Source organism: Phascolarctos cinereus, unplaced genomic scaffold (genome assembly GCF_003287225.1).
Source record: "Phascolarctos cinereus isolate Bilbo 61053 unplaced genomic scaffold, phaCin_HiC Scaffold_9;HRSCAF=440, whole genome shotgun sequence".
NCBI classification, from domain to species: domain Eukaryota; kingdom Metazoa; phylum Chordata; class Mammalia; order Diprotodontia; family Phascolarctidae; genus Phascolarctos; species Phascolarctos cinereus.
Genome location: NW_027556402.1, coordinates 265,051,456 through 265,173,351, shown reverse-complemented (window position 1 = coordinate 265,173,351; position 121,896 = coordinate 265,051,456). Strand labels below are relative to the sequence as shown.

The window sequence follows — 121,896 nt, the reverse complement described above, 5'->3', positions numbered from 1 at the left end:
GACCACCACCCAGTACTATGACCCAGATCCAAGCACAGGCAAAGCAAGAGAATCCTGCCTCAGCACCAGCAAAGAAATCCCTGTAATCTCCCTCTGATCACCCACTTGATTCCCCCTCAGTCTGTGGGCTAGAAGCTCCAGAAGCAGCTGATGCTCTGGGGCTGTGCCAGGACTGGGGCTGGGACCAAGCTTCTCTCTCACCTTGGTCACAGACTTTTCCTACTGACCTTCTAAGTTCTCTTTGGTGTTTATGGGTTGAGAAGTCTGGAAACCAGCACAGTTGCCTGTGATTCAGTCCCCTGAGGCCTGCTCCAGGTTTGCTGAGGCCTGTTTTGGCTGTGCACCCACACTGACCTGTGACAGATCTTTCCAATTAACCATCCAGGTTGTCTTGGGCTGGAAATTTGTTTCACTCTGTCTTTTTGTGGGTTCTGCTGCTTTAGAATTTGTTTAGAGCCATTTTTTACAGGGATTTGGAGGGGTTTAGGAGAGAGCTCAAGCAAGTCCCTGCTTTTACTCTGCCATCTTGGCTCCACCCCACCTTGTATCACTTCTTCTAACCTCCATGTGAGCACCTGCCTTGTGTGAGTTTTCCATAAAGTAGTCTTTTAGGCAAACGCATGTTTGGCATTTGGGCTACATTGCCAGCTCAACAGAGTTGCACTCTTTGCAGCAGAGTTTGAATGCTTGGTAGTTTAGCTCGAGAAATTACCAGGTGATCTTCAGAATCTTTCTAAGACAATTCAAATGGAATCATTTTAGTTTCCTGGCATGGCACTGGTTAGACTGTCCATGTTTCACGGGCATACAACAATGAGGTCAGCACAGCAGCTCTGTAGACCTTCTGTTGGTTGTCTAATACCTCAGAGAACTGATCTGTACTCTGTTGCATCTCAGCCTCAGAGGATGCACTGAGTGCACAATCATCTGCAACCAAAAAATCATACACCAACACTCCCTCCACTTTAGTCTTGGCTTATAGCCCTTTCAAGTTAAATAATTCACCATCAGTGTGGTGGCTGACCTTGATGCCATGTTCATCCTCATTGAAGGCATCTGACAACATGGCTGAAAACATCATGCTAAAAAGCACAGGAGCAAGCACACAGCCCTGCTTCACTCCATTGGTGACTGAGAAAGTGCAAGAGCATCGCCCATTCTCTAGAACCTGCGCAAGCATGCCTTCATGGAACTGGTGTACCACACTGAAGAACTTCACCAGGCAACCAAATTTAGCCAGGATTTTCCACAAGCCCTCACAACTGACAGCATCAAAGGCCTTGGGCAGATCGACAAATGTTGTGTACATACTGCTATTCTGCTCCTGGCATTCATCTTGAAGTTGTTGGGCAGCAAACACCATATCGACCATTCCTTGGCCCTTTCTGAAGCCACAGTGACTCTCAGGTAGATGACCATCTTCCGGGTGAAGGACTAGTCTATTAAGAAGGACTCTGGCAAGAATCTTGCCAGCAATGAATAAGAGAAAGAGACTGCACCCCCACCCAATTGTCACAGGACAACCTATTTCCTTTTTCTTTATATAGATGGACAATGGAGGCAACCTTGAACTCTGCTGGTTGGGGGGGAATTACCTCCTCTTGCCATATAACCCAGAAAATTTCAGTCAGCTTTTGTATGAACAGTGGATCCCCATCTTGTAGATCTCAGCTGGAATGCTTGCTTTGCCACATGAGAGGAGCCCAATGACATTCAAAACCTCTTCTTCAGTTGGAAAATATGGCTAGAAAGGGATTGACTTCAACCTGCGTCAATGGCTTCCTCATTGGTTGATGACCGTCTGTTGAGAACACAATGCAAGTATTCAGCCCACCTCTCCAAGATTACATCCTGGGGCAGCTAGGTGGCACAGTGGATAGATCACCAGCCTTGAAGTCAGGAGGACCTGAGTTCAAATCCAGCCTCAGACCAAACACTTCACATTTACTAGCTGTGCGACCCTGGGCAAGTCACTTAACCCCAACTGCCTAAAAATATAAAAAAAACAAAAAACCAAAAAGAAAACAAGATCACATCCTTACTCCTATTGGTTCTAATTCTTACTTACAACATCACTAATGTGAACATGTTTAATAGGAATGTATATGTATAGCCTATATTAGATTGTGCGCCATCTTAGGGAGGGTGGTCGGGAGGAAGGGGGAGAAAAATTTTAAATTCAAAAGCATATGGAAGTGATTGTTGATAAATCAAAATAAATTAATTTTAAAAAATCACATCCTTATCACTAAGCAATGTGGCTCCATTAGCACTGGGTAGTTGAGATGCACCATACCTCTTTGGCCTATAAATAGCCTTCAGGGCATTATAAACACACTTTGTATTGTTACTATCAGCATAAAACTGAATTTCATCTGCCTTCTTAGGGAGCCAAGAATCCTGCATCTCTCTATACTTTCATTGCCCTTTACCTTTTATGCAATTAAATGCTGTCTTCTTAGAGATGAATGAACTGTCCTGCTGGTAAACCCTGTGTTCTCCTTTTTCATTTAGCAGCTTCTGAATTTCCCCATCATTCTCACCAAACTAGTCTTGATGGCCCAAATGAGTAAATTCAAAGCTGTACACCAAATCTCTGAAAGATGCCCGTACCTTTTCTGCTCCACTGCTGCCAATCGTGTTGGCTCAGTTTTCACAACTGTCCCCATTCAGTGAAGTGCTCTGATCTGCTGACATTAAGTTTTCTGATAGTAGCCTTGCTTTGGGACCACCGTTTTTGTTTAATTCGAGTATTTAGCTTGGAGAGGATAAGTCTATGGTCAGTCCAGCACTCTGCATCACACATTGCCTTCATCACTCTCACATCCTGTCTCCTTACAATGACATAGTCAATTAAATTCCAATGTTTGCTTTGGGGGTGCGTCCACAAAACTGTATCGTGTTTAGGTAAATGGCAGACAGTGTTGGTGATGAGAAGGTCATGAGATGCCCAAGTCTTTCAGTAGTGACCATTGCTGTTGTTTCCAACTCCATTCCTCCCTAGGACTCCCCGCCAAGTCTGGCAGTCTGAGCCTACTCTGGCATTAAAGTCACCCAGAATTAGAAGCTTGTCCTCTTTGGGCCCATTGATGATAAGGGCCTCCGGGTCTTTATAAAATTTTTCTTTGACCTCATCAGAATTCTCCATGGTGGGAGCACAGGCCATGATGGTGGCGTGACATTTCCCTGCAAGTGGCAATCTCATTGTCATGGCCTGTTGTTCCCTCTTTTTGGAAGGCATACAAGCTTATTGACCAGGTTAGTTTTGATTGCAAAACCTACACCAGCTTCACAGCCCTCCCCTTCACTGCAGCTACTCCAGAAAATCGTCCATCCAGCTCCAACTTCACTAAGCCGGCCTTCCTCAGAACTGCACTTTGGATGCAATACCTGCTCTCTCAACAAGAGCTATTTGTCTTTCAGGTCTGCTGGATTTTGTTATACTTAAAGCATGCACACATTCCACGTGCTGATGGATGGTGAACGGAATCATCTTTACTGTTGTTTTTGTACATTTTGGGGTGTGTTTTGACCTCAGGGTGGGATCTCTGCCTGCCTTGGAAATCAGGACAGGGTTGGATAAGCAGACCTTTTTTTAGGGCACCTTTTCTAGACCCTTCCTCACACCAGGGAGTGAGCAATTTGATCCTATGAGACCAGGTTGGGGCCTCTTCAATGGCCAGCCTGGGACCCCAGCTAGAGGGGCCCAGAAGTCTTAAGGGCCTCAAATACGTTATAATTTCTGTCTGTCCTTACCTCCCCCAAACACACACACAAAGGAGCTGACAAACCTTTCAATTGAGGAGGGGTAAGCAAACCAGGAAACACTTTTTCAGCCCCCCCCCCCGCCCCCAATCACAGCCTGTCCAACACTGCCCTGTCTCCTTCCCAGGAGGCCACCACCAGGGTGGCTGGTTATCCTGGGATGGCCCTGTGGGCTGGGGGAGGGAAAGTTCAGTTGACATTGGCCAGGTAAGGACAAACATTTTGCTTTTCTCCCCCGTCCCCCCCCAACAGCTGCTTTGATGCCTCAAGGCCCCAGAACAGGAGTTGATTGAGGAGGGAAGGGTGAGAGAATGAACAAGCACATTTTCCAGAAGGCAAACAGCAGAGCTCCCTCCCATTCTCACTGAGTGGCCCCTCCTCCTGGCCCAGCTCCTAGCTGCCACGCAGCCAAAGGGGACAAGAGATTTCACTCTGAAATAGGAACCGTCATCTCCCACCTCCCTCCTCAGCATGGAACAAAATCCCAATCAGGGTGTGGGAGAGCCCCCAGACCAGGGTGGCCAGGAGTAGAGCAGGGCCTTGACTAAAGTAGATTGGGGCAGCTTCCCCTAGGGTCAGGCTTCCCCCTTCCTGCCTAAGTCTACCAAATCCTGCCAAGGGCACCTGCTCTGGCTTCCCTGAGACCCTTTGTGTCCTGGGCTGCCCCAGACCTGGCAGCTGCTCCCTCCTTTCTCACCTCCATCTGAGACTCGGCTCAAATATCCTCTCCGCTTCCTCCAAGGCCTTCAGGACACCCCCAGTCACTAGCGTGCCCCCCCCATTACTGGATCTTAGGTTCACAGACTAAAGAGACGGAAGAGACCTTCGAGGCCTCCTAGGGCAACCCCCATATTTCACTGGGATACAGCCAGGACTGGCTTACCTATCAACATCTTGTCTTCCCCTATAGAATACATGCACCTGGGGGGCAGGGCCATTTTTTATCCCTTCACGTAGCACAGTGTCTTTCACATAGCAAGCACTTAATAAGTGTTTGTGAAGGTGAAGTCTTTTATTTATAGATGTTCTAAAAGCCACAGTACTATTTGGCCCTGCAGAGGCTGGGGGTCCCAGGCAGCCTGCACGCAATGCTTCACGAGTTCCCGTGGCCAAAGGCACCCCGGGACACCAGGGGATTCCACCTGTCTGAGGTGGAAGCCTTTCTAGCCTGGCAAAGCTGTCAGTCAGCTCCTGTGTCAGGGGCAGTGGAGGCTCCTGGAGCCCCGGGCATGGCCGGTGCCAAAGTCCAGAGTCTTCCCAGGGAGGCCCAAGGACCCCCATGGCCTCATGACAGAGACCACAGGGGACACCGGGTTCCGAACCTTCTGGTGTCCCCCAGGGCCCCCCCAACCGCAGGCTCCCCAGGTTGCTCTCAGCAAGAAGCCAGCAGCCCCCCCACACACACACACCGTTCTCTCCGGAGAGAATGCCGGGCCCATTTCCTTTAGGAAAACGGGCCGCCAGAACTGCCCAGGCCCAGGATGGACTAAGGGCAAGAGGAACACCGAGGGAAGAGAGGGAGCCCTCCGAAATGGCCAGTCCCCGTCCGTCCCCATCCCCCACCGTCTGGCCCTGGGGGGGCTGCTGCCGGTCATTCACACAGTGACCTTCTGGATCACACTCTCAGTAACATGGACTTCATCGGTCTGGACAGTGACTGTGGCTGACTGACCACACATGTGCTGGTGTTCCTTCCAGTCCTGCAAGGAGAGAACATAGGAGGGCTGCTCTTAGAATCAGGAAAGGTGCAGGGAAAACAGCCTGAGATTCTACATCGAGATGGGAGCACAGAGAAGACCGTGCCAGGCCCAGGCCCTGCCCTCAACAAGCTTCCACTCCATGGGGGACTCCAACAAGGACCTGTTCGAGGGCTTCGGGGAGGAGGGAAGGAAAGGCTGTCATCCTAAGAGCTCTGTGCCAGGGTCACAATGCTGGCCAAGGTCTGAGGCCACAGCAGGCAGCTGAAGCGAGCCTTGAAGGAGAGAACATTCCAGGCAGGAAGGACGGACAGGGGAAATCAAATCTAGGAGGTGGCTAGAAGGCAGCACAGGCCAGCAAGACCTGAGTTCAAATCCAGCCTCAGACACTCACTAGTTCCGTGATCGTGGGCAAGTTTGTGTCGATTTCCCTCCCAGGGTTGTCATGAGGACCCATGAGATGGTATCTATAAAGCGACTCTCAGACCTTAAGGTGCCACTCCCATGACTCTCCTGGGGGATTAAACACCACACAGAGGAGTCGGTCTGGAGGAGCGATTTGGTGGGCAGTGCACCTCTATGCGTGCTCCGCCAGCTTTGAGAGAACTAAGCACACACATGTAGCCTAACTTCGCTTGTCTCAGAACAAATGCGGCTCCAGCTGACCAATGTTGTCTCCCCTGGGGGTCTGTGAGCCTGCTGACCCCAACCTCATGGGCACTGACGGACCATTTGCTGACCGACTGTTAGAAAGCCGTCTTCATGAGAACCTTGGAGACTGGCTGCGGTACCAGCGCTCACATGCCCATTTCACAAACGTGCAGACTGTGGCTGAAACACGTGAATGTGGACTCCAGGAAGCAAACCCACATCTTACGTGAGTCCCAGGCCAGGAGTCTAAGCCCACCAGTGACCACCATTTACTTCGGGTACCCACAACCCCACAACAGGAGGAAATCTCCCCTCTCTGAAAAGATCTATTGCTACTGACCTAAATCACCCTGGATGACTCAGACAGCCCTTTAAATCCAAGGGTAAAGTGGAGACTGCCTTAGTCCCAGAACACTGCTTCAGTGGGCTGGATTCGGGGTGGGGCCAGAACCCACAGACTTGGTCTCAGCAGATTCTCAGCTGGGAGGATAGCCCCCAGGGCCACAAGCCTTCCTACAGTTTGAAGGACAAGTTTAAAAAGCATATCCCTCTGACCCTGCCCCCCTCACTCAATCCCACTATATTCTCCAGAAGGGAAGAGCTATCCTTCTCCCATCCCCCACTCAAAAACCAAGTTTTAATTGCTGGAAGGTAGGGATCTTTCCAAGATCTCCTCAGCGTTAACTGGGCAATAAGAGGGTGATCGATGATAGGGAAATGCACGGGTAAACACTCTTATCTCTCTTCACTGCTTACAGATAAGGCAATTAGGCCTGAAAGGGTCCTGACCAGCAGAGTAAGGTAAGAGTCCTTCGGCCGGATGGCACTGTCTGCTGCCTGAGCAGGGCTAATGATCTTCAGTGGGGCCACCCGAAGGATTTTATTGATTCTAAGTTAGCAACACGTGGCAGGAAGACAACCTAATCTAGGTCACTCCTGAGCCGGGCAAGGAGCCAGTGTCCCAGAGGCGGCTGCCGAGGAGCCTGGGGGCCCTTGCTGGGAGGAGAAGCGAGGGCCAGTTACCTTGCGCTGGCAGAAAGTAGAGCAATAGTTGACCTTGTGGCAGCCGGTGCACTCATTCATGGCTTCTCGGCCACAGTTGACACAAGATTGCTGGAAAATGGAAAAAGGAACTGAGTGAGCATTAGCCTCTGGAGCAGAGCTTTAGGAAATGGGATGGGGGCCCCCACCTTCCTGTTCTGGGCTCCCCTCAGCAGACTGGGGACTTGAGGCAAGGGAAGGGTCCTTTCACCAGTGAAGTGAGTGAGGCTGCCACTCCCACCCAATTCGGACCAAGGACTTCCTGAGAGTTCACAGTTCCGTGTCTATATAAAGAAAACAAAGAGCTGCCCCTGCTCTCTGGGGTCCAGAGACACTGGCACTGGTGGGGGAACCTTTCTCAGAGTGCACAAACACATACAGAATTACCAAGGAAACCACCTGGATTGACTCTAGCAATCAATACATTAAATAGAACAGGCTCAAGGTCCCAGCCTAGAGGATGACTTACCCAACGAGCTGGCTGTTGGCATGCCAGTTCAAACTACTTCATGTGCTATTATTCCCATGTGACAAAGAGGAAATGGAGAAGAACTGGGCAGGATCGTGGGGTGGGCAGTGTACATGTCAGGGCAGGGTCTTGGAACCTCATTTTTAAAAAATTAAATTTTACTTTATTTTAAGGAAGATTGACCTTCTCTCCCTCCCACTCCAACATCCCTTCTCCTCAACTGCCAAAGCAAGAAAGTGAAAGCCTAGTCATCATTTACAGCATTTTCCATATGGCTTTTGGGGCTTGGGTTTCATCTCTGAAAACTGCTTGTTCGTATCCTCTGACCTTTTAGTAATTAGTGGATGGCTCTTCTTGTTAGAAATTTTAGTCAGTTCCCTATATATCCCAGAATTGAGACCCTTAACTGAGAAACTTGCTGCCAAGATTCCTCTCCTGCCCCCTTCCCCTTTACCTGTTCCTCTCTGCAAAAGTCTCTAAAGTGGTCTGGAATCAGAACTGCCCATTTTACTTCTGATCCTCTCTAACCTTCGTCTGGTCCTAATCTTCCTCAGTTCAGAGATCTGACAGGGCGTTTCCTCTGTGCTCCTCTGCTTTATGATATCACCCTTTGCATGTAAGCCATGTGTCCATTTGGAGCTGGTCTTGGTAGATGGTGCCACATGACACTCTTTGCCTAGTTTCTACCAGGATGCTTCCAGTTTTCCTAACAATCTTTGTCAAATAGTGAGTTCTTGCCCCAATCCCTGGGATCTTTGGTTTTATCAGACACAACGCCACTGTGCTCATTAGCTTCTGCACATTGTGGACCTCATCTGTTCCACTGATTCACCTATTTCTCAATGAACCTTGTTCTTTTGATTCCAAGATTAGGCACCTGTTCACTGTGTCATGCATGCTGCCTCATCCCAACTTACCTCCACTAAATTAAATAATGGAAGATGAACTTCAGATAAATTTCAGAAACAGAGCCAGCACTTAGAGGCCCTCTACTCCAGATCCCCTACTTCACAGAAGAAGCTGGCTCTGAAAGGTTAAAGGATTGATTTGTCCAAGGTCACCCAGGAAGCAGCAGAAATAAATGCTATCCTCTGACTCCAAACCTGTCAGTCTTTCCTCTGTACCATGCAAGCTCTCCCAAGCACAATCATTTCACTGCTGAAGTCTTCACACTTAGTATCCCTCCATGGCAGTTTCCTCTGAGAATTTTACTGACTCAACGTTTTCATTCCTGAGTATGTCTGTTCTGGGGCCAAGTCCAAATAAAGACAAAATGAAGGCTAACAAATCACTTTGATTTTCCTTGTTTTTCTCCATTCACTTCACAAAAGTAAAAGTCTCTGTGTCAGTCACTCACTGTTTGGTTCTCACTGTTTCTGCCTTTACACAGAACCTTCCCATAAAAAAGCAGTCAAGTGTTTCGGTAACAGAATGTCCACTTGACTGCAAGAAATAACATGCTGCCTTCTATCTCAGGAATTAAATTGATTCCCCATATTTGATCTCTTCATTCTCACACTCAGTAAGGCCCAGGGTTTGGGGCTGAGCTTGGACCACAGATGGCAAGGACTGGGCCAGTGTGGCGGTCCTCTGGGCTCCACACCCGGTATGCAGCACACAGGAAGGCCCATGGCATGAGGGGTACGCCATGTGAAAGGGGATGGGGTGGACAGTGGACTTCTGCCGAGGAAAGAAGTAAAAAAAAGGAACCAGCTTTAGCCATTTACTCAGAGGTGAGGTTTGAAATGGTGACTTGAAAAGCCACATACTCTCCCATGCCTTGACATTCTGATGACTCTCAAGGTTATCACTGATGGATCAATCAACACTAATTAAGCACCTACTGTGCACCAAGTGCTGGAGGCATAGCCCTGGATCTGGTCATCAATGTCCCAGGCTCAGCACTCAGCACATGCCTCGGCACTGACTAGACACATGACGCATGCTGCTTGTCTGCCTAACCGAAGGAGAAGAAAACCTTTTCTTTTCTTCTCCTTACCCTTTGGGTCACGGATGATTTTGGTACTTCTGAGACTGGGGCATCTGATTTGACTAAGCCAGGACTTAAGCACCCTTTTGTTTCAGGCACTGAATGAGGCTCTGGGGACCCAAAGACTAAACCAGACACTGTCTCTGCCCCCCCCCCCCACACTCACAGTACAAGGAACACTGTGGGGCGGGGTGGGGAGACAGACAGAAGAGGGGGTAGGGACAGAGAGATGGGGAGACAGAGAAAGAAGGAGAGAGAGAGGGGAGGAGAGAGAGGGAGGGAGAGAGAGAGAGAAGAGGGGGTAGAGCCAGGGAGACAGGGAGAGAGAAGGAGAGAGGGAGGGAGGGAGAGAGGGGGAGAGAGAAGTGGGGGTAGAGAGACAGAGAGATAGGGAGACAGAGAGAGAAGGAGAGAGAGAGAGGGAGGGGAGAGAGGGAGAGAAAGAGAGAGAGAGGAGAGACAGAGAGAGAGAGGGAGGGAGAGAAGGAGAGAGGGAGGGAGGGGGAGAGAGGGAGAGAGAGGAGAGACAGAGAGAGAGAGGGAGGGAGAGGGAGGGAGAGGGAGAGAGGAACAGAGAGAGAGACAGACATAGCCAGAGACTGAGCTAAACAGAGGCCACCAGGAGAGGCCCCCTGAGCCTTGAAGGCCACAAGGACTCTGGGAGGTGGAAAGGCACAGAAGGGCTGAGCCTTTAGTCCAGCTGGAACATGGACTTGGCAGTGATGGGAAATGAGGCTGGAAGGGTAGGCAGGAGCCAGAGGAGCGGGTGGCCACTGACCGGATGGGAGGGCTGAGTGGAGGGTAACTCTGAAGTTTCCAGCTGAGCTGGGCTGGGCAGTTGACAGAGCCCCCAAGCACAGGGAGGAGGAAGGGCAGACGAGGGGACCCAGAGAAGGAGCTCAATCTTGAAATGCTGACATTGGGTGAACACCTGGAAGGACCACCTCTACTGGATGCTCACGGCACAGTAAGGAAAGCCCAACCTCAAACCCTGCTGTTCCTGGCCCACAAGCAGCAGCCCTCCCACTGCCCTACTGCTTCTCCCCTCTTCCTTCCCTCAACAATGCCCTCGCAGGGGCTGGACAGTCCTGCTGGTCAAGGCTGATGAAGGGAGTTCCTCACACCTCCCTCGTGTGAACACTTGCCCCAGGGCAGAGAGGGACAGAGCACCTCTGTGGAGGAGAGAAGGGATTTGCCCTGATGGGGTACATGACAGAGACACTGCACTGGAGAGTGTTTTGGGGGGGCCCAGGGCTCTGTCCCTTGGAAGCCACAGACACCCAGGATATTTGTGTTGTACGCCACCTTGCACCTTGCTCAGAGATGATCTGGAGGTGAGGTCAGGCCTCTTCTCTCAGGAGGAAAAGGAGAAGACTATACACACAGGCTTGTGCCCTCTCTCTGTGTGTCTGTCTCTCTCACCCCCCTCCTTCTCTCTCTCTCTCTCTCTCTCTCTCTCTCTCTCTCTCTCTCTCTCTCTCTCTCAGTTACTCTTTCTCTCTCTTCTCTCTTACTCACTTTCTCTTTCTCTCTCACTGTCTCTCCCCTGTCCTTCCATCTCTCTCCTCCCCCTGTCCCCATCTCTGTCTCTGTCTCTCTCTCCCCTCTCCTTCTCTCTCTCTCTCTCTGTTACTTTCTCTCTCTTACTCGCTTTCTCCTCTCTTTCTCTATCTCCTTCTCACTGTCTCTCCCCTGTCCTTCCACCTCTCTGTTCCCCCTCCCCCATCTCTGTCTCTCTCTCCCCTCTCTTTCCCCTCTCTTTCTCTCTCTTCTCTCTTACTCGCTTTCTCCTTCTCTCTTTCTCTTTTCTTCTGTCTCTCCCCTGTCCTTCATCTCTCTCCCCCCTCCCCCCTTCTCTGCCTCTGTCGCTCTCTCTCTCTCCCCACTCCTCTCTCTCTCAGTTACTCTTTCTCTCTCTTCTCTCTTACTCGCTTTCTCCTTCTCTCCTTCTCACTGGCTCTCCCCTGTCCTTCCATCTCTCTCTTCCCCCTCACCCCCATCTCTGTCTCTCTCTCCCATCTCCTTCTCTCTCTTTCTCTCTCCTCCCCCCACCTCCCACTCAGGTGTGAACACACCAAAGCTGAACTTAATAAGTTTCTTCTCCTTCCCAGCTTACCAGGCCCCAGTTACCCCTCACTCATCCTTAACACACTGACATCTTGACACAAAACCTAGAAATGCACTGAAAACGCAATCCTACTGCAGCAAAGGGCCGGGGTGGGAAGAGCGGGGCCAAGTCATGTAACTAATGCCTCTGAGGCCCATACTTCCTCATCTTTAAAGTGGGTAAAAGGATCTTGCTGATGTGAACGCAGCACAGAGATGTCAGTGATGATTCTGCACCAAAGGCCCCCCACCTCCAGGGTCCCCAGAGTCAGGCTTCCCCTTTCCCAGCCTCTGGGTGCGCCTGCTCTGCCCCATTTCAGCAGGAGAGCTTGTCCCACACAAGAGGCTGAGGGATTCAGAGGCAGCCAGGCCATCGGGATGGGCTGAGACAAGAGCGGAAGTCCGTGCAGGTGAGGCCTGGGGCCTATCCGAGCTAGCGTGCCGAAAGCACACCTGATTAAGCGCCTACTGTGTGCCAGGCACTGGGCTAAGCACTGGCTATACAAAGAGAGGTGAGGAAAGGACTGCCTTGGCCCCAAGGAGCTCACAGTCTCACCAGGGGACACGACACATTAATATCCATATAGGGTAAACTGGAGGTGATCTCAGAGGGCAAGTCACTTCACCCTGCTGACCTCCATTTCCTCATCTGTAAAATGAGCTGGAAAAGGAAACGGCAAACCACTCCAGCGTCTCTGCCAACCCCCAGATGGGGTTGAGGAGGGTTGGCCATGACTGAACAATAAAAAAAGGGCAGTAAGATTAGATAAATGAAAGGCGGGAGCACGTGCAAAGAGGAGCCAAAATCATCCGTGTCTGCCAATGGCTGATGTCTGACTCAACCCTGGAGAATGAGCGAGAAGGCAATCAAGATGGTGAGAAGGTCTGAGCTTCTCTATACAAGAGTGAATGAGAAGCGGGAGCTGCTGACACAACACAAGAGCTGGCCACCAGCACTACCCGTTGGCACATAACCGAAGGCCAGAGGCAGTGCTCATGGATGCCACCGGTCATGGAGGCCCGGCCGAGCTCTGAGCTCCAAAGGCTGTTGCTTTAGGCCGCCACTCCTTGTCAGCCGGGCGCCTCCTGCGTGTTCAGACTGCCCCACGTTCCAGTCTCACCTCTCCTAGAGCACCACCTCAGGTCCGGCTTTCCTCACCTCACCCTCGCCTCCTAATTGGTCTCCTCAATAACAGTCTTCCTAGACCACACATGTGACAATCACTTCTTTGCTCCACCGTCATCACTTCTAGGGTGAAACCACAAACTCCATGCCCCTCCTTCACCTCCTGGTTCCGGGTTCCCCTTCCTCTGAGAGATGCCTGAGAGAAGGCCAAGATCTCAGCCCAGTGTGTACCCACAGGACCTTCCACGGTCCTTTCCACTCCATCTCTGATTACCCCTTCCCTGAGGCTACCTCCTGCCTCTGATGACATCTTTGTGCACCACCCACACCCTCCCCTCTGCTTCTCAGAATCGCCAGGGCTCAGTTTGGGGCACCACATAGGAAAGCCTTCCCCGACCCCCAGCTGTTGGTGTCACCCAACCTTGTACTTCCCTAGGAGAGTGCAAGCTTCCGGAGGACAGGGAGGAGTGCTTGCCAAGTGAAAAGGGTGGGTGTGAATGAGTTGTAGCTGGTGTTGCCCCAACAAGGACACAGGTGAGCAGAAGGGGCTGCAGTCCTGTCCCCCCCACAAAAAAAAAAATCCAAAGGCTTAGAGGAAGGCCTCCCTCGCCCTGGGGAAAATCCCCAGCGGGATTTACAGATGGGAAGGGCAGCCGAGTGGTGCAGTAGATAAGAAGGCTAGAACTGGAGTCAGGAAGACTTGAGTTCAAATCCAGACAAGTCACTTCACCAAATGAGCCGGAGAAGGAAACAGCGAACCGCTCCAGTACCTTTGCCAAGAAAACTCCAAAAGGGGGGTCAAGAAGAGTTGGATATGACTGAACCCCAACGCAGGCTCATAATGACAAGTAAAGCAAAGGGTGGATTTGTCCTGAGGAGCTGCCACTGCCCAAAGGCCCACCCACGGAGGGCGCTGGCCTTACCTTGATGATGATTTCTGCTTTCCCTTCCACATCTTCAGCTGGCTGGAAGAGCTGGTTCTGATACTGGAACAAGGAGACATGGGCTGTATTTATTAGCACACCTAACACGGCCATGGCCAGCTGCGCACAAGGGACATGTCGGAGACATCGACAGCATTTCTCCTGGCAGGAGACCACCCCTCCCTGGGGCCATGGCCCTCCCCCTTCAGGTCAGCGCCATCCCTTCCAGGAGCATGGCCCACTCCAGAAAAGCCAGGTGGGCAATGCCACCACTCAACAGGCTGCTTCCCAGGGGCCAGTGATGGGAAGAGGGCGACGGAACCATTCTGATGGGATGGTGGCCGGCCGGAGCAACTGAATGTTCCTGCGGCGTATTTATTTATGAGAAGCACCGGGCCCTGGGAAGAGATGCAAAGACAGAAGAGAAAGTCTCTGCTCCTATGGACCCCGCGTTCCAACAGGAGACCACAGGTACCCCACTAAGTACACACAAAGTAAACAAAGGTCACTTATAGAGAGAGGGTCTCAAGACCTCTTGCTACAGCAGTTGTGTAGGAGGCTAAAGTGGGGAGGAAAGGTGTTCAGGGCATGAGCAACTGCCTGTGCAAAGTCGTGGAGGGGGGAGACGGAGGTCCTGGGAGATGGAGGAAGAACAAGTCAGGCTGACTGACTGGAGGAGGGGGTGAAGAGGAGTCACGTACTTTACTAAAGCTGGAACGGCAGGTGGGATTCAGGTTGTGGAGGACTTCAATGCCAAGCATGCCTGGCTTTTATCACAGAAGCAAGGAGGAGCCAGCAGAGGGTACTGCTCGGGGGGGGCATTCAGATCCTTGCTGGGGGTACTCCGATCCTTGCTGGGGGTACATTGAGGAGGTCACTGCAACTGCCTGGGGCACGTGGAAGGAAGAACGCTCTTTCTCTCATGTTGTCCCGCAACATCAACACAACAGCCCCCAGTGTCCCCTGGCCCAGCAAGTCATTATGATATCCATCCTTCTGACCTGGTGCTTCTGAAGGGAAGGGTGGCTAATTTAAGAATAACAAAAATGCTGCTTCTGTCAACGCTAACTCCCACTGCTGGGGTTGTCTTTGAAGGCCTCCCCATCAGACGCAGGCCCCTGCGTGGTTGCCGTTCAGCTAGCGGAGGCCACTGGGGAGCAGGGCCACCCCCTTCCTTCGTCCTCCCTCCTTGACCTCTGCTCAGACCCAACACACCGGGAAGTTCCGAAGGGGGGGTGCACCATCCCCCGCCATCAGCCCTGCTCCTGACCCATCACTTACAGCAAAGAGCAGGACACCCCACATCCACATGCACATGAAGGCTTTGCAAAGTGCCTTACAGACATCATCGACATTGCAGAGATGAGGAAACAGGGGCTCCCCCAGTGTGACTGACTTGCACGTGTTCACACAGATAACAGGCATTAAAAGCAGGACTGGAATCCTTGTCTTCATGACTCCAGGAATCTGCCCACTGCACCCACGACCCCATTCCACTTTGAGTATCTTAAGTCCCTTGGGAGCTAGTTGGAAATGAAGTTGGAGGAAGGTGGAACAGGCTTATCTGAGAGTTGGCCCTAAGGCGTTAGCAGATGCCACGTGCTGTCCAAGCAGCAGCTGGCATGAAGGGGAAAGCATTTATGAAGCACTTACTGCACACTGGGCAGTGAGTACACAAGGACAGAAAGCAAGATGCTCCGGCTCCCAAAGATGAGATAAGAAAAGAGGCTGGGTGCAGGACAGGTGGCAAGGCCCAAGGGACCTTATGTCACAGCGACGGGGAAGATGGCAGGGCCTGCTGGTCCCAGCTTACCAGAAGGCTGACTGGCTGCTTGCCATCCATCGTGTTCGAAGACATCACCCAGATGATGCTGGGGTCAGGGTCCAGTGCGTCCACCTGTACAGCTCAGGAGGTTCTACCACAGGTTGTCCATGAATACTCTGTGCACATCTGGGGTGGAGATGGCTCTAAATCTGAGCATCTCACATTTCTTTTGAGCTACTGCAATCCTGCTTTGCTCACAGCGCACAGAACCTTCTCTGATGAGGGCACGCCATGCTGAGCGGTCCTGTGCCAATGTGTCTCACGTCACACAATCGATTCCAGAGTTCTCCGGAGAGACCTTGAGAATGTCCTTGATTTGAAATGTGGCCAGCCCACTGGAGTTGAGCTCTCTGTAGCAGAGTTTGAATGCTTGGCAGTTTAGTTTGAAAAAAGACCTCAGTGTCTGGAACCTTATCCTGCCAGGAGATCTTCAGAATCTTCCTAAGACAATTTAAATGGAAGCAATACAGTTTCCTGGCATGGCGCTGGTAGACTGTCCAGGTTTCACAGGCATACAACAAGGAGGTCAGCACAGTGGCTCTGTAGGTAGACCTTCAGTCTGGTAGCCAGTCTAACACCTCTTCTCTCCCACACTCTCCTTCAGAGCCTCCCAAACACTGAACTAGCTCTAGCAATACATTCATCAACCTCATCATCTATGTGGACAGCCCTGGAAAGTCTATTGCCAAGTTAAGTGAGCTTATCAACGGCATTCGAAATTTCTCCATTTGCTGTAACCAATGGTCCCACGTATGGATGGTGGTGTTCTGGCTGGTGGAGCACCTGTTTTCTTGGTGTTAACCGTCGGCCCAAAATTAGCACAAGTGGTAGAGAATCAATCCATACTTTGTTACATCTCACCTTCAGAGGCTGCACAATCAACCTGAAGGCACACAATTAATGACTCCAATCTGAGTCAAGCTATGTGAGCAATAAAGCAGCCCATAGTGGTTCTCGGGTGGTCTGCGGTGAGGGGGGAAGGGACAGAATCTTGGCAGTGGGCCTTTTCACCTCTCAGACATTCTGGATGGGTTCTGAACAGCTGGGGTTGGAGGGATGGGGGAAGGGTACTCAGAGAAGGAAGGTCAGTCAAGTAGAGACGATGAGAGAGAACAGCTGGTCCCAAAAGGTCGTCCTGAACACTAAGTGGTCACTTTTGAAGGCCTCTTGTAGAGTGACCCTGTACCAAAGTCCCTAGTACAGTACACAGCTTCAGTTGGGGGAAGGGGGGAAGTGGCACAGGTGCAATGGGTCCCTTCAAGTGCAGGGTGAGCTCAGATTGATGACATCAGATGCTGATCAATGAAAGCAGCCTGAACTTCAGCAAAGATGAATCACATCAGAGACTTTTCAATCCTATTTTTCAAAAGCTTATCAAGTTAGTCAATTGGGAGTGCTGGCTTTCAGCAAAGCTTCTGACAGTCTCGTGTTATTCTCGTAAACAAGATGGCTGAGAGAAAAGGTGACAGCAAGCTGGGCTTGGGGTGGGCTCAGTGGCCAGGCCCAAAGTTTGATATCAGTTGGGAGGGAGGGCTCCGGGTGTCCCTCCAAAATCCCCACTTAGGTCCCTGCCGCTTATTCTCTAGGACACACTCATCAAATTTCCAAATCACAGAGAGCAAGGTGACGGTAGGGGACAGAGGGAGAGGATGTCTAACAGCAAGAATAAGAGAAGAGGGGGGCAGCTAGATGGCACAGTGGAGAGAGCACCGGCCCAGAAGTCAGGAGGACCTGATTTCAAATCCGGCCTCAGACCAAACACTTGACAGTAGCTGTGTGACCCTGGGCAAGTCACTGAACCCCAATTGCCTAAAAAAAAAAAATAAGAGAAGAGGAATCCAGAAAGGTTTCAAAAGGCTGAGACATTGGCCTGAATCTAATAAGATGGCCTCTCTAGTCCCTTCCATCTCTGAGTCTACAATTCTCTCAGCTCACATCCATTTATATTTGTGTCCAACCATAGCCTTAGACTGGGGAGAGACCTCAGAGGCTCTTCCAAGTAGAATGTCAAGTCTTGGAAGACAGGGGTTGTTTGTTCCTAGCCCCCAACAGAGCACCTCAGACATAGTGGGCCCAAGTGACAAAATGACCTGGCATGAAGGAGGGGAGAGAGTGTCCCTCTAAACTCTGGTAGGGCTGTACTCACTGGTTCAACCATACCCTGGGGGGCTGTGATCAGTTTGGGGGGACATTTTAGGGAAGCACATTGTTATCATCTAGAAGAAAGTGGCCATGATGGGGAAGGGGCCTTAAGATTACACCACAGGAGAACTGGAGATACTAAACCTGCAGACTCTAGGCCGGGGTGGGGCCACATTTAGCCCTTTAGGCCCTCAAGTGCAGCCCTTTGACTGAATCCAAACTTCACAGAACAAGTTAAGGGCCAAAGGCCAAACCTGAGGACCGAGAGGGCAACGTGTGGCCTCCAGGCCAAAGGTCCCCACCTCTGCACTAGGCCATGACAACCATCTTCAAATATTTGAAAAGCTCTCACTGGAAGAGAAACGAGGTGTGTTTTCCTCAGCTCCAAAGAACAAAACTAGAAGCAATGGGTAGAAGTTTAAAAGAGGTAGATTTAAGGAAAAAATACCCTTTAAATCAGCACTTTCCAAAAATGGAAGGGCTTCCTTAGAGGTGGAGGCCTTCAGGCAGAGGCTGGCTAACTGCAGCGAGCATAATCCTGGCACAGTGTGGGGGATGGGACTGCGCAAGAGTCTCACATCCTAGACCAGGGCTCAGAATGTGCAGGAAGCTCACACTGCCATTTCTACTTCAAAGCCTAAGGGCCATGCCTGGGGCTTCTGCTGATGTTCAGTCTTTTCACTCTGATGAGCTCCTGACCCCACCTGGGGCTTTCTTGGCAAAGATACTGCAGGGGGTTGCCATTTCCTTCTCCAACTCACCTTACAGATGAGGAAACTGAGGCAAATAGGGTCAAGTGAGTCACCCAGGGTCACACAGCTAGTAAGTGTCTGAGGCCAGACTTGAACTCAGGAAGATGAGTTTTTTTTTTTTTAAAGACAATAAAAAGTGCATTTCAGTCAGCATTTAGTGGATATTCTTCATCATTGATCCTTTGGAATTGTCTTGGATCATTTTTTATCAGAGTAGCTAAATCTTTCACAGTTGATCATCTTTACAATATTGCTGTGTACAGTCTCCCCCAGGTTCTGCTCACTTCACTTTTTATGAGTTCGTATAAATCTTCCCAGGTTTTTCTTGCAGAATATTTTTGGTGGGTTTTTTTTTTTAACTAAAAACAAAACTAAATTTTCACAAACCATTTCACCAATACAACACTTTACTTTTGAATTAAATAATATGCCCAGGATTTAAAATATCATTTATACACTTAAATATTTGTGGTAATTTTTTTCTGAAAGAAACTCCCATCTTGTGGTAAGTAAAATAGTTACATCTGTCCGCACATGACTAAAAGGATGACACTGGAATGATCTAAGAAGACGAGTCATTCTGACTCTCAGGCAGGCACTCTAGGCACTCCGGTGCCACCTAGCTGCCCACCAGTCCTACACACAAACATTAAAACAAATAGCAGGAGACCTTCAGGCCAGCCGGTGGTAGAACGGTCAAGGAATCGACCTTCATTTTCCCATGGCCTAAGACAACAGACAAACAGAAAGGCACTAAGGAGTTCCCCTTGGGATGTCACAACCCACAGGCAAACACAGCCTGGGTTCTGCTCTCAGTGTCCCCCTCCCTCCCCTAGGGCGTTTCAGCACCTTGGTCTGGACAGCTCTGAGGCCAGCAAAGAAGATTCCTACCAGGAAGAGCCCAGTTCCTCCTCCAGGTTCCACCATTTGTTTCTTCTATAGTATTAGAGAACGTGCTTCCCACAGTGTCCTTCCCAGACAAGCAAGCAGCTTGTCTAACCAACCTCCAGAAGGAAGAACTCCAGGAACAGCTTGATTTGTGCAAAACCACCCCCCTCCCCCTACTGATGAACTGGAGACTCAGGCCACCAGACAGACACCAGCTTCCCTCGGGGCAACGCCTACTGGCCCAGCCAGACCTCTGGCCTCTGGGACCTAGGATGACAATATCAGTCACCGGACAGTGACTCTCGTCATAGACCAAGAGATGCAGATACAAACCACTAGCTCTTCATCTTTCTAGTGATGGAAAAACTGACCCTGCAAGACATGCCACCACCATTCCCTTTTCAGGAATTAACTGCACGCAAGAATTTTTAAACTGCCATCCCCTCATTTGAAACACAGACCAATCAAGATTGTCTTTCTGTCATACGGAAATTGCTTACTCCTGTGTATAAAACGCAGGCCACAAATTAAATCCTGGCTGGCCCACCTGATGCTTACTGCCTTGGCATGTTGAATGAACTCCTTTTAACTTTCTCTTCCTGAGTCTGCTTCATTAAGGAGGGCAAGGCCCCAAAGAAAATTCGTCAATTTTTGTGAGCCAGGCAGAACAGCCCTTTGCAGGTGACTATCGCTGAGAGATGGCCCATGACAGACACTGGACCTCTGTCCAACTGAGGGTCGGAGTGGACGCCCCAGTGGTTAGTCAGCCATGAAGTGGTCAGAGGATTAAACTCCCCACACTCAGAAAGGATAAGGAGAAACAGGCTATGAATGCAATCTGATTCTTTCTCATTTGTGCATGAAGAAATAAAGTGGTACACACGCAGAAGGCAGCAGTCAGTAAATACTGGTCCTTCCCCAGTATCAGATCAGAAAAGAACAGAATGGTAAGGGGATACATGTAAAAGCCTGGCATGAGGGAACACTGCCCACCAAGCTGGAGCAACAGAGCTCAGTTTGGACTGAACTCAGTAACTAAGGCTTTTAATTGCGGGAGACAAATTTGTCCAGATAAATACAGGACCTTGCACATGCTAAAAACCAGACCTGCAGAACCAGAACCTAGGAAAAAATGGATGGTGCCGCTGGGTGGCACTTTCAAACTGAGATTGCCCCTCATTCCCACATCCATACAATCAAGATTTCTCAAAACAAAAACAAAAACACCCCAAAGACTTCTTTATGAAACTCTTAAGAAAGCACTTTTGTAGGGAATAATCAGAGAAGGAAGAAGTAAAGATTTTGGCGGGCCTCAGGAAAGGGGGCCTGATGCGGCTTCCACTCCAGAAGCCTCTAGCTCACAACAAGGTCTCTTTAGCATGGAGAACTTTGGAAGGGACTGGGGTGAGTCAGCACAGAAAGGAAACTTAGAAAGGTTCTGGAAGATTAATGGAGTAGCCAAACAGCTCTCCCAGCTGTCCTTAATATTAAAGTAGGGGCTTACTCTCACTGACTTTTGATTAGACTTTCAGTAGGAGATAAGGAGGAAAAAACTACGAGGTTCTTTCTGCCTTCACAACCCTGGCCAACTTGGACACACTGCAGAGATAAAGACAGACAAGAAAAGGAAGGGAATCTTTTTCCAGGTTTTTAGAGAGTTACGGAATTGTAACAGAAGTGTGATTTCCAAACTGTGGCAGCTGCTAGAACATCTCAGTGGATTTTTGGAGGTTTGCAGCTAGGATTCCAATGAAGCCCAGACAACCCCTCTCCCCTTCCTGGTGGGCAATAGTTGTGTTGTTCTAGTAGAAGTTGATGCCCCTACTAGAGAACAAGCAGAGATGAAACTAGTTTTAAATGACTTGATAGAATTTAATTGTTTAGGTGAACTCATAGCAAAGTCACCTAAATTGAAATAGACTCTGCAGCTCTAAAAGTCAAAGTACAGCATATCTGGAAATCTGTACAGATTTGGTAGAATGTTAGATGACTGACAGCAAAGGTAAAGAGAAGGGGGGAATCCAAGTGTAAAATGAAAGGTTCGTTGCAAAATCAAAGTCAACTGGAGGGATATAAAAAGGAAGGGAGAAAGTTTAAGCAAGTAGGGATGAGAGGAGAACAGGCTGAAAGCTAAAGAAATTGGAGTCTGCGAGATGGCACAGTGGATAGAGCACTGGCCTTGAAGTCAGGAGGACCTGAGTTCAAGCCTGGCCTCAGACCAAACACTTGACACTTACTAGCTGTGTGACCCTGGGGAAGTCATTTAACCCCAACTGCCTAAAAAAAGGGGGAGGAGGGAAGAAATTGGAGTCTCTTTGCACAGACAGTGTGAATGGGAGGTCTGGAGTTTGGAAAGGAGTGTGAGAAAGTTTTGATTCCACTGAGATAAGGATTAGAGAAATTGTTTTAGAGAAATGCCTGTTAGAAATTTCAGGCAAACTGTACTCTATCAAGTAATAACTTTTACCAAATTGAAACTCTTAGAAGTAAATCTGCAGCATGAAACTCCCCATCCTTACAGCCTTGAGGATTCCGGAGGCGGACAGGAAGGTGAGACTGCCATGCAGAGCCTCTCCCTCGACCCCTGAGGGCTTGCTAGGATTAAAAATGAAAAGAATAGTAGCCCCTTGGGAAAGGTGAGACTCATACTTTGTTTGCCCCTCTCAAAGATTCCTGGAGGGGTTAGGTTAAGTAAGAACACAGAGGAAACTGATTTGGTTCATTGGGTGATTTTAAAGTAACCAAAAAGATTTATGGGATGGTGAAAGTGTCACTGTGAATCTTTGAAAGGGAGCTAACTGAAAGCAGTGGGCTCTGAAATTTGAGGTGCTGGCAGCTAAAGGCCCTGGGGAAAATTAAGATTTTGAATGCTACCATTAGTGATTATAAATTCAGATTTGATTTGGTCAAAATTCGTCCTGAAACTAAATCATAATGTGGTCTCATTTACAGTGAGATGCATTCTCCTATTAGGATAATTGTGGTAAATCAGAACTTGATGCAAAATACATTTGCTACTTGGCATTAAGGCAATAGGTTTGGAAAAAGCATGGATCAAGAAAACATGAGTTGAAATCTAGTCTCAAAAATTTATTGACTGTGTGACCTTAAGCAACTTACTTCACCCGTTTCCCAAAGTTCACTTCCCAGGGCTGTTTGTGAGGATCACAAGGCATCATAATCATAAAGTGCTTAGCACAGTGCCTGACGAATGGTAGGCACTATATAAATATTGATAAATATAAGTATTGGTCTTGAATGTAATCAGTACAGAATGCCGAAAGTGATTAAAAATAATGATTCTCTATGGAAGACAGTTTGGAAATGCATTCACCTGAATTACCAGTCATCTGACTGGTTCATGTTTTAGACACATGGTATTGCATATGTTATTACTGTGTTTCTAAATTTTTTTTCTTATATTGTGAAATCTGGGAAACCAATGCATCAGAAATGCTGATCAGAAAAGTAACTTCTTTCAGATTATGAATTAAGCTGCTAAAAGAATGTGGTCAAAATGCTTGAAAACTGTAAAATATTTAATGGAGCACATTCTGCTGTAAAATGCATTATAATAATAACTTACTGTTGGGAGAAAAAGTAGCAAAGTCCTCTTTATGTTGTCCTTATCAGGAAAGTTCCTTGGGACTTTCTACTTGGGCAAGGTCCTAAGATTTTATCAGTCCTGCTGACTGCATGTTATAAAATTCTAAAGCAATAAAGTTTGAGAAACTAGGACCACCCCCAGCCAAAGCTGGGAAACTTAAAAGTTTCTTTATAGTAAAGAGTGAGTTTTATCTGAGATTATATGACCATCACTTATGAAAATTATGAAATTGTAACTGTTGATAAATAATATGTACTGAAGTTACATCTTTGAACTTATTAACAATAGACCTTAGAGTCAAAGATTTCATTTTACCTTAGGAGTTAACAGGCATATGAATGTGTTAGTCTGGAGACTAACTGTAGTCAGCGTTTTCTGGGGTTCTGAGTCAACTATCAGGAATTCACTGTATATGTGAAATTCCAAATGTGGTTATTCTTAATGAAGGATAAATGAACTGTCCCTTATATGGATTTATCGTTAAATGTTGTTGCAACATGAGAAAACAGTAATAACCTAGCCCTAAGCTGTGATTAGTGAAATTTTGCTATTTGAAGTAAAATCTTGTGGGACTGTAATTTGATACGGTTCTGACTTTTGATTACAGATAGGATTGTCTGAACTGTCATTAAGCCAACAGTCCACCATTCAAGGGAAACATCATGTGCTACACAAAGGGAATGAGGTCTGAGAACTGCTACAGGTATACCTGGGAAAGTTGAGGGGATGACCTTGTGTAGGCAAAGGTAGGAGCCCCTTGACTCAGTTTCCCCATTGTGCTATTTCCTTTCTGAACAAGTAAGTTTTCCCACCTGGCTAATTCTGAGCCTGCCTTTTGATACCTTATGAATAATGTGGATTTTTCCTACATAATTGGCTATTAACTATAATTCTCACCTGGAATCAAACAAAGCTAAGGAAGGTTTTCCCCTATTATGGCTTGTCAGGTCAGTCTGCGCCAGTGAAATGACAGTTTTGATACTGTCAAAAATATGTCCCTCCTTTTCCCTTTCATAGCAAATTTCTATAATCAGGGCAGGTAAATTGTAGAAATTTTGTCATGTCAACATTGTAATTAACAGATTAAGGCTTAAATATCCGAGTTACTATAACATGGCACAATATAGCTTCCAAATGTTTCTAATGGGCTATATAGGCTTTGAGTATGTTTTAGCAATAAATTCTCAAAACTGGATTAAGAATTTTACATACAAAATTGCATTAATAATTATAAAGAATTTAAAATAATTTTTTCCTCCTATTTTGAAGTTTCTGTGTGATAATATTAAGAGAAGGGCTCTATTTACAAGTCAGGCCCTCGTGGATCCTTTTTTGAGGTTTGAGTTATTTTTCACTACATGAACTAGTTACTGGAAAGGCAAATTTAGAAGGCTGTGTGTACTAAATTGTATTGAGTCTTCTTATTGGCAGATTTTAGCAGAATTAGCTAGGAATCTCTGCACATGACTTGGAAGCAGAGAAGCAGATCTACCAGGAGGAGCCCCCTTCAGAGCTTCCCTGAGAATGAGGCCTATTCTAGAATGTCCAAGGGAAGATGTTTCCAGGGACCAGACAACTCCACGGGACATCTGGAACTCAATATGAAGTGGGCTGACTGAATGAACACTGGGAGCAAGTTAGCAGGCAATAAGGAGACTTGATGGCATGTAATACTGATGATCGTTAACACGTTACTCTGGCTTTTTTGGCTTAGGGTTTTACGTTTGCCCTAACTCCTTTTACTTATTGTTTGGGAACAGGGGCATTCCAGCTTTATATAACTTCACCTGACCAAAACCTGACTTACGGAATAACAACGCTAACTTTTCAACATTCCTCAGGGGGAAATCAAAGGAAGCTTGAAGCCCCTGCGAGGATTTCATTATTACCCTAGTGAACTGCGTAAGAGAGAATGTCCCTGACGCTGAGCTTTCTTGGTTCCCTTCTCTTGTTCTCCTTAAGGGATAGAGAAGATTCTGACTTGGCTTAACTAAGCTTGTTTGACTTTTATGACTCCGAAGGAAACACGGGACTATGAATCTGTAATTCTCATGGCCACGGTGCACTTGTGTCCAGTTGTGGACACTCAGAGCCACTACTGCTCATTCGCTTTGATTTGGCAGGAGAGCAGAGACCAGCAGGATGCAGTTGTTGTCCGACTGTGGCGTGGCACCATGAATATGGTTGGCACCAAAGGGGGGATTGTGGGAAGTTAGCTGTTTGTGCTGGGTCAGCCTGGGAGACTCCACTTCTAAAACCTGGTTAAAAATGCTGACTATGCAGCAGCATAATATGGCGGTGCGCGTGCTACCAAGTCTACCTCCCTATGATACAGTAATGAGGGAGAGGCTGAAGTAACCTCAATCCCAGCTCCTCACAAATTACATAGGCCAATCAAGAGACAAGACAGCACTAACCCCAACCCCTCATTTGAAGCACAGACCAATTGAGATTGTCTTTCTGTCATACAGAAATTGCTTACTCCTGTGTATAAAACGCAGGGCACAGATTGAATCCTGGCTGGCCTGCCCGATGCTTTCTGCCTTGGCATGTTGAATGAACTCCTTTTAACCTTCTCTTCCTGAGTCTGCTTCATTAAGGAGGGCAAGGCCCCAAAGAAGATTTCTTTTAATGATGGCATTTATTTATAATGGATGTATAGATGGTATGTGGGAGGGAAGGTATACGGAGAGAAATGGGGAGGGAGAGAGGAAGCGGGGGGGAGAGAGAGACAGAGAGACAGAGAGAAGGAGGAGGAGGAGGAGGAGGAACAGAGAAGAAGGACAGAGACAGAGAGAGACAAAGAGAGAAGAGACAGAGAAAAAGAGAAACACACAGAAAGACAAAGGAAGACACACAGAGAGACAGAAGAGAGACAAAGACAGAGAAAAGGAGAGACAGAGAAAGAGAGAGAAGAAGGGAAGGAGAGAGGGAGAGGAGAAAAGCCATCAAAAAGGCTCTTTTGGGGCTGTTCTACTCCATTTGTCCGTTCAGATGGTTTTAAGTAAGCTCTGATATTTTAATTTTCGCAATCAACACTGTACTAAGATATAACTATGGAGAGATGAACACAGACAGTCTGTTTCCATTCCCCATGGCCAAATCACCCCACCCCCTCCCCGAATACTCCTCCCTTTCTCTCTGGGATGGCAGATGTGAGAACTACTGAGCCTTAGCACATGTCAGAGGACTCCAAAAAGAGCTTTAGCCAACCAGTAGTTTGCGCTTCCTTGTGAGGCACTGAAGTGGTGTATGCAGGGGGTAGAACACTAGCCTTTGGGCCAGGAGGACCCGAGTTCAAATCCTTCCTCAGAGCCTTACTAGGCAAGTGACTGCTCCTTTCCAGGCCTTAGTTTCCTCATCTGTAAAGTGGGGATCATTAGAGCACCAACTTCCCAGCACTCACGCCCAAACTAATCGTCCTTACCCTAGATCACAGGGTCCAGTCCCTGCCCCCCCCCCAGCACACCCACCAAGTCCTCATCTGGTCTGATTAGAGACCTTCAGGAAGAGCAAGCCCAGCCCACCACTGCTGGCTCCTTCCACTTTGGAGTACACGCCAGTCAGGGGCTCTCCCCACATCTAGCCTGCCCCAGCCGCAGGCTCCTGGCTCTGCCATGTGTACTTCATCACTCCCAGCGACACGGTCTGGGCGGCCTCAGGACATCCCCTCGCCGCGGGAGGCCAGTCTCCTGCAGCCGCAGGGATCCTTTCTCATTTGGCGACTCTGTGCCCTCTGCGCCGCGGCTCCAAGTGACCATCACAGCCTGCCAAACATCTACTGAGGAGAAGCCTCCACTGCACCAACCTCCACCCCTTGGAACAGGCTCTTTTCGAAAACGGGGGATTAGGGGCTGCCACCCAGCCGAGCCCCCCAACACTCCCCTCCAAACCACCTTAAAACAACGCCGAACACCCAATTTTGGAGGGGTACAGCCAACAAAAGGTCGGGGTTACCTATTTTTCCAGTCTAAGAAAACTTGGTCTGGCAGGAGGGGTCTCTGGCACCGGGCTGGAGGCCCGTCTGGAGCCAGCGCCAGCAACAGGCGCTGGAGGAGGCCACACGGGCTGGCGGCAGCAGCTGCAGAGACAGCGAGGGGGTCAGACAACTGGTCAGAAAGAGACTACAGGAAATGCATGGCTGACAGTGGGGCAGTCGGTGCTGACTGGCAACTCTATTGCCCATACGCAGTTCTGGGTCTCAGTTCCAGGGCAGAGAGAGCACTGGCACTTGTGGCTATAGAGGACCATGGGCCCATCCTGGGTGAAGCACAGAGCGCAGACCAGGAAAGCAGTGATCACACCTCTCCCCGGATCACACCACCTTGGAAGCACCAAAGACTTCCTGGCCCCCCCAGAACTAGCTGCGTGACAAAACCTGAAGCTTGGGATAGTGACTTCTTACCCCCAGGTGAGAACAACCCAACTTTAACATGAAATTCAGTCAAGACATGAGCAACAACAACAATGACAGAGAACCTGACCATAAGAAACTACTATGGTGGCAGGGAAGACCAAGACAGAAATGCAAAAGAAGATAACAATGTGAAAACAGCTACACACAAAGCCTCAAAGAAAAATGCTAACTGAATCCAAGCCCAACAAGAATTCCTAGAACAACTAAGGAAAAAGATAAGAGTTATTAAGGAAAAATTGGGGAAAGAAATGAGAGTGATGCTAGAAAATTATGAAAAGAGGATTAACAGCTTGGTAAAAGAGGTGCACATATGCACACACACACACACACACACACACACACACACACACACACACACACAAAACGTTGAAGAAAATGCAGAATTGGCCAAATGGTAAAAGAGGCGCAAAAATCCATTGAAAAGAAGAGCTTAAAAAGAAGAATAGGCCAAATAGAAAAGGAGATACAAAAATTTGCTAAAGAAAAGAACTCCTTAAAAAGCAGAACTGATTAAATGGAAAAAGAGGTACAAAATCTCACTGAAGAAGATAGTTCCTTAAAAATCAGAATGGGAAAAGTGGAAGCTAATTACATCATGAGACAACGAGAAACAATAAAACAAAATCAAATGAATAAAAAAGCAGAAGAAAATGTGAAATATCTCATGGGAAAAACAACTTACCTGAAAAATAGATTGAGGAGAAACAATTTAAGAATTATTGGACTACCTGAAAGCTATAATCAAAAAAAGAGCCTAGAATTTCAAGGGATTATAGAGGAAAACTTCCCTGATATCTTGGATCCAGAGGGTAAAATAGAAATTAAAACAATCTACTTAAAAGAGATCTTAAAATGAAAACCCCCAGGAATATAACAGACAAATTCCAGAGCTCCCAGGTCAAGGACAAAATATTGCAAACAGCCAGAAAGAAACATTTCAAATACCATAGAGCCATAGTCAGGAAAACACAAGATTTAGCAGCTTCCACAGTAAAGGAATGGAGGGTATGAAATATGATATTCTGGAGGGCAAAGGAGCTAGGACTATATCCAAGAATCTCCTACCCAGCAAAACAGAGTATAATCCATCAGGGGGGAAAATGGACATTTAAAAGGCCAGAGACGAATAGAAAATTTGATATTCAAACACAAGACTCAAGAGAAGCATAAAAAGGTAAACAAGAAAGAGAAATCATAAGTTAAATTGTTTACATTCCTATATGGGAAGATGATACATGTAACTCAAGGGGGGGTAAGAAAGAGGGAGAGGTAGAATGGGGAAATTTTTCTCACATAAAAGCAGCGAGCAAAGAAGAACTTTTACAATGGAGGGGAAAATTGGGGGGTGGGGGGCAGATAATGCGTGGACCTCACTCTCACTGGAATTGGCTCAAAGAGGAAAGAATATATACACCCATATACTCAGTTGTGTACAGAAATGTAATTTACCAACAGGGAAACAGGAGGGGAAGGGAATAAGAGACAGGGAGGATGATGACAAAAGGGAGGACAGATTAAGGGAGGCTGTGGTTAGAAGAGAAATAGACTTTCGAGGAGGGACAGGAAAAATAAAAAAGAGAAAGGAAGAAATAGAAAAAAATAGGATGGAGGCAAACACACTGTTAGGAATCATGAATGTGAATGGGATGAGCTCACCCGTAAAATGGAAGCAGAGAGCAGATCAGATAAGAAGCCAGCAGCCAAGGAGGCGCCAGGATTGGGTCCTGAAGGCCATAGGGAGCCACTGCAGTTTACTGAGTGGGAGGTAACACAGTTGGACCTGCACTTTAGGAAAATCTCATTAGTGGCTGAACAGAGGATGGATTGGAGGAAGGAGACACTTGTGGCAGGCAGACCCCCCAACAGCTTTGCCGTAGTCCAGGCACAGGGTGGGGGCTGTGTCAAAGGAGAGAAGGGGGTATATTTGAGAAATTTTACAAAAGTAAAGTCAACGAGCCTTGGTGCCATATTAGATCAGGAGGTAAGAGATGATGAGTCCAGGATGACTCCTAAGGTGTGAGCCCGAGGGTCTGGGAGGAGGGGGTGGGGTCCCCTATAGTGATAGGGAAGGTAGGAAGGGGGAAGGTTCAGGAGGGAAGATAATGAGTTCTTTTCTGGACATATTGAGTTTAAGATGTCTACTGGACACCCAATTTGAGATGTATGAAAGGCAACTGGAGATGGGAGACTAGAGGTCAACAGAGATATTGGGGCAGGAAAAGTAGATTTGAGAATCTTTAGCTTAGAAATGGTAATTAAATCCATGGGAGCTGATGAGATCCCCAAGAGAAGTAGGATAGTGGGAGAAGAAAAGAGGGCCCAGGACAGAGCCTATGGTTAGGGGGGATGACCTGGAGGAGGATCCTGCAAAGGAAACAGAGAGGGAAGAGAAGAAGAACCAGGGGAGCCCGGTGTCCTAAAAACCAAGGAGTAGACAGTGTCAAGGAGGAGAAAGTTATCCACAGGGCCAATGGCTACAAAGAGGTCAAGGGGAATGAAGACATAGAAAAGGCCAGTGGATTTGAATGCTTGTTGACTTAACTTAAAAATTTTGCTCATGTATCTTTTGTATTTATGTTACCTCTGCTCCCAAATGTATCCCTCCCCTCACCTGTCATGCCCTAGAAAGCCATCCCCCCTAACAAAGTATAAAAAAGAGAAAAAAAAACAGTTCTGTGACCCTAACCAGCGTATCTGCTAAGCCTGGCAACGGACCCACAAACAAGGGGCCGCTTTCTCTCCTCTCTCTTGGGCCCAAGCTTGATCGTTACGGTTATAGAGCATTTTCCGCTCGTTTTGTGCACAGCTGATCTCATTTTCTCTAGGTCCATAAGTCTTGCCACACTTCTCTGCATTCATCATATTTAACATTTTTATGCATTACTATTCCATCACATTAATTTACTACAACTTGTTTGGTAACTCCTTACTTTGTGTCCAGTTCCCCCAAAAGCTGCTATAAATACAGGGCCTCCCTCTCTCTGCTTGACCTCCTTGACGTCCGTGTCAGTAGAGGGATGTCTGGTTCAAAGGGCATGGACGTTTTGGTCATCTTCTCAGCATGATTTCAAATCCCTTTCCAGAATGGCTGGACCAATTCCAATCTCGCATCTCTAATGGTCTTTCAGACATCTTGAACTGGACGTCCAGGAAAGGCCTTAAACACAACATGTCCAAAATGGAACTCATTCTCTTTCGCCCTAAACCCTCCCTGCTCCTACCCTGCCTGTCACTGTAGAGGGCAGCACCACCCACCCCATGTCTCAGGCTCCCAACCTAGGAGTCACGCTCAGCTCCTCCCTATTGCTCAACCTCCAAGGCCACCTGATGACAGCTCTGCGGCAGCTCTCAGACGTGCCCCCTTCCACAGCTCTGCCGCCACCTTCACCCCGGTGCAGACCCTCCTCATTGCCCGCCTAGACTATGGTGACGGCTGCTGGGAGGTCTGCCCATTTGCAGCTCCCCCCTCCACCGGCCCTGGTCCAGCCTCCATTCAGACACAAAAGAGATTTTTCCAAAAGCTTGGGTTGGCCCATGTCACGCTCCTTACCCCACCCACTCAGTAAAATCCAGCAGCTCCCTATGGCCTCCTCTGTTTGGCCGTCAAAGTCCTTCAAAACCGCCTCTCATCTGTCTGATCTTCTGGCACCCTCCTCGCCCCATCTACCCTGTAATCCAGCAACACCAGCTTCCTTCGTACAAGACTCCCTCTCTGGACTCCCTGCACTGTCTGCACCCAGGCCTGGAACGCTCATCTTCCTCCCCGCTGCCTGCTGGCTTCCATTGGCTCCTTCCAAGACAGCCTGAATACCACTTCTCACCGGACACCTTTCACAATCCCTGGAAACTACTTCCCATTTACTCTGCATAGATCCTGTTTGTAAGTAATTGTTCACACGTCTGAGCTCCTTGAGGGCAGGGACTGCTTGTGCCTTTCTCTGTATTGCCAGCGTTTAGCATGATGCCAGGCACATAGCAGGCACTGACTGGAGGCACATGGATTGACCAAGTGATGCCCCCGGCTGCTCACAATTCCCACACACTGACACGTACAGACCCATAGAAATACTACTGTTGCATATATGCTCAGAGCCCCCATGCAGACCTATAAATACATTATCTGTATCTACTTATCTATGATTCTATGTAAAACCATCCCCGGACCTGGTTTCCCCTTGAACAGAATGGAATCTCCCAGAAGGCAGGGAGTGTTTCCTTCGGTCTCTGTCCCCAGCACCCAGCACAGAGCCTGGCATGAGAGAATGTTCAACAGATGCTGGCTGGTCATTTTCCACCATCATCTCTGATTTTAAGGAAAGCTGGCCTCATTCAGCAATAACTCGGGGGGTCTCAAGGAGCTGGTTCTCAGCGACCTCTCTGGCCGTTACCTCCTTCCTCTCGGCCTCGGCCTGACCTCTGGCTTGTGCTGCAGCGGCCTCTCGGTACGAGCTGGCCTGCTTGGCCTGCTCAAACAGGGTCTTCAACTGCTGGGCCGTGCTCAGCAGAGAGTTGACCATCTCTTCCAGGCACAGCCAGCTCCGGTGCTCAGTCATCTCTAGCCCGTGGATCACGGCAGGCGATATGGCTTTGGTGGGGGTCGCAGGAGGGACCGCCAGAGCAGGCAAGGATGTCAGCACTGAAAACAGCAGAAGCAAAACAAACCACAGAGGAATTAATGAGATTCTCCACTCAAAACGCCCTCCGAGACAAATCAGTCTGACCCAGAAGAACTGAGTCTGCCCAAGGGAGATGTGCCACCACATGGAGTGCCGGGCACCCCCACGGGCAATGATACCATCCTCGGTAAGCAGCAGACCAGGGACCAAAGGGCTTGCAGGGGTCAGTCGTGACGACGGGGGAGCTGGCCCCTGCCGGCACCTATCAGGACGGCTCCTTCTCTTCCTGGCTGGCACCGTCAGCTGTTTGGGGAGGCTGGGACAGCATCTCTGCTTTGGGGCAGAACTTCTCCATTTCGTCAGACCCTCGGCACCAGGACAGGTCAGACGCCTGCCTGGGAGCCCCACAGGTCATTCAGTCACACCTGGGGAAAACCCCTGAACATCCCCATGACCCACAACCAGAAGAGTATCTCTAAGGAACCCTTGGATATTTCTGGATAGGGAAATGTTTTAGGGATATCAATATGGGGGCCCCATGCAGGACGGGTGGAGGAGGGGAGATCAGAGGCGAGGAGAGCAATCAGAAGGCCCTGCCATGGCCCAGCTCTGAGGGGCTGTAGAGGTCAGATCCACAAGACTGGACAACTGACTCAACGGGGGAAGGGGACAGCAAATCCCACTGTAAACACCCATGATCACTCAGTCAGTCACTTGGAGGCCGTGCACTGAGCTGAGCCAGGTGCCAGGGGCCTGCTACAAGGCACGATGATGCCCTCATGGGCAAGCTGTCAATCTTCTCATGTGAAATGAATGTGACTGCCACCAGGTGTTTACCAGCCCCGTGACAGTGGCAAGGCGCAGGATCTTGGTGACAAAGGTTATCTCTGAGAGCAGGAGAGGGGATGGGAGTGGGACACGGGCAACGGGTGAACTAGGCAGATGCAAGAGGCCAAACGGAGGCGAGAGGCACAGGAGAAAGGGGTCTGAAGGGGCATGGGTTCCCGCAGAGAAGGAGAAGACTGCCCTGTTGGACCCTTGCTGATGGACTCCTAGCCAAGATGGGAGCCTCCGGCCCAAACAGGGACACAGACTAGCCATTCTCATCTGTCCGAACAAGTCCAAGGACAAACCAGCAAGTGACCTCTTCTGCCCCAGAAGGGCCCAAGTCAGCCCCAAGGCCTCGGGCGGGCAATGGTAAAGCAGGCCTCCCCAGCCCCCCACCCCCACTCCTCTGCTACCCCAGCTCTAAGGGGGTGGGGGTGGGGAGCCCGGCCAGCCATCCGGATCCAGAGCTTTGAATCTCAGTAATCCAGGGGTGCCTGACACAGGAGGTGGAGAGCAGCACAGGGACCCTTCAGAGCCAGGGCAAAGGGCAAGGACATCCACTCCGCTCAAAAGCACAGCTTGGCCCTGGCACAAAACCCCAGTGCAATGAGTAAATCTAAGGAAAAAACCAACCAAGGTAAAAATTACTCTAGGTCTAGAGATTCCCCAAAAAGAGTCTCCATAAAGGCCACATGAAGGCATAGAAGTGAAGTGGGGGGGAGGGGAGGGGAGAGAGGAGGGAGAGGGGGGAAGGCTCTAGAATTGGAAGGAGAGCAAACGGCTTGGAAGAGAAAGTGCTAAGCCTTACTTACACTGTGGTCTGAATACTCAAACAGATATCAAGAAAGATTAAAACAAAATCAAAGGACTGAGAAAAATAGAAGACTCATGTCAAAAAATAACTGACTTGGAAATCAGGACTCACAGAGAACAGAAGCATGAGTGGGCTTTCTGAAGACTATGATTTTCTGAAAGCCTGGACGCTGTGTTTCTAGAAACAATAAGTGAAAACGTCCCAGATCAACTAGAAACACTGGGCAGAATAGAAAAAAAAAAAAACACTTCACCAATCACCTCCTGAAGGAACCCTCAAACGGAAGGTCCTAACTCGAACACAACACTCTCACACAAAAGAAAAGCTGCCGCTGCAGCCTCCAGAAAGAATCATTCAAATATCAAGTAACCACAGGACTTGGCAGCTTCTACCATTCCCAAGTGGAGATCATGGAATACAATATTCTGAAAGGCAAAAGATACAGGCTTACAACCGAGAAGAATGATCTGCTGAGGATTACCCAATGGGAGAAAAACGGCCTTTAAAGGCATGGAGGCCTGCATGAAAAGGCCAGGGTGAGTAAGAACTCTGAATACAAACACAAGATTCCAGAGAAACCTAGAAAGGGAATTTTAACTGAGCAGCTGGAAAGGGTTGTAAGATGATGCCCACGAACACTGCCACAGGGGAGAAGAAACACGCGTTCTGTCAGAACCTCCACATCTTCAAAGGGTACTGAGAAAGTTCAATGAGAAAGAGAGAGAGGTCTCCAAGGTGTTGGGTCTGTTTTAGGGGTTTTAGAAGGTACGAGAGAAAAGGGAGGAAGAAGGGGTGGAGGGAGCAGGCACCAAGCAAACCCTACTCTTACCTGAACCACACAAAGGAGGGCTGGATATACAGAGACACACAAGCAGCCTCATGTAGAAATGCCATCAAACAAAGGAGAGACAGGAGGAAACAGCCACAAGCAAAATAAATTTCCTGATGCTGAGAAGGGAGAGGATGGGGGGGTACAGGGAGGAAAATCAGAAATCTAGCATCTGGGGGGGCCCATCAAAGGGGACTTAGGGTACACTGGGAGAGATCCCAGCAGGCAATCAGCGATCAGGAGCCCAGAGCCAGATATGGGGAGTGATACAAGATTTAAAGGGCGGCCACGTTCCTGCCCCACGTACAAGAGGAATATACAGGGATGTCACCGTGCCACGAGAAACAGCAGACGAGATGATGTCTGAACTGACGAAGGGAGAAGGGAGAAGATTCTTTGGGACAGACTCAAGCACCTTCTCACCACCCCAGCCCAGCAGCTCCTGACCAGGAGGGGGAATGACTCAGGCACAGGGCAACATGGCTACTCTGCAGATTCATCTTGTTCAACTGTCTTCCTTCCAACGGTTTTTTAAATTCTCCCTCCCTCAATTTTTAATTGGAGGAAGGGGCCTGAGGGTCACCGAAACCTTTTTAAATGCCTAGGACAGAAAGAGTCCGAGGGAGCACAGACAAGCAGGACAGTTCTGAAAGCAATGTGTGGAATTATTACAAGTACTTTTTTTTTTTTTAAGATTCATGGTTTTACAGACAAGAAAAGGCTTTTATAGTGGAGGGGAAGTGGGGGAAGACGAGAGGGAATGAGTGAATCTTATTTTCATCGGATTTAGCTTAAGGAGGGAATCCCATACACACTCAATTGGGTATGGAAAGCTACCTTACCCTACAGGAAAATGGGGGGGAAGGGGATAAGGGCCAGGGGGATGATAGAGGGGAGGGCAGATTGGAGAAGGGGGTAATCAGAAGCAAACACTTCTAAGGAGGGATAGGGTCAAACGAGAGAATAGAATAAATAGGGAGTGGGATAGGATGAAGGGAAATATACTTAGTTTTCCATGGCATGACTACTATGGAAGTGTTTTGCATAACTACACATGTGTGAGTTGCTTACCTTCTCAATGAGGGTGGGTGGGGAGGGAGGGAGGAAGGGAGAAAATTTGGAATCCAAAGTTTTAAAAACAAATGTTAAAAAATTGTTTCATGTGCAACTGGGAAATAAGATACACAGGCAATGGGGTTTACAAATCTATCCTTCCCTACAGGAAAATAGAAGAGGAAGGGGATAAGAGAAGGAGGGGGAAGACAGAAGGGAGGGCACACTAGGGGAAAGGGTATTCAGAATGCAGCTGTCTTGGGGCAGAGGAGGGACAAGATGGGGAGAAAATCTGGAACTCAAAATCTTGTGGAAGTGAATGCTGAAAACTAAAAATAAATTAATTAATGAATCTTAAAAATAAAATAAAATAAATTTTCCAAAAAAAAAAAGATTCATGGTTTCAAATACAATCTTCTTGTGCTCTGCTATTTATATGGGAAATGCTTTTGAGCAAATTCAGACTAAAAATAAGGACCTGAACGTCAACGCCACGTCAGGAACCCCTGTGAGTAAGGCAAGAAGGGCAGAGTGGCACTCCAAGCCAAGGACTGGGTCACCCCTCCCTCTGTTGCTCCTGTGTAAGAGGAGGCGGTTGTGCACGGTAACAGCAACACTGTTCCATGAGGAACTGGGAATGACTCAGCTCTTCTCGGCAATCCATGATCAAGACAATCCCAAAGCACCGGTGAGAAGCTGACTTTGCCCTCCAGAGAGAGAACCAATGTTGTCTGAATACAGACTGAAGCTGCTATTTCCACTTTCTTTCATTTTTCTTTTAGTTGAGTCTTCCGAAACAAATGAAAGGCAGACCTGCATCTCCCCAGCCACCGATAAGAATGTAGCCCACACAAAGCAGGGCAAGGCAGGGGTGAGGGTGGGGGTCGGGGGTGTCTGTCCCAGGCCCTCTTCTCTCTCAGGGACCTCACGCGCTCCCATGGGATGAGGGTGACGCTGTCACAAGTAGTGCCTCCCATTCTCCCCAGACTTCCCTAATTCTGTTCTGTCCCCCATCAGTGGGGCTGCCTGCTGGGTGGCTGGGGGAGGCCCCCCCACTGACAACTCTGTCTGAGACTGACCCTTCACCTTCCCTAGCGGCCTGTCCCTCCTCTCCACTCCCACAGCCACTTTTTAAAAAAAGTAGTTTCATGGAGAATTTTTATCTTTCTACCACTCACAGGTCCCACTGTGTCCCTGCACATTCCTCCCTAAGAGGAAAACTACCCAGCAGGTCTGCCAAGCATGAGAGGATATGCAGCATTCTGCAGCCACAGGCCCCCACCTCTGCAGAGAAGGAACGTGAGAAAATTAGGTGAGACTAGATCTGTCCAATGCTTAGCCCAAGATGCCAAAGAGACCTTCCAAGGGAGCCAAATCAGAAGATTCATGTGAGCACCTTCCCCTGCGCTGCCACACACCTCACACAGCCTCGGCGAGCCCCCCACGGGCCGGATGAGCCCTCCTTCTGGACTGTTTCGGTCCTGTGATTGCTCTTTGCTGAAGCGACGATGACCCCGGGTGGCACTCAGCACGTCTGAGTCAGGACCACGCTATGACCCTGGGCTTCACTTGGTGCCATGCCCTTTCTGTCCACTTTGCCACAGCACCTGGCCCAGAAAGGGCTCACCCTTCCCCCATTGCTGGAGCGGAAGCCACCGCCCCCACCCCCCCGCCAGGGGGCACTGAGGCCTGGCTGGCACAACACCTGGCGATGCCAATCCAGCAGACTGCTGAAGCGCTCCCGTGCACCAGGTCCCGGGCTGAGACCATGCCGGTCACCCCTGGAGACTTTCAGCTGGCAGCTGGGGAGCAGCCCTTTCTCTTCTCATTTCTGACCATTTCCCTTCTCACTGGAGTGACCCATCTCTTCTCCCACCATGGGCTCTTGTTACCTGTCCCACTCAGATTCTGTGAAAAGGTGGCGAGCTGACAAGGTGGCCCTGGGTTCAAATGTGGCCTCAGACATCCCCTGGCTGTGGGACCCTGGGCAAGTCATTTGGCCTGTTTGCCTCAGTTACCTCAAGCCCACACTGAGGGCACTACCAGCACCTCTCTCCCAGGGCTGTTGAGAAGATCAGATGATATGCTATTGGCATAAATATTTACCCAGCACAGTGTCGGTAGCCAGTAGGTGCTTACTAAATGCTTGCTGCCTTCCTCTGTCATGGGGATGGGTGTGTATTCCCCAAGCCTGTGTCAGTGGAGTGGGGCCTTGGGACAGTCTGCTGTGTGTTGGCCCTAAGAAGACCTGGCTGTGTCGGGGAGGACCATCACTGGGGGAAGCCGCCATGGCCACCATTCAGGCTGCATGAGCAGGAGCAGCACCCACCCCTGTGACATCCTGCGCCTTTGCTAGCTTAAAAAGAAGAGTGCATATTCATGACCAGCAAACCTGCAAACCAGACCAGCACCTCAGAGACTCACACCTGCTGTGCCCACTCAGCATAACCCAACAGAAACCCCTCGGGGCAGAAGAGACATTAAACAGATGGTGACTGTGTCTCTGCTCGTCTCCCACCAACACAGATCAAATGAGCCGAGCCAATGGGCAGCAGCAGCCTCTGGGGCCACCTGGGTCCCCTCAGGGACTCAGTGTCCAAAGACACAAGGGACATCCCGAGGGACAATGGGTAACTTGGGGAGGGGCCCTGAAGAGCTGCACAGGTGAGGAGGGGGTCCTCCAGGGATGAAGAACCCACTGTGAGGGGGCAAAGACTCCTGCCGTGTGAGTGGATTGGCATCAGCACCACTGTGGTTGGGCAACTATGACATGCTGAGGCAGGAGGAAGGGCTTTAGGAGCCAAACAGGGAAGTTTGCCGTTGACCCCAGAGGCAGCTGGGAGGCTCTGGGGTCTGTGATGGGGAGAGCAGGAAGCTTTGCTTTTGATTACTAAGGGGAGGGTGGCTGGGAGAGGCAGGGAGACCCAGCAGCTGCTCTGGGAATGAAGAGAAGGGTGGAGGTAGGAGCAGCAGAAAGAAGGGATGATGTTGGGGGGGCTCCAATGCTCACCCGTCCCGTACGATACGCCACATGCTGGTGGACCACAGCAAACAGGGCTGCCCCTGAGAACCAGCCTGGCTATGGGTGTGAGAAGCCCAGGAGGAGACACCATTGAGCAGGCCCAGCATCTGATGCAGACACCAAGGCCCTTTCTATGCGCCCACAATGAAATCTCACAGCTCAAAAAGAATTCTAAGACTTCTAATATTTTTAACCTTTTCATATTGGTAAGTATGCCAACAAAAATTTAAAAAATAAAATCCCCATGGAAGGAAGACCATCTCCTCGCCTTTCTCTGGGCATTACTGTTTCACAGAGAAAACACAAATGCTGTCCCTTTCATCACAAACCTCACAGAGCCCTGGAAACTTACCGATTTTAGGGTGAGACGTAGGCAACGCAGCTTCTGGAAATGGTGAGATCGGGCAGTTGTCCTGATAGCTGGGATAATGAGGCTCTGGATGACCAACTCTGCAAGACGGCTGCACGTTGCTGTCTTGTACTGGTGGACAACAAGGGGGTTATCAGTCTCCATATTCTAAACCTGATACGACCTTAATCTATAAAAATAACCTGAGGACCGCATGTTATTGAACTCGGTCTTCTAAAGCAGATTCTCTGAGATAGTGGGGAAGGAAAGGGAGCGTTTAGATTGTATGAAAAAAACCCTCATTAACCTACAGGGTCTTCCTTTCTATCACTGATGTCCATCACGGATGGGGCCAGTAGGGGATCAAGGGATCGACGGGTCTGACCGCTGCAGCCCGTGGTCCCCCGAGCCCATCCACTTGGGCCAGTCTGGCGTTCCCCTCCTCACAGCCCGTGGCTTCTGTCCTCCACCATCTTCCCAGATGAGCAAGGCTCCTGGCTTCACACCTTCGCATCCAGCTTCTTCACATGTCTGACATCAGACTAAACGCCGACCTCTCTCTTCTCATTACATTCTACGGATTCTGTTTGTGCCTTTTAGCTGTGTGCAGTGTCCTGCTCGTTCTGTCTTCTGATGACGTCAATGCTTGGTTTGGGGTACGCAGCCTCCCTGAGCTGTTCTGGGGACTTCCCTGACACACGGATGATGGGCCAACCCTGCACACTCCCTGAAGAGCACATCTTCTCTCACGCAAGAGGGGCATCTTCCTGAGTGCTGCTGCCTTCCCAAGGACTGACCTCCTCGCTAGCTATGAAGCAGTGTCCAAGAGGCGGGCCGATTCCTTCAGTCAATGCAGCTGGAAGTCTGCGGACACTCTGCCCCTTCAGTCTGGCATCTTGCTCGTGATTTCTCTTGTACTGATTCTGCTAATGGGTCGAATTCTGTAAAAACTGCTCCTTGGCATGTTAGTGTGAGAGGGCCCTAAGGCTACTGGTTAGTTTGGGTGGTGTGGTCATCCTTCTTGGGTTCAAGTTCAGGGAGCTGCTGAAGTCCTTTCCATCTCCCAAATTCTGCAATTCTATGATACTGGCTCAGCCCAACCATGAACAGTGACTATCTCTCCAATTACATGTAATTCTCCTTTTATTTCTGTAAAAAGTGCTATCATTTTATTTATTGAGGCCATGTATCTTGGTCAGTTAGCTCCTGATTACGCATTTTATAATTGTTTTGAATGCAACTGCTCTATTACCTCCTGGTTTTGTGTTAGTACTGTATAGAAATGTTGATTGCCATGGATTTCTTTTTCATTGTTACCTCACTGAAGCTTTTGGCCATCTGAATTAATTTCCTCATTGATTCTCTGGAGTTGTCTAAGCATTATTTCATATCGCTTCTATTTTCTCTTGTCATTACTATAGCTATTATTTCTAAAATTGCATTAAATAACGCCTAATAAATGAGCGGCAGCATACGGGGACAGCTAGGTGGCACAGTGGATATAGCGCCGAGCCTAGAGTCAGGAAGATCTGAGTTCAAATCCATCTCAGACAACTGTCAGTTGTGTGACCCTGGACAAGACACTTAACCTCTGTATTCTTCAGCTTCCTCATCTGAAAAACGAGGATGATAACCTCCTAGGATTATTGTGAGGATCAAAGGAGAGAATGACTGTAAAGCACTTAGCATAGTACCTGGCATAATATAAATGTTGGCTATTACTATTGTTACTATTTTTCTTTATACTGTAACAGCAAAACTGCTCAACTTGGAGTCAACGGACCAGAGCTAAAATCTGGGTTTTGCCACTTCAAAGCCGCACGACCTCAACCAAGTCCCTTAGCTTTCAAGTCCTCTATTTCTTTGTCTATAAAAAGAGGAAGTGGGACTAGATATCTTCTAAGGCCTCTTCCAACTCTCGATCCGATTCAATGATCCTAATGTTGGGGAAAGATGATGTTTGTTTGACTCCTCTACCTATGGCAAAGCAGTGTTTCTCTATTACAAATAACATTCATCTTGGTTTTAGTGAGCTATTTAATATTAATACTAAATAATACGAAACCTTAGCCCTTCTATGCCTAAGGCTTTTTTTAATTTTTAACATAAATGGCTGATACAGTCTTTTATCAAAATTTGTTTCTTCATTTATAGTCATGTGATTTCTACGGCTTATATGATGAATTATGTTAACTTCTTCCTGAATGTTGAGCCTTTCTTACTTCCCTAACACAGATCCAACTTTATCACAGTAAATAATTTTGGGAATATAGTGTCTTAGCTAAGATTTTATTTAAAGTGTTCCATCAATATTCATTAATGAGACCTCTTTCTATGGTTCATCCCTTGCAGGTTTGGGTGTCACTACCATATTCATCTCATAAAAGCAGTTTGGCAGAGTGCTTCCTTTCTCAATTACTGAGAATCACTGTAATTTAAATATACATTGCTCTTTAAATGACCTCTTAACAAAATCCAATGACTTTTTCTCGTTTTTCATTCCACTTCACCTCACTACAACTCGTGGCAACGGTGACCATCCCTTCCTCCTGGACATTTTTCTCTTGGCTTCTGTGACACTGCACTTTCCCAGCTCTTCCACCTGATTTGACTCCACTTCCTGCATTTCCTATTCTTCGGACAAACAGACCTGCTTCCTGACCCCCATATTCCATCTCCTATCTCTGACAGGCTGGAAAGCCCTGTGCCTGCTGGGAATCAGGGAGTCCCTCAAAGCTCGGCTGTGATGCTCCCTTCCCAGTCCCTAGAGCTGTGTGTATTCTCTCCCTGCTGAACTACCTTGTAGTGATTTACTGGGGTACAGACCACATTGCCCCACCCAAGTAGACTATAAACGCCTTCCATCCCCAGTGCATTACCGCCGACTACAGGAGGTGCTTTATTAAAAACTAGGTAAGGAATGAACAGAAAATAGACACGAAAGCATTGATTTCTCCATACTAAATGGGGCAAGGTTGATCCTTCCAGATAGATGTCATTTTTCTAACACCACAGCTCCCCTAATTCTGATCAAGTATTGCCATATAGTCATTCATAGGGCCTACGGTCTTGCCTAATAAGGATTACTCCTTAGAAGTGGGCTAAATAAGTGTCCTGATAGACACTTGCTCAATACCAAGACAATGCTGAGCTCAGACAAATTACCAGTTGCTCCAGTGAAGACGTCCCCCTGGGTCGGACTTTCTGAGATGATAGCTGTGGCCTCCACAGTTGATGCCCGGTCAAAGGTCAGGGCGCCAGAGGTAGTGAGCTGTCCAGAAGGAGTCACGGTAACTGGGAAGATCAGAAGCATCTTTACTGTCACTGGTGCTCAGAGCAAGGCCCTGCTCCCCATCATTAGTGGGTACCCCCAAACCATCAGCACTTCGATAAACAGAGATAAGGGAAATGATTCTGGCCGACACAGAGGAAGAGAAGGAAACCCTGGCTGCAGTGAAAGTGTCAGCCTCCCCCAGAGGCTGAGCTGGCCCTTGGGACCCAGGGGGACATCTGACCGCTAGCTGGGACCCGCCCAGCCCTCTTCCCCAGGGGGCTCCTCTCTTGGTTTGTCTCTGTAGGAGAAGAGCATGCCAGAGGCTTTGTGACAGGGCTCTGCAGCTGGGAGTGGTGGTCAAGCGCTCCGGCCAACAGGGAAAAGGGCGCTCCTGGACCCTGAGGACTTACAGGTCGTGGTGGCTGTGGCTGGAAGCAAGGGGATGTTCTTGGAGGAATCCTTCTTCACAGGGGTCGCTGGCATCTCGCTTTCCTTCTTTCGCCTCTTGTAGGGGACGAACAATCTGACCGGGCCACTCTGGGGAAAGGGAAAATCAACTCTAAGAAGACCGGTTTTTTGGGGGGTGGGCCTCCCAGAAGGTGCATGAACATCATGACTCCTCCGTGTGGCAAGTTTTGTTACCCCCATTTCAGAGAGGGCAAAACTGAGACTCCAGAGAGGTCGAGGGATTTGCCCAAGGTCACTGTGAGACGTGTCAAAGACAGGGGAAGGGAGAAACCCCAGAATCTCCAGTGGACAGAGCAGAGCACCCCCAGGCTTTGGTCGCGGGGATGCTCTCCATGGGACCGAGGAGGGCCCGGCCAGCCGTCATATGGCTTACACAGAGTTTTCGGTGCCACCAGTGCTCCAGGGAGGTGACAGCCTAGACAGCCACATCCCGGCGAGACCGAGAGCCCTCCTCACTGCTGCCTGCCTCCACCCCTCCCTAGGACAGCTGGCTCCATGGTCCTGATGCTGCCCATCTCGCCAACCCCTTGCCTCCCTAAGAGGAACATGACAGGTCATGTTGGACAGCGACTATCCTCTGGGGCCCTGCCCTGAGTTCTGGGGGGGGGAGGGTCACTGAGGTCCGGCAAGCCCTTGTAGCGTACAGAGCGAGCCTCGTTCTCCAAGTCTTTGTGATGAGGGATGGCCTGTGGAAGGGGTGAGGGAGCAAAAACGCCCTTCCCCTTCAAGAAAGGAAACACTGGGCGGGCACCAGCCATCGCTGCCCAGTCTGGCGTGGGCAGCCTCTGGGGACAGCATGGAATGGCTTCTGCCACCTGGTTAGGGGCCCCCAGGACAAGCGGCAGGCAGGGCTATTCCTCCAGGAATGGCTGCAGACTTACCAAGGTCATGTCATCACAGCAGGCGGCACACGTGCAAGAGGCGGCGTGAGGGTTCAGGATGCCATCCTGCAGGGGGAGAACATTGACCCAGGGTGAGGCCCAGCCAGGTCACTCAGTCACAGGCGGGGCCCCAGGAGGCACCTCTGCACAGGCAGTTCCCTGCATCAAGTTCTGGGCCACAGAAAAAGAACAGTCCCCGCCTGCCCTTCAGGAGGTACCTTTCTGGGCCCCGTCCACATACAGCCACCCCTGGGCTGCCGGGACTCTGCCCAGGGACAGAGTCAGGGGAGGCAGGGCATGAGGGAAAGCACGCCAGGCCCAGAGGTGGGAAACAGGGCAGCCAGCAGGCTAGGTTGGCAGAGATGGGGACAAGGGATTTGACTGAGCTTCCTAAAGAGGCAGGGAAGAACCTCGGCCAGCTCTCAGGGACAGCCAAGAACTCCCAAAGACAAGGCGAGAGGAGACGCTCCACAGAGGCAGGAGAGGAGGAGACCCCAAATTCTGAAAGGCTTTAATGGCCAAGATAAGAAATCCACACATGTCCTTAAAGGGACAATCAAGGATCTGGTAGTGCCCAAGAAGAGGCACAGGTGGGCAGAGAGGAGAACAGGGGTCATTCAGAAGGCTCCTACTGTGTACGCAAAGCATGAGGCCAGGGGCAGGGAACAGGCTTAGAGGAAAAGGGGGTTGGGGTGCCGATGACAGGGGAGTGGGTCAGACGGGTAGGAGACAGGATGGGGGAGGTGGACATGAAAACAGGAGGGGGTGCTGAGAAGGGAGAGGTGTGGTTAGAGGGGAATGGAATAAAGAGGGAGGTGGGAGGCAGGGGCAGGGATGGGGAACAGGGTCAGGGGGGCAGTGATGTTGGGAAAGGGGGTCAGAAGGGGAGGGCACAGTGATGCTGGGGGAGGGAGTGAGAGAGGGAGGGGGCAGCAATGTTGGGGGAGGGGGTTAAAGGGGCAGGGGAAGTGATTTTGGGGAAGGGGGTCAGAAGGGGAGGGTGCAATGATGTTGGGGGAGGGGGTCTGAAAGAGAGGGGGCAATGATGTTGGGAGAGGGGGTCAGAAGGAGAGGGGGCAATGATGTTGGGGGAGGGGGTCAGAGGGGAAGGGAGCAGAGGGCAGGAGGGAAGCTTAAGGAGTGAAGGGAAGACTCAAGCAGAAGCTTCTCCCCGAGTTTGGAGGAAGTCCCAGTGTGCTTCGCCCCTCCCTTGGCCCTCCTCCCTCAGAGCCCAAACTCAGTGACCTCTGCTTAGCACCCTTCTAGGGGTTTCTGTAGCTTCTGCCAGCGCAGATGGTGCCCCTGGCATGAAGAAACAAAGGCCAACAGCGGTGGGACAGCCCGGCTTCACAGCCAGGGAGCATCCGAGGCCACGCTCCACCCCAGAGCCCTCCTGAAGCTGCCTCAGTGGATGGCACTATGCCCCGGCCCTGCTCTCTGAGAAGTACCCAGGGGTCCACAGCATGAGGGGCCCAGCAGGGCGAGGCCAGATCCTCCAGGGGTCGCCTACTACCCAGTCAGTGAGGATGCTTCTTCCCAGGCACAGGGGAAGGTCACGTCACCTCCTCCATGATGCTTTTCCTGTCCCCATCCCCACTCCCAAGTCAGCCTGCATCTCTCTGGTACCTATGGCCTCAAGCTCGCCAGAGGCTGGCCCACTTCACCCAGCTCATTGACTCTGTCCTACTCCACTCCACTCTCCTGAGGCAAGGGCAAGGCTACATGAGGCCCACTCCCCTTGCTCCACCCTGCATCCTCCAGGTCACTGCCCAAGGAAGCAGGAAGCAGACCTGAGGGAGGGCTCCAGAGCAGCGCCCCAGGAATCTGGGCTGTCAAGGACTGGGACCAAGGTAGAGGGGGAAGAACAGACCCCCTGGGGGATGGGAGTGGGAGACGGTCAGCACTGGCTGATATCTTTCACAAATAAGGGAAGGGAACACAGGGCTGACCCCTCCTTCCAACGGGGCCCTGACCCTCAAGGACCTGTCCAGTCCCTAACGACGGCACGAGACCTCTAGCCTCCGGACCTCAAGGCCCCCGGTCAGTGCACCTGCCGCCACACGCGGCCCCAAGAATGCAGAGAAAGCCCAGCGTCACCTGAATGAGGCACTGCAGTGGCCGCCCAGCATAGCGGATGCTCCTCTTCCAGTCCTTGCTGCTGGCCCTGCCTGCCATGGCTTCAAACTCCGTGGGGCTGTACCAGTTCTCGCCCTGTTTAATGCAGCGGCCGCGCCCACCTACAAGGCAAAGGGATGTCAGCCCTTCCCCCAGCTGATGGAGGCAGGCGCCCCAGAGGACACACATCAGGGAGGAGTCGGGGCTTCTCTGCTGTGTCCGTCCTTCTGGGGGCGGCCTGGACCTGAAGGGATTGGATTTCCACCATCAGAGGGGTGGGAGGTGACAGGCAGAAATATGAGGCCAAAACCCCTCTTGGAGGCTGGGCCTGTAGTGGGGCTCCCCACAAGGGCAGAAATAACGCCATTCCTTAGAGAGCAGTGGCTGGACTCCAGAACAGCCACCCATCCACACCACACACACCCAGCTGGCTGCCCACCCTCGCTCCCACGTGTACACGTACGCACACATGCATGCGCACTCTCACACACCCACATGTACATGCACATATACCAACATACCCACATACACATGCGCGCACGCACACACACACACACACGTGCTCACATGTGTGCATACACCTACAGGCACACATATTCCATACACGCACATGTGCTCACACACATGTATGTGCGTGCACGTCCACACACTGGTACGCTCACACACATGTACATGCATACACACTCACACGTCCACACACACTCACATGCTCACGCATAGCTGCGCACACACACATACATGTGCTCATACCCAGATGCACACAATCACACATGTATTCACACAAAGCTCCACACATACACACCTCCACACACACAGCCACACACACATGCATGTGTATACATGTATACACAATCACACACAACCCCACATAACAGCCCCATACATGCTCACACACACCACACACATGCATGCACATACGCACACGCGCGCACACACACACACACGCACACACACGTATACACCCCTGATGCACTGAGCAGGATGGGGGGGGGGTCCACACAACACAGCCCCACTAGTATCTACCTCCTGGTCTCTTCTCTTGACCTAGAAGAGTTGGCCTTTTAGTGGCCTGCAGGGCTTTTCAAAACCCTCAGCGATCCTCCTTTCCTAAGAGCAGGAAAGCCACCCAGGGCATGGCCCGGGCATGGGGGTCACCGGCACCAGGCAGCCCCCTCAGCTGAGGCTCAGCAGCCAGTCCCAATGCACAGTCACAGAATTCCTGCACAGGCTTCAACGTGGAGCACGTCACATCCCCCTCCACCCCGGCTCACCTGGGGCCCCCCTTCCCCACACGAGAGAGATACAGGGTGGACAGGAGGCATAAGCAATGGTGGGGCCCAGGAAAGGGCTCCCGCAAGAAGGGAGCGCTGCAAGTATAAGGCCCGGAGACACCCCCCTCCCTGCCAACCAATGAAGCAGCCAGGTGGCCATGTGGAGGGGAAAGAAGGGGAAGATGCCTAGAAGGAGAAGAAGGGGCCAGCCTGGGAGAGGCCTTGAAGGTCCAACACAGAGGCTGCTGTTTGATCCCGGAGGACCTTACTGAAGGGGCTGTGATGAGGTTGCTGAGGGATGACAGACTGGAGAGGGGAGAGGCCTGAGCCAGGCAGACCCCCCAGCACAGCAGGCCAACTGAGAGTCCAAGAGCTGGGCAAAAGGTGTCAGAAAGGAAGAAACAAGTCTTGATGACTGACTGGACATGGCATGAGACAGAGAAGCCAGGGGTGACTCCTAGGCTGGGAGCATGGGAGGGGCTCCCACATGGTAACGGAACTCAAAGGGAAAGAACGTGAGTCCGGCTTCAGATGGGCTGGATTTGAGATGAGAGGTCTGTGGGTGATGCAGGGTGAGGGGTCTGAGAGCCAGTCAGGAGAGAGCTTAGGGCTGGAGAAACAGATATGAGAATCACCCTTTAACTGAAGGGGCAGGGACCAGAGCAGAGGCCCAGGACAGGCCCCTGTGGTCAGAGGGTGTGGCCTGAAGACAGAGAAGGGGTGGTCCAAGGGAGGAGGAGGGCCATGGGAGGCACAGGCTGAGCAGCCTGGCTCAGGCTACCCCGATACCCTGCCCCTTACCTGCCCACCATGCCTCACTCACACCCCGGGATTGCCATGCCCTGGCTCTTGCCATCACTCCCCCAGTGCTCTGCCGCCTGGCAAGTCTGGCCCTGTCTGAGCGCTCTCATGTGCCCTGGCTACACTCTCCTCCCTTCTCCAGCTCAACCCATGGGTCAGCTTGGCTTGACATCCTGTCCCACTCCTTGCCCCCGTTAGCCGAGCTGGAGGAAGTCCCTCCAGATCTGGGTCATCTGAGCTCTATCAAGGTATCCCTGGGCACCACAAGAGCTTCTCCCTTCCCCAGCCTCTCAACCGTGGACATACCCATTCTTCACTAAAAAAAAACCAAGGCCCTTTCATGAAAGCTGAGCTCCCTCTTCTCTCTCCATCAGCCTGGTCTCAGGGGCCAAGCAAGCTCACGTCCCCTTCCTCCTGGCTCTCCCACTTTTAAAAGTCCCTTCTTAGCTGCTGGCATCCCTTTCCCCAACTAAGCTGCTAATTCTTGTTACCCATTCCCTCTGACTCTCTTTCCCCCTCTTCTCCATCTCACCCTCGGCGGCTCAGCTCGGCTCAGCTCAGCATCCTATCCCCAGCCAAACCCCAACCCTCAACCACAAGGGTCTGAACTAAGTGGCAGCCCTATGTGAGTAGACAGGACGTTGAGGAGAGTCCTGGCCAGATTTGCTAAGCCAGTGAACCTGGGGCTGGGCGGTGGAAAGAGCACGTGAGGCCTCGAGGATGGCAGGATGGCACCAGGGCCCTCGATGGAAAAGGGGCCCCCTGGAGTGAGGAATCTGGGGAGCACTGGTACGAGTTTCATGTTGAGGGGCCTACAAGCCAGCCAGGTGCAGCCAGGGGTTCAAGAGACAGAGGGAGGAAAGGGTCTTACAAGGTACCCACGGGCAGCAGACCCGGCCTAGGAGCGGGTACCTGGGGGAGAAGTAAAAGAAGCTTTCTAAAGACAGGGAGCCCGGGTAGGGGACCAGTGAAATAGCGGCTACCAGGCCGCGACAGTCCAGGACACCTCAGGAGCAGCAGACCCTGCAAACAGGCCCAAAGCCTGGGCCCTCCCATCCCCACTGACCACTGTTCTCACCTCCAGCCAACCCCCGGGAAGCAAGGTTTGGCAATGGCCTCTGGGGGTGCTAGCGACCCCCAGAAAAAGTTCTTAACCCCAAATCTCGGGACCCGTAACGGCAACCATAGAGGTGGCAACTATGGGAAAGAGGCCTGGCTGATTGCTCCACTGCTGGGCCCAGGAGGACCCAGGGCTCTCTCCCCCCAGTGCCTGGCACAAGGTGTGGCACAGAGTATGACTCCACAAAGACAGGAGCACCTACTGTGTGCAGCCCTGGGCTGGGTGCAGAGGGCACAGCAGGAGGGGAGGACTTCAGCGGGGGCGGGATCTCTGTCCCAGCTGGCGCAGGGGAAGAGGAGCTTTACTGTGCTGCAGTAAAGTAAGAAGCAAGAAGAAAAGGGGGTCCTGGGGGAAAGTGTGGACAAGCAACTTAGGAGAGCTGGAGAGACAGCTGGCCAGAGAAGCACCAAAGTGGGGCCTGGACAGGGAGGGCCCTGCTGCGACTGGAGGAGGCTGGGGAGAGGGGGGAGGGGAGGCAAGAGGGGTGAGGGAGCGGGGGGGCAGGAGAGAGGGAAAGGGGAGACAAGAGGGGGGGGGCAGGAGAGAGGGGAAGGAGAGACAAGAGCGGGGCAGGAGGGAAGGAAGGGCAGACAAGAGGGGGCAGGAATGGAGGAAGGGGGGCAGGAGGAGAAGAAAAGGGGGGAGGGGAGGGAAGAGGGGGAGGGCGCAGGGGAGAGGGAAAGGGGAGAGAAGGGGGGCAAGAGAGAGGGGAAGGGGAGACAAGGGGGGCAGGAGGGAAGGAAAAGGGGGGCAGGAGAGAGGGGAAGGGGAGACAAGGGGGGTACAGGAGATGGGGGAGGGGGGCAGTTTTGAAAGAAAAGATTCTTAGCATTCTGGATACATGGGCGATGGTGGAATCAAGGCTGTGACTACCCCTGTAAGGACCCCCCCATGCCTGAGGCAGATTCAAGGTGAAGAGGAAGCTGAGGAGCTGGAAAGCCGGCTCATTCAGGGCACACTGACACGGACCCTAAGGGCCCCGGACGTGAGAGTAGACTAAGGTGTAAAATAGGCAATGACTCCCCTAAGGTCACTCTGCACAGGGCCGGAGGCACAGGGTGTGGCAGAGGAGAGGCTGCTGGGCAATGGGGAACATCGATCCACATTCCCTACCTGAGCCCAGGCGGTTCTTATGCAGAGTCCCACTGAGGTTCCGGCAGCGCACGGGAAGCTCACTGTCGTACGCAGATGGGTCCCAGTTATACTTTGTGCCCCCTTTGTCCTGGACAGCAGCTAGCGGAGTCGGAGAAGACTGAGGCCCTTGGGACAAAGAAGGCATCCAAAACTGAACAAAGAGTGGAGAGCGAGGCCAGCGTCCCGTCCCGCCTGTGGTCAGCCGAAGCCGAGGCCGGACTAGGCCGCCGGGCCCAAGCCTGTCCGCTCGTCAGGGGCATCGTGCAGCCGCAGCTGCCCAACTCTGCTCCCCTCATCCAGGCCGCCAGCTTGCTCTCAGGGCTCCCTTCCTACCAAAGCTCTCTTCTGAGCCTCCCCCTGCCCTGCCCTCACACTGCTTCCTCTTTACCCACATGCATTCAGGCTGTTGGCCCCAGCAGAATACATGTCCAGGAGCTCAGGCCTTTCATTTTAGTCCAGCGCAGTGCATGCTACAGAGCAGGGACTGAATAGACGCTTACAAAATTGATTACGCTAATCATCTAGGGGGATTTTCCATTCAGAACTGAACAGCCCACGAGTTTATTGCTGGGGCGCTCCGACCTTGCAAAGCAAGGAGCAACAGACCAAGCTGAGGCAGCGTGTCTCTGACAGCAGGCCTCAGCCGCTGTGCCCTACCTGGGGGGGGGGGGCCACCACATCCTACCTGGGGGGGGGGGGCACCGCATCCTACGGGGGGCACTGCATCCTACATGGGGGCACCGTATCCTACGGGGGGCACACACTGCATCCTACATGGGGGGGCACCACATCCTACCTGGGGGAAGGGCACTGCATCCTACTGGGGGAGAGGGGCACTGCATCCTACCTGGGGGGGAGGGGCACCGCATCCTACCTGGGGGGAGGGGCACCGCATCCTACATGGGGGGGCACCACATCCTACGGGGGGGGGCACCGCATCCTACCTGGGGGGAGGGGGCACCGGTATCCTACATGGGGGGGGCACCACATCCTACGGGGGGGCACTGCATCCTACCTGGGGGAGGGCACCGCATCTTACCTGGGGGGAGGGGGGCACTGCATCCTACTGGGTGAGGGGGGGCACCGCATCCTACCTGGGGGGAGGGGGGCCACTGCATCCTACCTGGGGGGAGGGGGAGCACCGTATCCTACCAGGGGGGAGGGGGGCACTGCATCCTACTTGGGGCGAGGGGGGGCACCGTATCCTACCGGGGGGAGGGGCACTGCATCCTACCTGGGGGGAGGGGCACCACATCCTACATGGGGGGGCACCTCATCCTACTTGGGGGGGGACCGCATCCTACTTGGGGGGAGGGGGGCACCGCATCCTACCTGGGGGGAGGGGGGCACTGCATCCTACCTGGGGGGAAGGGGGCACTCCATCCTACTTGGGGTGAGGGGGGCACCGCATCCTACCTGGAGGAAGAGGCGCAGGGGGTGCCTTCAGGCCGGTGGTCTCCACGATGCTGCCATCTGTGTGGACAACGATCAGGGTGGCCTTCTCTGTACTCAGGCCATCTCCAAGTTGAAGGGCTGCTCTTCCAGACTACAGGTCAGAGACAGGCCAGAGAAGCAGCCCCTGAGTGCCTCCCTATGGCACAGGCATTCAGCTAAAGCTGCTGAACCCCGGGAGGCCAAGAGGTCACTCCAGAAGTGTGTGGCAGAGGCCAAGCCCACAAAACCTGAATTTCCATTTTAGGAGCAGGCTGACTTTCTCTCTTCTCCTGTGGACACCTACAATAGCTGGCTGACTCGGCTCTCTCCTACCCAGTTCACTCTCTCCACAGCTGCCCAAGGGATACTCTGGGCCAGGTGGGGAGAACCTGCAGCCTGGAGGCCACACGTGGCCTCCTCAGTCCTTGGGTGCGGCCTTTCATGAAGGGAATTCGTCCTGTGAAGTTCGGATTCAGTCAAAGGACCACCCTTAAGGACCTAGAGGGCCACATGTGGCCTAGAGGTCGCAGGTTCCCCACCGCAGCTCTGGGCTCTCCAGCTCAAGAAGCTTCAGGAGTTCCTGTTACCAAAGGATTGTTTGGCCCTGAAAGGCCCGGGCCCACACTTTGTGCTCCAGCCAAACTGTTGCTCCTGCTATATTCTCTGAACAACCCGCCGGCTCCCAGCCTCAAGCATTTCCATCAGCTTTCCCTCCTTGTCCCCCTTGGAATCCTGGGCTCAAGGCCTAGTTCCAGGACAGACGCCTACTTGGAAGGCCCTGCTGGCACCCCCAGGCCTCAGCTTTCGTCTCCCTCCCCAAGTTACTCTGTAAATACCATAGTTTCGGTCCCTTAGAAAGTCAGTCAGTCCATCAGTGGCTAAACGCTGATTAAGAGCCTTCTGTACGCCAGGCCCAGTCCCTGACCTCAAGGAGCTCCCAGGCTAATGACACAAAGAAGAGCGGTCAACCATGGTCAAGACAAGAGGAGACATTAAAGAAGAGAAGGCAGTCCTAAGACTGTTGGGCCCCATGCAACTAAGCTGCAGCCCTCCCAGGGTGGAGCAGAGGCTGCCCACTGGGGCGTCCAGTGAGTGTGGCCAGAGGGAGAGAGCCCCCAGAGCAGTCACTGCAGGCACACTCTATAGTCAGCTAGAAACAGGATCTTAAGAGAATCCTGAATGATACGGAAGTTAATCTTTACAGTTTTCTTTGCTGCTTTCCCAGAAAAGTTCCAAAAATTCACACTTTAAAAAAGTTTTTAGAAATCTTGTTTTTTGGCCTAATCCTGTGACCTGTGCTCTGAAGCATTCCCAGTATGGAAACTCCCTCCCTCTCCCCTCCCACTCCTCCCTCTCTGGCAATCAGAGATGTCCAGAGCACACTCCAGGTCACAGTGGGAAGAGGGCAGGGATGGCTCTCTGGCCAGTACAGCTGGCTGCCCCTAAGACGCTAACTGCTCTAACTCAGAGAAGACAACCTTCCCACTGCAGATGGGATGACTTTCCACAGAGCTGCAGCTCACAGGCCCCATGCACATGTGCTCAGTCGATGCTGTCCATGTTCTCGAGTGCATAGGCATGGGGTGGGGGACATAAGCCAGAGGCCTAAGAGAGCTGCCCAGACCATAGGGCCCAGTCCCCCTCTGCACATATACAGCGCTCAGCTATGATCATGCTCCCCCTAACTGGCCCCACATGGTACCCAGCCCTATCAAGCTTAAGATGAAGATTCGGAGCAGGCTGTAACTCAGCCAATATTTAATTTTCCCAAGACACATCCTCTATGTCCCAGCCCATCTGCCATCCCTCTCCACATAGATGCCATCAGCCTTTGGCCTTGATGACTCATTTCAGCAGTGATTGTTGCAACACCAAAGTGTTTGCCTTGGGGAAGGCTCAAGCCACTTGACTTGAGTCCTAGACCTTCTAACCTAGCAGAATGACCACTCACTGCTCTCCCCAAAGCACCAGCCACATCCTGAGGGCAAAGTAAAGGTCCACGTGGAGGGCTTCCAACACATGCACTCACACACATCCACACACGGCATCCAGATGCATCTCAAACCAAGCCACGTGAAGCTCTGTCCTAGATTTGGGCCCTGTGGATGGTGAACCCCGAAGTTCAGAGGACAATCTTTGTAGTCCTAGGAAAGTCGCTTACCAGCACGTGCCCAGAGAGAGACGCAGCACTGGCCACAGAGGTGGTGAAGACGTTGTCCGCAGAAGATTCCACATTGGCCACAGTCACCGTGGTCACTTCTGAAACAAAGAATGTGCTCCTTTGAATCTCTGTGACTACCAGAAAAACACTCCAGTAAAGTGATGAAAACAGCCCTCCCTTAGGAAACTCCAACTGTTCACAGAAGGCTCTGTTGCTCTTTGGGGGGTATACAGAACAGGGGTCAGCTTGTCAGCTTATCAGAGACACTTGAGACAGTCTGGCTCTGAGCCAGACTGACAAGTTTGCCTCGTCAGTAAGACAGGAGGGTTACCTTCTCACTCAAGACTGCTTGGAACTTCCGCAGTCATAGGCTGAAGCTGTGGCTTCAGACATGTCCCTGCTCCTACCTGGGCCTGCTGAGTCTAAGAAGGTAGGCTACAGACTCTGGGCCTTCTCGGTGGTTCAGCACAAGGCCAGTCAGCTAGGCCGACCAGAACAGCCACCCTTGTAGCTCAGAATAAAAGTCCAGCAAAACAGCCACAAGAAATACAACTTTAACACATTGTACAGAAAAAAACCACAGCCACCTGGGAGCTCAGGACACTTGTCTGATGTCCTGATGACATCCCGCTTCCTTCCTCCATTTAGAAAACCACTGGCAGAAGGGGACAAACACCCCAATGAAAGGTAGGTCCTCCTCCTTCCCACGTCCCCTCCCCATGGGTAAGTGACTGCCAAAGCTACAGAGGGAGAAGCTTCTCTTGGGAAGGGCCCTTTAAGCCCATCAGTGACAAAACTTGATCTCCTAAAAGCAGGATTTGCCTTTCATGGCTGATGGCCTTTGAAGACTGTGATATGTGTGGTTTGGGAAAGATTGCGCCAGTCACCTTAGGAAGGGGCCAAGCAGGGCCCTGGGAATGACAACCACCAGCACACACCTGAAACAAGTATGAGTTACATGAGAATCAGAGACCTTGGTTCCTGCTGTGAACACACGCCATTGACTGGCCCAGGCAGCCGGAAGAGGGACTCAGCTGTCCCTGCTCAGCACAAGATGGTAAAATGTGAAAGCGGCTGATGGCAGCCCTCAGATCACTCTGCCCCCTCAGAAGTCTAACAGGGAAGGAAAAACTGAGGGCTGGGCAAAGAGGATGAGTCTGGAGGAAAGGAGACAGGAGGGTCCCATGGGACAGGGGAAGGTGGGAGGGGCTGCCCTGATTTTCTCAGAGGCCTAGCCAAGATTAAGGTCCTTCCTCACATGGGAGGGATGACATGTGGTCCTGTTGGGAAAAGGTCCAGCCAAAATAGGTGGCCCTGTCCCCAGTCCAGTAAGGCACTGGGTGTATGAGCCTCACAGGAAAGGTGTGAGGCCTGAACTTTCCTCGGGGTGGAAGCATGAGCCCCAGGTGCAAGGTGCAATGAGAAGCCGTGTGCTTCCTTAGACAGGTGTGCCAGACTCATGGTAAGTGTTTGTCTTGTGCAACACAGCTGCATCCTAACTGCGGTCCTCATGCCTCAGATGTGTGTCGGATGGGCCCCCTCAGCTAAATGAACCAGGTGTAAGCCTCAGGTCCAGGTGAGTGCCAGGGATGGTCCTTGGGGTCCCAGGGATGTGCCAGGGATAGCCTTGGCCCAGCACTTGCCTGCAAAGGTGGCCTCCTCCTCGGGATCAGGCGGCTCGGGCAGCGCCTGCTCCCTAGCGCCCACATCCACGTGCCTCACAGGCTCCGACGTCTCTATGACAGCCACAGCTCTCATCCGGCGGGCCTCCCGATCGGGGTCGGTGTCTGTATCTGTCTCTGTCTCTGTCTCTGAGTCTGAGTCCAAATCCGGGGCCTCATCTTCCGAGCTGGCAGCACCCCTCGTGGCAGCCACTGCAGCGGCCATAGCAGCAGCCTCGGCTGAGTCAGAGTCCTCCATGAGACTCAAGGAGCACTCGGCGGAGAATGCTGAGATCCCAGTAAAGTTCAGCTGAGCAGGATGGGCTGAGGCCCAGCTCAGAGGAGGGGGTTGATGAGCTCTGTCAAAGGGCTGAGATGCAGGCCCAGCTCAGCAGAGCAGGGTGAGACCCCAGCCCAGTTCTGCTGAGGGGATGAGACCCAGGCCCGGATCTGCAGAAGGGGACGAGACCCAGGCCAGCTCAGCAGAGCAGGGTGAGACCCCAGACCAGCTCTGCCGAGGGGGCTCCACCTGGCCACACGGGTCAGCTCAGAGAAGGCTCAGACCTCAGGGGTAGAGGGAAGGGAGATTTTGGTGGGGGGGGGGATCAAAGGTGGCACCGAGCTGGGGAGATGTTAGCTTAGGTGGGGTCACCCGGCCCAAGAAGGGTCGAACCCGGGACCAATTGGGCCCGGGGGGGTGTGGCCAAGGGAGAAGTGGCCGGGAGAGGGCGGGGCGCCGGCTTGACAGACAGGGCCGGGCGGGCGGAGCCCCTCCTCCTGCCTTCCTCCCGTCTCCCCGCCCCCCCCGGGCCGAGCTCGCCCGAAGCGGCCCGAAAGGGCGGCCGGAGGCGGCGGACGGAGCCGAGGGGGCCCGAGCGGACCCGAGCGGGCCCGAAGCGCGCCCGGAGCGAGCGGGCGGACGGGCCCGAGCGGTCCCGAAGCTGCCCCCGCCGCCGCCGAGGCTCCTCCTCACGGACAGGCAGGGCGCCACGAAGATGACTGCCCCCGCCGCGCCGCCGCGGTCCCGGGACGCACCGAGAGGCCGGCCGTGCACCCGCGCCCGGGCCCAACCGAGAGTTGCCGACGCTAGCCGAGCCCGTCCGAGAACGACGGCCGCGCGCCCGAAGATGGCCGAACGGCAGCCGAAGCGTCCCATTGGCTGCGGGGCCGCGGGGCCGCGCCCGCCGCCGCGAGGGGCGGGGCCAACGCGCCGCCGAGAACGCCGGTGGAGGGCGCACGGGCTGCCGGGATCGGGGCGGACCGAGGGGGGCGGGGGCTAAGATGGCGGTCGTACGGAGAGGTGAGGCGGCGGCGGAGAGCGCCAGAGGGCGTAGCGGGGAGGCAGGCGGGTAAGGGGGCAAGGGACTAGACTCAGATCCCACGCCGGCGGGCTGCTGGGAAAGCCGGCCGGCTAACGCCAACCCACCCGTCCAACTTTGGCGCCTGCGCAGTAAGTGCCGGCCTCTGGCGAGTCCTGGGTAGAATGCTGGTTTTCCAGGACGAGAGCGTAGCCATGGCTGTGGCGCCTGCGTAGTAAGTGCCGGTCTCGAGAGCCTTAGAATGTTCCGGGTTCCTGGGACGGAAGGTGCAACTGCGGCTTTGGAGCCTGCGCAGTAGGTGCCAGGTCGTCGAGGGTGCCTCTGCCGCTGACGTTTAACTTGACCTGCACCTTTTCTTAAGGGATTGCCGATCTGGAACCCGACCCTGTAATCAGGGAGCTCTAAGTTCGAATCCCGCCCCCGCCCTTCCCTGTGATGTTGGCCAAGTCTCTCTTTTTTTTACCTCTAGCTTCCTTCTCTGTAAAATGGGTTAGAATTGTGTTTTTTCCCCTATATTGATCATTGTGAGCCAATAGAATTTATTTCCTTGGTCATCCCTTTCATTTTGTGCATTTAAAACATGATTCTGAGAAGGGAGCAGTCAGGCAGCATTAAGCGCCTAACCCTAAATGCCGTGCATTGCCAATTGTCACTGCCCTCATGGAGCTTACAGTCAAATGGGGGAGGCGGCCACAAACCTGTACACACTCGCTGTAGATAGGATAAATAGGAAATCATTAACCAAGGAAAGCCTGTGGAGATGCAGAAGGGCCCCTAGAAACGCACCCCAGCCCAGCCTGCTGTCTGCTCAGCCCCCGGGGGATGCAGTCCTAGGGTCCCCTGCAGGGCTAATCTGCTCTTGGGTCAAGTCAAAATGGGTCCCTTTGGGGGGCAGCTAGATGACTTAGTGAATAGAGCTCTGGCCTTGGAGTCAGGAGGAACTAAGTTTAAATTCAGCCTCAGACACTTAACACTAGCTGTGTGACCCAGGGCAAGTCACTTGACCCCCATCACCTCACCAAAAACAAAAAACAAAATGGGTCCCTTTGCTCTTCTCCCCACAAATTAGCCTTATACAGGCCAGCCCTCCTGGTAGAGGAGCTCCTCCTCTTCTTTCTCCTTCTCCTCTTTCTCGTTCTCTTCCTCCTCTTGTACTTTTTCTCTTCTTCCTCCTTCTCTTCCTCCTCCTCCTTTTTCTCTTCCTCTTCCTTCTCTTTTTCTCTTCCTCCTCCTCCTCTTCCTCTTCCTTTTTCTCCTCCTCCTCCCCTCCACTTTCTCTCATCCCCTTTCTGACCTCATCATTCCACCAAAACTGCCCTCTCCAAAGTGACCAGTGATCTCTTCCTTGCCGGTCCAATGGCCTCTTCTCAATCCATATTCTTGACTTCTCTGTGGCCTTGGACACTGGTGATCACTCTCCTCCTGGATTCTTTCTTTTCTCTAGGTTTTCAGGACACCCCTTCCCTCTTCACTCCTGATTCTCATTCTCTGTCTCCTTTACTGGATCCTCCTCCATGTCATGCCCTCTGAGCATACTTCCCTCCACACAGTTGGCTGCTGGGTGGTCCAAGGGATAGAGCACAGGTCCTGGTGTCAGGAACCTGAACTCCAGAAGTCCTGGATTCAAATCCAGCATCAGATATCTACTAGCTGAATGACCTTGGACAAGTCACTTAAATTTGGCCTCAGTTTTCTCAACTCTCAAATGGAGAAAATACCACCTACCATCCAGGATTGTTGTGAGGATCAAATGAGTAAATATTTGTGAAGAGTTTCGTATACAGTACCTGTCATATAGTAGGTACTATATAAATTCTAGCTATTATTATTATTTTACTTAGTGATCTCATCAGCTCCCAAAGATTTAATTATAATTTCTAAGCCAAAGATTCTCAAATCTACCTATCCACCCTAAACTCTCTGCTGACCTTCAGTCTCATCTCCAACTTCTTTCAGACAGTGCAAACTGGATATCCAGTATTTATCTTAAACTCAGCATGTCTAAAACAAAATTCATCATCTTTTCCCCTAATCCCTACCTTCTTCCTACTTTCCCTGTTACTGTGAAGGGCACCACCCTCCTCCCAGTCCCCAGGCTCTTAACCTGAGTGTCCTCCCAGACTCCTCTCTCTCATCCCCCTATATCCAATGCGGTACAATAGCCTGTTGATTTCTCTTCTGCTGCATCTCTTGTCAATTTCCCCTCTGCTGCATCTCTCCTCTGATCCTGCTGCCACCCTAGAGCAGGCCCTCATCACCTCATGCCTGGACTATTGAAATAGCTGCTAGGGGTCTGCCTGCCTCATCTCTCACCCTCCTTCAGTCCATTCTCCATTCAGCCACCAAAGTGTTCCTCCTAAAAGGGGCAGGTTTAACTATGTCACCCTCCTACTTAATAAATTCCAGTAGGTTCCCTATTTCTTCCAGGATCAAATACGAAAGCCATTCAGAATTCAGCCCCCTACTCCCTCTTCAGTCTTACAGCTTAGTTCCTAACACATACTCTTTAATCCAGTGACATTGACCTGGCTGTTTCACCAAGAAGTTCCTCCATCTCTCAGCTCTGGGCATTCTCTCTGACCATTCTCCCTTCTCTCTAATTCCTGAAAATCCCACCTCCTACAGGAAGCCTTCCTCAGCCCTCTTTATTCTGGTAGCTTTCCTGTTTCTTATTTCTCTTGTCTATAGCTTGTCTGTATTTTTGCTTGTTGTCTCCCCTGTTAGACTGTGAGCTCCTGGAGGGCAGGGACTATCTTTTGTCTTCCTTTGTATTCCAAGTTCTTAGCACAGTGTCTTGCATACTGATTATCACTGATTGCTCAAAATGTGGCACCAAGAACTGAATACAATCCTGATGAACTGACACGCGATAAAAAAGCATTTATGAAGCACCTAATGTATGCAGAACGCTGGGGACATAAAGTACATGTGGATTAAGATCATTTCCATGGAAATACAAATATTTCCCAAGTGTTGTGCTAGACTGGAAAGGTATCCAAGATGCTATTTAGGACCTAGTCCTTGTCCAGAGACTCCTGGAACCTCGTTGAAGTCTCTGGATGTCTGTGGTGGGATCAAAGTGAGGCCTTGTATTCTACTGGCTGAGACCCCATCTGGACTTACGTCCTGTCTCTACTGCAGGTTGTTGGTCCGCTGCTCTCGATCTCAGTTTCCTCATATGTGAAATGGGGGGACTGGACTAGACCATCTCTGAGGTCTTGCCTTGGAGTTCAGAGCTGTGAGTTGCAAATGATTCATGTCAAAAGAATGAGTCCATTAGGCTTTTCCCTTGTGTTTTCTCAAAGGAACTCACACCAAAAGGGAAAGGACCTGGGGGCCCAATGCAGCCTGCCCATGCTCAGATCCACGCCTAGGGCCCAGCTGCCCCCCACATCTCCCTCTCAGAGTTTGGGGAGTTGGACATCCCTTTCTCTTCGCTTAAAGATTAGGCTGAAGATGAGGGGGCCACATACTGGGGCTCCTGGTGTTGTAAGCGAGCTAGTCCTCCTACTCTTTGGCCCTGGAGAGCATCGGGGGGGAGGGGGTGGCTAGCAGAGTGTTTCACCACTTTGAAGAGCTCCCCTGGACTAACTGGATTGTGTTTTTCTTACAGGAAGATCCTCCATCCTTGTATCCTTTCTGCTCACTCCCTTTTCTGGCCCTGACCAGCCAGGAGTGGCCCCTGTCAGACCCATTATGTCTGAGAGCCAGAGCATAGCCACTGTGCCTCAGTCTCTTCATCTGTAAATTGGGGGATAAAAATACCTGTCACTCCCTGCTTTTGAGGGGGTGTTGTTAGAATGGATGAAAGCACAGAGGTGCTCCTGAGTCAGTTACCCCTCAGGCGGTGAAGCTTCTGGGGGCCATACAGGCAGGAGGCAGAACTATCTCAGGCAAGTTCTTGGTGGCCTTTGAGATACTGGGAAAGGACAAATACAAAGATGTTTTATTTACACCATCTCATCTGCTTCCTGAAAAATTAATGGCAAGGAATGGGGTTTCTCCTTCATGTGCTGCCGCGAGAGGGAGGCAGGGCCAGTGCACCTGACCTGGGCGCTTGGTTACCTGAGCAGGCCAGGAGAGAGAGCTCCCAGGGAAAGAATAGGAGGGGGCTGTGCAGCAGGCCTTTGTGGCAGAAGCACTCAGCTGACATGCTTTCCAGGGTCTGGCTCATGTCTGTCACTCCCTGGTGGCTCTGTGGTTGTCCTTTGGGCAGGCGAGAGGAAGAGTGAGCAGGCCAGGCTGGCACTAGGGGCCGTGTGACCTCGGGGGTGAGGGCTTGGCGCCTCAGTTCCGCCTAGACAGACTCCTTAACAGCTGGCCAGCTCTCCTCAGTGCCACTGCAGATGCAGTTTTACTTGAGCGGATTATATTACCCCTTCTATTTCCTGGTCTCGCTGCTAGTGATTTTTTACAAAAGTGAGTTGCTGGGGCCCCGAGGAGCGTGGGCAGAGCATGGGTGGGCATGAAGACAGCCGCCACTGCTGACTTGTCTGCCCAATGTCATTGCAGTGCACCTTTTCTCTTACCCACCCGATCTGTGGACCGTTGATCTGATTCTTCTTGGGAGCATGGGTGTTCTGGAGGCCCTGCGGCTCTACCTGGGTGAGTTGGCTGGTGTGGCCGAGCCGGGAGGGAAGCAGGCGGGGTCCAGTGTAGAGGGCTCTCCCAGACACTTGGTGCATTTGTCTTGTCTAACAAATGGCTTTTGAAGCTTCCCTTTACATTCTTATTAAGCATTAGTTTATTCAAAGGCCTAACCTGAAAAAGGAGTCCTATTGGCCTTTTCTTAGGAGGCCACAGGGTAACTGCTCTCAACGGTCCCTCAGATGCTCTTCTTGGTCCTGTAGACACATGGAGCCATGTGGATGGCCCCCTGCCTCCTTTGTTCCTTTACTCACGCTGCTCCCCACCTTCCCCATATCCTGACTGCCCAACCCTGGAAGGTAGAGTGAACAGGCCAGGCCATGAGCCATTACCTTCAGGCTGAGTAGGCTCTGCTGGGATGGAGGCCCTGCTGGGGATGAGGTCCTGCTGGGATGGAGGCCCTACTGGGGATGGAGGCCCTGCTGGGGATGGAGGTCCTGCTGGGATGGAGGCCTTGCTGGGATGGAGGCTCTGCTGAGATGGAAGCCTTGCTGGGATGGAGGTCCTCCTGGGAAGGAGGCCCTGCTGGGGATGAGGCCCTTCTGGGAAGGAGACCCTGCTGAGATGGAAGCCTTGCTGGGATGGAGGCCCTTCTGGGATGGAGGCCCTGCTGGGGACGAGGTCCTGCTGGGATGGAGGCCCTGCTGGGGATGGAGGCCCTGCTGGGGATGGAGGTCCTGCTGGGGATGAGGCCCTTCTGGGGATGAGGTCCTGCTGGGATGGAGGCTCTGCTGGGATGGAAGCCTTGCTGGGATGGAGGTCCTGCTGGGAAGGAGGCAGTAGCTCTAAGAGGCTTCCTCTGGGTGAGGAGGAGCCCCCCCCCCCGAGTGGGTCTTAATGGGTCCGGGGACAGCGCCTGCCTTGGCCTCCCTCACAGAGCCCGCGTGCCCCCCAGGTGCAAAGGGCAACTTGACAGAAGAGGAATCGCTGCTGGGCAGCAGCCTCCTGCTGACCGTCATCAACGCCCATCCTGGCTCTGTACTTCCTGCTGTGGGCGGCCTACGTACTGAGGATAGAGATTCTCCTCAATAGCATCCTGCTCACTCTCTACGGCCTGGAGGGTGTCCTGCAGGTGGTCACCGTCACTACCTTTGTCAGCTAGCCTGCCCGGCCTGTTCACACCTAACGCGCAGCTCTCATACCTCGATGGAGCCCGGGAATCTGGGCTCCTGGGCTCGGGGTGTTTGCTGCGGTCTCCCTGAAGGCCTGCAGCCCCACCAGCTGCCTGCTGGCATGGGGGCTGATGGGTACTGGTGCCTCAGATCTCCCTACCTGTGTTTCGCCCCCAGGTGCCACACCTGACAGTCACCTCTTGAGCCTCAGTTTCCTCAGATGTAGCATGGGGTGATTGTCCCATTAGTGGCCACTCACAGGTGGTTACGGCCGTAGATGGCAACCGTGTTTCAGAAGCTCACGAGGGGCTGGCTGGGTCCTGCTACAATTCTCCCCTTCCCTGGAGAGGCTGCTCCCAGCTGGAACCCAGAGACCCCAGTCCTAAACTGAAAGGGGCTTCTAAGCTCTCTGAGCCCACCTCCCATTTTACAGATGAGGAAATTGAGGTTCGAAGATCATCACTTGTCCAAGGCCACACTGCTGGGATTTGGAGCTGGGGAGCTCCTGGCTTCATCGAAGGCCTGGGGTGCCGGAACCGGGCCTGGGTACATGGAGCCCCCAAAGAGCCGATCAGAACTACTACCAAGAAAGAGGAGGGACCAGCCAGGCCTGTGGAAGTGTGTGGAAGAAGAGAGAGAGATGGTGGCAGCCCCATTCACAAATGGGGGAGGAAGAGGAGTGGCACAGCTGACCGAGCAGGGCCTGCTGAGGGCTGGCTCTGTGCACGGAGCTGCCCACCCCAGGGTGCCCTGGGCCCGGAGCACAGTGGAGGGTTGCGGCTGAGAAAGTGTGTCCGCTCCGCTCAGGACCCTTTGCCCTTCTCTGGGGGCCTTTCTCCATATCACACACCTGGTTTTTGTGAATGGTGAGTGTTTAAGGGACTTTGCTACTTTTTTATGTTTTCAAATAAAATCTTTGTATCCAGTCCAGCAGTCCAGATGCCCCCAGATAAGGCCAGCCACCTTCCCTGGGGGAGCTTCCTGGGCCCAGCCCCGCTTGCTGCCCTGAGGCCAGGGCCAGCTCCTGGGATGCTCTGGTGTGGGAGCAGTGAGTCCAGGCTGCCCAGGCCCATAGCCTCTGGCCTTTGGGCACAGAGCCCAGAATTTGGTGCCAGCTGCCCTGGCTACGTGTGCAGATTAGAAAGACAGAGGGAACGTCTCCCCGGTGGCCCACATTGACACCGCGCAGGTAGTCGTGTTTTCCATGTGGGCTGCTTCCCGTGGCCCGTTGATGACAAGAACATGCGGTGAGTGCATCTAGCCCTGTCTACAATGCAGCCCTCTCAGGCCCATTCAGCCTCTCCTCCCTTTCCTCAGAGGCTGCAGCCATGCCCCAGCAAGCAAGCAAGCACTTCAGCGGGCACGGCAGGCCCAGGGATGACCGAGAAGTGGTGGGGGGAACCGTGTGTGTCGGACAAGAGTCGTGGGTCAGTCTTCACACTTTGTGTTCTAAGTCCCATTGCACAGAGAAGGAGACATTTCAGACGGAGAGTCAGGCTAGCTCACGGCAGCCTCTTCACTAGGGCCAGCTGGTCTGGTGGGGGGTAGGGCCTCAGCCCCTTCAGAGCTGCCCCAGCAGGATGGGCCTGCTCACTCCCTGAAGGGCCATGTGAGTCCCAGCTCACTTTTAGGGTTGGTCTGAGAGGGTGGCCAGAGAGGACTCAGCTCGCACTGGGCTCAGAGTCTGTCTTCCTGGCGCAGGCTGCCTGCTGGATTTGCCGGGTTAGACCCCTCCACCTCCCTCCGTCTCCAGACCCTCAAGACCCCAGTCACTAAGGAGCCACCCTGAGGTCATGGTCTGCCAGCCAGCCAGCCATCCTTGTCATCTGCCAGCACTGAGGCAGGGCAGACACGTAGATAGTTCCCTGTCCTGCAGGGGCTCATCTTCTAATGCCCCTACCCCCAAAAAGGATGCCTTTGAGAACAGAGAAAGTTAGCCTTAAGACTTCTTTTTCTCAGGGGCAGCTAGGTGGTGCAGTGGATAGAGCACCGGCCCTGAAGTCAGGAGGACCTGAGTTCAAAGCTGGCCTCAGACCAAACACTTGACACTTAGTAGCTGTGTGACCCTGGGCAAGTCACTTAACCCCAATTGCCTTAAAAAAAAAAAAAGACTTTCTTCTCAGGAAAAGTGAGTAGGGGGGGAAATGTCATTTGCTGAGAACAAATGCCCCGTTACTCTTTTGGGAAAAGGCTCCCAAGAGGAAGCTGGCCACTTTGACCCAGGTCCTTGCACCCCTCACTGCTGACCTCTAGTAGCCCGCCAAGCAGAAGTCACTAGAGAGTAAAGGTCAGGGGTCCAGGCTCACCAGGTTAAGCCTTTCTCTGGTCTGGGTAGACAGGCTGCTTCATCCTCCACATTTGGGAAGGCCAGAAACAGTGGCTGAAGACTCAGTCTCCAGTGTGTGGGTACAAAGTCCAGGCTCCCAATGCCCCTTCCCCTACCCACCCTCCTCCTTGGTAACAGCCCTGCCCACTTCCTCCCCGCCTTCCCAGGGTGTTTTCTACCTCTCTCTAGCCCAGTGGCTGCTGAGTGGAAGTGGGTGGGAATAGTGTGGTAGGGAGAAGAGAGGATAAGCCTTTACATGGTGCCTAGTGTGTGCCAGGTACTGTGCTGAGCACTGGGATGACAAAGGAGGGCAGAAGCCAGCCTGCTCTCAAGGGGCTCCCAGTCTGCTGGGGGAGGCAAGCCGACAACTGTGCCCAAACGAGGGAGAGCTGGGATGAAGGGGGGTGGGGTGATCTCAGAAGGAAGGCACTATGATCACAGAGGGCTGGGGAAATGGGCTATGAGCTGGGACCTGCAGGAGCCAGGAGGCGGAGAAGAGGGTGGAGGACAGCCAGGGGAAATGCCCAGAATTGAGAGGAGCCTCTTGTTCCAGGAGTAGCAAAGAGGCCAGAGTCACTGGATCTCATAGGAGGAGGAAGGTGTAGGGAGACAGGGAAGCTTGAAGGCCTTCAGAAGCCCACCAGAGAATGTAATATTTGATCCTGGAGATTATGGGGGAGTGAGATGGTGAGACCTACAACTTAGAAGGATCACGTTGGCAATGGAAGAAATGATGGACTGCAGTAGGGAGACCCACCAGCAGCCACTGCCGTGGTCCAGAGGGGAGGAGACAAGGGCAGGGCCAGAGGAGAGAAGGGTCTTATATGACAAGACTTGGATACTTGGATGGGGGGGGTGTGTGTGAAAGAATGAGGAGCTGAGGATGACACCCAGGTTGGGTGCCTGGCCGGATGGAGTGCAGGAAGAAAGATGATGACTTCGGTTTGGGATATGATGAGTTTAGGGTGTCTTGGAGACAGAGTTTGAAATCTCCAGTAGGCAACTAGACATGTGAGACTGGAGCTCAGCAGGGAGATCGGGGCAGGAAAGGTAGATTTGAGAATCGTCAGCACAGAGACATCTGAATCCCTGGGAGCTGGTGAGATTCCCCAAGGGAAATAGTCTAGGGGGAGAAGAGCAGAGGGCCCAAGACTGAGTGTTGGAGTCCAGCCAAGGAGACAAGAGTGGCTGAGCAGGTAGGAGGGGAACCTGGGAACAGCAGTATCCCAGAAACCTAGGGAGAAAAGCGCATCAGGGTAAAGCCAGAGACTGCGGAGGGATGGGGTCAAGAAAAGCACTCAATTTGGCCACGAAGGGATGATTGGTAACCTTGGGAAAAGAGAAGTCGGTGGAATCAGATGAGAAGCCAAGGAGAGTGAGAGGAGAGGAAGTGAAAGCATCAAGTGCAGATGGCCCTGTCCATGAGGTTAGCCATAAAGGCAGAAGAGTGAGCAGGCAGGAAAGGGCCAAATGAAGGTTCCTTCAGGGTGGGGGAGATGGGCATGCTTGTAGGTAGGAGGGAAGCAGCCAGTAGAGAAGGAGAGATGAACGGTAAATGACAGAGAGAGGTGGTGGTCTGTTGAAGGAGATGGGCTGGAGCAGGCAAAGGGGTTAGCCTTGGTCATCGTGGGAGAAGGGGTGAAGGAGGAGAGAGTGGCCAGAGGCACCTGAGTGAGGAGAAATCCCGGGAAAACTCATTGTGTTTAGTGAAATAGGGGGCAGGGGTCTCTGCTGAGAGGGTGGGGGGAGGAGGAGCCGCAGGAAGCTTGAGGTTTGGAATTGCCACTGTGGAGGGTGGGAGAGTGTATTGGTTAGGGAGGTGTAGAAGATTGCCTGGCAGCAGTGAGGGCCCAGTTGAGATCATCTTCCCCATTCTACTGTGACCTCCGTGAAGGTAGAGACTTGTATCTCTTTTTGCATCCTAGCATCAGGTTAGGGGATGTGAGGCAGAGGGAGAGATGGAATGACCACAGATAATGGTTAGATAAGGGAATGTCAGAGTTGGAGATCAAGGATATGACTTATCTGTGTGGAACTGGGGCAGGTGGAGAAGGTTGGGGAGAGCTACAGACCTTCCAGAGACCCTGGGGGGGGGGAGCTACAGACCTTCCAGAGCCCCTGGGGGCAGTTTCAGACCTTCCAGAGTCCCTGGGGGGGAGCTACAGACCTTCCAGAGCCTCTGGGGGCAGTTACAGACCTTCCAGAGCCCTGGGGGGCAGCTATAGACCTAAAAACCCTTGCGGGGGACAGCTATATACCTTGTAGAGCCCCCAGGGAAGGCAGTTACAGAGCTTCTGGCATTCCTGGGGAGGGCAGCTACAGACCTTCTAGAGCCTCAAGGGAAGAGGGAGTTACAAACCTTCTGGGGGGGGGGCTAGCTATAGACCTTCTAGAGCCCCTGGGGCAGTGCAGTTACAGACCTTCTAGAGCGCAATTCCTTGGGGGGAGGGTGTAGTTATAGACCGTCTAGAGCCCCTGGGGGCAGCTATAGACCTTTCTAGAGCCCCTGGGGGTGGAGGGTGCAGTTTTAGAGCTTCTAGAGCTTCTGGCGGGGGGCAGCGGCAAAGCCTCTAGAGCCCCTCTGCAGGGGAAGGAGTGGGGTGAGAGGGTAGTTGTGAATCTTCTCTCTCCTTCCCCTGTTAGGAGGTGAAATCAGCCACAAGTCACTCCGTCAATCAACATGTATTAAGTGACTGCTGGGTGCCAGGCACCCCTCTGCCCAGGTGGTAGTAAGGCAGAGCTCCGCCCCGAGCAGGCTGCAGAAGGGGCCTGGGGCTGCCTCTCCCCCTCCTCAGCCTCCCCCCTCTTCCCAGCGGGTTTCCTCTTTCCTCCTTGTCCTTCCTTCCCTCCCAGTGGCAGCTGGCTCCCCCTCCCTGCTCCCTCCCCAGCTGGCTGGGCCAGGCTTTCCGGTTACACAGTAACCTGTTACTCTGGTTCTCATCCCACCTCAACATGCCCCGCCCCTCCCTCTCTCCCTCCCTCCCTCTCTCCCCGCTCCTTGGACCAGACGAGTGAGCGCAGCGCTCTGCCCGGTGCCTGCCTGCTGGGCCCCTCACCGGTCCTAGTGCCCCATTGTGCATCCACCTGCGGGGAAGAGCACTGCCGGAGGGAGAGAGGCCCGGGACAGGAGCCGAGAGGACGGGGAATGAGGAGGCAGTGACCGGCAGAGCCAGCAGGCTCCCAGGTGAGGCCGTGGCCCTGGCTCAGCTCCCTAAGTGGGCCAGGCTCAGGGCAGGGGCTGAAGGAGGTGGGGGAGGGCATATGTGGAGACCCCAATTCCCTCTCCTACCCACCACTGTCCCCTCAGGATCATCAGGGCACCAGCCACTGCCCACTATATCTTGAGGGTCATCCAGGCTGGGCACTCACCTAAGCTGAGCCGCGGTGCCCTAGTTCCACGGAAGTTCCACTCCAAAGGACCTGGCCAAGGGCTGCCTTTGCTGAAGGTCAAAAGCAGCTCCAATTGGTCAGACTGCCAGGAAGGGCCTGCTTTGGAGCCAGCGCCCTGGGGGCTGGGGCCACCTTGAGCCAGAGGGTGTACAACTTTTCTGAGTCCCAAGATGCCTCCCCCGCTTTGTGACTCCGTTTCCCCACATGGGGTCCCACTACCAAGGAGCTGACCTGTCGCTGGGGACCAAACAGATGGCTGAGGGGGGCCGTTGAGGTCTGTGTGGAGGGGCCGCTGTGCTCCGAGCCTGGGGAAGTGATGGGAGCTCCCCTCTGTTTCCATCTTGGGCACTGTCCTGGGTCGTTCTTCCCCCAAGGCTGCCATATGCACGTCAGGCCCAGCTGAGTGTGACTACAGTGGGGGTTCTTGGACACTTGGGTTATTTTTAAGTTGGCCCCCTGCCCCCCACCCGGCCCTGGGGCTGTGGGCCTGGAGGGGAACCCAAACATTCCCCTGCGTCACAAAGGCAGGAGGGGGCGGGGCAAGGCAGGTTGAGAGACAGGAGGGGGAACCTCATCCTTTGTGTAAAAAAGGCGTCCTGAGCCCCACAGTGTGAGCACACTCATCCCCCAGGGGCTGCTGGAAGTAGAGACTGCCCTGCTCACCCCTTGCCCCCCCCAAAGCCTCACCCAAACTGGGGAGCTGCCCTTTGCTCTGCTAGCCATGAGAGCAGTGACTAACCTGTTAGATTCCACACAGGAACTGCAGAAGGGCCTGTCCCCGGGCCAGGGAGGCGGGGGCACAAGTCACAGTTAGGGTTCAAGTTCAGGTTCTGGCCCCTCTTGGCTGGAAGAGGGTGGGGCAGCCTAGACTCAGGGTCTGGTCTCTTGACTCCTTCCCTTCGAGGAGGTCAGCTTCCCCATCGACGTCAGGAGAAGGGGTCAGAGAGGGGAATTGAGGCACGAAGCCAAATGCTTGTTCAGTCATTCCAGTCTGTCCTGCTCTTCCCCACCCCAGTTGGGGTTTTCTTGGCAGAGACGCTGGAGAGGTTTTCCATTGCCTTCTCCAGCCCATTTTACAGATGAGGAAACTGAGGCCAGCAGGGTGCTGTGACTTGCCCGGGGTCACCCAGCTGGGAAGTGTCTGAGGCCGGATTCTAACCCGGGGAGAGGAGGCACCCTGTCCACTGCACCCCTGGCTGCCCCTATTCCACAGTGGCCAGCCCCTCCATAAGCAGCCCCCCGGTGAAAGGCAGGGTCTGTGAAGACTGGGGGACAGGCCAGCAGAGGCAGGGCAGCAGAGTCCAGTAGTCTATTCGGGACTTTTCTCTGCACTCTGGGCCGGCAAGGCTGCCCAAGGGGAGAACAGGTCCAGACGGGTCCCCAGAGCAGGGTCAGCCTTCTACTTGCTCCCTCCTCCCAGAGAAGACTTGCTCTTGGCCGAGGCCTGCCTCCTGTCCCTTTCCCGGAGGCCCCAGACTAGACCTGCAGCCCTGCTCACTGAGCCAGCCTACCTCCCCTGCCCCAGCCCTCCCCCAGCCCTCCCCCAAGGACACCAGGCATCTGCAGCTGAGCTGGAGTTTGAACTTGGAGTGGTTGGCATTCCTCCGGCCTGTTTTGCTGCCTCTCCCTGCCCAGGGGCCCTTCCTGCCCCAGGTGGGGCAGGTTCTGGGTGCTGCCCTCTCCCCTTCCTCCCTGAGGTTTGTCAGTCAGAACTGGGGCTTCCCCCTCAGCCCTGCCCTGGGCTGCCCTCCGTGGACCCTAAGGCACCCCCCTGGCCTCCTCCTTCCCCCCAGGACTACAGTGAGCCAAAGGGCAAGTGCACTTCCCCCCTTCGTCTGACCCTGAGCAGCACAAGGCCTCAAGAAGCCCTGTCTTTCTCAGCACCCCCCCCCCATGCAAACAGAGTGGAAATGGGGAGCTTGGCAGGGCAGGGTGAAGGGAGTTACCTTATTTCCTCCCCAGCCACCCTAACCTCCCAGAATTCCTTTCTGATATGACCATTCCCCAGATGGGGAAACTGAGGCCCAAAGAGCATGGATGCTCAAAGGAGGGACCCAGCCCTCAGCTCTTTGGTGGGGGAGCCTTGTGGGGGGAGGGGAGACAGGGCTTCTAATCTTCAGCCCCCTCCCATATCTTTCAGAGGTGGCCATTCTAAGGTGTGACCAGCCAGTTGTGACTGGCCTGATCCCAGGAGCTTAGGCCTGACACTACCCCCAAAACTCTCTACTGGCAGTCCCAGGGCCCAGATAGGGAAGGGAGAAGCTGGCTGGTTTCTGGGGGTGAGAGTGGGCCCATACCTCCTCAGTCCCTTTCTGCCCCTTCCTCTGCTTTGTCCCTCTTCAGTCAGGCTGCTAGGATTTCCAAGTTCTGGGTTCCTGTCTGGCTCTGCCTCTTCCTTGAAGCTCTGTGGCCTTAGACAAGACTCTTAAAGCCTGCAGACCTCCATAAGGCAGGGGCTGGACTCACCCCGATGGTGATGCTCTCAGACCCGTTTTTCTATGTGTGATGTGGGCCCAGGAGCTGGGGAAGCCCCACAGGGAAGGGGAAGTCCTGGGGCTAGGAGCGCCAGGGCAGGTCTGAGAGAGGAGGGAGGACCACAGAGTGTGGTGGACAAGGTGCTCCCCTGCCACACTGCCTCAGTTTCCTCATCTGTAAAATGAGGTGTTTGATTCATGTAAGGTTGCATCCTGCCCCAGATGTGTGCCGCTCTGACCCTTAGGGCCTGAGGCAGAGTTTGGGGGAGGCCCTGACTCAGGTCTCTGGCTCCTCCCAGGACCCAGCATGGGGCTGCTAGCTGCAGAGGACATGCTAGGCTTGGGCCAAAGTGCTTCTGGCCTCTTCCCTGGGAGAATGTCTGGAATGTGTGTGAGAAACACAAGCCTGGGTGAGCCCAGAATGTTTGTTTTACAGGATTCCTGGCCAACAGGTGCGTGCATGCCACATACATGTGTGCAGAGGCACATGAGTCTATGCATGTGCGTGTGCATGTGCATGGGTGAGCACAGCAATGCCACGCACATGTCAGTGCGCCCAGGGAGACAGCCTCTGCCGGCGGGTTCTCACACCCTGGCTTGGGGCAGTTTGTCTGTCAGACCTGGGCTGCCTGGGCATGGGCCCTGCCATCTCAAGGGGCCCCTGGCCCCAATGCCCAAGAAGATGCCTTTGTGCCAGAGGCCCTTCCCAGGCTGTCCTTTAATCCCCTGCCTTAGCACAGTGCCTGGCAAACAGCAGGCACTTAAGAAATGCTTGGTGACTTGCGTGGCCACATTCTTCCTGACCTCATAGTGATCAGCAGTCACTCAGCTGGGGGAGATTCCAATCTGAGAACATAGACAAGGGCAGGGTGAGAGCAGGGGTGCTGCTAATCATTTAACAACCAGCTCTCCAGGAAACAACGTACCCCCGTACCCCCGACACGCTTTTGAAACATTTAATCAGCATCATTGATACCTTCTTCAGGCTAGAGTTGGTAAAACAACCAAGCCCTGATTCGTACCCCACTCATGAGGTGAATGTTCACCCTGAACATTTAACTATCAACTCTCAGTGAGAACCTTCCTCCCAGGGTACATGATCAACAGAGTCACTGTTCCGGGAGCTCCAGGGCCACGCTCCCCGCCCCTCTGCTCCTCATGCTTCCGCTGTTCTCTGTCATAGCTGGACAGCTCCTGATAGACCATGAACCAATTGGGATCCCTGAGCAGTGGCCCCAGATCGCCCAAGTGAGCCGGGGCCCCAGGCGGATGGTGGGGCTCTCCTGGGGGAGGCGCCTGCCTGCCAGGATCCCCGGGCTGGGGGCAGGGGCTGGGGTGGGTCCCACACCTGGATCTCCTCTGGATCGATCCTGTGGGCAGAGCCTCCTGGGTGGGAGACATGGGAGGGCAGAGGGCAGGGGCACTAGCCACTTCTGGGTCCCTTCCTCTCCGCAGCGGCAGCATGGGGCGCTCAGATGGGATGGCCAGGATGAGCGCCAAGGACCTGTATGGTGAGTGCCCTTCTGGATCAGCCCGGGCTGAGAGGAGCGGATCACCCTGCCAAGGGGCTCCCTGCTTGGCCAGCCTGCAGACAAGAAAGCTCAGGAAGGGGGCCCTGGGAGGGGGTGTCATTTGAACTGTCCTGGGATAGCCGAGGCCTCCTCACCACGAGGTAGCGACTTCTGGCCGAGTCAGGGTGGCTGAGCTTTTGTGAGAGATGCGGTTGAGGGCATCTGGTCCCTTCTATTTAGAGTCTTTGATTGGGAAATGGTGCAGAGCAAGGGCCAGACTCAAAGTCCAAGGTCCTGAGTTTGAATACTGGCTCTGCTGCAGACTACCTAAGTGACCTTAGACAAGACACCATTTGTCTGGGCCTTAGCTTCCTCCTGTACAAAATGAGGTATTGGATCCATTGGAGAAAGAGGGAGGGAGGGAATAATCATGTATAGAGCGCCTACGGGCTCAGGGCTGGAGATACAGTGGAAGGCCCTGGAGGACTCCCAGTCTGACAGCGTGGGAGGGAGCTGCTGACGGCTGGGGCAAGTGAGGAGGAGGGGGAGGGGAGCTTTAGCTGGGACCTAAAGAAAGCCAAGGATGTAGTGTAGCCTCTGAGCTCCCTGCAGGGCTGGACCTGCTCTCCATGGGGGGCTCCCCTGGCCCTTCACTTTTGGGGAGCTGGGCCTGCTCTGCATGGGGGCTCCCCTGACCCTTCACTTTGGAGGGGCTGGGCCTGCTCCCCATGGGGGCTTCCAGACTGACCCTCCCTGCGTGTTCTCATCCAGGTAAGGGGAGCCGCCTTTACTTATTCATGGGACGTTAACTTTTACTCCCCCGGGGCCACTCCCTCTTCCAGAATCAGGTGCAACCAGATCCCCGAGGGCTTCGGTTCTGTTCTTGTCTGTCTACAAAGGCCTCCTGGGGGGCAGGGAAGAGAAGGCTGGTCCCGCCTTCTCTCCAACTCAAGAGCCATCTATAGGATTCAGGGGCTAGAAAAGATGGGTGCCTTCCTGAGGGGGTGAAAGGCCTGTGTGGTGGGCTTCACCTGGAGCTTATGAGACAGTAGGCTACCTGCCCTTCTGAAGAGACCCAAGGTCTCATTCTGGAACATCGGCAGAGGCACTGAAGGGCAGGCTGAGAGGCTGGGGCTGGGGGGGGGGCGGAGTGGCTGGCGCAGCCTCAAGGTTCTTGGCCAAGAAAGGGGGGAGAGGGAAGCTGGAGCTCCTTTGGGTTCTGGATATAATTATGGTACAGATGCAAATAATATGAAAAGAGCCCACCTGGGCTCCCCATGGGAGGGAGCTGGCATGGGTCCTCCCCGGGCTCCTCAGACCCCTCCTCCCAATCGCATCTAGAAGAGGGGCCCCTGCTAGTCCTCCCGGTCCAAGGCTTTCACTGACTACCTGGCTCCCCGTCCTGACTCAGACCAGCAGCTCTCCCAGGGGTGGGGTAGGGGTGGGCTCTGTGCCTGGCTCTTCAGCTCCCCCTCCCCCATTCCCTGGGGGGGGCCCTCAATGCCCTCCATTGGGGTGGTTGACCCATCCAGGCACCTCACATTCCTTAATGCCACAAAGTCCTTCCTGGTGTGTAACCCCAACCACTCCCTCCGCAGGCAGGGTGAGAATGCCACTTGACTCAGCTCTGACCCTGCATTCCAAGGCTGACCAGGCTCCTCCCTCCAGCTCCCACTGGCAAAGGGCAGAGGCCCTGGCCTGGTCCCATCCCCTGGCCTTGGGCTCCGCTCCCCTTGCCCCTTCCCCTTCGGCCACCCCGGTCCCAGGCCCGAGGAGGGAAGGTCAGCCGGTCCCTGTTTTGTCCTTGTGTTTCAGAGCAAAGGAAGAAATATTCAAACTCCAATGTCATCATGCATGAGACATCCCAGTATCACGTGCAGGTGAGGGGGTGCTTCCAACCCTATGGCCAAAGCTCTCAGGCAGTGACTCCCGCTCGAGCAGACCCTGAGGACTGCCCCCCCAACCCCAGCACAGAGGAATCTCTCATTTTACCAAAGAGGAAAACAAGGCACAGAGAAAAGGACTTGGGCCCTTGGCCCAAGGTCTCTGGGGAAATAAAGTCCAGATCTCCTGATTCCCAAGACCAGGGCACTGGGAGCTGTTCCTCTGGCTAGAAGCCTGGGAATTGAGAACACTCATCGATTTGTCCCCCAGCATCCTGGGGAGGAGCATAGTGGACAGATCTTTGGGGCTCCAGGCTGGGTGCCCAGCCCCTCATCTCCAGGCTTTGGGGCGCTCACCAGGGAGGTGGCAGTGCAGGCAACTGGGAGGCATGAGTCCCAAAGGAGGAGTGACCAAGCCCCAGGCCCCAGCTCAGGCCCGTTAGGAGAGGGAGAGTCAGAGACATGGAAGTCTGCTTCAGGGGAAACCACCGAAGGCCTGTTGCCAGCCTCATGACCAGGCTCAGGAGCCAGGGACGGAGAGCCCAGTGATCCAAGCAGGTGTTCAGGGTGGGCAGTTAACCAGTAACTTGGGAGATGGCTTTCAAGCACAAGGCCAAGCATCTGGGAGCTCAGGCCCTGAGCGGAGCCAGCTTCCTGGTTGGGAGCTCAGCTCCCCTCTGCACTTGTGGGGTGTCCTCTATGGTGCCACCTTCCTCCACAGGTCTACTTGTGCTTTGGGGCTGTGGGAGGGCATGGGGAACAAGGGCTGGCCCAGGCCTGGAGGCACCTCTGGAGGCCCGGTGGGCCCTTTGGGAGCCAGGGAAAGATGAGGCCAATGCAGCTGAAAGGGGCCAGAGGCCGAAGCTGCTGGTCAGTGGGGACCCTCCCTCTGGGGCCCTCTTTCCATCTCTGGCAAATGAAGGGGCTGGTCAGGGTCACTACTGGGGCTTTCCTGCTCATAGTTGGGGTCCTCTAGCTCTGGGCTGGATGGGCAGCAGGGTCACAGTGGGGGTGGGACAAGACAGACAAGTAAGTCCCCCTGCATGGGCAGGACTAGGGCTTCCTATCAGCCAGCCCCCTTGAGATGGAGCTAGGACTGTGGAGGACCCTGGACTTTGGTCTCAGCAGACAGCTCTGTACAGTAAAGGCCAGTGAGTGCCTGTGGGTGTAAAGGTTCTCCATCGCTTGCATCCAGAATGAAGAAGAGAAGGGAGAAAAGAGGCCCAGGCCGTGAGTTCCTGGTGCCCAGTGGCCCCCCTCTGCTGCACCGGGTACTATCGGGTTACACACATCCCCAGAGCCTGGGCACCCACCCGTGCAGCTGGAGCTGAAGCCTGTAGGCACTCAAGGCCATCTGGGGCAGAGAGACAGGACCACAGATGGGGGCGAGCCCCAGGATACTGGGGAGGGGGCACCTGCTGCTTTTCGACCTCCCCTTTCCTCTGTTCCTCACTGCAGCGGCTCTCACCTCCTCAGCTTGTCCAGAGACGGGCTGGGGAGGGAGCTGTGTTTCACCCAGATCAGCCTCCCTGCGTCCTGCCCCCACCCCAGCACAAACCTCCTCTCCCCTCTGCAAGGAAGCCCTCCCAGATGAGCAGAGTCACCTCAGAATTGGGTTCCACTGCTCCTCTTTGTCCCTGAGCCCTGAGGAGGCGCATCTCCTGCAGATCTCCTGTTGATGTTGCGAAGGCAGGGCCTGGGACCTCCTGACTAATGCCCCTCCCCCCTGCCCTCAGCATTTGGCCACATTCATGATGGACAAGAGTGAGGCCATCATCACAGTGGAAGACGCCATCCGCAAGCTGGTCCAGTTGAGCTCCAAGGACAAGATTTGGACCCAAGAGATGCTGCTGCAAGTTAACGACTCCTCCCTGAAGCTGCTGGATTGTGAGTCCCAGGTAGGGCTTGAAGTCCTGAGGGGCACGTGGGGAAGGGACCTGGAAAGGGCCATGGGGGGGGGGGCCGCAGGGCTGCTGGGAGGGGGGGCACAGGGCCTCTGGACCTTGAGGCCCAGGTGCAGCCACATGGGGAGACCAAGGAAGGATTTTGGACTGAGCCAAACAGGGCCTGGGATTTGTGCTGGGTCTACAGGCCTGTTACACATGTAGTGGGCCCTTGCAGGAAGGACTTCCCATGTTGGGTCATTTACATATAGACCTTGCATCTCATTTGCATACTGCTCACCTGGGGCCAGCGGGCTCCTGGGATGAATGGAGGGACCTGCCCAGTCCTCCTTTAGGGGAAGGAGGGTCTGGGCCTGAGAGGGGTGAGGGGCACCTGAGCCTTGGGGGGGGGGGGTTAGCTCTGGGGCGGGGCCTAGGCCTGAGGGGGCGGGGCCTAAAGGAAGGTCAGAGAGGCCTGGGGCAGGCGGGGGCTGGTCCTGAAGCGGGGGTCTGCCTCTCCTCCCTCGCCCCCTCCCCGCCAGGAGGAGCTGGAACATTTTCCGCTGGGTACGGTGCAGCACTGTCAGACTGTGCTGAACCAGCTTCGCTACCCCTCAGTGCTGCTGCTGGTGTGTCAGGATTCCGAGCAGCACAAGCCCGACGTGCATTTCTTTTACTGCGACGAGGTGGAGGTGAGCCACCCCCCCCCCCAGAAAAGCCCAGCCCTCACGCAGGCTGCACTGCGCCGGACTGGGGGAGGGGGAGCGCAAGAGCTAGCGCGAGCGCACACCTGGGGCGCCCACGCCTCCACCACACCCACCATTCTCTCCGCAGTGACTCACCCGGCACTGACTCTGCCGAGCACAGTGCTAGGCACCAGGTGCAAGCACAAGTCAAACACCGTAAACAGCATACAGTCTAGCGTTAGCTAGGTACACGCAAGTCAGCGGATAGAGCTCTGGGCCGGGAGTCAAAAAGACCCGAGTTCAAATGCGGCCTTAGACGCTTCCTGGCTGTGTGACCCCGGTCGAGGCATTTCACCTCTGCCTGCCTCAGTTTCCTCCTCTGGAACAGTTGTGAGGACCGGGTTAGATCCCATTTATAGAGCACTGTAAGGTGCTGGGTAAGTGCTGGCCAAGATGGCGGTGAAGTGGAGGTAGTCCCAGAAGCAAAACGATCCCGGTGAGGAGGGAGCGCTTTGTCTGAGGCTGGGGGCCGGGGAAGGGAGGGCTCTGCAAGTCCAGCAGGAGCCCCTGGACTTGACCGAGTAGGGAGGCGGCCTTGGTGGCCGGATGAAGTGGGGAGTGGGCAGAGCAGACGGAGGTGCCCCGGGTCTGCAGCAGGGTGGAGGCGGAGGGAGTGGGGAGGTTGCTTGTTAAGGTGCCAGGCGATTGTGGGTGAGGACAGGGGGTCACTCTGGGGTGCCCTGGACGGGAAAGCTCTCTTCTAAGCCTGTGAGGTTGAGATGTCAGTGGGACGGCTGGTGGGAGAGGTCTGGTGAGCTTTTTGGTGATGCTGGGCTGGGGCTGAATATGGGAAGCCTCGGATCGTAGGTTTTGAGCTGGATGATGAGTCCAGACCTCTTGTCTTAACAAATGAGGAAACTGAGGCACGGAGCAGTTTCGTGACTTGCCCACGATCACACCGGTGGTCGTTCAGAGTCAGAATTTGTACTCTAGGCTTCCTGACTCCAAATCCAAGCTCGATCCACCATGCCATGCTATGTGTCTGCCTAGAGGTCATTAAGTGGCAGAAGAGAGCAGGCATGACCTGGAGGAAGGTCCTTCTGGTAGGGAGGAAGGTCCTTTTGGTAGAGAGGAAGGCCTGGAGAGGGGAGATCTACCCCCAATCCAGAGTCCACACAGGGGGGCACAGAGGCACCTCTCCTGGGTGTCCACGTGGACATGGTTCTGCTTCATGTGGAACCCTGACCCCTCCACCCATGGCCACGGCTTAGATCCAGGGGTCCCTCAGACCAGGTGGGGTCCTTCACACGTACACTCCACAATGCACTCCTATTCACAACTCACACATACACTCATTCACACATTCACCTAAACATACTCACACATACACACACACATTCACATTCATACCTGTACATAAATTCACATACATTCATACATATATATACTCATTCACAGACCCACACTTACACACATATTTCCACAGATACACACACATTCTCACACATACACTCATATTCAAGACTCATTGTCACAGGCACATATTTATACACACTTATATTTCACACACATACACTCATAGTCACGCATTCACACTTACACACACATTCACATACATTCACCCTCACACCCACTGACCACACAGACTCACAAACATTCTCACACACATACACTCATAGACACACATTCATACTTATACATTCACATACATTCACACTCACACACACACACATACAAGCATTCTCACACATACACTAATCTTCACAGATTCACACACACAAGTACTCACAAGCATTCTCACACGCTCAAAGTCATGTATTCACACACATATTCATACATACAGTCACAGATTCATACTCACATACTCTCACACACATATATTCACATTCTCACACACATACGCTCATAAGTCACACATTCACCCTCTCACTCATTCATACACACACACCTAACTCACATAAACTGTGCCTCCCTCTGTCCCCACCCTGACCCTGGCTCCTGCTGCTTCCCCACCCCAGGCAGAGCTAGTGCATGAAGACATCGAGAGCGCCCTGGCAGACAGCAAGTTGGGGAAGAAGATGCGGCCACAGACACTCAAGTGAGGAGGAGTCTGGGGGCAGAAGAGGGACAGTGCCGGCCATGCCCAGCACAGGGGCCTAAGGATGGGGAGGGGGCTTGGGGAAGGTGCAGAGGGTTTCTAGCCTGCTCCAGGCATCGTAGCCCCCATGGAAGAGCAGGATCTGTGGCCCCTTCACCATCCCCTCCCTGGCGACTACCCCTGAACTTCCCATTCCTGACCTGCATGGCTATCCCCCAGGGGCCACCAGGAAAAGATCCGGCAGCGCCAGTCCATCCTTCCGCCACCGCAGGGCCCTGCCCCCATCCCCTTCCACCAAGATGGCGGGGCCCCCCCTCACAGCTCCAAGAATCGTGTGGCCCCTCCGGTGGCCCCCAATGTGCCAGGTAGAGCTAAGATGGGTGGCGGGCATTCTCCAGGGGCCCTGGTTCAGAGGCATCTGACCAAGAAGCGCAGTGCCCCCTTCCTGAATTACTCCATCTCCATGCCCCATCCCCCAGCCTGGGTCTGCCCTTCACCTCAGTGCCAGGCACAGACACACCTGCCCCTCCCATCCTTGAGATGCTGCCTCGATCCCAGCCCACAAGGAGTCCTGGCATTCCTAGGCCCCTCCCCCCATGTCATCCCCCACGATGCCTGCTCAGGGATGGCACCAAACGGGGCGGGTGGGGCAGCATCCCAGGGTAGGTCCCAGGGGCTCTTCTCCCTCCCCCAGATTATGGACGAAGAGACTCTAGCTCTCCAGATGAGGAGCCCAGGGCTGTCCTGGCCCAGAAGATTGAGAAGGAGACAGTGAGTGTCAGACCCTGTGGCTCAAACCCTGGGAGCCTGGAGCTCCCCCTGGAGGGGGCCGAGGACATTTATGCCCTTTCTCCTGGAGTTGGGGGTGGGGGTCCCGGGGAGCTCTGCCAGGCTGAGAGGCCTCTTTGGCCTCATGTGGTTTTCCAGCAAACCCTCAACTGCGCCCTGGATGACATCGAACTGTTTGTGGCCCGCCTGCAGAAGGCGGCAGAAGCCTTTCGGCAGCTCAACCAGAGGAAAAAGGGCAAGAAAAATAGAAAGAAGGGACCGGCAGGTGTGTGTGTGGGGAGGACCTGGGGGCAGGGGGGAAGGGGCCCACCTGGGGGCAGAGGGGAGAGGGGGCCCACCTGGGGGCAGAGGGGGGGGGCCTACCTGGGGGAGGGAGAGGGGGCTCAGCTGGGGGCAGAGGGGGGAGGGGGCCTACCTGGGGGCAGGGAGGGGAGGGGCCCCACCTGGGGCAGGTGGGCCAGGCCCTAGGGCCCAGGCAGGGTCTCACTCAATGCCTCCTCACACCTCTCCTCTCTCTACGCTCTCCCCAGAGGGGGTCCTGACCCTCAGGGCCAGGCCCCCCTCCGAGGCCGACTTTATCGACTGCTTCCAGAAAATGAAACTGGCCCTCAACCTCCTGGTAAGCACTGCCTGGCTCCCCTCAGTGGGGCCCCAGGCTCCTGTGCCCCCCTGCCCTCTGTGACACTCCAGCACCCAGGCTCCTTGAAGGAGATTCTCACCCCCCAACCCCTTCCCCCACACAGCTGCCTGGTTCCAGTTCCAACCTGGGGGGAGGGATGGGCCTCCAGCACCCTGGCCCAGCTCCTCCTCTGCCTGGGTCTCCTGCATGGCACCTGTTGTCTTGACCACAGAGAGGAGAAGGCTCCCTTACCACCCCTCTCTGTATCTCAGGATGGGCCCCATCACCCTGGCCACACCCCCTCCTCATTTCCTCTACCCAGAGGGAAGTACCTTATGCCCACCTCCCCTGCCTAGACTCTTAGATGGGATTCCAGGATCCTGACTACATGAAGGAAATCAGTCCCTGCCTAGTCTCCCTGGGTCTCCCTTGTCCTGTTTGAGGGGAGGGAGGGAGAGATGCCCCCCCCCACTTTCTCCTGTGCCTGGGTCAGTGTCCTGGCCACAGGGGGGAAGGTGCAATATCTCAAGCCACTTCCACTGCCTTGATCTTTGGGAGTGGGACTCCGGATGTCCCGACCACAGAGGGGAGATGCCATACCCCACCCCTATGTCTTCCCCTACTCTATTGTTGAGATTCTGAGCCCTGGGGAGAAGGGAGGGTGTGTGGCTGGGACTGGGCTACCCACCCATCAGCAATCCTCTTTTGACCAGGCCAAGCTGAGAAAGCACATTCAGAACCCGAGTGCCGCAGAGCTGGTCCACTTTCTTCTCGGGCCGCTGGAGCTGGTAACTAAGCACCCTGCTGGGTTGGCAGGGTTGGGGAGAAGTAGGCCTGTGCTCAGGGTGTCCGTGACAGCAGGAGTTGGGGGAGGCGTTCCTCTCCCCACATGTTGCAGAGTTTATCCTGTGGCCACAGGCCCTCTGGCAGTCCACCCTCAGTGGATGTATGGGGTCCCTCTGTTCTGGGCCAGAGGCGCCAGAAGTGGCCCAAAGGTGCTCCTGATGTAGCGGGGCCTGGGGCACACTCACAGTTGAGGGAAGGAGGGTCAGCCTTAGGTGGGATGGTGCATCAAGCCTGGGTCTGAGCACCAGGCAGGGAAGGAGAAGGCAGGAGGATGGGGGCCTCGCCACACTCCCCTCCCCTGAGTGTCTGGGGAATGGGGGCCTCGCCACACTCCCCTCCCCTGAGTGCCTGGGTCCTGCTGGTCCTAGATCATAAACAGCTGTGGCGGTCCTGACATTGCCCGCTCTGTGTCCAGCCCACTGCTGTCACGAGACACTGTGGATTTCCTGAAGGGCCACCTGATTCCCAAGGAGATGGCACTCTGGGAGTCGCTGGGAGAGATGTGGACCCGCTCTCGGTAAGGTATCTGGCCAGAGGACCTCCCCCGTACCAGAGAAAGCATGGCCAGGCCCACCTTCTCCTCCATCCCCCCCAGGGCCATCAGTGGAAAACAAGCAAAGGGCAGTGTGAGGTGGAGAGGCCAGTGTAGACCCCAACGAGGTCCCAAGTGGGGAGGGAGCCTCTGGAGGACAGAATGAGCAGGGCCCTGGGGAGAGGGGGCACCAGAGAGGGCTGGAACCACCCTGCCCACTTTCCCACTGTGTTCCTCCAGAGCTGAGTGGCCTCGAGATGCGCATGTACCCCCCTACATCCCAAAGTTCCAGAACGGGTGGGAGCCCCCGCTGGACGTGCTGCAGGGGGCCCCCTGGGAAGTGGAAGGTGGGCTGCTGCCCGACACTGAGGTCAGTGTGACCGTGACGCCCGAGGCAGCTCTGCTGGACTGGATCCACCTGCAGGGATGGGGCTGGGGGAGGCGCCTGAGCCAGGCGAAGCAGCCCCAAAGGTGCGCTCCCTCTGTCTGGTAACTTTCCTCTCCCTCCTCTCTCCCCCGTAGCTGAGCCCGGCCAATGGGTTCTCCTACCGTCATTCCCTGAAGCAGAGCCCAGGCCCCGAGCCTGCACCCCCCGGAGACAGCTTCCCACCAGGGGGCTCCCCCAACACTGACAGGTACCCCCACCCACCCCAGCCCTGCCAAAGTGCTTGGTGAAATGTTGAAATGGAACCTGCAATAAGGGAACACAGCCACCAGGGGGCAGTAGCCCATTTCCCTGGCTCACTCACTCTATAGATGCCCAGATGGACTGTTATTCCCAGAGTCAGCCCAGACACCCCCTTGTCCTTTCAGAACTTAAGGAAACACCACTCTTAAGCCGCTGAACGATGTCCTCCCGGCATGGGGTGTCTTCCCCCCTGCTCCTTAGCTCTTGGGTCTAGCTGGCTTCTTGGACCCAGATTTGGAGGACTGTGGAGGCAATGGGAGCCCTTCCCCCCAGGCCGGCCCAGGGCCCACTGCCTCCACCATCGCCATCCTCCGATCCTTGTCAGCGCCCAGTATGGCTTTCTAGCCATCAGCTCCCTCTGTTGCACTTGGGACTTCTTTCTCCTTGTGGTCAAGGACAGCAACAAGGCTAATGCTCATTCTTTCCAGCCCTTTACTCTAATGCCGCTGTGGAGTGGGCACTTTCAGCATGTTGAACTGAAGATGTTGCCCCAGGGAAGTGACCTACCTAGCTAGGCAGGATGGCAGCCAGGATCTGAACCCAGGCCTCTAGACCCAGCCCTCTTGCTACATTATTGTGCTGCCTTTTGTAGCAGAGAGAGAAATTGCTGCGGGAGTGGGGCAGGGGGGCTGGGGGGAGGGCATTGATCTGCTCCAGCTGAGAGTCTGGTGACTGGTGAGAGGCAGGGGAGGGGTCTTCACAAAGCACTTGGAATCCATACAGTTGTCCCCCAGTCAAACAGGCTGCCCCATGTGGGGGGTGGGGAGCGTCAACTCAGAAGATCCTGGGCTCCCTCCCAAATCCAAGTTTAAGTTTTGCAATCAGAAAGGGCTGACTTTTTAATTTCTGATGAGAGCATATCCCCCCCGCCCCAAGAAAGGACCAGCTGTGAGGCTAGCTGGGTGGGCATCGAACGTCCAGACAATGCTTTTCTGAAGGCCGCTGCTGCTAGCAGCCTCTAGCTTTCACACGCTGCCTCTGGTGCTGGCGACCTTGGTGGTGAAAGCGTTCCCCACACTGACTTGTGTTTGACTGATGCATTGCTTTGATGACACCCAAAATAAGCAGCCTGACAAACCGAAGCAGTAGAAACCCTGAGTTACATGCAGAAGCGGAGAGCCGTGGGGCAGCTATGTGGCGCAGTGGATAGAGCTCCCTGGGCAGCTGCATCCAGCTCCTTCCTCCATCGGGGCCAAATTGTGCTGATGGCTCGACTCTCTTCATGTTGCATCAGCCACATGAGCCTTCCCTGTTTCTCCGATAGCTTCATCTCCACTGTGCTTATGGGGTAGAGCGCCCACCTTCTCTTCCACTCCTCCCCAGGCACTCAGCACAGGGCCTGATTTTCTTTTTTTGCTCTTACAAATAGGCCTGCCAGGAGCATTTTTGTACAGGTGGGTCTCTTCCTTCTGTTGATAGACTTCTTAGGGTGTATGCTCAGTAGTGGGATTGAAAATGGTTCTTAAACCTATATTCCTTCCAGAGTAAAACTACCTTTAAAAAACTCCCAAATTATAAAGCTTCTGGTGACCAGAGATATCTGTTCAGTCCAGCTCATTTCAGTTGGATTCGAAGAACCTGTCAGGTGCCCCTTTGGCTCCAAGGGGAGCTGGCTGAGTAAAGGTGACCTGTGGTACGTGAGCAGGGCTCAGAGTTCACACTGATCAGGCTCGGACTCTGGGGCCTGTCTCAGCAGGTGCCATGGAGCCACCTGGGTTTCCCCCTTTGGATTCTGTCTAAAGGACCTGCAACCCCGTGGAAGTGTTCAGTCTATGAAACATTGTCCAGAAGGCAGATTTTATTTAACCAGGCCACAAACATAAAAGATTCGTACTCAAGTATATAAATATTCTGGAAATTTATGCAGCCTTAAGGACTAGGTAGAATGTCCTTATAATGTCACCCTGGAACCAAGAGCTGCCTCCATGTAAGAAAGAATTCAGAGTTGCTAGGGAATCCACTTGCCTGGTAGGTCTACCTTCCTTTGGAACCTACACAGTCCACACAACTCACAGTACCAGTAAAGGGACAGGTCCAGATCATAGCTCCCTGCTGTGCCAGTCCATCCGCTTTGTGACTTCATGTGAGGACATCATGGCCTTCTGTCATGTCTTTGCTTCTCCTGATAGCTCTTAGTGACTACAGGAGGATGGGAGCCCCCAGCTCATGGGAAGGGGGACACTTTGAGGGCTGGGATATTCTGTCCCAGGCAGTGACCCCCAGCTTCCAGTCACTGGGACAATTTTGTAGGGCCATTTAGTAATGTCTCACATATGGCGCATGGAGATTGCAGCGGGGCAGACAGGTGGGATGCTTGTGGCTTCCTGGAACTGCTTCCTGGGTTCTGTTCCCCCGCGGTGAGGGGAGTCGTCTCCAGTATGTCTGGGGCTTTGTGGGTCTCTGCTCCCTCTTGGTCCGAGCTATGCCCAAGTGCTGATGGGGAAAGGTAAGCGGCCCAGACCCTCCCAGCTCCCTGGCTTCTTCAGTCACTGCCTCCTCCCTGCCTGCCTCCTGCCTCCTGCCTTCTCAGGATCTCCTCCCAGGAGGCCCAGCAGGGCTGACCCACTTTGCGCTCCTACCCTCTCCTTGGCAGCCCGGTTGCTGCATCCACCGCTTCTATTCTGCTGGCCTGCCCCATAGGCCAGGAGGGAGGAGGAGACCCCCCTCTCGACCCCTTGCCATTCTCTGCGCAGGAGACTTGAGCCAATGGCCATGGCCAAATTCGCCAAAATCCGTTATGACTTCACGGCGCGTAATGCCAACGAGCTCTCTGTGCTGAAGGACGAGGTTCTGGAGGTAAGAGGGCCCACCAAGCCCTTCCTGCCCTACTTCCCTGGGCCCTGGGCTGGGGCTTGGGCTGGGGGAGAGGCCACCATTGCCCAGGGCCTCAGGGTCAGAGGCTGGGAGAAGATGCAACCCAGGACTGGCCAGGAACCTGTCCCTGTTCTTGGCTGGAGGGGGAAGACAGAAAGACCTGTCCCTGGCCTGGAGCAGGATTTAAGCATCCTGGTGACCATGGAATGAGCCAGCAGAGACAGACCGTGTTGGACAGCCTGTTGCCTTCTCCTCCCCCTGCCCTCAAGGGCCTGGCTGGGCCCTGTGTATTGTCCTCCTGAAAACACTGCATTTGCCCCAGGCAAAGCCCTGTCTCTATGCTAAGACAGGGAGCCCTCTGGGGCCTCTCTGACTGAGCCCCTCAGATCTCTTGTATGCCCCATTGGCCGGGGGGGGGGGGGGTGGCCTGGTCCCCAGAAGACAAAGGGCCAGGCTCAGCACCCAGCTCAGCTGTGTCAGACACAGCCAGTGCTTCCACGGGCTGTGGGTGGGGGCAGAGAAGGAAGGAATGGCACACCACGACCTTGGACTAGGCAGAAGCCCATGGATGCTGAGCTGATGCTCTCTTCCTTGGGCCAGTCACCCCCCAGAATCCTCCGGGCTCCCCTGTGGCCCAAATCCAGGTCATCTGCTCTGGGGATGGTAAGTAGAATGGGAAGGGTATGGGGGAAGGGCACGGAAGAAGCCCCAGTGAGCCGAGCCTGGCTTCGCGGGCAGGACCCACAGCTAGGAGGGGGCAGTCACTGATTTGGATGAGCGTGGGCTAGAATTGCCTTGGAGCCTCCGCTGGCCAGGCGTGTCATGTTCCCAGCAGGGCAGTGCCCGGGCAACAGAGACCCCTGCAGACTAGCTGAAGCCTCTGTAAGCTCTCTCCCCCTACCGAGGGAGGGAAGAGGCCACACGGAGCAGGGGACAGTGGATCCAGCTGGCAGTCAGTTGACCTTGGTTCTAGGTCACTATAAGCTTGCAGTGACCTAAGGCAAGTTCTCTTCCCTGTCTGGGCCTAAGCTTGGGCCCAGGTGATCTTTAAGGCCATTTCCTGCTCTGAGAGCCTGGTCTTAGGAAGGGGGCCCTTCAGCCCAGGCTAGCCCCAGCTAGTTGACTGGTAAGGATGTGAGCCCAGGGAAGCTAGGTTTTGTGGGTAAGAAAGAGGTCAGTAGTCTGTCTGGGCTGATTGTGGTGACCTGAAGATGACCCTGAACTGTCCCCCAAGGTGCTGGAAGACAGCAAGCAGTGGTGGAAATTGAGGAACCGCAGCGGCCAGGCTGGCTACGTGCCCTTCAACATGCTGGACGTCATCCGGCTGGAGGACGTGTACCCTCTAAATGAGCAGGTGGGGAGCGCAGAAACCTAGCTGAACCTCTTTAAGGCATGGTGATTAAGCACCTATGGGATCACATGGAGGCCCAGGAAGGAGCCCCTGTTCTTCCAAAGCTCCTGTCCTACCTGGGGACAGGGAGCACAGGGGCAGGAGGTGGGGATGAGGGTGCAGCCAAAACCGGGGGACATCCGTACGGGGTCCAGTGAGGAAGGAAAGGCCATCTCCTGTAGGAGGTGATGCCTGAGCTGAACCCTGAAGGAAGGTGAGGACTCTAGGAGGCAGAAGGGAGAAGGAGAGTGTTTCAGGCCAGTGGAAATATGAGGATGACAGGCTGAAATCTGAATCTAGACCAGTGTGGGGGCCCTCGAGGCTAGCGAGTGTGGGGGCCCTTATGGTTAGTGAGTGTGTAGAGGGTGTGTGGGGAGAGGGACATATGGCAGGCAGAGGAGAGGAGCTGAATTCCACGCTGCTGACACCTGGCCCAGACTGGTTAGCATATCTCCCCAGGGAAGCAGAAAGCTCCTGGGAGGAGTGGGGAGGGGCCCTGGAGAAGAGTTCTGGATTCCCAGTGGCCAGAAGGACAAGAAGGATAGCAGTGGCCCTAGCATCAGCTGAGATGATTGGTGGAGGAGCAGAATTGAGGGCAAAGCTGAGGAGTGCCATCTACCAGGCCACTAGTAATGAAGTACTGAAGCTCAGGACAGGGGGAGGGGCTGGATAATTAGGTTGGAGAACCACCAGCATAGTGATGCTAAACCCACTCAAGCAATGAGCTCGCCCAGAGAGAGCAGAGAAAGGGGTCCAGGACAGCACTGGGAGTCACCCAGAGTGCATCACCAAAACTCAGCAGGAGAATCTATCAGCAGTGTCCAATGCTGGAGAGAGGTCGAGACACTTAAGGACTGAGGAGAGGCCCCTCACCCCACCCCAATCAAGTAGTTAAGAAATCCCAGGGAGCTTGGAGAGAGACCCTTCTGTGGCAGCTAGAAGGGGAAGGAGTGCAGACAATGGGTATAGACGGCCCTTTCTAGATGTCTGACTGTGAAAGGAAAAGAGATTTTGAGAGTATATAGCAAAGCCAAGTTAAGGTTTATTAAGGATAGGACGGGCCTGACACATTTGCAGACAGCCGAGAAGGGAACAAATGAGACTGAAGATGAAAAAGAGGGAGAGAGAAATAGGGGTAGAAAGGGAGGAAGGGAGGGAAGAAGAGAAAGAAAGAGAGAAAGACAGACACAGGCAAAGGTGGGGGGAGAGAGGAGAGAGACAGAGGCAGAGAGACAGAGAGAAAGACAGAAACAAAGATAGAGACAGATAGTGGTGGGGGTGGGGGGAGAGAGGAGAGAGACAGGCAGAAAGAAAGACAGAAACAGACAGAGGGAGACAGAGGTGGGGGTGGGGGGAGAGGAGAGAGACAGGCAGAGAGACAGAAAGACAGAAATAGAGACAGAGAGAGACAGATAGAGGTGGGGGAAGAGAGGAGAGAGACAGAGGCAGAAAGAAAGACAGAAACACAGACAGAGAGAAACAGATAGAGGTGGGGGTGGGGGGAGAGAGAGAGGAAGAGAGACATACACAGAGAGAATAAGGTCAGGGCAGTCCCCACCCACAGTCAGTTGTTCTCTCTACCTTCACACCAACACCTGCCCTTCTTGGGGTTTAGAGACACCCTTAAGAACAGGACATTCAGATACCTTACTTTCTTTTTTTGTTTGTTTTGGAGGTTTTGTTTGTTTTTTGCTAGGCAAGGGGGTTAAGTGACTTGCCCAGGGTCACACAGCTATTAAATGTCAAGTGTCTGAGGCCAGATTTGAACTCCAGTCCTCCTGCCTCAGTCTCCACCCTGTTGGCCATGCCCCCCAAATGCGCCCTCCCACTGTTCCAGATGATCAGATGGAGAGGTCCATTCAGGTGGCGTCAAGCAGCCTCGAGGATGCTCCTAGGGTGATGGGAGGCCTCTGCCCTAGGCCTGTTCTGTTCCACCCCAGAGATGTGGTTAAAGGCACACTGGGCACTTTCACCAAAGCTGCAAATCCCCTGCCCTCCAGCAAGCCTTGAAAAGCTACCCTGTGAGTGCCAGGTCTGACAAAACAAGCCAAGCCCTGCCCTCCAGGGGCTTACATTCTATGGGGGGGAGGGGCAGAGAGGAAGCAACATGTATACTGAGGGCAGAGGTCTAAGAGGAAAGGCAGTTTGTTGGCATTTGGATAGGGGCTGCTGGGTAAGGCAGAGTGACAGAGGATCCCCAGGAGAGGTGGGGCTGGGGGCATTCACTGGGAGCATAGGAATGCCACTCTGATGATCAGTCCCTGGCAAAGCAGGACCACAGAGTGGCCTGCCTGGCCAGCCTGGCAAGGCTTATGCAGTCCTAGAGCCAAGTGGCCAGGTGACCCTCGCCCCCCCACTGCTCAGTCCCTCTCTCTCCAGATGCCCAGAATCTGACAGGGGCGGCATGGCCCTACCCCACTCCAAAGGACTGAAACCCAAAATCCCAAACCCAATAGGGACTTCTGCCTTTTCCCTCTCTTCCAGGACAATCAGAAATACCGAGGAGACCTGAGTCTCCGGGGCCCAGGCCCCACCAGCCCCTTCCACAAGCTGCCTCCCAGCTATACAGGGGACAGGGACGCCAAAGAGCGTGAGTCACTGAAATCCTGGGCCCACTGCAGGGCTGGAGGGAGGAGGCAAGACTGGGCCTAAGACAAGACCTCTGCTCTCATCTGAGAAATAAGGAGGATGCTGATATCTGGAATGAGAGGAATTTGTTCACCTGGGGTGGGGGAGGGGCCAGACAGCATCCATGGCAAAGGAGGGAGGGGGACTGCAGGGTCCCAGACCCTCCACAGACCAGGACCAGGCTGATCAGGGAGAGGGCACTTGGGAGGTGAGCTGGGGGGTGGGGGAGAGGCCATATTTCCTGCTAGGAGACAGGGCCCTCTGGGACACCACATTCCCTTCCCCTCTCCCAGTGCTGCCCTGACCCCCCAACCCCCAGCATAGGAGTGAGCTTGGTAGAGGACAGGAAAGCTTGGAGACCCCCAGAGAGAGAACATGTCCCCAGGGGGTGCCTCGGGAGCTCCAAACAGGAGGCAGGACACCTGACAGTCCCCCTGGAGGTCAGGTTTCAGCCAGTGTGAGGCCACAGGGCATCCTGGGCGCAGGCCAGAGAGGAGTGCAGCCCGGGAGTTGCCAGGGGCACTGCCAGTGACCACCTGGCTCTGCGGCTCCTTGCAGAACTCATCCACCATATGGATGAGCTCAACCATGAGCTCATCAAAAAGATTACCAACCCCAAAGGGCAGCCTCCACCGAGGAACTTCCGGGTGGAGAAGAGCAAGGCTGCTGTGGCCCCACTGACCTACGGCTCCAGCGCCCAGGAGGTCAGAATGTGGCTGGAAGCCAAGTCCTTCAGCCCAGGGTAAGTCCTGGAGGCTGGCGGGGAGTGGGGGTAGGTCTGGAGCCTTGAATGCCAGGACAGTGAGGGAGCCCGGCCGAGTCAAACCAAGGGTCACCAGGCCCACCACCCCATTGCTGCCCTCACCCTGTACCCCCTTCCTCCCAGGATCGTGGAGCACCTGGGCATCCTGACAGGTGCCCAGCTCTTCTCCCTTAACAAGGACGAGCTGAAGAAAGTGTGCGGGGACGAGGGCACCCGCGTCTACAGCCAGCTGACCGTGCAGAAGGGCTTCTTGGAGGTCAGATTTCCCCCCCCAGGTCTCAGCCTTGACCTTCTGACCTTCCCCTGCCTGGGCTGCCCCCTGTCTCTATTTGGGTCTCTGTCTGTCCTCATCTCCCCATCTCCTGTGCCTCCCCATCCTCAGGGCTTCCAGGGCCCCCCAGCGAAGCTCCAGATGGTCACATGTGGGGGGTTGGGGGGGAGGGTGCAGAGGAAGCATTCCCCTCCCTTGGGAATCCTCAGACTGAAGATGGGATAGGATTCAAGAGTCACTCAGGCCTCCCCAGTCTGTGAGCAGGTTCCTATCTCAGCCAGCTCAGCTTCCTCCTCCTCTCCTCCTCTTCCTCCTCCCCTCTCCCCCTCCTTCTCCACCTCCTTCTCCTCCCCTTTCCCTCCACCTCCCCTTTCTCCCTCCCTCCACCTCCTCTTTCCCCCCCTTCCCTTCCCCTCCTCCCCCTCCCCTTCCTCCTTTTCCTCCTCTCCTCCCTTCTCCTTCTCCCCCTCCTCTTCCCCCTCCTCCCTACCCCTCCTTCTCCACCTCCTTCTCTTCTTCCCCTTCTGTTCCTCTCCCCCTCCCCTTTCTCCTTTTCCTCCTCTTCACCCTCCCCTCTCCTCCCTCCTCCTTCTCCCCTCCTCTTCCCCTCCCCTCCTCCCCTTCCCTGCCTCCTTTTCCTCCTCTCCTCCCTCCTCCTTCTCCACCTCCTTCTCCTCCCCCCCTCCTTCCTATCCCCTGTCCTCTCCCCTTTCTCCCTCCCTCCTCCCCTCCCCCCTCCCCCTTTTATCCTCTTAAGTCACTAGTCTAACTGAAACCCCACCCTGCTTTTGTTTCTCCTTTAGAAAAACCAGGGGGGGTCCGAGTTGGAGGAGCTTCTGCTAAGGTTCCAGAAGAAGACCATGGAAGAGGGCCAGAGCTAGGCCTTTGTCAGGGCTGGGGAGGAAAGGGGCTCCCTGGCCCAGCACCACTGTCCTGGGGGCTCTCCTCAGTATTGTGTGAAGTGTTATTTTATATCCCTACTCTTTTATGGGGAGGGTGCCCCCATGTGGACACAGGACAGCATGGCGGCAGCAGGCCTGGCCTGCCTGGCCCGCCTGCCCCAACTTGACCCCCCTGCCCCACTGCACCCAGGGCAGATCTTCCCCTCCCTTTGGGGCCCCCAGGGCCAGGACACCCTCACTCTCACGCCCTGGACATCTCCAGCTACTTCTGCGCTGCCCACCTGGAAGGGCTGACCTGGCCCCCAGATGGCCCCCAGAGCCAGCGACACCCTTCCTCCCCACTCCTCTCTCTGACAGGCCTCCTGGCTCTCCTCAAGTACATAGCCACTCACTCATGGTGCATCATAGAGGAGACATCTGAGACAGTCAGAGGCATCTCAGAGCCTACCTGCCCTGCCCACCCCCACCCCCCAGCTCAGGTCTGGTGGGCAGCTGCTTCCGCATCAAGGAAGAGGCTGTCCTTGTCACACTAGTCTGGCCCCTGGGATCTCAATGGAATGTGTCAGTAATAGTCACCAACTCTATCCCAGCCCAGACCTGAATGTTCAGTGTCCCTCTACTTGGGGGCCAGCCAGGAGTTCTGTACCAGCTCCTCAGCTCAGCCAATCTCTGGCCTGACTGTCATGCCCTGAAGAGAGGGGGGCAGCATGGCATGGTGAAAGCCCACCCCCACTCATCTTGGCCAGCCCGGGTACCTGGACGGAGAGACCTGGGAGGTGCCTGGTGCCCTCCTTCCTTCTCTGCCAGGCTCTTCCTAGACAGTGGGGGAGGGGGGATTCACCCCCCCCCAGTCACTACCCTGCCTTCCTGGGCTAAAAGTTCCTCCTGAGGCCCGCTCCTGCTGCCCCCAGCCTGGTGGGGCTCTGGGAAGGCCAGGGATCCCCTCCGTGCCGGCCCATTGGCCTTGGGGGTGAGGCCAGTGCCCACAAGGGCTCCTTTCTTTTCCTCAGGAGGCACTGGCTCAGCCACGGGGAGGGGCCAGGCTCAGCAGGAGACCCGAGAAGCCAAGACTGGCCCCCAGGGAGGGGGTGGGTGCCTCATCTGTCCTGGTACATTAGTTCCTTTGTAAGTTCCTGACTCCATCCTCCCCACCCCGGCGCCTAGGGACCAGCCAGGAATGTACCCAGAAGCTCTGGCTCAGACAACCTGGAAGAGGACCCACTATAGCCCCACACCCTGACCCACCGTCTCCCAGCCCAAGATCACAGGGTACAGGGCCCAAGACCCATGGAAGAGTCATTAAAAACTCTCATGTATCCACTAGCCACTGGCTCTCTGTATGCCCTAGGGGGAGCCCCCAGGCTGCCCCTGGACAGGTCACCGGGTGGCCCCAGCCCCCTTCTGACCGGCAGAGCCCCAGCCTCACAGCCAGCAGGCCAAAGTTCTGCTCCAGTACCGACTAAGTGGGTGCCCTTGAGGAAGTGCTCCAACTCCCCTCCCCTGCAAAGTAAGGGTGTTCACCTAGGTGACCTCAGAGGTGCCTCCCAGTTCTGTGACTGGGTTTGAGGTCAGTGCCAGGCTGGGCTGGAAGGATGGCGTGGCAGGAAGCCCACACCAGGGGGCCAGAGAAGGACGGTGAGCTGGGCTCTCCCAGCGTGAGAAGTTGGGGAAGGCTTCTACCAGCGGGCTGAGGTGTGGGGGCCCAGCCTGAAGAACTGACCTGCAGTGACCTTGCCCCTCATTCCATGTCTAACCCTTCCTGGCTTCTGCTGAAGCTGTGCAAGGCCTCACCAGGACAGAAGAACGGAAAGCGGCGGGAGGGGCAGCTCAGTGGATGCAGAAGGAGGGGGCGGGCATCGGGGAGCGGCTGGTGAGCAGACAACCTGTGTAGGAGGTGGGGAGCATTTGGTCTTGGTGGGGAGGAGAAGATTGCCCCACTCTTTCCAGAAGCAATGATGATGTTGATTATGATTCCAAACTCGAAAAGGGGAAGAGGTTGGAGCTCAGAAATGACAGACCACAGGGAGATGGATCGGGGCTTGCCCTCCCTGGAGCTCTTGCAGAGAAAGCTGCCTGTGGCAGAGGGGCTCCACTGGGGGCCCCTTCCAGATCAGAGATGTGGGGCTTCTGCTCCCGGAAGTGTCTGGGGGGGGGTAGTGGGGTAGTTAAGATCCAAAGCTATGTTCTTGTGGCCAAAGACCAGGAGAGGAGGAGCCCACTCCCATCTGGATGTGGGCAGTGAATGTGCCCTTGGCCTTGCGTTGCCTAGCCCTCAGTATGGGGGCAGAAGCCAGATGTGGGAGGGAAGGGGGTCAGTTATACAGGGAGAAGGGCAGCCAGAGGAGGGACCTGGGGGGAGGGGATCAGACACGCAGGGTATGGGCAGCCAGGTGTCCCCCCCAGAGAAGGAGGGACCTGGGGGGAGGGGATCAGACACACAGGGTATGGGCAGCCAGATGTCCCCCCCAGAGGAGAAGAGACTTGGGGGAAAGAGGAAGAAGGAGTCACTGACAAATTTCTTGCCTCTGTCCTTGGTCTCACACAGTTCAGTGCTCAGTGTACCAATCTGTGGGGGCACCACAGAGAAATGGGTACTACCCTGTTTGTCGCACTCCCATGGCCCACGGGAGAATCACACCTTAGAGTGCCGGGGATTTGAAGGAAACGGTGTGGGGGGGGGAAATGCATTGTGGAAGGTAGACGCCTGGCCCCCCAACTGTGCTCTTCAATCCCGAAGGGGCTGAGCCCAGGGATGCCAGGATGAAGAAGACCCTATTCTGTGGTGAAGCTGGAAGGGACCCGGCCTCTTCCTCCTCCTCCCTGGGTCACTTCCTCCGGGGGAACTTGGGGGGAACCCCAGGGAGGGAGCAGGGGGGCGGGCTGTGGGTTAGGGCCCTGGAGAAGGGCAGCTCTTCAGGCCAAGAGCAGGGCCTTGGCCCCCATGCTCACAGAGGGCCTCTCACTTCTCAGGATTCCAGGGGTTGCCCTGAGGGGTTGGGAGGGGTTGTTTGTCCAGGTTCTTAATGTTGTTTTGTGTCCTGGACCCCTTTGAGAGTCTAGCCAATCAAAAGATCAATAAACATTTATAAAGAGCCTACTTTGTGCCAGGCACTGGGGACACAAAAAGAGGCATCAGCTGGTCCCTGCCCTCAAGCAGCTTCCCTTCTAAGGGGGAGACAGAAAACAAGCAAACACATACAAACAGGGAAGCCCTGGGATTCAGGGGCTTAGGGAAGGCTTCCTGGAGGGGAAAGTTTAGTTGGGACTTGGGGCAGGGAGGTCAGTGGTGAGAGCAGAGGAGGAGCCCAGAGCTCGGAGATGGAGGGGCTTGTTCATGGAACAGCCTTGGGGGGGGCCACCCCACTGGATCAAAGAGGACCTGGTGAGTGTGAGGTGTGAGAAGACTGGGGAGAGGGGGCAGGGCATAAAGGGCCTAGAAGACCAAGCAGAGCTTTTATATTTATGCCTGGAGGCAATTAGATTAGTCTACAATGCAGGGGGTGACATGATCAGACCTGGGCTTTAGGAAATCATGTTAGTGGCTGAATGGAGGATGGGCTGGAGTAGTGGGGAGAGAAGGAAGCAGGCAGACCTCCCCCCCCCAGCAGCAGGTGTGAGTGATGAGGGTCAGCAGCACGAGCCTCGTCTCAGCCACTGGTGGGCTCGGTCACCCCAAAGGTTACTCCTTCCTCCTCATCTAGGATGTCTGGGCCATTCTTACTGCAAAGTGCAGCCTGCATCCTGACCTCTAGACCTTCCAAACTGCCTAGGTGGGGAGACTCCACCCCCTCCCCCTAGAGTACAAAAGAATAAATCTAGAGACCCCACCCAGTAAGGTTCTCACCAAGTCAAGAGCAAGTTAGGCAAAGAGATGCCCTCTGCCAATCAAAGCACGCCTCTTCACCATAGGTCATCTTCACAAGGTACAGGCCCAAGCTGAGACTTTCGCCCCTTGCCTCAAAAGAATTTGGGTTAGGGGGCAGCTAGGTGGTACAGTGGATAGAGCCCCAGCCCTGAAGTCAGGAGGACCTGAGTTCAAATCCGGCCTCAGACCAAACACTTGACACTTACTAGCTGTGTGACCCTGGGCAAGTCACCTAACCCCAATTGCCTAAAAATTAAAAAAAAATTTGGGTCCCATTTGTTTGAGGGAGGAATGACAAGGTATAGGCTCTGCAAACCCTCCCCCCTTGAACTCTCCTTGAATTTCCCCACTTGATGAAGTTTCTGGCATTTGCCTGAGGCTATAATCCTCTCAATTGGCCTTGCCTTTCATTATGGCCTTGGCCCAATCTCCCAATTCTCAGTTACCCTTCACCTAGCCCAGTTCTTCATCATCTGCTCACCCTGGCTACTTTCCATCCTTGATCCTATCTAGACACCCGCTCTCCTGGTCCAGGTTCCTGGGCTCTGACCTCCCAGTCACCCCAGGCTACAGGCCACTCCCATCCAGATCCTCCCTAGACCCCTTCTACCAATCACCCCATCCACTCCTAGATCCCTCCCGAAGTCTTTCTGTATATAAAATCCATCTTGCTTCCTTTAAGTTGCTCAGATTCAATGTGGCCCACTTGCATTAGCAATACAAATGCCCAGATTCCTTAAGAGTCTGGCCAATACAGTGGATTTTTAGCTCTACCGGTGTTCTAATAAACTTGTCTTTGGCTGAAAAGAAGGCTTGGGTCGAATTCATTCAGACAGGACCCACATGTTACTATCTGGGGGTCCCAGCACCCCTAAACCAACAATCCTGCCAGAACCGTTTCCAGAATAAGTGCCCTCCCATCTTGCCCAGGCCTTCCAAGGCCTATCTGATGGCCCATGAGGCCTGCTCCCCCAGACCCCAGATACATCGAGGTGTCATTGTGGATCCAGACACAGAGGCCCCTGGTGTGACATGAGCCCCCACCAGAGGACTTCTCATCACGGTCGTCGGCTGAGACGTTATTTGACGCTCAGACACATCGCTGAAGTAGCTTTTAGAGAGGAGTTTTACTAAGGTGGACAAGAAGAATGGTTGGTATCAGAAGTCTACACTCTCCCTCCCACCTGTACACCCAGACTCCAGAGGAACATGGGCTTGAGAGCACAGGGGCAGGAACCCCCATATCCTGGCTGTTGGAAGACCCCTTCTCCCTCTCCTGGGGGTGCTTGAGGAGTTCTCCTGGGTGGCTGTAGTTTGTATCTGAGCCCTTTATAGAGCAAAGAATCTCCACACAGTCTTAGGAAATGCTTAGGGCCTGGAAAGGAGATGGGCAGTTTCCAGACGGCAAGCCTTTCCCCCCCCCACCCCGTACCTCGGAGCCCAGCTCGCCGTCCATCCGTCCTTCTGTCTCAGATACACGCATGATGGCCAGGCTCCACAAGGCATCCATTCAGATGTATGCTGCAGTCTGGACAATAAGCATTTTTCATCCACTTGGTCTTTCCTACATGGATGGACAGGCCAACCTTGGTTGCCTCATGACAGATCAGATCATGTGACATCTCCCCATTAGACTGTTAGCACCTTGTGAGCAGGGCCTGACTTACTTTTCTATGTGCATCCTTAGTACTGTGCATTGCACACAGCAAGCACTTAATCAATGCTTATTTTTCATTCATTCATTCCTGTGAAGGATGAGAGGGAGAGAAAAATCCCCTTTCCTGCCCTCCCCTCCAAGGGGCTGCGGTGCCTCCCTTAACCACCTCTAATTAAACTGAGAAGTTTTAGGGTCACAGGTTGGTCAGAGGGCCTCCAGTGATGCTGTTCCCTTCTCAGTTACTCAAGGGTCTCACATGCCACTCAAAGGGAGAGCATGGCACAGCCTCCTTTTGGCAGCCCCGCTCCAAGGGAGAGCCTTTCCCCTGAGTCTTCTCTCCTCCAGGACAGACATCCCTCGCTCCTTGGAGTAGTCCTGAGCACCTACCTCCCTGCAGGCCACAGTTCTCCATCAGAGTCTCTCTGCATCTCAGGCCATCTCCAGGTGCCTGATGTGTATCTGGCCACTGGACTCGCGTGGCTCCAGAGGACAGAGTGAGGCTGCCTCACTCAAAGCCAGTTCATCAGCTCCCTGATGTCATGGTTCTCTTCTAGAACAAAGGACAAACCAGGGCCAGCCTGACTGTTGGCTGCAGCCTGCTTATCAAGCTGGCTCACGGACTGGTTTCTGGCCAGCTCTATGACTCAGGACTTTTCAGTGTTGCCACCGCATGGCTTGGCAGCTAGGGGGCGCAGGGGTAACTGCCAGGCCTCGAACCTGTTGGTGAGGTAGGGGTGTTTGTCTCAAGAATGTGAAGACTTTCCCCAGCAGAATGGGTGGATGAGAAGGGTTCGTTCCAATGGCTCTGTGGAGCACTTAGAGTGTGGGCAGACACCGAAGATGCCAAGGTCGCCCACTGCATCCTGGACCATCACCAGTCATCTTGACTTGTCCTGCCACTGGACTGCGATGACTCTGGAAGAGAGAATGAGGCAGACAACCTCATCCAGCTCTGCCTCACTTAAGTTTATGCACAGATCAAGACGTCACCCATGATGTCCTTGGTCCTCATCAAAAACAAAGGGCAAACAACAATATCTCTGTCTATATGTGTGTATGCACACACATACATGCATACACACATGTGTATATATGTTTATGTACGTCCATACTACATACACTGCAGATAAAATAAATTCAGTTCTTGATGGCTAAAAAAACAAATAATGTTCTGTTTGGCTTTCAAAGCTCTTCATCACTCAGACCCTCCCCCCTTTCCAGTCTTCTCACATCTCGCTCCCCAACACATCCTCTCACACAGTGGCCCTGGCCTCCTGGCTGTTCACCAAGACCTTCCCTCTCGTGGCTCCAGGCATTTTCTCTGCCTGTCTCCCAGGCCTGGAACACTCTTCTTTCTCCACTCCAACTTCTGACCTCTCAGGCTTCCTTTAAGTCTCAAATATATTCCCACCTCCTCCAGAAAACCTTCCCCAGCCCCTCTTAATTCAAGGACCATCTTTGGCCTCTTTTTGTATCCCCAGTGCTTGGCATGCTGCCTGGCAAGTAGTAGTCCTTCACCAATGTTTGTTGATGGATTGGCATGAGGAGTAATCCAGGCCCAGGAGCTCTGAGGTCCCTGACACCCTGTTCTGAGATCCTAGAGAGGGCCAGGTGCTGGAAATGCCAAAGATCCATGGGAGTGCAACCCCACTGGAGGGGAGCCCCAGAATCAAGGGAACCAGGGCAAGACTAAGCAGGGCTGACACCCCCACCCACAAGGGTATGGAACCTGGCCGTAGCACAAAGTCCAACCTCAGGAACTAAAGCTGGAGAGATGAACACATCCCCGAAGAAACAAAAGAAATCGTAAGAAATAATAGCCAACATAAAATTACAGAAAACCTAACTTGACTAACTGAGACCCAATGAAAAAAAATGGGTCTTTCACCAGGACCACACAAATCCCTGGAAGAAGTGAAGCAAGAGATTAAAGGTGATAAAGGCCCCTAAAGGAGAATCCAGAGCTTAACTTGGGAAATGGCCAGACAACAGTCTCCCAGTGACTCCATGAGAAAGCCAGAAGATTAGAGAAAAATCCAGAAGACTGAAAAGAGAAAACACAAACTATCAAATGTCAAAAACAACTGATCTGGAAAACGGGCCAAGAAGAGATCATTTAAGAATCACTGGACTTCCTTAAAGAACCAAAAAAACCAAAAAACTGATTGCAGAATTTCTAGAAATCACACATTAAAATTCCCCAGATCTGCTAGAAGCAGAGGGCAAAGTAAAAATGGAAACAGAGTCCACTGATCTCCACCTAAAAGAACCCCAAGATCTTCACCGCAGCGGAAGCAGGCCTAGCATGTCCCAGTCACCACCATGCACCTGGTCGTGTCTGCGCACAGGCTCTGCACACCCTTGAGGTGACCGGGCAGGAGACCGTCGCCCAGATCAAGGCCCATGTGACATCCCTGGAGGGTATTGCTCCCGAGGACCAGGTCCTGCTTCTAGGTGACTGCCCGCTGGAGGATGAAGCCATCTTGGGGCAGTGCAGGGTGGAGCCTCTGGCCACTCTGGAAGTGGCTGCTCGGATGCTAGAAGGTAAAGTCTATGGCTCTTTGGCCCAAGCTGGAAAAGTGAGGGGTCAGACTCCCAAGGTGGCCAAGCAGGAGAAGAAGAAGAAGAAGAAGATTGGACATGCTAAGAGGAGGATGCAGTACAACCGACACTTTGTCAATGTAGTGCCCACCTTTGGCAAGAAGAAGGGCCCCAATGCCAACTCCCAATCCCCTGGTACTTTCTGTCTGTCCCCAATAAAGTCACTGCGACTCTAAAAACAAACAAACAAACAAATGAATAAATGAATAAATGAATGAATATGTAAATAGACAAATAAATAGATAAACAAATAGGTAAGTAAATAAATAAAAGAGTAAATAAGTAAATAATTAAATAAATAAACGAATAAATAAATAAATAGATGAAAGGATCCCAAATGAAAAAATGCAAGGAACGTCATAGCCAAAATACAGGAAAACTATCGCAACTCCTTGCCCTTCCCCAAAGGACATCACCCCCAGATGCTGAGCTGAGGGTTGTCAGACAAGTGGGGCACATGGGGATGTTTAATTTACTCCGGAGGCCTCATCAAGGACAGAAGCCCAGGTCCGCGTGGGAAAGGCCAGCATCTCCCGGATCCTGGCCCATTCTAAGGGGATAGCTGAGCAGAAAGGAGCATCATAGCTCCAGAGCATCCTGGAGAGGGCACTCTGCAGACAAAGGGATTGGACTGCCCAGCTCTTCCCTTCATTTGACTTGTGTAGACCTAGGCAGCTTGTCTCTCAATGTCTCCTTCCCTCCCTTCCCCTCTATGTTTTGGAGCCAAGCGAGGTTAAGTGACTTGCTTAGGGTCACACAGCCAGTAAGTATCTGAGGCCAGATTTGAACTCAGGTCCTCCTGAATTTGGTCACCTATAATCAGATGATAAAGCAGAAGAGACAGCCAGGCTCAGGTTTCCCCGGAGAGCCCTCACAGAGCCAGCTGGCCTAGGGTCCCTGACTCCCTTCCCAGGAGTCCCCAGGCACAGGGAAGATGGGGGCAGGGAAGGAGAAGACATCAAAAGACCAAAGAGCTTCTGGAAGCTCCTTCTGCTCAGGGACTGATGTCTCAATGGAGGAGCCAGAGCGCTTTAGCTTGAAGCCCCAGAAGTGGCTGGTGCACATCAGGCGAGCAGTCACTGCCAGTATAGATACAAAATGAATAGGAGGGAACTGAGGGGAGGGAGGGAAGGAGGGAATCTGGGTGGAGGAGGTGGCACTGAGAGGCAGAGGCCAGGAGGGATGGAGTTCCAGGCAGGGGGCCCAGCTTAGGCAAAAGCCTGTGGACTGGAGATGGAATGTTGTGTGGCCTGCCAGTTGTGCAGGGGAGTAACAAGCCTAGAAAGAGAGGTCGGGTCAGGTTGTGAGGGGCTCCAAATGCCCACCGGAGAAGCTGCTTTTGTGTTCTGCGTTCAATAGGGAGGCACTGCCATCTGTGAGTCCAACTGGCACTTTGGGGATATCATTTTGGTACCCACTTTGGAATGCAGACTGAAGAGGGCTCGGAGGCCCCCCTCCCAGCTTTGGGCCGGCTCACAACCCCTGAGTCACTCAGCCCCAGAGCCCCTCCATCCTGGGCATCTTCGGGTGGCCACTTATGCCGAAAGGCTCAAACCCTGGGCCGTCACCATGGGAGCGGCGGGTCAGGCTCTGGGTCAGGCTCCGGCACCAGCGGGAGGGACGGGCAGATTCTGCTCTCCCTGGCCTCAGCTCTCATCTGCTTTGGAAGGGGGGCTGTGGAGAGGGTGGCAGCGCTCAGTGGTCACTTCCACTGGGACCCTGGACTCAACAAAAGCCCCGAGCCCTCTGAGCTGCCTCTCTGTTGTTTGCTCTCTCCTGAGGAGTGAGCACCCAAGCTTGGAGGAGGCCTGTGAGCCCCAGAGGGCCACAGTGTCAGCAGAGAAGTGGAGGCTGCAGCTCTCCTGGAGAGGCCTCCTACAACACAGCGACTGTGTCAAGCCTGGTGTGCTGTTGTCAGAGGACAGTGAACGGACCATGAGTCCTTTGGACAGAGCCAAGGGGAAAAGGAAAGTCCTGCAAAGTGCATCGTCTTCTGATGAGCTCTAAGTACAGGCTCTGGAGAGAGTCCTTCCTTCCTCCCTTCCTCCCTCCCTTCCTCCCTCTCTTCCTTCCTTCCTTCCTTCCTTCTTCCTTCTCCTTCCTTCTTCCTCCTTCCTTCCTTCCTTCCTCCTTCCCTTCTTCCTTCTTCCTTCCTTCCTCCCTTCCTTCTTCCTTCCTTCTTCCTTCCTTCCTCCCTTCCTTCTTCCCTTCCTCCTCCCTTCCTCCCTTCCTCCCTCCCTTCCTCCCTCCCTTCCTTCCTTCCTTCCTCCTTCTCTTCCATCCCTCCCTCCTTCCTCCTTCCTCCCTCCTTCCTTCCTTCCTCCCTTCCTGCCTCTCCTTCCCCCTTCCTCCTTCCTCCCTCCCCTCCCTCCCTCCCTTCCTTCCTTCCTTCCTTCCTTCCTTCCTTTCTTCCTTCTTCCTTCCTTCCTTCCTTCCTCCTTCCTTCCTTCCTCCTTCCTCCCTTCCTTCCTTCCTCCCTCCTCCTTTCCTTCCTTCCTTCCTCCTTCTCTTCTGTCCCTCCCTCCTTCCTCCCTCACTCTCTCTCTTCCATCCCTCCCTCCTTCCTCCCTTCCTCCCTCCCTTCCTTCCTTCCTCCTTTCCTCCCTCCCTCCCTTCCTTCCTCCCTTCCTCCTCCTTTCTCCCTCCCCCTCCCTCCCTCCTCCCTTCCTTCCTTCCTTCCTTCCTTCCTTCCTTCCCTCCTTCCTTCCTTCCCTCCTTCTTCCTTCCTCCTCCCTTCCTTCCTTCCTTCCTCCTTCACTTCTGTCCCTCTCTTCCTCCCTCACTCTCTCTTCCATCCCTCCTCCTTCTCCCTTCCTCCCTTCCTCCCTCTTCCTTCTTCCTCCTCCTCCCTCCTTCCTTCCTTCCTCCTTCTCTTCCATCCCTCCTCCTTTCCCTTCTCCTCCTTCCTTCCTTCCTCCCTTCCTGCCTCCCTCCCTTCCTTCCTCCCTTCCTCCCTCCTCTCTCCCTCCCTCCTCCCTTCCTTCCTTCCTTCCTTCCTTCCTTCCTTCCTCCTTCCTTCCTTCCTTCCTTCCTCCTTCCTTCCTTCCTCCTTCCTCCTTCCTTCCTTCCTCCCTCCTCCCTCCCTTCCTTCCTTCCTCCTTCTCTTCTGTCCCTCCCTCCTTCCTCCCTCACTCTCTCTCTTCCATCCCTCCCTCCTTCCTCCCTTCCTCCCTTCTCCCTCCCTCCCTCCCTCCCTTCCTTCCTTCCTTCCTTCCTCCTTCTCTTCTGTCCCTCCCCCTTCCTTCCTCACTCTCTCTCTTCCATCCCTCCTCCTTCCTTCCTTCCTCCCTTCCTTCCTCCTTCCTCCCTTCCTCCTCCTCCCTTCCTTCCTTCCTTCCTCCTCTCCTCCCTTCCTTCCTTCCTCCTCCTCCCTCCTTCCTTCCTTCCTCCTTCTCTTCTGTCCTCCCTCCTTCCTCCTCACTCTCTCTCTTCCATCCCTCCCTCCTTCCTCCTTCCTCCTTCCTCCCTTCCTCCTTCCTCTCCTTCCTTCCTTCCTCCCTTCCTCCCTCCCTTCCTTCCTTCCTTCCTTCCTTCCTTCCTTTCTTCCTTCCTTCCTCCTTCCTTCCTCCTTCTCTTCTGTCCCTCCCTCCTTGCTTCCTCACTCTCTCTCTTCCATCCCTCCCTCCTTCCTCCCTTCCTCCCTTCCTCCCTTCCTCCCTCTTCCTTCCTTCCTCTCTTCCTCCCTCCCTTCCTTCCTTCCTCCCTCCCTCCCTCCCTCCCTCCTCTTCCTTCCTTCCTTCCTTCCTTCCTTCCTTTCCTTCCTTCATTCCTTCCTTCCTTCCTCCTTCTCTTCCATCCCTCCCCCCTTCCTCCTCCCTCCCTTCCTCCTTCCTTCCTTCCTTCCTTCTTCCTTCCTTCCTTCCTCCTTCTCTTCTGTCCCTCCCTCCTTCCTTCCTCACTCTCTCTCTTCCATCCCTCCCTTCTTCCTTCCTTCCTTCCTTCCTTCCTTCCTTCCTTCCTTCCTTCCTCCTTCTCTTCTGTCCCTCCCTCCTTCCTTCCTTCCTTCCTCCTTCTCTTCTGTCCCTTCCTCCTTCCTTCCTCACTCTCTTCCTTCCTTCCTTCCTCCTCCCTCCCTCCTTCCTTCCTTCCTTCCTTCCTTCCTTCCTTCCTTCCTTCCTTACTTCCTTCCTTCCTTCCTCTCTTCTCTCCTTCAGTCCACACAGGGCATCACACCCTCACCTGCTGGTGCTCTGCCCAAAAGGAATGTAAATTTTTAATCTCTGGAACTTTTTTTTCCCTTTTCTCTTAAAGACCAGCCTTAACCCAAATCACTCTTGTTCTCACTTGTCCCAGGCCAAGCCCTACTTGGTGGTAACTTGGGCCCTGGTTAGCTCAGAGCGACTGTAAATAGCAATCGTTTGTCTTTTGGCCAGAAACCCTAAGGGTCTTCCACTCCCAGATCTTCTTCTTCTTCTTCTTCTTCTTCTTCTTCTTCTTCTTCTTCTTCTTCTTCTTCTTCTTCTTCTTCTTCTTCTTCTTCTTCTTCTTCTTCTTCTTCTTCTTCTTCTTTTCCCCCTAAAGAGGCCTTTCTTTGCCTCATATCTCATTAAGCCTTAATCACTGACTAGGCTTAGCCTCAGTCAAACTGAGACCTGGGAAAGACCTTAGCTTAAAAAGGCCAAGGCCTCCCAGTGCATTCGGGGCCATCTCCAGTCATCTTGATGTGCATCTGGCCCCTGGACCCAAATGGCTTTGGAGGAGACAGTGAGGCTGGTGACATTGCTCAGGCCTCCCTCACCTAAATCCACAGCATCACCTTCCCCATGTCCTGGTCCTCTTTGAGAACGAAGCACAAACAGCAAAGAGAGACTGAGAAGTGTTATAAGTTCACTTACTACACCTTGGTTTTTATCTTATTTTTTATTTTCAGTGACAAATTCTTTCCCTCCCTCCACCCTTTTCCCCACCCATTGAGATGACAAGAAATATGATTCCCATTACATACATAAAGTCATGCAAAACCTATTTCTGCATTTGCCATGTTCTGAAGGGGGGGAGGGAATCAAGAAAAATAAAGGAAAAAAGTTTGTTTCCATCTGCCCTCTGGGTCCATCAGTTCTCTGTGTGGAAGCAGCTCGCCTTTTTCATCATGAGTCTTTCAAGGGTCCCAAGGCAGGTCACTGTATTGACCAGTTACCAAGTCTGTATCAAGTTTTAAGTTAGTGAGTCATTTGTTTCATTAGCATTTCTTTAGCTTTTGGAAATAAATAGCTGTCCCATAACTGATTCCTAGCATACATTGAGCACCTTGCTCCTCAGAGCTTTTGGGAAGACTAGGTGAGCTAGAACCTAAGCTTTTAAGCAATGTGCCCCCAAGGGTACTAGAGTGGGGTTTCATGAATCTCAGCTCATGAAAAAGGCAAGCCGAGCACTTCTTACTAGACACCAGGCTCCTCCAGAGCTGACCCAGTTCTGCCTTGTACGCCTGGGCCTCTGCTTGGGAGAGGGAGTTGGCAGTGCTCTGACTCTCATGGGCCTTATTCGACAGAGATAGGGTGAGTGGAGACTTGTCCGAGTGCCGAGGGAAAAGCACCACTTACATTCCTGGAGACTTTCCCAGTGGCTTTGCCCCTCTGAGCCTCAAGGGGACCCTGTGTCACAGGGGAATAGGGCAAATAGCATTACCCCATTTTACAGATGAGGGGACTGAGGAGGAGAGAGCAAATCTGATTTACCCATCTTCCAAACCCCAGTCCGGGGCCCTCACCTCCTCCCAGGCTGCCAGTACCACGTTTGTGGCTGATGCCTGGCCCCATCCTCTGGGGGATGCCCTCTCCCTCCAGGGATGGGGCTGCAGCTGGCTTGCTCTGCCCTGGCCCTCCAAGCTGCCTCCCTCCTAAGACAGGCCTGGGGGGCAGAGGGGGGGACCAGACAAGGTGGCAAGATCTTGGTGCCAGCCCAGTTGTTTCTCCAAGTTGCCTTGCACCACTCATGGCCCACATGACCTCTGGTCCAGAGCCACCTCACTCTTCTGCAGCCACGCCTCCTGGCTGGGATAGAGCCCAGGGAGGCTGAGCTCAGTGGGCCCTGACTTCAAGGACTAAGCTGGCTCTAGAAAGGGGGCATCAGGGCACTCTAACAAAGCGGGAGGCCCTTGGGCCAGGCAGCAGAGAGAGGAGGCCTCTCCCACCTCCTCGGAGAGCCCCCTAAGCAGGGCCATGGTAGGCCTGGTAGCCGGCCTCTGCGAGTCCAGCCAGGCCGTGAGGCAGGGGATCAGGCAGGAGGTGGGCAGGGCAGACCTGGTGACAATGATTAGCGAGAAGGCCAGTGTAGCTACAACAACGCCAGGAAGGGCTGCTGCTGAGTCCTGCCAGACCTGACTCCCCAGGACCCCGAGGTGGGTTTTCTCGGCAGAGATGCTGGAGGGTTTGCCATTCCTTCTCCAGCTCACTTTACAGATGAGGAAATGGAGGCAAACAGGGCTAAGTGACTAGCCCAGGGTCACACAGCTAGGAACCGTCTGAGGCTGGATTTGAACTCAGGAAGATGAGTCTTCAGGACCCCAGACCCGGCGCTCTGTGCACGATGGTGCCACCTGGAGACCAAACAGAAGACTGAGGTTTGATCTGGAGGCCCTAGGGAGCCGGGAAAGATTCCTGAGCAGGGCAGGGACCTGCTCCGAGCTGTCCTTGAAAGAGTGACTCCAGCCTAGTGTGGAAGAAGGATTAGAGAGGAGGTAGGAGGGGAAGAGGGTGGAGTGGACATCTGGACCATGGCTCACACCCTGCAGCTGTCCTCTGCCTGGAGGCCAGCCTCAGCCTCTGGGGCTCACTCATGGCCCCTTCCAGGAAACCCTCCCTGGCCTCTTAACTCCCGGACTTTCCCTCTCTTCTCTATAGTGCCTCCCCTGTCTAGAGCTTGCATTGTATTTATTTGTTGTCTCTCCTCCAAAGCTGTGAGAGCCTGGAGGGCAGGGACTGTCCTGTGCCTCTTTTTCTAACTGCAGTGATCAGCGCACTGCCTGGCACACAGTGGGTACTTCATCAACGTTTGTTGACCGCCTGACTGCCTGATTGCCTGACTGCTTGACTGACTGTAGCGGAGGCAGTTCAACTCACTCCTTTGCACAGTGGAAGGCTAGGAGGCAGTGGTTGTCCAAGGCTGGGCCTGGGCCAGGAGGGGCCAGGCGTGACCCTCTGGTCCAGCCAGCTGGGAGGGGGAAGAGAGGCCTTTGGGCTAGAGGACGATGAGGGCAAAGGGCAAGGCCTCCAGCCTCACTGGTGTGAGAGGAAGGGGGGCGATGAGGCCAACTGCTGTGGGACATTGCGCAGGCCTCTGCCCCTCTCTGGGCCCCATTTCCTCTTCTCACAAACCAAGGTGTTGGACAAGGCCTAGACAAGGACCCACAGAGGTCCCTCCCAGCTGCAACTTGCTTCACTAGGGCTGGAGGCAACTCTGCAGAGGTTGGGGGAGGGGGAAGGGAGGACAGGGTTTCGTAATTGAAGATGAGAAACGCTTACTAAGCTGAAGCTGGGGGCCAAGGGCCTGCCCCCCATTATTTCTTGGGGACACTGCCCCACAGACCCAGGGCCCCACAGACCCAGGCCTCAATTCCTCCTACTGCTGAGCCTGGGATAAGAGACACACCCAGAGCTTGGCAGGGGGTACCAGGGCCTGGCAGGGATGCCAGGCAGGGGGAGGGCTCAGCTGCTCAGAGACACACACAGAAATCTACCAGGGGCCTTTCCCAAGAGGCTAGGCCAAGGCTGGGGGAGGGGCATGGTCAATGGCAGGCTTAAACCCGATTAGGATGAAAGCAGAAACTGGGCAGCCTCAGCTTGGCAGCAGCTGCACACAGAAGCCTGTTTCTCAGTCAGAGTCATGGGAGGGGTAGTGCCTGGTGGGTGGTGCAGCAAAGGGCACAGGCCCTGGGGAGCCAGGGGAAGGCTGCCTGCATTGTCCACAGTCCAGAGGTATGGACACCTGAATGTACATGGATGGAGGTGTAAACACGTATCCTGTCCTCTCTTGCTAACCTGCTCTCTGCACAGGTCTATCCCAAGGCCTTTAAGGTGGTCTGTAATAGACTGCAAACTCTCTGAGGGCAGGAGAGAGGGTCTCACTGCAACCCAACCAGCCTTTTACTCCCGCTCAGAGGATTCCCTGGCCTGCAGCTTCCCAGACCTTCTCTTCTCCCTCTTCCTTATCTCACACCCTCCATCACGCCCCATTATCTCTTCCTTTTCCCCCAGAGCCAACATCAAGGAGCATTTCTCAAACAACAGTCCAGGCGTGTGGTGACAGTGCTGACTACATCAGAGGAGAGAAAAGGGCATACTTGAGAAAAGATACAGCAATGAAACAAGCATTTCAGAGGGCACTGAGGAAGGGCTGGGTGGAGTTAGGAGGAAACTTTGAGGACGGAGAATTAATGGGGACTGGAGCGAGGAATGGGGTTTGCATGAGTTCAGAGGCACTGGGAGATGAAGAGTCTGACCAGATATGAGAATGGCCAGCCTTGAGTGGAGGGTGCCACTCCTCTACCCTCAAGAGGGAGAAGGGAGGGATGGTATTTCCCACACTCCCATAGCAACCCTCCCTCAGGGCACACCTGTGGCCAGCAGGAGAAGGAAGTTTCCTCTTGCTTTCCGAAGTGCCTTTTCCTGACTACCTGCCTTACCCAATCTCACCCAAAACACATCCATTGCCTACCAAGGGCATGTGTCACTCTTGAGTGTATAAACCCATGGGAGTTTACCTGTCTGTCTATTCTGGGCTGGCTTTTTTGGGCAGTAGCTAGCAAGGACCCTGGAAATTCTCACAACAAGACTATCTGAAAGCCATGATCAAAAAAAGAGCCTAGACATCCTCTTTCAAGAAATTATCAAGGAAAATTGCCCTGATATAGTAGAACCAGAGGGCAAAATAGAAATTGAAGGAATCCATTGATCTCCCCCTGATAGAGATCCCCAAAGGAAAACTCCTAGGAATATTGTAGCCAAATTCCAGAGTTCCCAGGTCAAGGAGAAAATATTGCAAGCAGCCAGAAAGAAATAATTCAAGTATTGTGGAAACACAATCAGGATAACACAAGATTTAGCAGCTTCTAAATTAAGGGACCGCAGGGCATGGAATATAATATTCTGGAGGGCAAAGGAGATAGGATTACAACCAAGAATCACTTACCCAGCAAAACTGAGTGTAATCCTTCTAGGGGAAAATGGTCATTCAGTGAAATAGAGGACTTTTAAGCATTCTTGATGAAAAGACCAGAGCTGAATAGAAAATTTGACTTTCAAATACAAGACTCAAGTGGAACATGAAGAGGTAAACAGGAAAGAGAAATCATAAGAGACTTATTAAGGTTGAACTGTTTACATTCCTGCATGGAAAGATGATATTTATAACTCATGAAACCTTTGTCAGTATTGAGGTAGTTGGAGGGAAAAATAATATATGTATGTATGTATGTAGGTAGGTAGATAGATAGATAGATAGATAGATAGAGATACAGATAGATATAGATAGACAGACAGACAGACAGATATATAGATAATAGATGGCACAGGGTGAGTTGAAGATGAATGGGGTCATATCTGGAGAATAAAATTAAGGGATGAGAGAGGATTATACTGGAGAAGGAGAAAGGAGAGGTAGAATGGGTAAATTATCTCACAAAAAAAACAGAAAAGAAGAGGCTCTTACAGTGGAGGGGAAACAGGGGGAGATGAAAGGGAATGCGTGAATCTTATTCTCATCAGATTTGGCTTAAGGAGGGAATAACATACACATTCAATTGGGTATGGAAATCTGTCTTACCTACAGGAAAATAGGGGGAGAAGGGGACAAGAGAGCAGGGGGATGATAGAGAGGAGGGCAGATTGGGAAAGGGGGTAATCAGAAGCAAACACTTCTGAGGATGGACAGGGTCAAAAGACAATAGAATAAATGGGGGGGGATAGGATTAAGGGAAATAGAGTAGTTTTCACACATCTATATGGAAGTGTTTTGCATAACTGCACATGTATGGCCTATATTGACTTGCTTGCCTTTTCAATGAGGGTGGGTGGGGGGAGGAAGGGAGAAAATTTGGAACCCAAAGTTTTAAAAACACATGTTTAAACAAATGTTTTCACATGCAACTGGGAAATAAGAAATACAAGAAATGGGGTACAGAAGTCTATCCTGCCCTACAGGAAAGTAGAAGGGGAAGGGATAAGAGAAGGGGGCAGGGAGATAGAAGGGAGGGCAGACTAGGGGAAGAGATATTCAGAATGCAAGCCATCTTGGGGTGGGGGAGGGGTGACATGAGGTAAAAATTTGGAACTCAAGTGAATGTTGAAAACTAAAAATAAATAAATTTAAAAAAAAAAAGAAATTCTCACAACAATTCGATCCTGGGGGTGATGGGCGTTGTTGTCGTTTGTCCTTCCTTCTCAAAGAGGACCCCGGACATCAGGAGGGGGACGTCTTGACTTGCAGGGCCTCACTCTCTCCTCCACAGTCACCTGAATCCACAGGTCAGGACGACTAGGGATGGCCCCAGATGCAGTGGGAAGACCTTGGCCTTTTTAAGCTAAGGTCTTTCCCAGGTCTCCATTTATCTGAGCTACACCCATTCAGTGATTCAGTGATTTAAGGCTAGGTAAGAAATGCGGCAAAAGATGGCCTAGGTCTGCCTACTCAACAACAACCAAAAAATCAGTCCAGTCTGGCCAGAACAGAAACAATCACTATTGACACTCACTCAGAGCCATCAGAGCCTAACTAGTGACCAAGTGAGGCTTGGGCTGAGACCTATTACTGGCCATTCATCTAGAGCCAGGGTGATTGCATAGTCAAGAAGCTCCATTTGAGTCCCAGTGGGTTTTATCAAAGTCCAGTTTTCCAGAGTTCTATTTCAAGAAATTACAAATGAAACTATGTGGGACAAGAGTTAATTGTCCTAGTTTTTTGAAGGAAAAAAAAGATAGAATAAATAAGTAGAGAAGAGGGGAAAAAAAATCTAGCCCCCAAACCCCAAGATATCTTGCAAGGTTTAAGTGATCAAAATTCATATTCCTTTGGGCAGAGCACCCACATGTAAGGGCATGATTCCCTCATGTGGACAGAAGGAGAGAAGGAAGAGAGGAAGGAAGGGAGGAAAGGAGGAAGGAAGGAAGGAAGGAAGGAAGGAAGGAAGGAAGGAAGGAAGGAAGGAAGGAAGGAAGGGAGGAAGGAAGGAAGGGAGGGAGGGAGGGAGGGAGGAAGGAAGGAAGGGAGGGAGGGAGGGAGGGAGGAAGGGAGGAAGGGAGGAAGGGAGGGAGGGAGGAAGGAAGGAAGGAAGGAAGGAAGGAAGGGAGGGAGGAAGGAAAGAAGGAAGGAAGGAAGGGAGGGAGGGAGGGAGGAAAGAAGGAAGGGAGGAAGGGAGGAAGGAGGGAGGGAGGAAGGAAGGAAGGAAGGAAGGAAGGAAGGAAGGAAGGAAGGAAGGAAGGAAGGAAGGAAGGAAGGAAGGAAGGAAAGTATCTTTTAAACTAAGTTTAAAAACCTTCCTGCCTTCCTTAGGAAGAGGAGAAATGCCATTCCACGTTCCAGGTTTCCTACTGATGCAGTTTGGGGTTGCTGGCAGGGTACAGGGCATCATCCACCTGGAATGAATAGATGCACTCAAACGTTCCAGTCAAATGACAAGGTTTATTGTAGCCAATAGAATCTGAGCAGGGTTCCTACCAACCTTTGACTTAATGGGAGTGAGACTGATTTTATATACAAAAGGGACAGTGAAAGGATCTGGATGGGCTTAAGGAGTGGTAGGTAGTCTGGGGTAGGCCAGGAATGTCAAGTAAGCTAATTAGGTGATCTAGGTGGGCTGGGGCAGACCAGGTGCCTTGGATGGAGGTGCCAGTGATCTGGGCTGCTGAAATGTATGGGAAAATTCAGGGACTGGGTTGTTTTCAAAGTCACAGTCTTGGGCAGCTAGGTGGCACAGTGGATAGAGCACCGGCCCTGAAGTCAGGAGGACCAGAGTTCATATCTGACCTCAGACCAAACACTTGACACTTACTGGCTGTGTGACCCTGGGCAAGTCACTTAACCCCAATTAGATATGGTCTTTTTCCTTTTAGGGGTCCAGGTCCCATCACCCCATCCTTACTGGTCTGGGGCTTCCAAGGGGAAGAGAAGGCTTATTCCATTGAGCACTAGACCCTTCTAAGGTCATTCCATCATGTCTCCATCCTAGACTCTCTCTTTGGGGAAGGGGATTAACACCACTTCTTCAGCTCCAGGCCATTGTCCCCATCCTGAACTGCCTAAGGGCCAGAGAGGAAGTCCTCCGGGAGCCAAGCCAAGTACAATGAAAACCCGCCTTAAAGACTAGCAAATTCTCCAGTCAGTGATTCTGAGCCTTAGCTGTCTTCACTCATCTCCCAGGCCCAATACCTCATTCCCCTTCCCTTTAACCCAAACACTCCCCAGGCCACCTCCCCTCAAAGCTGCCCACCCCTTGGCCAGTGTCCTCCCAAGCCCTACTCTGAAGGTAACAAACTCGCTTTCAGCTTGCATCTTTTCCTGCCTGCCTCCTTCCCTCTCCTGGCTGTCACTGAGACCTGGCTCCCTCTTTGAGACAGCCTACCTGGCCTCCCCTTCCAGCACTGGCTGCACTCTCACTCAGTCTGCTGACTCTGGTCATCTGTGGAATCTGAAACACTCCTGCTCCAGGACCAATCCCAGGCCCTCCCTCTACCATCTTCACTCAGCAATCTCCCCTCAATCCCTATCTACTACTTAATCAAAATTCTACTAACTTAAACACCCTAATTTCCTGGTCCCTTAATTTACTAGTTTGGCAGGGCCAACTCTTCCACTCCCCTTCAGACACACACAAAAATGGTCATACCCTTGATCAGGTAAGTCATTAGCCACAAACACTCCGCTCCGTGTTCACAAATAATTGACCCCGATCCATTGTCCTTCCACTTCTTCTGCTCTGTTCTCCCTTCTCCCCAGGACCTCCCATCCCCAGACTCCTTCTTTCCCAGGCCATCATCTTCCCTGCACTGGCCACCTTCGCTTCCTTTCTCCATCTTGGTGAATCCATTTAACTGAACACCGTCCTCCTCTCTGGAGCTTTTGCCAATCTTGCATGGCCAAGCCTTTGCCTTGGGTCATTTCCCCCATCTGCTGCCTTTGTGTCTATACATGTGCTGCTCAATGAACTGGAGAAAATCCAGAAACTATCCCAACTGGGTCTGCAACAAGTTTGTGTTACATAATCTCAGCTGGCCTTTCACTTTGGTGAGAGGATCCTTCTCCCTTCTCAGCTCCCTTTCCACCATCCACAGACACTCTCCCAAACCTCCCCTGGTGCCCCCCTGTGCCCACTCTCTCCAGCAAGCACCTGCCTCCTATCGGCCAGTCACTGAGAGCTCCCTCTTCTCTCCTCCTCCTCCTCCTTCAGTTCTGACCTTTTCCTTCACCCCCATCTCACAGAATGACTGTCTTAGGCAATATTGCCCACTCTGTCTCTAATTTTCAGTCTCTCCCTGTCTACTGGCTGGTCCCCTACTGCCTAAAAACCTGCCTGTGTCTCTTCCATCCTCCAACCCCTCACTTGATCCATCTGTCCCAACAGCTATCATCCCTTATGTTATTGTTCAGTTGTTTTCAGTCCCATCTGACTCTTTGTGACCCCATTTGGGGTTTTCTGGGCAGACACACTGGAGGGGTTTGGCATTTCCTTCTCCAGCTCATTTTACAGGTGAGGAAACTGAGGCAAACAGAGTGAAGTGACTTGCCCAGGGTCATACAGCTAGGAAGCGTCTGAGGCTGGATCTGAACTCAGGAAGAGGAGTCTTCTGGACTGCAGGCCCTGTGCTCCATCTCCGTTGTGATGCCACCTGGCTGCCCACTCTCCCTTACATTTTCTCACTTTCACTGGCTTGCCAACTTCACACACCTTAAGGAGGCCTCTCCTTCCTTCCTCCTTTCCCTCTCTTAGCTCTCTTCAGTCTGGTCTTCCACCTCATCATTCCTCTGTTTTCTCCAAAGTTACTAATGGTCTCCTAATTACCACATTTAATGGCCTTCATCATCTTTCCTGACCTCTCTCCAGGACACTGTGGACCACCCTCTTCCCCTGGCTGCTCTCTAGGTTTGGGGGACACTACTGTCTCTGTCTCCTTTGCTGGCTGTCCCCCAGAGCTCTGGCCCAGGCTGTTCTCTACTGGCTCTCTTGGTGATCTCAGCATCTCCCATCAGCCCATCAGCCCATCAGCTTCAGGGAACTCCTCTATGCCGAGGATTCTCATCTACTTCTGCAGCCCTCCCCTCCCTGCTGACCTTCAGCCTAACAGCTCCTGGCCTTTCAGATGTCATGACCTGGGTGTTCAGTGGACACCAGAAGCTCAACACATCTGAAACTGGACTCGTCATATTTCTGAAACATGAAAAACAGAAACCTTCCCCCTTGCCAACCTTCCTGTTACTCTGGAGCACGTGGCCTCGCTCTGCCCCAGTCACCCATCCTCAACTCCTCCCTGGCACTCCCTCCATCTCTCGTCACCATCTCTCCTCTGACATGACCACCCCACAGATGCAGGCCCTCCTCATCTCACACCTGGTCTACTGCAATGTCTGCTGGGGGGGAGGCTCCTGGCTTTCATCTCTCCCCACTCTCGTCCATCTCCCCTTCAGCTGCCAGAATGATCTTCCTAAAGCACACATCTGACCTTGTCGCCTACCCCTGCCCCATTCAATAAACTCTGGTGCTCCCTGTTTCCCCCTGAGTTGAATGTGAACCCCTCTGTTTGATGCTTAAACTCCTTCCCAGTCTGCTTCCGCCTTACATGCCCTCCCTCTATGGACTCTGAAATCCAGGGTCACTGGCCTCCTTTCTCTTCCAGGAGCCAGATCCTCCAGCTCTAGGCTCTGGGCATTTTCTTTGGCCAGGCTGCCCACAGGCCTGGACCTCTGCCTCCTCTCTGCTTCCTGGGCTTCCTACAAGTTCCAGCTAAACTCTCCCCCATCACTGGAAGCCTTTCCTCTTAATTCTAGTGCCCTTTCCTCTGTAGATTAAACCCAATTTATCCTACCCATATTGTGTTTACACATGGTCGTCTGAATGTTGTCTCCATCGTTAGACTGTGAGCCCCTTGAGGACAAGGACTGGCTTCTGCCTTCCTCCCTTTCCTGAGTCCTTAGCCCAGGGCCTGCCGCACGGTAGAAGCTGAATGAGCACGACTCCTTGACTTCTGCAGTCTCATGGCCACCCTGCTCCAGCACACTGAACCTTCAGCCATCCTCCGTCTCTCACTGTCTGTTTGTCTCTCTTTCTCTCCCTGTCACACACATCTTCACTTCTCTCGATTTACTGGCCATTTCCCTGCTGCAGACAAACATGTATTTCTGCAATCTGGCTTCCGGCCACAGCACTCAACTGAACCTGTTCTCTCCAAGGTTACTCACCGGCCCCTTCTCATCCACTGGCCTCTGCTCAGTTCTCCGGCTTCTGGATGGCTCTGCTGCCTTTGACCCTGGGGAGCACCGTCTCCTGGATCCTCTCTCCTCTCTGGGTTTGGGTTCTCCTCTGGCCTATTGGACTATTCTCATGGGCCTACCACAGCCCCTCTCTGCTGCATCTCTAAGGCTCTGTCCTGGGTCCTCTTCTCTCTATAGTCTCTCTCTCTCTCTCTCTCTCTCTCTCTCTCTCTCTCTCTCTCTCTCTCTCTCTCTCTCTCTCTCTCTCTCTCTCTCCACTCCTCTCTCCTTTCCCTCCTCTCCTTTCCCTCCCCTCCCCTCCCCTTCCCTCTCTCTCTCTCCCCGACTCCACTCCTCTCTTCTTTCCCTCCTCTCCCCTCCCCTCCCCTCCCCTCCCCTTCCCTTCCCTTCCCTTCTCTCTCTCTCCCCAACTCCACTCTTCTCTCCTTTCTCCTCTCCTCTCCCTCTGTCTCTTCCTCCTCTCTGGACATTTCATTTCTCTCTCATGTCTCATACCTAGCTATCAAAATGAAAGTACAGTTCCTAGCAAGGTCAGGTCAACCCCCCCCAGTAAAACCACCATCTTGCTCTGTGGATTGGCTTCCCTCACAGGAGCTCTTTGAGGCTATGCTGGCTTGTCTTGTATCCTCGGGGCTTACTTAGCACAGTGCCTGGCATGTAGCGAACACTGAATAAATGCTTGCTTGCTGACTGACTGGTTCAGCCTCTGTGTTGATTGTCTCCATCTACATATCCAGCCCTAATTTCTCCCCTGAGCCTCCATCCCTCATGGCCAATTACTTGTTGGACATTTCAAACTGGACGACCCGGAGACATGTTAACCTTAGCATGTCCAAAGCAAAAGTCACCGAATCACTTTGGTGAGAGCCATAGAGGTGGAGAGGGCTGATGCCAGGGCTGGAGTAGGGATCCCCAGGTTCCCACCGGTTACTCCAGACAAGCCAGGCCCATCTCCTCTGCTGTAAAGTGGGGCTGCTAGCACTGACCTGTCCCCTGGATGCTGTGGGCATTTCTTAGGCCTTGGCCTGAAATATGACTGTGCTCATTTGCAGGGGTCCCCTTCTTCTCACCAGGCTAACAGAACCTGGCTTGGGGGTCTAAGGGCTCAGGAATCCCTCTCTCTCTGGGCCACTGGTACAGGTGACCTTAATCTTTTTTTTTTTTTAATTTAAATTTTTTTTATTTTTTCCATATGCTTTTGAGTTGAAAATTTTTCTCCCTTTTCCTCCCCCCCACCCTCCCCAAGGCCGGGCACAATCTGATATAGGCTTTACATTTACGTACCCATTAAACATATTTTCACATTAGTGAAGTTGTAAGTAAAAATTAAAACCAATATGAGGAACCATCAGAAAGATGAAACAAAACTCAACAGAAGGTAAAAATAAGTGATAGCGATTCGACTTCCATAGTTCTTTCTTTGGATGTGGACAGCATTTTCCATCCCGAGGCCTCTGGAGATGTCTTAGATCCTCATAATGCTGAGAAAGGTTCAGTTTAACAATCTTAGTCATTGCATAATGGCTGTTATTGTGTACAAAGTCCTCTTGGTTCTGCTCACTTCACTCAGCATCAGACCATATAAGTCTTTCCAGGTTTTTCTGAAGTCAGCCTGTTCATCATTTCTTATAGCACAATAGTATTCCATTACATTCATATACCACAACTTGCTCAGCCATTCCCCAATGATGGGCATCCTCTCAATTTCCAATTCTTTGCCACCACAAAAAGAGCTGCTATGAATATTTTTGTACATGTGGGTCCTTTTCCCATTTGTTTGATCTCTTTGGGATATAGCCCTAGAAGTGCTATTGCTGGATCAAAGGGTATGCACATTTTTGTAGCCCTTTGGGCATAGTTCCAAATTGTTCTCCAAAATGGTTGGATCATTTCACAACTCCACCAACAATATATTAGCGTTCCAATTTTCCCACATCCTCTCCAACATTTATCATTTTCCTGTTTTGTCATGTTGGCCAATCTGATAGGTGTGATGTGGTACCTCAGAGTTGTTTTGATTTGCATTTCTCTAATCAATAATGATTTAGAGCATTTTTTCATATGACTATAGATGGCTTTAATTTCTTCATCTGAGAACTGTCTGTTCATATCCTTTGACCATTTATCAATTGGGGAATGGCTTGTGTTCTTATAAATTTGTCTTAATTCTCTATATATTTTAGAAATGAGGCCTTTATCAGAAAGGACTGGTTGTAAAAATTCTTTCCCAATTTTCTACCTTCCTTCTAATCTTAGTTGCATTGGCTTTGTTTGTGCAAAAACTTTTCAATTTAACGTAATCAAAATTATCCATTTTGCTTTTCATAATGTTCTCTATCTCCTGTTTGGTCATGAATTCTTCTGTTCTCCATAGATCTGATAGGTAAACTATTCCTTGTTCTCCCAGTTTACTTATGGTATCAGCCTTTATAGCTAAGTCCCGAACCCATTTTGACTTTATTTTGGTATATGGTGTGAGATTTGGGTCTATGCCTAGTTTCTGCCATACTTTTCCAGTTTTCCCAGCAGTTTTTTTCAAAGAGTGGGTTCTTATCCCAGAAGCTGGGGTCTTTGGGTTTATCAAATAATAGATTACTATAGTCATTGACTACTGTGTCTTGCATATTTAACCTATTCCACTGATCCACCTCCCTATTTCTTAGCCAGTACCAAGCAGTTTTGATGATTGCTGCTTTATAATACAATTTAAGATCTGGAATTGCTAGGCCACCTTCCCCTGCATTTCTTTTCATTAGTTCCTTTGATATTCTGGACCTTTTGTTTTTCCAAATGAATCTTGTTATTATTTTTTCTAACTCTATAAAATAATTTTTTGGTAGTTTGATTGGTATGGCACTGAATAAGTAAATTAGCTTAGGTAGGACTGTCATTTTTATTATATTAGCTCGGCCTACCCATGAGCAACTGATGTTTTTCCAGTTATTTAGATCTGATTTTATTTGTGTGAAAAGTGTTTTGTAATCGTGTTCATAGAGTTCCTGGATTTGTTTTGGGAGGTAGACTCCTAAATATTGTATAATGTCTACAGTAAGTTTAAATGGGATTTCTCTTTCTATCTCTTGCTGTTGGCCTTTGTTGGTAATATATAGAAATGCTGATGATTTATGTGGGTTTATTTTATAGCCTGCAACTTTGCTAAAGTTGTTTATTATTTCAAGTAGTTTTTTACTTGATTCTCTAGGATTCTCTAAGTATATCATCATGTCATCTGCAAAGAGTGATAGCTTTGTTTCTTCTTTGACAGGTGACCTTAATCTTAAAGCCTGACTTTGTGACACTCTCGGGTGACCTGAAGCATGTCCCTAGCCCTCCATTTCCTTGTCGGCCAAAGCAGAGTAATACTACATAAACAGTATAAAGTAGAAGCCTTCTCCAGGCTATTAGGAGGATTTAATCTGGGAGGATGAGGGAGGGAGGGCCTGGGGGGAGTCCAGGCCTGGTGACTCACAGGTAGGAGGGCCTGAGGATCGGCTGCAGTGGGGGGTGAGGGGGAGGCTTTTCCCAGTTCCTCCTCCTCCTCAGCTCCAGCCCCTAAGAGGCTCAGGCCAGAGTTTTCAGTCCTTCTAATGGGTCAGAAGCCAGCAGGGCCAGACCCGCTTGGTAGATCCCAAGCCACTTCTGTGTGTGTGTGGGAGGGGTGAGGACAGAGTTCCAGCTTGGAGGACAGCACCCATTCCTTGTGGGGAAGAAAGGGGACCAGACAGTCAGAGCCCCAGCCAGTGGGAGCCGGACACTCGGACTCCTTCCTTCGGGTCTACTGGCTCCAAATAAGATGGCCAGATGGGCCACGGCTCAGGTCCCTCAGGGCCTCCTGGAAGCCACGCCTACTGCCCCTGGGGGAATCTGATCACAAATGGGGGCTCGGACCTGCGGGCTGTGTGGGGGGCTCTTGGTCATTAAGGGGGCTCGGTGCCTCAGCTTGAGGATTTCCGCTTGGACAGCCCTGGGTCATTGAGGAGAACTTAGGTTTGTGTCTCACTCGTGCGACTGCGAGCTTCTTAATGGCAAAGAATGTCCCTCTACAAACACGCTGATGAGGGCACAAAGAAAGGCAAAAAGGAGCGCACAGTCCAAGGAAGGGAGACAACCAAGCGTAACTGTAGGCAGTGTCACAGGGAAGGCCCCTCCCAAAGGAAGGAAGCCAGGAGATGAGGATGGAGGGCACTCTAGGTGTGGGACACGGCGTGAGAAAATGCCCCGAGACTGGAGATGGGGGTGTCAGGCGTCGACAGCCTGGAGGCGGGGCCAGTGTACCACTGGGTGTGGAAATGCGGTAGAAGGAAGGCATTGGACTGGAAAGGAAGGCGGGCGCCCTGCCGACCCCAGAGCCTCGCACACAGCAGGCGCCCGTCCGACGCGTTTGGCCAGTCTGGGAGAGGGCTCGGAGCGGGGGCGGGGGCCTAGGGTGGAGAGGCCCCGCCCCTAGGAGGCCTCGATTGGGCGGCCGCCTTGGAGGCGTGGCCTTCTCCTGCCGGGCGGGGCCGGGCGGTCTCGGGGCTCGCGGGGCATTGTGGGCCCAGCTCTCGCGCCTCCCACACCTCTCAGCCTGCGCGAGCGCGCGCCTCCGGCCCGGCCTCGGTCTCGCGCCTCCGCCCGCTCCCCGCGCACTCCCCGGCCCAGCCCCGCGCGCTCCCGCGCCATGGCCTCCGGCTCTCCCGTGAAGCGGCCCCGCATGGAGTCGGCCCTCGAGCAGCTGCGGCGCTTCACCACCGTGGTGGCCGACACGGGCGACTTCCGCGGTAAGTCCGAGGCCCGGGGCCTGCCGGGCACACAGCAGGCGCTTAATGAATGCAGGGCGGGAAGAGAGCGCCCCAGCTGCGGGGAGGGGGGCAGGGGCCCACGTGCTCCGGGTGCCTGGACCCGGGCTCTTCCCGGGGTTCGGGTGGCCGGGCTTGAGGCCCGCTGCTTTCTGTTGGGGGTAGTAAAGGGCAGCTCCCGATGGCCGGGCTTGAAGCCCTCTGCTTTCTGGGGGGTGGTAGTAAAGGGGAGCCCCCGATGGCAGCTTAGACTCTTGCTAGGGTTCAGATGGCCGGGCTAAAAGCCTACTGTTTTCTGTCGGGGGTAGTAAAGGGGAGCTCCCGATGATATCCAAGCCACTACTATCTGCTCCTGGAGAGCCCCAGAGCTATCCCCGTGACTCCCAGTAGAGGTTATCAAAGACCTCGGTCCTTCAACCTGTCACTCACTGAGAGCCACCAATAAAGGCTCCAGGTCAGGAGGGTCTTGAGCTGAAAAGCAGGCTATCAGTCATCACCCTTTCTCATAGTCAGCCCTTTTCTTCCCTTTTTCTCTCTCCCACAGAGAGTTAGCGCTTTCTTGGACCTCAGAGGTCACAGAGTCTGCCCTTCCCCGTGCCACCATCTGACAGAGAAGGAAATAGGACCTAGAGATTACCCAACTCTTGCTCAGGCTCAGATAAGTGGTCAGTGTCAGGATGAGGATGGTGAACCCTGGCAGCTTGGGGGGCTGGACTTGGAGCCAGAACCTGAGCTCAGGTCCTGCCTTAGATGCTTCTTCACAACGCAACTCTGGGCAAGCCTTGATTTCCTTGCGTGTCAAATGGGAATCGTAACAGCTCCTACCTCCCAGGGTTGTTGTGAGGATCAAAGGAAATGCATTTGTAAAGCACTTAGCACAGTGCTTGGCACATAGTAAGCCCTTGTTTCTTTCTTTTTCCCCTCTGGTCCTCTGACTCCAGATCAAGGATCCTAATTCCATTGTGTGTCCATGCTCTAACCTGACCTCACCCAAGAAGTCTATTCATATAGGAATTTGAGGCCTCTAAGCCTGTACCGTCAGCTCCTTCTCCAGCAGTGAGTAGAGCCGGTCAGGGCTGTGGCTGGAGCGGCCTCCCTCCTCTGATCCACTCTCTACCACCCCATAGCTGCTTTCCTTCCTCCTTCCTGCAGGTGGTTGAGTAACTGAAGGTGAGATAGGGTCAAAGGTTGGCTTTGGAAGTGTGCTGTAAACACTGCTTCCTCCCAGGTTGCTGGTGAGATCCAAGAGTTAGTATGTGAATGGCTATGTCTTGACCATTCTTTTTCCAGCCATTGAGGAATATAAGCCTCAGGATGCCACCACCAATCCTTCACTGATCCTGGCCGCGGCCCAGATGCCAGCCTACCAGGACCTAGTAGAAGATGCTATTGCATATGGAAAAGAGCTCGGGGGGTGAGTAACCCAGAGTGCTTGGGCACTGTGCCCGGCAAGGTGCACCCTTGCTCATGGTTCCCACGCCAGGCACCTCCTGCTGCTGCCAGGAGGCCATGGGCCTGCGAAGCTGTAGACCTAGGTCTTGGCTGCTGCGTTCCCCTTTCTCTGTGCCTGGGCTTAAGGAGAAATCCATGGTGTCATGGCTCTTGACAGCCTCAGTCAGGGGGTAGAGTCCATGAACTAGGTCTCTTTGCTTCAGAAGGCATACCTACAGACTGGAGGGTAAAGCTTTCTTCAAGTTTTGGGTGAGTTTAAATTTAGGTTCTCCCTCAATATCTTGAATTTACAAAGAAGATGTAGCCCATTGACTTACTACTGCCCTTCTGACAGAAGCCAGTCTTGCCTCGGATAATAACTGTGTGGCCCTGGCCAAGTCTTACCCTCTCTTCATCTCAGTTTCCTCATCTGTAAAATGCACCCTCCTCTCAGAGTTGTTTTGAGGATCCAGCAGTACTAGTCAAGTGCTCTGCACACCTTAAAGCCTTAGAGACATCCAGCTTTCTGTTTTAAATGGGTGCTTCTGTGTGTCCTTCATGTTCATTTCAAAATATGTTCCTTCCCACCCTGTGAGCCCTCCCCAGGACAGAGATTTTCAAAAGAAGTAGAAAACCAGTTCAGCAAAACCACCCAATGTGTCTAGCCACATGGCTGAAAACATATATAGTATTTTACACCCGTGGTATCCAGCCTCCACAATGAAGAGAAGGAAGTGTATTCCCTTACCTGTTTTCTGGGGGGTCAAGCTTGGTCATTATAATTATATCAGTGGGTAGTGCTCTAAACTTGGAGTCAGGAAGACCTGAAAACTTACAGGTTCCTAGAAGTATCTCTGAAAACAGCTTTGCTGTTGTCTACCTTTGCTTTGACAAAGAGTTAAAAATCTAGAAATAGGCTGGGAAAGTGAGCAAACAACAGAAAAAAATTCTGACTATGAAAAGCTACTATGGTGACAAGGAAGATCAGAACACACACTCAGAAGAAGATAACAAAGTCAAAGCTCCTACATGCCAAGCCTCCAAGAAAAATATGACTTGGTCTTAGGCCGTGGAAGAGCTCAAAAAAGTTTTTGAAAATCACATAAGAGAGGCAGAGGAAAAGTTGGGAAGAGGAATGACAGTGATACAAGAAAATCATGAAAAAACCCAAGACAACAGCTTGGTAAAGGAGACACAAAAAAATACTGAAGAAAATTAATATCTTTTTTTTTCTGTTTTTAAAACAAATTTTATTAATATTTTTTGTTATTACATTGTTTAAAATTCTTCCTGTATCTAAACAAAAAGGAAGAAAAAATATCAGCAAAACTGATCAATACATTAAG

At 53.1% G+C, this 121,896-nt stretch overlaps 4 protein-coding genes and 1 pseudogene across 11 annotated transcripts in view; 4 read left to right on the top strand and 1 right to left on the bottom strand.

The window, feature by feature from the left end:
• Positions 1–4,756: 4,756 nt before the first annotated feature.
• On the bottom strand, positions 4,757–55,873 carry DEAF1 (DEAF1 transcription factor). 5 transcript variants are annotated; one of them, XR_013483812.1, is made up of 14 exons: positions 55,213–55,873; positions 53,570–53,667; positions 51,391–51,520; positions 49,954–50,100; positions 45,631–45,770; positions 43,534–43,599; positions 42,595–42,721; positions 42,076–42,204; positions 38,914–39,042; positions 31,788–32,035; positions 13,769–13,831; positions 7,137–7,226; positions 6,454–6,626; positions 5,378–5,465 (listed from the first exon to the last, which is right to left on the bottom strand). XR_013483812.1 is itself a non-coding variant. In XM_020979380.2 (13 exons), the coding sequence occupies exons 1-13, from the start codon at positions 55,487–55,489 to the stop codon at positions 5,361–5,363; spliced, it is 1,749 nt and encodes a 582-aa protein (XP_020835039.1). In that variant the 5' UTR covers positions 55,490–55,873; the 3' UTR covers positions 4,757–5,360. The 5 variants fall into 5 exon arrangements, 2 of the variants coding, with proteins under 2 accessions (XP_020835039.1, XP_020835040.1); XM_020979380.2 differs by lacking the exon at positions 6,454–6,626 and having other exon boundaries at positions 4,757–5,465; XR_013483813.1 differs by lacking the exons at positions 5,378–5,465; positions 6,454–6,626 and adding an exon at positions 30,330–30,556 and having other exon boundaries at positions 7,210–7,226.
• Positions 55,874–56,074: 201 nt separating this feature from the next.
• TMEM80 (transmembrane protein 80) lies at positions 56,075–62,834 on the top strand. Its single transcript, XM_078148155.1, is given in 9 exon segments — positions 56,075–56,325; positions 56,328–56,366; positions 56,369–56,460; positions 56,462–56,505; positions 58,889–58,928; positions 60,875–60,968; positions 61,062–61,154; positions 62,092–62,162; positions 62,164–62,834. Coding segments are annotated over 9 exon segments (708 nt in total). The 5' UTR covers positions 56,075–56,225; the 3' UTR covers positions 62,299–62,834.
• Positions 62,835–67,095: 4,261 nt separating this feature from the next.
• Positions 67,096–92,124, top strand: EPS8L2 (EPS8 signaling adaptor L2). 4 transcript variants are annotated; one of them, XM_020979374.2, is made up of 22 exons: positions 67,096–67,818; positions 71,682–71,746; positions 71,954–72,009; positions 73,825–73,889; positions 75,629–75,790; positions 76,318–76,467; positions 78,480–78,559; positions 78,779–78,924; positions 79,254–79,330; positions 79,487–79,613; positions 79,879–79,967; positions 80,681–80,755; positions 81,182–81,330; positions 81,586–81,715; positions 81,868–81,980; positions 84,727–84,829; positions 85,448–85,510; positions 86,082–86,201; positions 88,722–88,827; positions 89,424–89,607; positions 89,752–89,884; positions 90,703–92,124. In XM_020979374.2, exons 2-22 carry the CDS (start codon positions 71,703–71,705, stop codon positions 90,778–90,780), a joined length of 2,250 nt encoding a protein of 749 aa, XP_020835033.1. In that variant the 5' UTR covers positions 67,096–67,818; positions 71,682–71,702; the 3' UTR covers positions 90,781–92,124. The 4 variants fall into 4 exon arrangements, with proteins under 4 accessions (XP_020835033.1, XP_020835035.1, XP_020835036.1 ...); XM_020979376.2 differs by having other exon boundaries at positions 71,590–71,746; XM_020979377.2 differs by lacking the exon at positions 71,682–71,746 and having other exon boundaries at positions 67,099–67,818.
• Positions 92,125–92,393: 269 nt separating this feature from the next.
• Positions 92,394–99,100, top strand: LOC144455477 (ubiquitin-like FUBI-ribosomal protein eS30 fusion protein pseudogene; annotated as a pseudogene).
• Positions 99,101–118,863: 19,763 nt separating this feature from the next.
• Positions 118,864–121,896, top strand: part of TALDO1 (transaldolase 1) — a 9,359-nt gene continuing 6,326 nt past the window's right edge. Inside the window, exons 1-2 of the mRNA XM_020979382.2 lie at positions 118,864–119,101; positions 120,410–120,533. Coding sequence (XP_020835041.1) covers positions 119,002–119,101; positions 120,410–120,533 — 224 coding nt within the window. The 5' untranslated portion in view covers positions 118,864–119,001. The remainder of the gene's footprint in view (positions 119,102–120,409; positions 120,534–121,896) is intronic.

What these genes read in the sequence shown, in the direction of transcription:
- EPS8L2 (XM_020979374.2), top strand. Translation starts at nt 71,703, where the DNA reads ATGAACCAATTGGGATCCCTGAGCAGTGGCCCCAGATCGCCCAA. An exon ending in TGAAGGACGAGGTTCTGGAG is followed by an intron (nt 84,830 to 85,447) that starts GTAAGAGGGCCC and finishes TCCTTGGGCCAG; the next exon opens with TCACCCCCCAGAATCCTCCG. An exon ending in GGTCATCTGCTCTGGGGATG is followed by an intron (nt 85,511 to 86,081) that starts GTAAGTAGAATG and finishes CTGTCCCCCAAG; the next exon opens with GTGCTGGAAGACAGCAAGCA.
- DEAF1 (XM_020979380.2), bottom strand. Translation starts at nt 55,489, where the DNA reads ATGGAGGACTCTGACTCAGCCGAGGCTGCTGCTATGGCCGCTGCAGTG. An exon ending in CTCTCTCTGGGCACGTGCTG is followed by an intron (nt 51,521 to 53,569) that starts GTAAGCGACTTT and finishes TCTGACCTGTAG; the next exon opens with TCTGGAAGAGCAGCCCTTCA. An exon ending in TAAGAACCGCCTGGGCTCAG is followed by an intron (nt 45,771 to 49,953) that starts GTAGGGAATGTG and finishes TTTGCCTTGTAG; the next exon opens with GTGGGCGCGGCCGCTGCATT.